This window comes from Alligator mississippiensis, chromosome 13 (assembly GCF_030867095.1).
Source record: "Alligator mississippiensis isolate rAllMis1 chromosome 13, rAllMis1, whole genome shotgun sequence".
Classification (NCBI taxonomy): domain Eukaryota; kingdom Metazoa; phylum Chordata; order Crocodylia; family Alligatoridae; genus Alligator; species Alligator mississippiensis.
Window position 1 is genome coordinate 26089733 of NC_081836.1, and position 121896 is coordinate 26211628.

The following is a 121896-nucleotide window of genomic DNA, read 5'->3' on the forward strand; positions in this document are numbered from 1 at the left end:
TAGTTGGGGTCCCTGCAGTCCCAGCAGTGCTCACTGGGTCAACAGGTGACTGTTGTTACTTGAGATGCTCTCCGAATCAGCAGCAGCCCTGGGAGTGGAGAACCTAGACCAAGAAAGCACCTGCTCAGTTAGACACCTATTAGTGCCCACTCTGGGATTGCGGACAAGTACAAATCAGGCCCTTAGTCTGACTAGCTGAGACCTCAAGCAGCTGGTCCCTGATGTCCATTGATTTTAATTAAACTTAGGCCTTGCAGTATCTTTGAGAACCGTGCCTCAATTCCTTATCTGTGAACTAGGGATGCCACCACTCCCCGACCTCCCAGGCATCTGTGGAGAATAGATACCATAATGTTTGTGGGAATGGGGGCTCTGTAACTACTACAGATGGCCTGAAAAAAAACTTCCTGTTAATTAACCTCTAGCTGTATAATAGGCCTGTGCGAGTCAGCAGTAATCCGATCCGGCTTCAGATCCGGCTGCTTTGGATGGCCATGATCCGATCTGGAGCTCCAGACTGGGTTTCTGCCTTGATCTGGCTGAAGCAGCTCTGAAGCTTCGGAGCCACCTCGGAGATTGGGCCATATGGTACAATTCAATATCTATAACTTTGTTGGGTTCTTTTGTCTTATTTGGATGAAATTTGCAGGATTGGTAGCCTCCACTGAGAGCATGAAACCTGCCAAGTTTCAAGAGTATCGGTGCAGGGGCTTGGGGGGAACTGTACCCCAAATTCTTGAAAGCCAAACTCATGTCATGGCTGTGTGTTACACCACAGGGGAGTGAAAACTGCAGGGGTGGTGGCCTCTGGTGAGGCCACAGAGCCTGTCAGGTTTCAAGAAGATCGGTGCAGGGGTTTGGAGGGAACTATACCCCAAATTAATGAAAGCCAAACTCCTATCACAGCTGTGTGTTACAACACAGGGGAGTCAAAACTGCAGGGACGGTAGCTCTTGCTGAGGCCACAAAGCCTGCTAAGTTTCAAGATCGGTGCAGGGGTTTGCGGGGAACTGCACCTCAAGCTGCAGACAAACAAAACTCATGCCATGGGTGACAGTGCGTGTGTTAAGGCGCAGTGGGGTGACAGCTGCAGGGATGGTGGTCCCTGCTGTGGCCACGACGCCTGCCAGCTGCCGAGGAGATTGGTGCAGGGGAGCTCTGAGGCCCTGCACTCCTTGCTGCTGACAGACAAAACTCGTGCCATGGGTGCTTGTGGGACTGTCTGTCTGTCTTGGGGCAGTTGATTGTCTGTATTGATTCTTTCCTCTCCTTAGCCTGGTTTTGTAGGTGCTAATTGATGGCAAGTAACTGGCTACATTAGCTAGGTCCTGTGTATTGAGCTGGTCCCCAAGCGAATCATGATTGATTGGTAACTGGTAACACAGTAGCTTAGCAGCCAGGCCTGCAGTAGTGTCTCCCATGCCCCAAGACAGAGACAGTCAGTCCCACAAGCACCCATCACCCATGGCACCAGTTTTGCCTGTCAGCAGCTAGGGGTGCAGGGCCCCAGACCCCCCCTGCACTGATCTCCTCCACAGCTGGCAGGCGTTGTGGCCACAGCAGAGGCCACCATTGCTTCAGCTGTCACCCCGCTGTGCCTTAACACACAGTGTCACCCATGGCATGAGTTTTGCTTGTCCAGAGCTTGAGGGGCAGTTCCCCCCAAGCCCCTGCACCGATCTCCTTGAAACTTGGCAGGCTTTGTATCCTCAGCAAGAGCTACCAGCCCTGCAGTCTTGACCCCCCTGTGTTGTAACACATAGACATGACAGGAGTTTTGCTTTCAACAATTTGGGGTGCAGTTCCCCCCAAACCCCTGCATTGATCTTCTTGAAACTTGACAGGATTCATATTCTCTGCAGAGTCTACCATCTCTGAAAATTTCATCCAAATCAGACAAAAAACAACAAAGTTACAGATATTTTATTGTTTCCCCATTATACCCTATGGCCGGATCTCCGAGGAGGCTCTGAGGAGGCTCCGAAGCGCTTCGGGAAGCCTAACGAGGCAGCGCTTCGACCTGGATGTGCTGCTTCGGACCCTGAAGCATCCAAAGCTTCTCTGGATCCGAAGCTCTGTCCGAAGCCTCGCGCAGCCCTACCGTATAGCATGGAGCAGGGGATAAGCTCACTCTGATATTTACAAATGCCAGGATCCCATAAATAACGCGCAGCAGCCATTTCTCACTAGCGCGATGCTCTTCTTTTTAGAAGGCTGACAAGGAACACCATTTATTCAGTAAAAATACATTCTTGTTGCCCCTCCATCAAATCCGACTACTTGTAACTGAGCCGCAGTTTACAATATATTATCCTTGCACAATGCCATGAGCCAACTGGGATTAGCTAATCGGAGCTGAGGAGCAAATTAATGATTGCAAGAACTGGGAGGAAGGCAGATTTGATCAGAGATCATCAGTACTGCAGCTGGCTCCTACTTGCAAACAATTCATTTAGATTATGAAAGCAAGAAATTGAGTACAAAAAAGCCCCAGATTGTTTGCTTCCTAGCAAAAGAAAAGAAAAGAAATGGAATTTAGATTAAAAATTATGCAGAATGATATTAACTTCCCACCCTCTTTTGTGTCCTCCCTTCCTGGAAAATACAGAGCTAATCAGAATTTAGTATTATTTTAATGTTAGCTTTTAGAGCCAATTTCATTGGGGGGAGAACAAAATACAGTGGTGGCAATCTGTATTAAATCCTTTGGGTACAGTGGCTATGGGACATGGAGAACATAATGCTGAGTTATTTTTTGGCTATCCCAGTGTGTTCTTTTCTGACCATGATTTGTCTTCCAAGAGTGTATATTCCTTGGGGTAGGAGATAGCTCTGTATCATGTATGGCACTATTGATGCTTCAAGAATAATAATTGTCTGAAGGGACTCTCCGGCAGCCCTACACTCAAAGGTTTCAGCTTTCATTCAGATCTATCATGTTTATTCATTTAGTGAAGCTATTTCTCAATGAAGATGGTAGCCTGACAACCCTGGAGAGATCATGGGTTTTATGATGTGGACAACTCTCCACTAAGACATGGGCTGAGATATTCTAGGTTGTTCCACTGGAACCACCGAAGTACTGTCAGATGGTACCTACATTAGGTGACCGCTGGCCTATGGTCTCCATGTGGAAGGTCCCATAAGTCATTTTTGCTCCTGTGAGAAGAGCACAGCAGTGCTCAGAAACATACAGTGGTGTTTGCCAAGATGGGAATGATGCTGGGCCATCTCTCATCCAGCCAGATGCTTGCAGAAACACAACCATATTATGGGCTACAACATCAAGGAGTCTCTACTGTGTTTGGGACACAGCAGACTAGACCTGGAATTCACAGCTTTGCTGATAATAACAGCAGTAGGAGACAGATGGGAAGCAATTTTAATGGAGAACCAGGATTGCTTCCTCCTTCCCCTAAACAAGGTACACATACATTGCAGTGCAAGTTGCAGGGGTTGGAGAAGTCAGCAGCTAAGCTGTTCCTATCAGCTATGCTCTGTCAGCGCGCTGCAGGAGAAACCTCCCCTCTGGCGAATATTCAGTCCATTACCAAAATTCAGCAAAGACCCTGGCTTTCTCAGTTCTTTGTGAACAAGGCTGAACATGGATCCATCAGTGGTTAGTGTCCACTCCTTCTGACAGACTCCTCTGTGCAGCCCCCAGCCATGCAGAATCCCTCACTGAGAATCAGTCTCAGGACATGGTCACAGAGTCGAGTTAAATGTTTCAGCTTCAGCTGTTTCTAGTGAAAAGACACAGATTCAGCAACCTCAAAAACATGGAGTGAATGTGGGTCAGTTGGGACAAATGGTTTGTTTCAGTAACAATTTTTCATTTCAAAATTCCCTTCATTTTTTTTTATTAAACAAGTTACAAAATACTGCTCCAAAAGTGAACCCAACTTTCTTTTGCAGGGAATGGGAAATGCCTCCTTTCACCCCAAAAATTTGTTAATTTCTTGATTTGAAAACAAGATTCTTCTTGCTCCTCCCTTAGAAAGGCATAAGTCCAGGTCAGCCCCAAAGCTGCTCTAAATTACTTCTCCTGTCTGGTGCCCCAAGAATAAAAGAGCTGCAAACAGGATTTATAACTACCTCTGCAGCCTTCCTTTACTAGCTGTGCTGGCTTCCAGATGGTTCCCTAAAGATCTGGCTTTTGGCCTTCAACTCAAGATCTCTAGGCTTGCTTCTGAAAAGTGGGAGGCTGAGAGATGTGACAAGAAAGGAGGTAATTAAAAGGTTCATCTTTGCCAGCCAAGATGGCCTTTTCCTGTTCATAAACTCCTATGCTCTCAGATAGTATTTTCTGTCCCCACCAGGGCTCATACCAGTCACCTTTTCTCTTCTTGAACAGATGCCCCTGCTCTCCAGGTGTATTTGAATCCAGTAAAGCATCTGGGGCATCATGGAACTGCAGCAAAAGCATTAGCAACAAGAGATGTTATGCAGATCAGCAAGGGAAGAAGCCAGGAGGAGGGGATGGGACAGATTGTCCTCAATTAGGGAATCTTTATGATATGCAATGCTATGGTCTTCAGCCAAAGAGTGGAGGGTGTTAAATCAGGTGGGTACATGAGACTGTCTTACCAGCATCTGTGTATGTGTGTGTGCATGTGTGTGTACACACACAAGTGCACAGATGTTAATGCATATGTGTGCATGCATGTGGGTATGTGTGTGTATATGCATACAGCTGTGCATGCACACATTCACCAGCATTTGGGCATGCATGTATATATACACATGCCTATATGCATGTGTGTGTGTGTTCATGTGTGTTGACGCACTCCCTTGCACATCCATGTGCTCCTGTCTTCACTGTACAAGCTGCTAACTCCGCACTCCTACACGGCACACATTGCTTACTAAGGCAGTACAAACCGTAGGCCATGTCTACATGATAGATTTACTGTGCCTGGGGCAATCCCCTCAAGCATGCTGCACTGCTTGAGGCAGGCTGCCTCCTAAGCCAGAAGCAGTGTAGCTGCATCTGTGTGGTGTTTCAGCTGGGCTAATTAACATTGCTGAGTGACAAGGGTAATAGCCCGCCTGGTACTAATCTGCCTACCTATGGTGGTGAGCAGACACAGCAACCCTGCTTCTGGGAGAAAAGGCAGCAGCACAGCATGTTTGGGGCACTGCTGCCAGGCATGGCATGATTTCCATGTAGACCTGGCTAATGTAGACCTGGGTCCTGATCTGCCCAGTCCATTCAGCCCCTGCATCTGTGAATAGTCTAGGCCCAGAATGAAGGCTGTTAGAGAGGGACCCCTGCTGAAGCTGAGCAAGTCCATTGGGGCTTTCCACACCAGGCTCACAGCCTTTCACAGCAGTAACCAAGCTGCTGCTCCAGAGGCAGGTGCAAACAAGCCTGGCCAAGAGGACTGCAGTCTACAGGGGATCAGGGCTCCCTTCCTGTGCTGTGCATTGCACTTACTGAAGTCAGGTTCCCACCATGCCAGGAGCTATTCATACAAAAAGTGGCTTACACTATACAAGGCAGGTAGTCACAGTATCTGATGAAGTGAGCTCATGCTCACAAGAACTTACACTATCTCTAAGTTAGTCTATAAATTGCAAATCTACCCTGCTTTATGCTAAGAGGTTGTTGTGGAGAGGAGAAGGGGTCATGGTTGAGGTTACCCCCAGCCATCCTGATCCTTTCCAGGCTCACATAGCTCAGATCTGGGATGCCCACTCTTGGTGAGGTGTGAAGGGCACTCTGGCTGTCTGCCTGTCCTCCTTGCTGTGGTGCAGCTACATATGCTGGGGCCATTCCTTGGTTCCTGTCAGTGAGCTGCAATTAGGTTATGCCCTGAAGCAAGTGTCAATTATACCTGCCTACTGCTTGCACACAGCTACTCAGGGGCTGGAGGAGAGAGGCAGGCATTGGCCAAGCAAAACTGATCAGAGCAGTCTCCACAGGGCAGTGCCTGTCCTAGGCCAGTGCTCAATACTGGAGCTGATAGCTGCTGTAAATCTAACCATGTTGTGCTGTTGGCTTTCTCAGGAAAAAGGGGGACAGCTCTGTCAGAGCACTGCCATGCATGTGCCAGTGTGAAAGGGAGGGGCAGTCTCTTCCATTTGCAAGGGAGGAGATTGCTTAATTGCAAAGAGGCTAACCAGACAGACAGGTGCTAGGAGTTGGCAGCTTTAAGGGAATAGCACCGCCAGGCTGGTGTGGCAGAGAAATTACTGTTCTCCCTCCCCTTGAAGACTATAGAACTAGCCAGTTTAGACATAGCAACGAGACAGGAGTAAGGACACCAGCCAGCAGTCTTGCCAGTTCCAGCCTCAACATGAACCCTGGTACTTCAGGGGATGTTTTACTGGTAACCAACACACCTCATCCTGGGGCTGTATGGATCAGCCATATTTTGCAATCTTTAGAAGTGGGGTAACTGGGAATCAGGATGCCAGGCTTCTCCTCTCAGCTGAATCACTGTGATCCTGCAGGTGACTGGCACCCCCTTTTTCTGCCTCAGTTTCCAGTAGAATGCAGATCCTAATGGACTTGGCAGTGGGGCTATGAGGCTAGTTATTTCATATGCACCGGCAGGGACTAAGGCCTTGTGCAGAAGCAGTATCGGAAGGGCTGTGAGCTTTGATAAACTGGGTCTGGAATGACTAAGGGGCAAACAATTAAGCTGGCTCAAGCATCCCGTCAGTCAGGTCAGAAACACCAGCTCTTCCAGTGCTGGAAGTTCTTTGAACTCTTGGAAATAGGTCAACCAGGAGCTTGTTGCTGGCAGTAGCTCATGCTGGTTCCCTACAGCTCCAGTACAGCAGAAAGCTGGTTTCAACAAGTGGGAATCAACAGAGACAAGGTACCCAGGCACCTGGCTCTGCTGGGGAGGAAGGAGCCTTCTTGGTGGGCCAGGGCTGTCTGATAGGAGGGATCTGAGAAAAGGTATAAATTTACCCAAAGAACCTTGTCTGCTTATGTCCTTAGACCAACACGACTACAACCAACACCCCTGATAGGAGGGGAAGCACTCACCTTTGTAGACCCTGACCTCCCTGTGTGCTCTCTGCTCTCAGGGAAACATCCTGCTGCCCAATTAGCAGGAGAGAGAAGCTGCCTGGGGAGCCATGGGACATCCTTGGCTGCATGGCTTTGAGAAGTGGGTGGATGGGCATGTGTGCAGGGTGGCTAGGAGACAGCACAGCCTGCCTCTTTGGGTTGGAGGATCCCTGTGACTAATTACAATAAACTACATGGATTTCTACATGATGGGCCTTGTTAGATGGAACAAATGTGGCATCATATGGAGCCCAGCCCAGAAAAGATCCCTGTCCTGCTGGGTCTTCATCATGGAAAGAAAAAAGACTCCTGGGTTTTAAGCATTGCAGGCCTTATAAACACATAGCATCCCCTGGGCTCATGTGTGACCAGTCTTTGAAGGGTGCCACCATCTGGAATTCCCAGCTCTGATATGGCTCAGGTGAGAGGATGCCCTGTGTGATGATGCCTGGGGCATCTCGGGCTGACCTGGACAAGCGGCACCAGTGAGCCTCCTGGATGGCTTCCTCACTTATCTACCAAGCCCTGGGGATGGAGCCTTTCTCCTGGCCAAGCAGGGCTGGGTCTTAGAGCACAAGGTGGTAAATGAAGAGGACACCTGTTTTCCAGCTGCCCAAACTCATACCTCCTTGAGATAAAACCAGAAGGCTCCAGGGCTGATGAACTAGCACCATCCACCAGCACAGATGCGTCTAATTGCCAAGCACCGCCCCCAGGGGAACTGTGATTACACTATGGCAGTGTTCCTGCTCCAGTTCCCTCAGCCTAGCCTTGTTCTCTTGCCTGCTATGTCTTGATATTGGATAGAAGGAGACTGCCTTCAGAAAACAAAGTTGGCCTTTGGTGCCTGCCGTATCCTGATTATCAGGCTGCCAGTCTGCCCTGGGCATTGCACCCTCCCCTAGGTAAGGCTCAGGCCCTCTCGCACAGTTCATAGTCCTTTACCAGTTTCCATTCCACATCCTGACAGCACCTCCCTGGACACCCTTCGTGGCCTCCTTCCACCCCTACACAGTCACAGTCTTCTGGTGTTAAAGAGCAACAGAAATAAACATGCAGTACAAACCACTTATCGCCAGTCCAGGGTTGCAGCCAGGCTTCTCTTAGTCCATACCATGCAGAGGTTGGCAAGGGCTAGACTTAGGGTTCTGGCTCTATAAGGCCCATAGTACCATCCCCTGGGGTCACATGACTGGCCTCTTCCCCATCAGCTCTGTTAATTATAGTCTAGTGCCCTGCAGCCTTTGAGCTCTGCGGTCTGATTATGCTTCCAGCACCTGGGGGAGAGCGGCTGCTCCCCTGAGTCTCTGGATTCCCAGTGGTCCTTATAGTGTCCTGGAGCCTGCTCTCTGCCCTTCTTCTCCCCACCCATAGAATAGGGCCCCCATTACACCCATATATAAGAGATGTGTGCCTCAGAGCTGAAGGTGGAGGGAACTCCAATATACATCCCGGGACAGTGTCCCCACTCCATCCAATGGCTGCAGAAGGAGAGGAAAGAGCAGGTTAATGTCACACATCATTGAAACTGTAACAGCAGCACCAGAGGCCTCCCTCCCTAACAGCCTTTCCCCCTCTCATAAAGGGTGTATGTGCATGCCAGGCTGTGGGTGACACTCTGGGTCCTTTCTGCAGCTGTTTGCTTCAGGGGCTTAGATGCTATGTGGCACAGCCGACATTTCACATGCAGAAATGGAGCAGGCTCTCGTCTGGGTTGGGCCCTGTCACCATCTGGGGTATGACCTTGGCTTGTGCTTCCCCTATGAGCTGTGCTGACAGGGCAGTGCGCTGCCATCATTTCACTGTGGGACCTTCATTGGTATCAGGATGTTTGGGCATCAGCAGCCAGAGCAGCCCTGGCCCCTCCCTGCTGGGGGAGTGCACTAGACCCCTTGGGACAGCACTGAGGCCTGCCAAGACACAACACAGGCCATGCCTCAGACTATCTAACTCCACTTTGTCCCGGCTCTTTTCTGCCATTGTGCTGGAGCAAAGACGCTGCGCTCCCCTGGGGGGTGCCCTTTGGGAATGGCGGGTGGATCCCTGTGCATGTACTCTCAGGAGACCTTAGTCCTCTCCCTGTACCAGCTCTGATGCCAAGAGAGTCAGGGGGTTGTTTGCCCTGGGGGCGCAGAAGGGGCTTGTCATGGGCCACCCTAGGCCCCACTCACCATGCCCTGGTGTTGGGATCTGTACCAGGTAAGACAGTGAGCTCTTGGCAGTGCCCAGGGAAGCAGCTACTGCTGCCTCCAGGCACCCTGGGAACAAGCCCTGAGGACACTCCCACAGGGACCATTTGTATCAATACCAGTTGTGGTGTAAGGCTCAAGTGAGCAAAAAAGGACCAGAGCTGGCTGCTTCCAAGACTGTTCTAAACCTAGACCCTTCTGTGGCCACCCTTCATTGCGGCCTCACAGCCCCGCTGCTCCAGTGCTGGGCTGGGCTCCCACACACCTGCCCTCTCACCTAGCCAGCAGCACCTTTACTGCCTCACCCCAGTGCCCCCTCAATCCCCAGCGAGATCCCACAAGCTCAGTGCCTGTTGGATCCTGCTAAACCCTCTGTCTGGAAACAGATAGGCACATGCCTCTTGCAAGGCAGGAGACAGGAGCAAGCCACACTACCATCTCCTGCTCCTTGGAGCTGCAAGCAGCACCTATCTTTGGACACAGAAGAAGTCTCTTAACTCTGCCCAGCACTAATGAACTGGCGCTGCCTTTATAAGCCTGCCTACTCTTGTGTTTGGCCTGTGCCTGGAGAGGTCCCCCCCGACTATTGAGCACTGCTGCCTGTCTGCCACTAACTGCTGCTGTAATGAAATGTTGCTGGGCCCAGCTTGGCAATGAGGCGGATGGGGATGACTAAAGCTGTCACCGTGGCAATACAGAGCCACCCAGCCCTGGTGTGGCAAGTGGCTTAGTCCTGCTGGCTTCCCAGAGCCACCTGAATCCATCGTGCTCCACTCCCAGCATGCCAGACACAGAAGGAATCCATGTTGGCCATTCCCCAGGTGGCTCCATGCTTCCCTCTCCCAGGAGAGGAGGACACGTTAAACTGAAGCCATCTCTATCACTCCCGTGGATGAGATCACAATTGATCCAAGGCAAGATGGGACGTGCTAACCATGACAGAGCAAGCCACTGGCAAGCAGGCAGGGCTCAGCTTCTGGCTGCCATGCAAGCCCAGAGGAAGGAAGAGCGGTCTGGACATGCCTGTCCCCAGTCAGGAGATCTCCCAAGGGGGCAGTTTCCTCACCAGATTTCCACTGTTCCCTGCAGACCATGGATCACAGACACAGAAATAAGACTTCTCCATGACAGAGCAGGTGCCCCAGGGGGATATGTCTGCTTTAGTCCACAGGGAAGAGCCCTCCATTTTGAACAGATGGAGCTGAACTACCATGAACTAGCCACAGTTTTGTAATCCCTGAGACACTGGAGGGCGATGGCCCTGGAGACTGGGACAGGCAGGGCCTCTGGAGGAAGGAACAGTGGTCTGTTGTGCATGGCACAGCTTTGATCCTGGCCTTTTCTAGCTTTGGTAGTTGCCTTTGCAAGCATAACAGCTCCCTTTGAGCACGGCCCATGTGTAGACACTTGCCCAGAGGGCCTGCGGAGAAGCCGCTGGGTTTCTGTCTGCACTCAAGCTGCATTTTGTAAAGGGAAGCTACTGATAAAAATAATTTCCCCCCTCCACAGTAGGGTGAGCATCAGGGCAGAGGCATAGCCAACTATTTCATGGTCCTGGGCACAGCCAAGGGGGGGGAGGAGGGGTTGTGCTAAGTTCAGGAGAGCTGCCATGGGAAAGGGGCAAGCAGATTCTTACCTGCCTGTGCACAGATTCACCTAGAGAATATCTGGCAGGGGCGGGAGTCCCCTCACCTCCCTTCCTCATGGGAGGCACCACTGGTACCGAAGGAGGTACCTGCACAATCAGCAGCTACGAGGTTAATGTAGCAGCACCCCTGCCCCCAACTGTGTGCTGAGGGAAGCTGTCTGCAGGGAACTTGGCTGCTTGGCCAGCCTGACACCTCTCCCCACTCCCACCCTGGAGGGGCAGAGAAGGCATAGAGGTAACTCCTGACCTTGCTCCGCATGGCCAGATCCTCCATCTCCCTGTTTCCATTCTGGTGTCCCCTTCACTTATTTAGCCCCCAGTAGCCCATGCCCAGCTACACCACTGGATCGAGAGCTGACAGTCAGAATTCCTGGTTTTACTCCCAACGCATGGTATTTTGCGGACGTCCACAAGTCCTCTGCTTCCCAGCTGTAAACCAGGGTAATGATGACTCCCACCCACCAGGGGCTCAAGCAGATGGTCAAGGTGCACCCTGAACACACTCTTGATCTCTCCAGACAAAAGGAAAAGCAGGGGCAGCCCTTCCCTGTGCATTATTTCATGCAGCAGAGTGCTCTGAATGCTGGCCCTCTTGATGCAGCTCTGAGCCTAGCAAACAGCTTTATTGCCTTGCAGCAAGAAACCCTTTCCCAGCACCTGGGTTATGGGCTTTGGGAAATGGCAGAACAGGCCTGTTCCCAGAAAGTGTCCCCTCTGTGATGCAGTAGGATCCTTTAGCCCCTTGCCAGAGGGGCTGCCAGCACCACCCCACCACATGTGAGGTAGCTAGAACACCGCTTTTAATAGACAGCTGGGAAGAAGTATTTTAATAATGCAAACAGCAAGAACACAAAGTGGCAGCACCAAGAGGCACAGAGGAGACCCACAGAGCACCAGAGGTAGTGCAGTCCTGGGTGGATAGGATCAAAGCTGACACACATGTACACTCATGTGACTGTAGGTATAAAGGTGCACAAGGTGCCCCAGAAAGGGGTTCTCAGCATGCACTGAATTTGACAGAGCCACATCAGTTTCCATCAGCTAAAAGGCCTGCCCAATGTGCCAAGCCTGCTGGCTTTTTCCCAAGGGGAAAGAAAAAAATCAGTGAGCAGAAGACCCTCATGTGCCACTCCTCCCTCTCTCCCCCAGAGCAACTGACTTTGTTTACATAGCATTAGACAATGCAGCAGGTGCTATGGGTATCAGCAGATTCCTGCCCTGTCTGGTAATACTTCATCCATTGCCAATGCATTACACTCAGGACAGTAACAAACCCACTCAGACTTTCCCATAAGGAACAGGTGCCTCTGGTGGGGTTAGCAGTGTGATGTGCAACCTAGTTTCGGAAGCATGATCACTTAGTGTCCAGCTAGGACACAAGTCACTCAGTGAGCTGAGGTTTACAGAGGGGATCACAGAAGTCATTCATTTTCTCCCCACCATTGCACCTGCTGAGCCCCCCTGTGCACCTGCAGGCTCTGCCATATATGAGCCATGTGTCTGCATCTCACTCCAGTGCTCTAGGAGCTGTTCTACACTAGGCAGACTGTCCCTGAGTCCCATCCTTTCTAATGGCAGAGCAAGCACAGTGGCCCCTTAGCTCCATCCCTCTTGTGCTGGTTAGCCAGGGACTAGCCTAGGCTCACCCAGGGGGTTAGTTCAGTTTGATGGTCCTTGGTTTTGTGTCCCCTGTATTTGGTGACTGGAATCAGTAGCCTCCAATGAATCTTGGCTTAAGGAGGAGATTAGAGTGGACCAGGGTGTGGGAGTTGGGGAGGGCCCTGGAGCCAAGTGCAGGGTCCTGAGGAGAGGAATCAGAGTCAAGAGTCAAGAGCCCAAAAGGCAAGCCAGGAACGTAGGTTGAGCAAAGCATGCTGGCCAGGCAAGGAGCACAGCAGTCTCTGCCCAGACAGCTTGCTACTTTGTGGGCTTATAATGGCCTTATAATGTGGATAGGGCACCTTCCTGTAGCCCTGGTTCCTGACTACTCCCAGTTTGGGCCTGGGGCTGAATCTTCCCACACTGGGTCCCGACTCAATACATCACCTGCTGATCTACTGCAAGGAGGAACCAGCTGGGATATAGCATGATTCTTTTGTCTCTCTCTCCATGGAGTTCTCAGGCCCATCAGAGCAGGTCCCATGCAGATGGCACTGGAGGTGTCCTAGGATGCGCCTGTTGTGTTTCCCATCTTCAGCTCCACTCCTGCCCCAAATCAGAGACTAGCAATTTTCAACCAGTGTGCCAAAAGATCCTTTGAGGCATGCTGCAGGTATAAGGAGATACACAGCTGATGCCAGGCTCAGGCTCTCCCCATCTGGCCAGTCCCCCACTCTCACTGCCCAGCCCTGTGCAAGGAGGTAAGCACAGTAATAAATAAATTAGCTTTTGACATGGGATGTTGCTCAGTTCACAAAAGTTTTCAAGGGGCTTTGGGTCCAATGCAGGGTGCCTTCAGTCTACAAAGGTTGAGTACCACTGCTCTAGCCTCTGGCTAGCGAGGACTAAATTCTCTGGGAGCAGGGCTGGCAGGTCAATCTCAGCCAAGGACTCATTGCCTTCCAGGCTTGTTCACAAACCTGAAACAGCCCTTGGTTCACTAAGCACCAAGCTGAGGTTCATGGCCCATCACAGGAAAGCTGGGCAAGCAGTACCAAAGTCCCCCCCAAAGGGAGTTGTGTGTAGGGAAATCTTCTAGTCCCTTTGCACATCAGAGATCTCACTGGAAACCCCTTCCATTACAGGTGAGCAACAGGGTCCTTCTGAGTTTCAGGGCTCACAAGGTGGAGAGCAGGGCTCTTCCATGCTGGGCTCCCAACATGAGGACATCAGGGCATGTTCTCCTCTTCACCTGTAGGGAAAGGTATTTGCAGGAAGGTGCACAGGTGAAGTTACTAGGGTCCATCATGCTGCCACTGATATGGGCAAGAATTCAGGCAGGACCAGTGCGCCAGGCTCATTGCCACAGGGGTGGCCGTGACACCCCCTAGTGGTCTTACCGCTCCTGCCTGGCTCAAACGCTAATGCTACTCCCCCTTAGATTATTTTCCTACCGTGCCTTGTTTTTAAATATTATAAATTGATTCAGGGAGGCTGCCAACAGGCTTTAGAGTGAGCTCTAATCCCAGTAAGTTCCAACTGGGTCTCTCCTGAAACCCCAATGGCCTGAAACCAGCCCTTAGGCTTGGTAAGTCCCTCTCAGCCTGACAAGGCCCCTGCAGGGCTCCAAAAGCCTTAAGGGCAAATTGCACACTTGCTCTTTTTACACTTGGCCCCCTTGGGCCCTCAGATCCTCCTGGCCCCCTGCACAGTCTCTCTCTGCATTCTCAGACCCTCTAGTCCCATACACAGCCCCTCCTCCGGGCTCTCAGACCCTCTGGTCCAGCTTGGTCTGCTCAGGGCTCATGGACCCTCTGGCCTAGCTCAACCTTTCCCTGGGCTCTTGGATCTTCTGGTTTGGCCTTTTCCTAGGCTCCTGAGTTATTGGTTCTCCAGATAGGCTTATGCTTGCCCTAGCAGGGCTCAAGGCTAAACAACTAGTCTAACTCCAGTAAACAAGAGGCATCATCACCCCTTAGGAGATACCTCACTCCCGGTGGGCGTTTAACATAAAACAAAGGCCACTCACCTGTAAACCCAGTCATTCTTAGCCCAGGGGACTTGCCTCAGTTCCTCGACATACAGGGCTGTCCACCCATATCCAGTCCCTTTAGGAGCCCTATAGTCAGAAGCTCCCCACTTCTTGGTTGCTGACCAGTGCAGGCTCTGGGCTTATATAGCTCCAGCCTGAACCCTCATTAGCTCCCTTCTGCCACTGCAAGCAGTCTCCCAGGCTGCTGTTAGCACCGCTACTCTGAGATAGTGGTTAGGGATCATTAAAGTACAATTAACCCTTAAATGGAATGTGAAATACAAAAACAGACAACTCAGTGTCCTAAAATCAAACTCTAACTTTATTGGTACAACAAGCATTATCTTAGCAGTTTCTATATTCAGAGAAAGAAAAACATTCAGTACAATGATCTCATCCAATCCCAGATATTACTTTGCTCAACAGAAAAAATCTGTTCCTGAAAGCAAAGGGTGCGTTGTTGGCTGGGACGGTCCAGACACCTGTTGAAGGCTGGATTTATGATGACAACAACGACAATCCACATAACTTTCTTGCTGCCTTCTTTTATGCTTTTCTTCAACTTCACTCCTTCAATGACTCTGCTTTTGGATTGGCCTCTTTGCCGTCAGTATACTGCTCATATTTTATCCTGTCAGCATATTCCTTTGTTCAACAGACCCATCACGAGCACACCTCATAATTTGGCCTTTTTCTGGTGTGTTACTTTGGGCAGTCCATTGGTCTCCCTTATCACCTTTCATTAACACATCCAATCATTTCATCCCTCTGATTCAACGGTTAGTGCCAGGTTCAGTTAATTTGAACTGGTAACAAAACAATTACTATGTTGTGTTAGCAAAACTTCTCACAGTGATAAAAAAGAAAAGAAACATCATGCGAGCAAACTCAAGGCCATAAGCTGCTTGCAAGAGGCAAGGCCAGCTGATATTGAGGACACTAGCAAAATGATCAGTTCAGATAATCATGAGGCTATACAGAACTTAAGCAATGATTAAATAAGGCTGAATATAAAAGAAAACTTTAAGCAATACTGTAATTCACCACTCTATAAACAGGTGCAACTTTAAAGCATAAAATACAGCATGCTACCCTAACATGGCTTGTTCTCTTAAAGGACCAGAACTGGGTAGTTTTGCAGCTCTCTCTTTTTCTGATGCATCCTGGCTTTGCATTTCAGTGGAGTATGACTCTCTGGGGCAACCAGAGGCAATCTGTTCCCCTTTGACTGAAGTTGGTGACAATGGAGCTGCACATACTGCACTCTCTCATGGAGATTTGAAATGTCCGCTCCCAATGTGCCAACTCATATGACCTTTTGGCAATTTTCCCAAAGGACCCAGCTTCTGGAATCATAGGATTATGTAAAATCTCAGTTTTCCTGGTAAAATAAAGCAATTCTGTACATCCAGGCTGAGGAACCCCCCCTGAAAGCCTCAGCCCTCAAAGCTTAGAAACCAAGGGACAGTGAAAAAGAACACCATTTTTTTTAATCTTGCAATTTACAAGTCAATCTCATGATTTTTGGAAGCCTTGATATAAGGGACTGACAATGGTGCTGTTTCTTGTGGCTTCCCTTTGTCATAAAAGAATATAATTTTAAGTGGAAAGAGAGAGGTAACCATGTACAAAGAGAGGTAACTACAGAGCAAGGAAAATAAATACTAGTAACCACTAGCTCTCCTATAGTACAGTTCATCTTGTGCTCTGAAAGTGCTATGCAAAGGAGGGCAGTGTCATTATCCCACTCCTACAGATGGGGAAACTGAGGCATAGAGTGGTTATCAAGACAACAATGGAACACTTGTGTCAGTAGGCATGTTTGCTGAAGCCAGGATAACATTGCTTATAACAGGGGTAGGTGACATTTTTGGCTGGAGTGCCAAAAACCCCACAATATCTACTTTGTAAGGTGCCAGAGTGCCGACATGCCAGAAAAACAAAACTGAGGCACGGAGTGCATGGCAGGCCGCACTGCATATTAATATAGTTAATGATCATAAATGTTGCTTTTTTTTACAGTAAATACCAGGTTTTCTAAAAATCCTAAACCTGGTGACAATAAAGAAAATTTCAGATACTACCTTTGTTAAGCATGCTGTGATAAAAGAGAGAAAAAAAGAGAAAGAGGGAAAGAGAAACAGAAAAAGAGAAGAGAAAGAGAAAAAAGGAAAAAGGAGAGGAGAGAGGGAAAAAAGAAAAAAGAAAGAAAGGAGAGAAAGAATAAAGAAAAAGAGAGAAAAAAGTGGAGAGAAAAGAGAGAGAAAAAGGAGAGAAAAGGAATAAATAGAAAAAAGGAGAGAGAAAAGGAGAGAAGAGAAAGACAAGAAAGAAAAGAGAGAAAGGAGGGAGAGAATGAACAAAGAAAAAAGAGAAAGAAAAAAGAAAGAAAGAGAGAAAAAAAGCAAAAAGAGAAAAAGGTATGTCTCTTGCTGCCTATGTCTCCCACTGCTACCAGCTGTGACTCAAGCCTGCTGGTCCAGGGCAGTGTCTGGCAGAGAAAGGCAGCAACATCCCAGCAGCAGCTGCTAGAGCTGTGGCGCTCAGGCCTCCCCGACGGTCCTGGAGCAGGGGGAGTCTGGGCTCAGGGCTGGGAGGGAGGGCCCAGCTGGCCGGGGTTCTGGCAGACAGACATCCCATCCCACTCAGGCAGGGCCAGCACTGGGTCGCTGAGCACAGGGGCTGGGCACTTGGGGCAAGGGCCGGGTGGCACCAGGAGAAGCAGGTGCAGGGGGAGGCGAGAACAGGCCGGCCCAGCTGGGCCCTTGGGAAGGCAGCAGCCAGAGGGGACTGGGGGCCGGTAGGAGCGGGGCTGCCCTGGGGCTCTGCAGATGAGCCATGGTGGGCTGGGGCATCCAGCAGCACCTGAGGTGGGGCCCAGCCCAGCCCCACTCACTCAGCTCTGTGGGGACGGGCTGCAGCCACCATGCCTGCAAGGAGACCCCACCTGGCCAGGACAGGACGCTGAGATCAGAGGGCTCCCAGCTCTAGGCTCAACCTCCCTGCATGCCGGGCACAGTGCAAGTGGGGCAGAGCCACCCCCAGAACAAGGGCCCAGCTGCAGGAGCCCCCCAGATCCTGGGATCAGCCACTGAGGGCAGAACTTGGGGCCAAGCCGGTTGGGAGCCTCTGGCACAGCAGCCCTCCTTAGCGCCTGACTCTTTCAGGGGTTGAGCTGGGCTGGGCTGAGCTGGGCTGGAGGGCACTGCCCAGGAACAGGGGACGGGGTCAGCAGGATGCAGACAGTGTCCTGGCCTGTGTTCTCCTGACCCTGCCATGGTGCCGGGATCTGTGGCTGCTCTGGAAAGCCCTGAGCAGCAACTTTAAAAAAATATTTTACAAATAATTTCCTCACACACAGGAAAATGTCTCTGCATGCCACTAATTGGCATGCATGCCAGGGGTTGCCTATCTCTGTGCTATATTATGATAGCACAGACAGGCTCAGGTCGGATCTGGGCTGTGCACACCCATTAGTATGTTTCTTCCCTGAAGAGCCAACAGCCTAAGTAGACAAAGGGCTGATTTTTGTTCCTGTGTTACAGATGGGGAAATTGAGGCAATTAGAGATTAAGCAACCTGCCTGAGGTCACACAGGAATGAAGCTGAGCCCTGACCCAGCTCTCCCATGTCTTGCCCAGCTGGTCTTGGTGCAAGTCCCATCCTGTGCGGCAGCACAGGGCCCTGTTAGCCCAGAGACAGCCAAATTTGACGTGTGTGTGTGGGTAGAAGACGTCTAAGCTGGTTTGTCCTTGTCTCCTATATAAACAGAATATTAGCTAAAGCCCGGCAGCTTTCTAGCTAATCCAGGGCTGTCAGATTGAAGCAGGCATTTGTTCCATATCTTGTATTTCTTGCTTTGCGATTAGCTACATTTCAATGGTAGGATTTTCATTGGCAGCCCTAATCCAATGATGTGCTACTTGTGCCTATTGTAGACAGCTTGCATGCCCTGTGTCCTGTTGTTAGGAAGGGCTGGGGAGAGGGAACGTGTCCTTTGGGGATGAGATGGGATTGCTATAAAGCCCCATGTCAAGGTTCCTTCTTCAAGTGGCTGGTAATGCAACTTTTTGGCTCTGTGGGCAAGTGTGGATTACTACCAGGCCATGTCATCTCCAATAAAGAAGGCATTTAGGAGCAACCTGCTTCAGGCTTGTTTTCTAAGGTATCTGGCTTTACGCTCCCCTCCTTCCTGCATCATCCATCCATCCCATGCTCCTCACAATTCTGCCAAGCCCTGAATGCCGCTGAAACAGATCAGCTCCAAGGAACAAAGAGGTGGTGGGAATGGGCTCAGGAAGCATTGTGAGGAGCATGGGATGGATGGAGGGATGGAGGGATGGATGATGCAGGAAGGAAGGGAGTGTAAAGCCAGCGTTGTTCCTTGGAGCTGCTCTGAAGTGCTGTATTGGCTGGGCTGGGACAGGGGCCGACCCAGGGGTTTGGAATCCTGTTCATTCCTGTCTCTCACCTCCCCCATTACCTCCCAGGCTCTGCACTCTGCTTGTAAGGGCCATGGCCTCCTGTCCTGGGCTGAACTGCTGAGGCCTGGGAGCTGCCTGGCTGGGAAGGGCAGAAATGCTGGGTCAGGGGTCAGTTTGCAGATTGCAAATGAGTGAGGTGGGGTTAGCTCCATGCAGATGGCTCCATGGGCTCTTAGGGTACCTATATATGTGCAGTGAGGCTACTCCGATGCGTTATAATTACAGCATGTCAGAATAGACTCGATTAATTGAGTCTGCTGGAATGTGGTAATTACTGCGCTCCAACAGACTCCAGCATCATGTGGCAGATACAGTTTAAGTAAAGCTTGTTTGACAAGCTTTAGTTAAAGCACCCCAGCCACCATTTTTCAGGGCAGGGACGCTGATACACATGATGCTCCAGGTGCTTTAATTAGACCAAATCTCAGAGCTGATCTAATTAAAGTCCCTCCACCACTTAGGGCTATGTGAGAAGAAGCCAGCACTAGCCAGACCCTTTGCTGAGTGCCAGGGAGCCTTCCTGCTACTCTGATCCATTGAACAGCAGCATCACAGAGCGGGGCTATTGAGATATCCAAGGAATGGGGCTGGACAGAGGTCTCAGGCTGGGGTGAGGGGAAAGTTCAGGCCAGTGCAATAGCAAGCTAAGTCCACTACAGCTGTTGCTATTGATAAGGTGGTGGGGCTGGGGCCTAGTCTCCTGATAGAACTCCAGGGCACCAGTTTTGAATCAAGAGACAGGTTTAAGACTAACGAAAGAAAGTGCTTTTTAAACAGCACATAATTAACTTATGGAACTATCTGCAGGAGGTTGTGGAGGCAGATGGTACAACCAGATTCAATAAGGGACTAGACCAGTGATTCTCAACTAGAATCTGTGGCACCCTAGGGTGCCTTGAGGTGCTTTTAGGGGTGCCACACAATGTTAGCATTGTTAGGTGTGTAAACATGATTCACAAGATGAACCCAATGATTTCAAATAGGAATCCATAGTGTTGAAAACATTCTGACTTGTGAACTTTCTGAGTGCTTTGCAACAAAATAACTCCTTTATGATTTTCTCATAGTCAAAAATGAATGAAAACCAAGAGCTGGCATTTTCTGAAGGGTGCCTAGAAAGGTTGAGAACCACTGGACTAGACACTTTCATGGATGATAAGATCCATTAATAGCTGTTAAGCAGAACAGTGGGAGATGTTTCCTCTGGCATCTATGAACCAGTGATGGTGACAGAGCACTTTAGATATACCTAGTTCAATGCTCTCCCTCTAAAACTTCCATTTCTGGAGGGAGGCAGCTGGGCAGTGAGACCAAGTATGGCACTTGTTGTATTCTTATGCAGCTGTGGCCCACAGGTAGGACTGGAACTGGGGCAGTTAGCTCCAGACTGGGTTTGGTTTTAAGCAGGGGTGGAGAGTTCAGGCTGGAGAATAAATCATGAGGCTGCAGCTCAGGATCAGGTTGGATATGGCCCAGCCTCATCAGCCGGCTCAGTCACCCCAGTTGTGGGCTACATTAACCATGGCCTGCAAGATGGACTGTCTGGGCTTGGCCCTGATCTGGAAGCAGGATCCCTGGAGCTGGATCAGATGTGGGGATTAGTTTCTGACACCCCCAACATCTTGCAGAGCTCAGATTCAGGGTTCGCTGCTCTTCTGCCCAGGCTGGATCAGCTCTGCTGACCCAGGAGCCCCTGGCTGAGAGCCTGATGCTGAGCCAAGCCCAAAGCATGATGTGTCAGACCACAGCACTGCTTAAATGGGGGCTGCGGTGCTGGCAGAGATGGCAGCACCTGAACTGGGGCTCCCCATGGCTACGGCTGGCTAATTCCAGCCCTGGGTGACATAAATACAGCTTATGCTAATTCTGCAGCTCCCTGACATGCCTTTTATCACATCACAGAGGATCAAAATATTTTCCTTTTTCTGCAGGGAAGTGGTCTGATTGGTGCTCAGCTTGGCATCTCCACACAGGGGGAGGGCACACGCCCCACCAGCTGCAGCATGTTGGTGGAGCCCAGCCGTGGTGCTGACACCCAGGTAGAGAGGCTGGGAGCAGCACAGTGCATGTGAGCTAGGGGCTGTTTCCTCTCCCCACCTCCCCAAAGCAGGGGGCTAGAGTCTGTGCTCATCCTTTTTAACCCTGGCACAGAGGGAGGTGCTAGATTCCAGCCCTCTGAGGCCCCAAACCCCAGGGCTCATTAGGTGTCTGCTGTCTGGGAGCAGCTGCCCACCAGGCCATGGGATGGCAGGTGCTGGCCCTAGCAGCTGAACTGACCTTGCTGGAGCTGGGGTGAGGACAGAAATGAGCCTGTGCCAGTAGACCCACCCTGCTGTAAAGCCTGCCTGCCTGCCTGCCTTGGGCCAGCACACCATGTCCCTGAGCATTATCATGCAGTTTACGGGGCCCTAACAATTGACCAGCTCTGCCCTGGGGCTCTGGGCCCTTGAAAGGGAAGCAAAGCCCTCCTGCTAGTGGTCTCTAGGGAATCACGCTAACACCCCTTTACTGCCCTAAGCCAGTCCCAGGAGAGTTTAGAGTTTGCCTGCCTTCAGTCTCTCTGGGCACTTCTACATGTGCTATTAATTCAACTGAACAAACTCCAGCACTGTTCATGCTCTCTCCCAGGCACAGCATTTACACATGTGCCCAGCATTCCCTCTAAGCTGCATGCATGCGTGGCAGTGCACAATAAAAAATCATGCCACACAACAACTTTTAATGCTGTGCACACAATGAGAGGGCGGTAGGGGGCCATGGCCCCCGGGCACCAGCCTGGAGGGGATGCCCAGTGCTGTGGCAAGGGGGCACCAATGCTCCGCCTGCCGCCATCTCCGGCTTCGCATCCAGCTGCTTGGCACCCACCCCAGCCCAGCCACAGGCTGCTGCAGGAGCGGGGAGGGGTGGGAACACTGAGATACCCACGCACTCCCAGCCAGGATTGCTTATGGACTGCTAAACCTTAGAGGGAACATTGCATGGGCTGCCTGGAATCACAGCACATTGAGCTGGGTCAGAGCAGCCCGGGCTGGCAGAGGGTCTGAGGGGTCAGCCTGCCACAGCCCAGGGCTGCTCCAACCTGTCTCAACCTGCTGCAGAGAGACTGGCTGGGGCACAAGGGAGCTTCACTGCAGTGTTAGTTGGCAGGCAGCCCCCACACTAAAGCACCCTTGTGCCCAGGCAGCCCTGTCAGCATCTGCATGTGCATTGTGGTGCTCTAAATAACACCACCACAGGATAGTGCTTGCGTTGACAAGTGCTATCCTATGGAGGCATTTATTAGTTTTTTGTGGCCTAACACAGCTGCACATATAGACACTGAAACTTTACTATGGAGCTAATTAAGCAACTGCATAAACATCTTGTGTAGATGTGCCCTCTCTGGCAGGGACTCTGAGCAGGCCTGCCAGCCTGGGCCAAGTACCACAGCAGCCACACCTGCAGCAGCCTCAGCTAGTGACCTCTGCCCCAGGTCAGGAGCAGCGAGCATCCTGATTGGCTGCTGGGAGCGCTGCCTGCCCATGTAGCGCCTGCTGGGGCCCTGGGTCTGCAGGTCAGTCAGTGGTTCTAACCCAGCCCTGCTGTGGCACGTCCTCCTGGTCCCTGCCCCTGGCCTTGCCTTATTTCTGGGCTTTGTCTTTGGATTTCACTGCAGATCTGTTTCCTGGCTCCTGACCCTAGCCTAGCTGTACTCTTAGATTTCACCTTATGGATTATCCCTTGATCCTGACCCTGGGCTGTTTTGTGGACTCTGCTCCTAGATTTGCTAATATGGCTCCTGTCCTCAGCCCCAGGCCCCTGCTTTCCCTCAGTGGTCTAACCATTAGGCAATATAGGCAAGATTGCCTATGGCCCAGTCCCTTACCCCCTTACCATGAAGCTAAGTCCTTGGGGCTGGCGAGTGGTTCTGTAGCACAGCCCAAGTCAGCGCTGAGGGCTCCAGAGCATCAGGCCAGGCTGCAGGTGATATATTGCCCATGTCGCAGCCTGCCACAACCTAGGCAAGGTGGCAACATGAACTGCTCCTTTCACCTGACATCAGTGAACTCATGCTCATGAGCCTGAACCAACCTCCTCCATGACCATGGTATCAGCATGTGCTGCCTTTCGTGTATTTCTTCTCCCAGTCCCAACCCCAAGCTTAGGCAGGGCTATTGGCCGGAGACTTGAAGTGACCTGCTTAAGGCCAAAAATAAGCCTGTGGCAAAACTCCTCTCAGATCAGCTTTGCCAACAGCCACCAAGGCTTTTTGAGAAGAGGTGACACTGGTCTGTATGGGACTGAAGTCCCAGAGGAGGGGTCTTGCTCAGAAAGCAGCAGAACAGCAAGCCATGGGTCCAGCTCTGCCCTCGTGCCTATGCTGAGGGTTCATGCAGTGTTTGTGTCCCTGGTGACATCGTGGCTTTGTCCAAGTCAGGAGCTGAGCCCATCCATGGCCTACAGAGGGGAATGGGACTGAGGCCCTGGTATCTGCTATTCCCCACACAACGTCTTCTCACTGATGGAGATGCCCTCAAGCTCTGCCAGCCATGGGAAGCTTCCTTTGACTTGTATCATGCCCACACTGGCAGCAAGGGCCAGGGTCATACCTTCAGGCAGAGATGATTTGAGCAGGGTGCAGGGCCCAAGGCAAACCAGCCTGTGCAGGATTCTGCCCCCAGATGCAAGGAAACCGGGGGCAGATTCGGTGGCAGGAGAAGGGGTTGGGGTGCCAGACATGAAGCCAGCGGCAGCACGGAGTTGCCACAGCCGCTCTGTCCAGCTCCACGGGGCCCCCCAAAACGCAGGGCCTGGGGCGGTCACCCCAATTTGCCCCCCATGAGGGATGGCCCTGCCTTCAGGCTACATGGTTCATGCCTGGGGATACAAACAGCACCTTGAGCCAGTCACCAGTTTTTACCCTGGAGCCTTCCCAGGCTGCTTGCTGGATGCTGGATCCAGCTGTTTGCTGGATCCCCTGTTTGAGTGTGGGGGCCACAGTCTTGGCCCACATGCGAGAAACTGCTCAGGGGGTGCTGCATATATGGGCACCCCTTCCTCAACAGAGGCACCAAGTGTGACCCATCTCCTGGGTGCCAGGGCTGCTGAAGGCAAGCCCTACCCCAGCAGCAGCACAGCTCAGGAGAGGACAAAGGATATAAAGCAGCCTTGGCCCAGCAGCAAATGCTCCTCACCCTACAGGTTGGCTCCTCCCCAAGTGCCACCACAGATGACCTAGGAACAGAGCAAAACTGTCCCCAGAGTGGTGGAGCCTGGGGCCAAAGCAGAGAGTTGGGCTTCTGCTGCAGCAGTGCCCCCGGCCTGGGCCGGCCCGTCCTATCCTGCAGAGTCTGTGGCTGCAGGGAGCCCCACAGCCAAGGGGCTGTGCCCCGCTTGCCCCCTGTGCCATGTTTCAAGGGCTCAATGCAGGGAGGGAGCCCCTTCCTGGCTGAGCGGGTGAGGAGTTCCCAGCTCCGCTTTCGCCCCAGCCCTGGCCCTGGCCCCAGGGAGGGAACCCTGGCATCCCCAGCACATGCTGCCCCCATCCCATGTCCCCCACAGTGCAGCCCACGTGCGCACAGCCCAACCCTGACTTTTTTATTTCAGTGAGTTTATACTGCAATTAACTGCAATTTTTGATTTTTTGATGGATCAGGGGGCCCCAAAACTTTATCTTGTAGGGGGCCAGCCCTGCTCCCAGCTCACCAAGCAGACAATCTGCCAGGCTTGGGCTGCCCCTGCCCCGTCCCTGCCTGCCACCATGTAAAGGCCGTCACGCCTGGAGAGGAGACAGGGGTCACAGATCCAAGTCTGAACGGGACCACAAGGCTCCTGTCCACCCTTGCCATGCCAGATTGGTCCCCGCACACCAGAGCAGGGAACCAGGGCAGGAGGCTCTCAGTAGGGCCAAGTGGCTTGACTCGGTGCTCATGAGACCAAGAGGCTGAGGGCTTTGTCAGGCATGAGCTCACTCCATTTTCCTGCTGTGCATCTCCAGATGCCTGCTGCAGCTCTTCCTTGAGTCCTTCCCTGTCAAGTCTCTAAGCATCCATTACCATCCTGCGTGCTGTTCCTGTGCCTCTCACCGGTGACCTTGGGGGTGACATTTCATGGTAGATGGTTATGTAAAAGGCAGGGCAAGGCAGAGCCCAGAGGATCCACAGGAGCATCCTTCCCAGCGGCTGGGGTGAAGGGAGGGCACCACTTCCCTCCAAAGGGAGCTTCATCTACTGCAAACCCACCCCCATCCCCGCAGGATGCTGCCTGCTGCCACAGCCTCTCGGTGGCTGCTAAAGACCAGCCAGGGATGGGGGAGGCATTACCCCCGAGGGGGCTCCCTCTGCTCTCCAGCCTCAGGCTCCACACACAGCTCCCTGCCACCTTCCAGGGTCAAAGATTAGCAGTGCAGATCAGAGCCAGATTTATTTTCTTCTCAGCAGAAGCTGCCCTGTGAGGACCAGACAGGACTCATGAGAGCAGCAGAGGCCTGTGAGAGGCACCAGGCTGAATACTGCAGACCTCTGGTTAACCTCAGGACACAGAGAAACAGGCAGCTAAGTTTGCACTGCCCCAGCAGGCCCCCACTCTGGCACTGCAAGCTCCATGGCCATCCAGTCCTTGGTCTCTCTGCTGAATTTCCCAGCTACTGCTGCCACATGGGAGGGGGCCCTCCTTCAGGGCACCATGGTCCTCCAGGGAGAGATGGACCTGAAAGTCACACAAAGGATGTAGCAGCAGGGGAGGGGTGGGGGATCATACAGGGTGCTCCTATTTGTTGGGACCCTATGAAGCAGACAGGGAATTATGGGAATTTAGCTTCTCTTTCTAGAGCCAAGCTGGCAGAAATGGATTTCCAGTCCCAGAAGAACCGTCAAGATTTCAACATTATTTCCCATCCTGGTTGGGATGAAAAACTGCAGGGGTCAGCAGCCTACACCCCATGAGCTGGATCTAAGTCATGGAGCTACTGGATCTTGTCAAGAACAAGAAGGCTTCAGCAGTGTTTGGCAATGGGGGCTTCTGCCATAAGAGAAGCAGCGGTGACTGGGTCCTAGCTCTACTTTGGACCCAAGCTGGGTGATTCCACCCCACTACCAAAAACACGTTGCTTACCCCTGGTTGACAGCTTTCACAGGGCATGGATCTGAGGAGGAATGTGATTGGGTCCAGTGGTGCATCCTGATCTGAGTTTGACCTTTTAAATTTTTTTGCCTTTTGTTTACTACAAACTAAATTTGGAAACAAAAAGTTGCATTGATTCAAACCTTTTAACTGCAAAGGTCAAAACGGGATGTTCCAACAGTTTCTCAATGCTATTTTTAGATTGTTTTCAACATGGGGAATCAGTGGAAAGTGCCCTTCTCTGTAAGCCCTTCAGTTGCAGTGCACTGGCATTTTCCAGTGAAAAAGCAACCAGCTCTGCTCTTGAGTGTCTTGACATTTTCCTGTCCCAGAGAGTGGGTGTCAGCTTAGATGGAGCACTGTTTGCTACCACCACAGCCTTCCCTAGTGGGACTGGCAGTTCTCTAGGGGACTGGCAGTTCTCCAGTAAAGGTCCAGGGGGCACTAGGGCAGTGGGTCCCATTGGGAAAAGTAGGCACTGGGAGTCACTGGGAGGGGAGTCACTGCTGGCTACTGCTTCACCATCTCGAAGACCAGGCCCAAGGCTGTGAGCTAGTACCCAGATCAACTGAGAGCTTCCAATGGGGGTTGTAATCCAGGCTGGCTGGGTGCTCATGGAAGCTGCCCTCTTGAGGAGCTGGTCTGAGACATGGTGCTCAGAGTGAAGTCCCAGCATTTCTCCAGCCCACAATAGCAGGTCCAGTGAGTAACAGAATCCTGGTCCTGAGGGGCAGGTTCAGGGGATGCTGAGGTTAGTGGAGGGAATCATACTGGGCACTGGTGTGAGGAGATCCAGCCCAGGTCTGGTGTGTTAGGCTGAGCAGCAAGAAGAAAGCCCAGAAACACCAATGCTGTAGGCCTGGGACAGTGTAAAATGGGGGCAGCAGCAGCACTGGCCAAGTGAAGACTCCCCAAAATATCAGGCAGCTTCTGCCAGCCACCACCTGACACTAGCAGTAGATGCAGCACACCCAGTGCCATTAACTGGCTTTGGACTAGTAAACATCTTTGTCTGCCACTTGAGCATGGATCCTGGCAGGAGTAGCTGCCCCATGGGGCACCTGCTTGGAGACAGCGAGACCCGCCGTTGAGTCAGCGTAGCTCAGCGCTGGTCTGAGGGGAGGGAGCTTCTGCAGCAGCAACATGGTTCAGAACAAAGCGCTGAGGATTACGAAGTGGACAGCAGCAGCACCAGCTTCAAGCTGCTCCTCCCACTGTTCTCCAGTGGCCCTGCTCCCTGCGACTGCCTCTGGGGCCTGCCACGGCTGTTTCCATGACATAAATCCCACCTCACAGGCTCCCAACAGATCTCACCCCTGGGGCTCACACTCCTCTGCGGTTGTCCTATCTCATAGTCTCCAGATGCTGCTGCACCACACATAGCTCTGGTGATGCCCTTCAAGCCTGACCCACAGCTCCTTGTTATGCCAGTCTTGGCTTTCCCCCCCAGCTTTCTGCTGATGCTGCTCAGTCCTGACCCTGCAGCTGCTCTCCTAAGCCAGGGTTTGCTCTGACACTATGAATTCTCTCCAACCCCAGCCACAGCCCCATTGCCGTTCAACCCTAGGTCTCACACATATGGTGATCTATCCCCCCCAGCCTCCATCTCCCTATTACCTACAGTCGTAGGTCTAAAGATGTCCTGAGCAGGATGTTATCTCCCAGGCTGTTGTGTGTAATAGCCCCTGATGGACCTGACCTCCATAAATGCGTCTAGTCCCTTTTTGAACTTGATTATCCTTTTGGCTTCCACAACATCCTGTAGTAACAAGTTCCATGTGTTAATTATGCACCGTGTGAAAAAGCACTTCCTTTTGTTTGTTTCAACCTGCCTGCCTGATTTTCCACCAGGTGCCCCTTAATCTGTATATTAGGAAACAATGCAAAGTGATCCCTGTTCACGGTTCTGCACCATTTATTATTTTTATATTCCCCCTCAGTTATCTCTTTTCCGACCAGAAGAGTCCTACCTTTTCAGCTTGCCCTGGTATGAAAGCTCTGACCTGCCCCAATTCATTTTGCTGCCCTTCTCTGTTCCTTTTTAGCTCTCCTTTCTCCCTTTAGTGACAGGGTGAGCAGAACTGCACACTGTGTGCAGGAGGGGGCATGCTGGATTTGTACTGAGATATATAATGAGGTCTTTGATTCCTTTCCTAATGATTGCTAATGTCCTCTTTGCCTCTGTGACCGCAGCTGCACACTGAGCTGATGCTTTTACAGTCCTGTCCACAAGGACTCTGAGAATTCTTTCACGAGAGGTAGCAGCTAACTCAGAACCCATTACTGAGTCGACGTAGTTAGGGTTGTTTTTTTCCATTACTTTGCATTTATCAAGGTGGAATTTCACTGGCCGCACTCTTGCCATTTGCTCCATTGTGTGCACTGTCTCTGTAGCTCCCCTTGGAGTGACACTCAGCCTGCTTCTTCCACAATGAAAAGCTGTGTCCTGACCCAGCAGGGCTTGGCTGGCTCAAACCCCACAGAGAGATGGGGCCATATAGTGGGCTAGGGAATAGGCCAGCAGCTCTTGGGACTGGAAAGCCAAACAAGGCCTTGTGGTACTGACAGCACAGGTGAAAGCCTGACCCACTATCTGCTTGACATGAAAGCTAAATGGACACTTCCTCTGCTGGCCAAGAAAGAAAAGCAGCAGCAGTAATTACAGCATGAGCTGCTGTCCCAGGGTTTGCCTGGGAATGAGAGTGATGCGGTGTACATGGCAGGAATCCGAATGAAGTCCGAGCTGGTCTGGAGAGGTTGTGTGGAAAGAGCCAGAGAGGGGCACACAGGCCTGGAGGCAATATTGGAGTTTGGGACTCTGGGCCCAGTGCACCAGGCCTCATCTCTGGGGATAGGTCAAATCTGTCACAGACAGAACTGGGTTAGACCCAGGGCAAGGGGGCTGGGGCAGAGGCTGAGGCCTGAGCCCCTCCCAGCTCCCACCCACACATTTGGTAATTTGTACTAGCTCAATTTATTTGCTTCCCATATTCTGGGGACTCAGGCAATTGCCTGATAGCCTGCCCTTAACACCACTTCAGATGGCTCTGTCTCAGCCTCTGTCCAGGGGATATTAAGCACCACCCCCTGACCCAGCATGGGAAGCTCCCCATCCTCTGTGACTGGTGTGCAACTGCTCACCTTCATGCAGCTGAGGGCAGCTAAAGGAGCCAGAGACAGCAAGAGGGCTGTGGAGGCAGCAACAGAGGAAGAGCGGAGGTGCCAGCCAGCCAGGTTGACAGGATTGTTATGTATGTTCATGGGAGATATTGTTTCTGCAGCACCAGCTGCTCTGGGGGAAGCCAGTGCATCTTAATCTTGACCTGCCACCCTTGCTGTGCCAGCCTCAGGACCCCTTGGGAAGTCCATGCACCCTGCCCTGTAAGTCCTAGTCCACCAACCCCTCCCCAGGTCCTCATCTGTTCCCAGAGCAGTGCTCACAGTTGGTCCCCAGAGCTATTTCAAAGCTGCAACTGCTGCCCTGTCCCTTAGCCTGTGTTTTTCTGGGGCTGTTCTGATTTCTGAGCCAATGCAAGGGAGGGACTCATATTCTCCACCTCCCCTTTCCTCCTCTTCCCTTTGAATTGCAAATGCAGTCCTTTCTGGTCCCTGCACTCCGCTGCACCTGAGCACCAGCCCTGAACTACATCAAAGTCCTGCTGGTCCCTAATTGGGCCATAAAATCTGAGAATCACTCTGATTCACAGCCAGCCTCCCCTTGACTGGCAGCAGCTAATGTACTGTCTGATTAAAGACATCTAATTGTACAAAGGAGCCAGCCCTCAGTCAAGAGGCTTGCTTCATCACTTTAGTATTAATGGCTCAAACAAGGCAAAATGAGCACAAATGGGAGGCAGGCACAGACCTGGCTCCTCCTATCTTCTCTTCTAATCTATGAAACCCCCTCTCCTCCCCTCTGGCTGGGAGCTCCTGTGATATAATGAGCAGACTAAGGCCTACTCCAAGCTCTGGGAGTGGAGGCCTCTGGGAAAAAGCCACTTGCTGCAGGAAGTGGTGTTGATGTCTAGCTCTTCCCCCTGAGCCAGACCTGTGCCCAGCTCCACAGTGAGACTAGATGTCTCTCTGTTTTGCCTGAGCTCCAAAATCTCAGTCCTCACTCCCCTGCCCATTCCTGACTTTGCAGAAACAGAGGTGCCTTCCCATACTCTGGTCTGCATCCTCTGTCAAGCCCTAACATGCCTTTGCAGTATCACTGCGCTCTTTTAAACAGCCAGCATGTCTTGTGCCCCCCCCCCAAAACAACAAGGGAGAGTGAAACTTCCTTTAGGTGTCTTGGCTGACAGCATTAGACCCCAGACACCAGGGTGTGTGTCCCCAGCTAGCATCCCCTGACGCCCTGTGTGTGTGTTGGTTAGGCATCATAGGAACTGGATCCTTCCTGTTGACTAAAAGCGCCAGAGCTCCCACACATTTGCTGGCCTGAGCATGGGCTGAGTAGTTCTGTGTTTACAAAGAAGGCTGTTGGGGAGATCCACAGACTTATTCTTTATAGCAAAGGAGACCACTACTTGTCCTGAACTATCTCCTGGTTTCTTCATGCTCCCCCTCTGACTATCTGTCTCCCCTGTTGTCTCTGGTCTTACACTGAGATTATGAATTATTTGGGTCAGGGACTGTCTTCTTGCTCTGTGTACACTGCAGCTAGAGCAGCAGAGTCCCAGTCTATAGTCAGGACCCTGTGTGCTACACTGTACATGTAGGTTAGTGCGCTTGCTCAGGCAACTTGTCTGGTCATTGGCTGGGAAAGAAGATGCCAAGCACCATAGGGAGATTTAAAGAAACAACATTCTAAGACATCACTAAGTCCAGGTATCCATCATCCAGCTCACCAGCTGTGGGGCTGCAGTGTGGAGGAGTGGGATCCAGGATGCTGTCACCTACACTAAACACAGCTAGGGAAAGATGGCAGCAGCCAGGGACATGGTCTGTGCTCTGATAAGCTAACACTACTCTCTGTGCAGATTCAGATGTTGGGACCATACTAAGAAACCCATTACAGTAATAATAATTCCATACGCACTCTTCCCCAGAGCAGGTGCTGGCTGACCTTAGCCCATTTCACTTCTGGTGATGAGTAGGAAAGGCCTGTAAATCAAACAGACTGTCATCCTTGCTCCAGCCCAAGGAAGTACAAAGTAGCAGAAGGGATAAGGCAGCAAAACGGAATCAACAATGACACTATATTGTGCTGGGCATGCTGGGCTTCCCCGGGCTCTCAAGGTTTAGCAAACCTTGAATACAATTGGTGGGGCAAAACCCACCAATCAGAGACAGGCAGGGGAGGAGCCAGGAGGAGAGTCCACTTCTCCTCTAGATTTCATAGACATTCGAGCTGGAAGGGACCCTGGAGGATCATCGAGCCCAGCACCCTGCCCCAGGGGCAGGAAGTCAGCAGGGATCATAGGACCCAGCAAGATAAAAATCCACATGTGTCTTGAAGGCGTTCAAAGTAGGCACTTGAACCACCTCCGGCGGCAGTCTATTCCAAACCTTGGGGACTCGGACAGTAAAGTTCTTCCTTATGTCCAGCCTGAATCAGTTGCGAAGGAGTTTGTGGCCATTCGATCTTGTCAACCCTTGGGGCGCTCTGGTGAACAGACAGTCCCTCAGATCCTGGTAAACTTAAAAGGTGGCCACCAGATCATCTCTGAGCCTGCGCCTTTCCAGGCTGAAGAGTCCCATGGCTCTCAGCCTCTCATCATAAGGTCTGTTTTCTTGACCTCTGATCATGCGCGTGGCTCTTCTCTGCACTCTCTCAAGCTTCTCCACATCCTTTTTGAATTGTGGAGCCCAAAACTGGAAGCAGTACTCCAGCTGCAGCCACACCAAGGCCAAGTACAACAGGAATGACATCCTGGGATTTACTTGAGAAGCACCGGTGGATGCAAGCCAGCGTTTTGCTCGCTTTACTAGCCGCAGCATCGCGTTGAAGGCTCATGTTCATCTTGTGGTCAACCATGACCCCCAAGTCCCCTTCGTTTGTAGTGCTAACCAGCATAGCACTGCCGAACCTATAAGCACGCTGCAGGTTTTTCCTCCCAAGGTGGAGAACCTTGCATTTTTCAGTGTTAAACACCGTCAGGTTGTCACCCGCCCTTTTCCTGAGCCTGTCAAGCTCAGCTTGGATCACCCTCCTGTCTTCAGGCATGGATGCTTTACCCCAAAGTTTGGTGTCATCAGAGAACTTGGCCAGTCTGCTTCTGACACCAATGTCTACATCATTGATGCAGATGTTAAAAAGAATAGGCCCTAGGACAGAGCCTTGAGGGACTCCACTGGTCACCACGCACCAAGATGATTGACTTCCGTCCACCACCACCCTCTGGGTCCTACTGCAGAGCCAGTTTCCCAGCCAGTGGATTGTGGTGAGGTCAAGGCTGCAGTTACCTAGTTTTGCCAAGAGGTGATCATGAGATACCAGATCGAAGTCTTTTTTAAAGTCAAGATATACAACATCAATCTCTTCCCCCTTGTCCAGGTGATAGGTCACTTGGTCGTAAAAGGAAATGAGACTGGTCAAGCAAGACCTACCTGCAACAAACCCATGCTGGGTATCCCTCAGGATATTGCCGTCAGCTAGTCTGTTAAAGATGGCCTCTTTGATAATCTTTTCCAAGACCTTCCCCAGGATAGAGGTCAGGCTGATGGGCCTGTAGTTTGCCGGATCTACTTTCCTCCCTCTACTCCAAAGGGAGGCAGGCAGGAGCTGACTTAATTGGGAACTGCAGTTGCAGCCCCCCTGATTGGTTCATTTTCAATCTGGGGGCAGAGCCCCAGGAGGGGATATAAGCAGCTGTGTGCCAAGCACAGAGCGCTATCAGGGAGGGATGAAGAAGAAGGAAGAGGTCTTAGGGCCAAGAAGAGCTGGGAGAGCTGCCCAGTGGACATATCCAGCTGCCCAGATGAGTCTGAAAAATTCTGCTGCTGGAAGGAAGCAGTAGGAGGTGCAGGTGTCACTGTACGGAGGGTCTGCAAGGGACCAGGGATCCTGGGAGCCGAAGCAAGACAGCTCAGGTCTCCAACCCCAGCATGAGGCCGGGTTGCGGTGCAGGTGTCACTGCATGGATGGTCTGCAAGAGACTGGGATCCTGGGAGCTGCAGCAAGGCAGCTCAGGTCTCCAACCATGCTGTGAAGCCAGGCACAGGAGTCAGTACTACTGTGGGGTGAGTCATTGCAGGGCATAAGGCCCAGGAGAAGGAGGAGCCAGGCGGCCATTCCATGCAGCAGGTCCACAAGGGTCCTGGGAATGGAGTGGTTCCCGAATGCAGGGAGCAACATTCAGAGCAGCATAACCCTGGGTATGCAGGAGGTAGCCCAGGCCTGCTAATCCCCCTTGAAAAGGATTGAGACACTGGAACGTGCGAGCAAGTCATGCTGCTCCCCCGAGGCCTGCAACTGAGCCCTCCCTAGAGAAACATTAGCCAGGCCAGGGAGCTTATGAACACTGCCCCTCCCGGCTCCTTGGGGCATGTAGGTCAGTGGAACAACTGGTCTCCCACTGGGGAGTGACACTCAGGGAAGGTAGCCTCAATAAAGAGGCGGGAGGAAGAGACCCCCTAGAGGAGGGGAACCACTAGAGAACTCTTGCATCTCATATTTTGGAGTGTTTATTGATTGTTTGATATGTATTGTACATTTCTGGAGTGTTTATTAACTGTTAACTTACGCCTTGTATTTTAGAGTGCCATTTATTGTTGTACTTACCTGTTCATACTGTTTGGGACCATTATGCTTACCTGTTTGCATTTAGGTATGTATATAGTTATATGTATGTGTAGCCTGTAAATACTCACTTTAGTTCACTACCTTTTTATATACATATATTAAATTTATACCTGGTTAAGACATTGCTTTCTGCTCCGCCTCTGTTGAAACACAATAGGTGGGAGGGAACTGTAAGTAGACTGCAGTTTCCACCCCCAGCATGTGTGCCCTGCTGGCTTTTCTCTTCTATTGGTGAGGGGGACACTCACATTGGGAACACCTGCATTACAATATAAAGGGTTAAAGAGCTAATAAAAGATTAACAAATGCTTTAAGGATGTTACCAACTTGTTATGGGTGTTTTTAGAAGTACCTTAAAAGTGTTCTAGATGGTTATGTGCCATGGGTATAAGCAACCTATCGACTGTTGAACTCACTAATGATTGATTCACCATTTATTAAAGCTTCCATTCATTCTGTATTACCTTTTTCTAAAAGAAAATCTCATCAAAAATGTGACAGTTTCATTCACTCTACTAAGCAATGGCATTGGCTCTGGAGATCTTATAGATTCATAGATGTTAGGGTCGGAAGGGATCTCAGTAGATCATCGAATCCGACCCCCTGCATAGGCAGGAAAGAGTGCTGGTTTGGCAAGCCCATGAGGAGATTGGGTTTATCCCACAGCAGCATGTAGCAGGTGGGGTGGGGGGAGTGGAAGGGATGGACAGGAATTGGTGGCACAAAAAAAGTAAAACAGCAGTCCGCAGGAAAGAACAGGGAGGGTTGGGGCACTCTTTTGATGGAGTTATCTCTGGGAGGAGCTGGTTCAATATCATTTATAGGCAGAGTTTGCCTCAGGGAAAATGGTGCCCTGGATGAACTTGTATTTTGGTACCCTCCACCCCCTCCTCCACTACCCCTTCCAGGTCACCAGTGCTGCTGCCCTGTCATAGAGAGGCTCCATCTGACAAGCCAGGGAACTAGACGGGGCACCCGCTTGTGGCAGGGAGCGCTGGCTGCAGCCCCATGGAGCAGAAGAGGGAGCAGGAGTGTGCAATGAGCAGCTCGTGAGTGCTGACATGGGGGCTCCAGTGTCCTCCAGTCTCTATGGGGCTCCTCCAGAGCCCAACATGCAACCAGCTACATGAAGGCAAGACTCAGCTGGAGCTCTCCTCTGCTTCCCTCCACAGGCTGCCAGCCCCAGCCCAGGGCTCCATATATGCACTGCCTCATCCTGGGCAGGAGTAGGTGCTGCTATCATTGCTGCTGCCCCCACATGTGGAATCCCAGGCAGCCTGCCATGCCTTGCCAAGGCCCTCTCTCCCCTGCCCTGGCATCATGCAAGGCTCTGAGCAATTCCCCAAGCTAGCACCACTACCTGCCATGCGTGTTCATGTGTGCAGCACTTGACTGACCACAGCACCCTAGGTGGTTGCCTATGCCACCCACCTCTAAAGCCAGCTCTGTTTATAGGTGAGAGATGCTTGGGGAGAAGGACAGGTTCTGTCCCCCTAGCTGACCCCACCATTCTTTTGCAATGACCTTAACCTAGCCATCTTGTATGCTCAAGTTCAAGGATAATGCTGGGGCACAGAGATCTTGGGTGATGCAAGTTACAGAGCAGCCCATAAGCAGGCCCTAGGAGGCTGCTGTAAATTAAGGCAGCCCAATATGCCCGAGATACTGGTCCACAAAATTCCATGAGCACAAAAGTGACTCAAGACCCCTTTTGTCCTCCCCACCTCTGTGGAGGTGCCACGCAAAAGTGCAGGCAGGGAGAGACCTAGAGAGATGGAAGGCGCTGCCCACGTCTCAGCACCTCTTGCTTGATTGTTTGAAACAAAAACATCTGTAGCTTTTATGATGCTAGATCTGGGGAGCCCCGCATACCCCATGGGGCCTGCAGCTGGAGTCTGCCTATCTGGGAAAGGGCACTGCCACCATTGCTGCAAGAGAGGACAACCCATGGGGCCAGTAACTGCTCAGAAATCAATCCATATTCCCCATCCTGAGCATCTTATCAGCTTTGGTCCCCTGCGAGCTTGTGCTCCTAGGCATGCTGGAAGCCTTTAATCTAGCAGGAAGAAAATGCAGAACAAGATCCAGTGGTGGGAAACTACATAAATGCAGACTAGCTGGATGGTGTAATGTTTAATAGGGAGGGCAATTAAACACAAGAACAAATCATCTATAGACATGCTGTTTTTTTACCACGGTTGCATTAGGCAAGACCAGGTAGCTTTAGGATGCGCTTTAGCTGTTGGGTGGGTGGGTGGGTGGAGAGACAGACTTCTGACACGGTTACACTCTATGCAGCCTTTTTGATTTCAATGAAGTTTGAATGGAGGCATAAATCACTGGCAGAGTTTGGGCCTGTTTCTAGAAGTGGAAGGCTAGCACATCCTCAAGAAGTGGAAGTAGCACATCCTGCTATATGAAGGCCTCAAGCTTCTGTCAGAATGACTCCGAGTTTGGGGTAGGGTGAGGTTTGGATAATCCCTGCAGGGCACCTCCTCATGGAGTGCAACCAAAGAAAAGCCCCTACCCGGCAGAGGCATGGTGACCAACTACGTCTGAGAGTGGCAAGGCTGAGTTATCAGCTGGAGCCTGCCCATCAGGTGTGCATACTGCAGAGCTGGGTCCCAAAGCAGGTTGAAAGACTGTGAGGAAGAGAATCCTTTCATCCCTCTTTCTAGTGGGAAAATTAGCAGTAGTAACAAAAACCTTGAGGTGTTTTTGATGCACAGAGAGATGGCCAGCCAGACACAGCCCCTTCTCTCCCCTGCTGCAGCCTGTCTGTGCCCCCATGTAGGGACTTTGATGTGGCGTCAAAGCCAACAGGCTGGGGGGAGGGGAGAGGAAAGGCCCAGAAGAGGCCATGATAGAGGAAGGGAAGGAAAAATCTCGTGTCCTTTCCAACCCTTGGCTGCTGCTGTTGTCATGGTAACCAGGAGAGGCACGGAAGCAGCAGAAGATCCTATTAAACGGGATCAGTTCAAAGCACAGGCCGTGGCAGCCCCGCCCAGGCAGCCGAGGGAAGAGGGAGCAGGAGCCAGGGACCGGTGCAGGGCCTTGTGCCTGGCAGGGACGATCACCTTCATTTCCTACTCCACATCTTTTGTCCCATGGAAGGGCCAGTCTGAATCACTTGTCCTGGGTCATGTTTAGGCATTGCCACCCTTTGGGACAGAGCTGTGGGAGCAGGAGGGGAAGGGCAGGGCTGAGGGGATAAGTGGAGCTGTGTGGTACCTTGCGGGCCGCGAGTGAGGGGCGCTGGTGGAGCGGGGGACAGGTCTCAGAAACCATTCTGGCATGTCTGTTAGACGATGCTGAGGGATGCTTTTGGGGCAGTGGGGGTTGTTTTCCTCTTTTCTCCTCATGGAAAAGGTCTTGGTCACTGAAAAACTGAGGGGAGAGGGCTGAAAAAACAGACATTTTTCATCCTTTTTTTTTTTTTTTTTTTAAATGAAAACCCCAATTTTTTCCTGGACACATGAGAAAGGATGGCTGAAAACATCACTGTCTGCTGCAGAACAGTGTTGCAAGAAGATTCCCAAATAGGCCAAACCAGGGGTCATCTGATTTAATGAGCAAAAGCTCTCCAAGACACCTCGTCCAGAGAAGTGTCTTGCAGCGTCCTTCTTCAGGGTGGAGAAAAGGATCCTCCAGCTGTTCTCTACCTTCAGCCGGTCTCAGCTGCAGGACCCGTCACTTATGAACCTGACCTCTGTACCACTTTTCTGCATCTCTCTCAGCAGCTACTGCTGCGAGCTGGGTTATAAGCACCTGCTACTATGGCTGGTTATGATAAAGAGCCACATGTCCTTCCCTGGCTTTGCAATACACCCTTGGAAGAGCCTGTCTCTAGGATAACTGCATTCCCCTGGTTCCCTCATGTTACTGATCTGCTGGCTCACAGCCCTGCCCATAGCCACTGCCCATCCCAATGCAGTAAATCCCCAAGCCAAGGGAACCACTTGGAATTTTTCTTCTAAAGGATTTTGGGACTCACAGTGCTCCCAAGCCCTGCTCCTGTCCCAGACAAGTGTTAATCCTGGGCTCCACACATCTTCACAGCAGTCAGCAAAGTGCCCAAGAGACTAGATGGCTTGGGGACAGGGAGGAAAATGGGGAATGGACACTTCTGCCTCCCCATTGCTGGTTCCCACCCATGTGCTCTGTCTCCAGGAGACACACAGATGGCCAAACAGTGATAGGGATGAGATTAGTCATCAAAAGACAGCACAAGAAATATAGCAGCACTATCTTCATAAAACTGGAGCTCATCATCAACACAACATTGATGACAGAACAAAATGACATTGAAATCTTGACCACTGAGATGGACAATGCCTTAATGACATCTGTTTATAAGCCTCCAGGGAAGCATTTTGCCTTTGTGAGCCCAAGAAACCTAGACCATGAAAAAGCACACATGATCATTGGTGACTTTAATAGCCACCGTGTCATATGGGGTTACAGAGAAAATTATGAGAGTGGCAACTTGGTTGAGTTGTGGGGCAAAGCATACCACTTAAGCTTGATCCACGACTCAAAGCTACCTGGGTCTTTGACTAGCTCCTGATGGAGATGAAGCTATAATCCATACTTCAACTTCTATATTGCTGTCAACAAAGGCATGTGCAAAAAAGACATTTTGGAACCCATTCCCCACATACAGCACAGGCCAATCACTATCAATGTCACAGTAGCCATAACACCAAATATGGTACCAATATGCAGACACTTCAATTTTAAAAAAAATTTAAAACTGGAGAGGTTTTTCTGAATATCTTGACAAAAAGAGTCACACATATCGAACCAGTCTTGGATAACTACAACCTCTTTGTGAATGCACTACGCAAAACCTTCAAGAGGTAAATACCTCTAGAATGCAGAACTGAGCATATACTAGGGTTTACTCCCATGCTAGCAGCCGAATACAAAAAACACTACCAAATTTTTCAAAGAGATCCTTTCCTCAGAAGGCACTATTGCAGCAGGGACAGTTCTAACTAACAAGCTCCAAGAAGAAACACGACAGAAATGGAAAGAATTGATTGAAGGAATAGATATGACCCACGCTAGCAGGAAAGCACGGTTAACCGTTTGCAAGCTGAGACAAGATCTGAAGAAAATATAGCAATACCACAACATCAAAGGCAACCAGGTGGCTCACCATCCTCTCTTCCACACTAAAGCTTCAAACAAACAGCCTAAAATATGGAATAGATGGCAAACTGATCTGAAGAAAAATCAATTTAACATGTCATACACAGTGGATGAACTTGATGCTGGAATAAGTCACCTGAAGAACAGCAAAGCAGCGTTACATATGTACATATGACATATGTATGGAGCAGATCAAGCACTTTGGTCCCCAATGAAGTTATGGATATTATACCTTTTTAACAATTGCTCATCAACCCTTAGAATACCTAAACTATGGTGACAAACCTGTGTAATAACTCTATTAAAGCCAGGATGCCTCTGCCTCAAAGAACTTTAAGTCAATGTTATTTCTGTGCCATTTTTATAAGCTTTACAAAGCTTTATAAGCTTCTGCTCAATGGTCTTTCACCTCACAAACAACATCTAATACCAAAACCAGCCATATTTAGACCAGGCAAGTCCTGCACTGGCCAACTACTAAACATCACCCAGCATATAGAAGATGGATTTGAGAAAGGGATGATAACAGGTATTGTGTTTGAAGATCTATGAGCAGCTTACAACAGTCAACCACTGAAACCTGCTTGCCAAAGTCTACAATATGATGCACAACTACCACCTAGTGCAGCTCATCCAATCTTTTTTATGTAGAACTGTACAAGAAACAGAGCCTCTGGAGATGACAATGAAATGGCCTCCCGCAGGGTACCATACTGCACCCATCCTTTTTAATATACATACCAATGACTAACCCATACAGCGTAATATGGGGAGATTCATATATGCTGATGCATCATGTTGCAAAAGAAGGACTTTGGCATTGTCAAGAACAGATTAACACTGAGCAACCTCTGAGATTACTACAATAAGAACCAGCTTTGCACCAAACCAACCACAACATTTCACCTACACCATAGAGAAGCCAAGCAGAAATTAAACATCACCTGGGATGGAATCCCACTGACTAATCACTCAAAATCTTCATCTTTGGGGGTTATACTGGACCAAACACTTACCTTCCAAGCACGTGTAGAGCTGACTTTCCCTTTCGTCTTCTCCTGCAACAACATACGTTGAAAGTTGCTCATCTCAAAGCGGGAAGCGAGCCCAGCTACATTGTGGTGAACCACTGCAATTGCCTTGAGTTATTCCATTGAAGTGTATGCATGTCTAGTATAGGAACAATCAGTTCATGCCAAGAAACTAGACCCAGTTCTAACCAGCAGCTGCCACAAAGTAACAGGATGTCTAAAGCCAACACCAAAGGATAGCCTGTACTTACTGGCTGGCATTGCACCACCTGATATCAGAAGATCTTTCTTTTTGGCTCACTACCTTTTAAGGCAGATTTAAGACCCCAGGCATCCACTCTATGATCATACAGAAGTATAAATTGTGAAAGCGTTTTGTGACCAGTGTTGCGCCACTTGAAACAATGGCTGACAGGGCACGACTGAGGTTATGGAATGAAAGATTGCATACAGTCAGGTGCTCCGAAATGGACCTGAAACCCAGGAGAACCTTCCCAGAGGGGCTGATCTAGACTGGCCTGAATTGACTGTGCACGCAAACTGGAAGATCCAAAACAAACATGATCAAATGGGGCTACTCTAATGACATGAATATATGCCAGTGTGATGAAGTGTAGACTATAGAACACCTGCTTGTTTTCTGATTCTTTGGTGAGACCTGTATGAAGGAGGACCTTGCTGTGTCAATGGAAAGTGCCATCACTTGTGCATGATTCTGGAAAAACATTTAGCTTATGACAAGGACATGAGAAAAAGAAGAAAAACGCAGCACTGGTCATAAAAAAACAGCTTCCAATCAGACACTGTCATGTGATACCCAGGCTATGGGCACAGGCCAGTTTTTAGTAGGCACAAGGCATGAATTAACCTTGCAGCAGGTGCACATGGGCACCTTGTTGGCAGCCTCAGCTGGAGACTGACATTTTCCTCTCTGTGTCATGGGAGCTGCTCCAGGGCAGGCTGACACACGCTTTTTGCCTGGCATGAAGGGAGCTCACAGTCCCTCTGCCCCTACTTCATGTGTTCAGCAGAGCACAGAACATGGGAATCCCCAGATGAGACTTTGGAAGGCCCCAGGGGGTTTAGATGCTTTTGCTAATAGAGAGCTGGTATCCGAGTCTCAGAGCAGCACCTCTATAAGTATCACACCCACAGGGAAACATCAGGCCCAGCTCCAGCCACAGCCCCAACCTGGAGTGAAGTATTCCCAGCAGGTGCATGAATATTAGCTTGGAGGCTGAGAATATGGGAGCACAGCAAGGCCATTCATCATGCTCTGAAGTTTATGGAAGGGATGGCATTTAATTTCCTAGTGGCTAAAATCAGAATGGCGATAAATTGCACCAGAATGACATGACCCCTCTGTTCCTAGGCAGCCAGGAACTTGAGAGATAACAGCACCATCCACTCCAATGGACACTGCAGGCCACCTTGCAATAAAGCTATTATTCAGCCATGCAGAGGGAATGGTGGTTTTACCACTAACCCTGCTCATGCAGTAGTACTCAACTGACTCAGAGCCTCCATCTGCCTCCTGGTTTCCCTCTGCCAGTTGAAGGGCTACTCCCCAGTCCTGTGCTAGCCCTATATCTGGTGCAGACAATGTTTCCTAGGGCCTGATATAACTGTGCTGGTTGGTATGTTGAAGAGCAGTATCAAAGTTCTTGTTACCCACCCCCTCCTGCCCACTCTCTACCAGCAGGCATGGGTGCATCTCACTGCATGACGGAGGTGCTCTACCCCTCCAGGCTGTCACCCTTTGTCATGGCACCTGGAGCAGAGAAGCAATTAAATGGCTTATGCCTGCCTAGTCTCCTGAAGAGGGATGCAGGATGGGTTGCCGCCTGATGCCTGACTACATTCAAACATAACAGCTGGGGGATAGAAATAAACATCCCATTGTTTTCCTTTTAATACTAACACTGCCTCACAGGTGTAGACTGCTTCTTATTTGTTGATTTTTTTTTCACTGATATTCTCTAAATTTTGAATGTTGAAAACATTTTCTGTTCCTGATAAGCATCACAGATGGCTTGAATTAGCCAGTCTTTCCCATGCACTTACACATACACTTAGCCACCGTCTCTCTGCTCGCACACAAATGCTCACATTCACACACAGATGTCCAATTCACCACATCATGAGCCACAGAGCCCTGCCAAAGCCTCCTACATCCACCAAGCCTACAGGGGATTTTGGTCATTTTTCCACATATCTCCCCAAAGACATCATTCCTAACTAGTACTCAGGCTGCCATCCTTGTGAGGGCCCATCTCATGTGTTTCCTCTGACATCTGACTGTTGTAATTTCCAAGTACAGGAAAGACAAGGAAAAGTGGACCCTGTGGGGATCAGAGGCTCATTTAATACAAGGGCATGCAGAAGATAGGCACAGGCATACACTGTTTATAAAGCCTGCCCCTCAGATCACATACTCCACACCCACAGCCTTGCTAAGCTTCCAGAGCATACAGCCATTTCTGGCACTTTGGTGCCACAACATGACTGGGCTCTGCCAACCTCCTGCTCAGTAAGACTGAGACTGGAGCAGCTCCTCCTACAGCCACAGATGCTCCAGCACTCCCAACAACACTCACCAGCTGGACAAGGTCAGGAGAAAGTACTGCAAGCTTCCCTCAACCCTTACACCTACACTGCTCCGAGATGGTGGAGTACCCAGCAAAATGCAATCCTAGCCCATGGCTGGTGCTCTGTCAGGAGCCAGGACAGCAGGCAAGCTAAATAGCCCCCAGCTGGCTCTGTTTACCTGAGTGGGCCTGGGTCCCAGTGCCTAATGACTTCCAGCTGACCCCAGTTACCTGCATGGGCATGGCTACCTGCTTGTAAGCAGCAGCTCTTTCAGTGCCTAGGAGGCTAGTCAACAGGAGAGGTGTCTCACTGGTTAGCCTTAGGCTTCTGATACCACAGTCTTTGTTTCTTGGTTCCTGCCTCTCTGTTTCTAATGTCCTGGGGTCCTGCCTGTTGCTTTCTGTTTTTTTGGCTTGACCCCTGTTCCTGCCTGCTGATTCCTTGCTCCACACTTGAGCTCCTGACCCCTTTACTCCAACCTGACTTACTGGTTCTTGATCCTTTTGCTCCAGACTCTAGTCTAGACCCCTGTCCAAACCCCAGGTGCCAGCTGACTCCTGGCTTATGGCTTTAATTTGGTGGCAACCACATCTAGGTCCTGCATAGCTGTAGCTGCCTGCTCCAGATTCCCTGCTTCTTGTTCCTGACACCCCCACCCTGCTCATTGCTCTGCCCAGGGTGACTGCCCACATCTCAGCCCCACCTATCTTGACTTCCTGATTCCTCTCCGTCTGTGCAGCTCCTGACTCTAGTTGGGACCCTTGTTCCCTAACTTTGTCTGTTCCTGAGCTTCTGGGTTGTGATCTTCTGAGGTCAAGTCCTGACTGCCCACATCCCATTTGTACCACTGATATGCTTCTTCTAGCAGGGCTTATAACACAAATGCAAAATCTATATAGATTCCTAGATTGTAAGGCTAGAAGGGACCTCAGAAGATCATTGGGTTCAGCCCCCCTACACCAAGCAGGAAAGACTGAGGTCAAAATGACCCCAGCAAAGTGACTGTCCAGTCTTCTCTTGAAGATCTGCGGAGTAGGTGATTGCACTGCCTCTGGAGGGAGTTTATTCCACAGTCTGGACACCTTGACTGTGAAGAAGTTTTTCCTAGTGTTGAGCCTGAAATGGTCTTTGAGGAGTTTGTGGCCATTGCTCCTAGTTTTCCCCATGGGTGCCCTGGTGAACAGTTGTTCACCAAGCCCTTGATGTGTACCTCTGATGTAGTTGTAAGCTGCTACCAAGTCCCCTCTCAGCCTTCTTTTTTCAGGCTAAAGAGTCCCAGATCACTCAGCCTTTCCCCATATGGCTTACTGCGCAAGTCTCTGATAATATGGGTGGCCTCTCTCTGGAAACTCTCAAGCTTTACCATGTCCTTGTTAAAGTGCGGTGCCCAGAACTAGATGCAGTACTCCAACTGTGGTCTCACCAATGCCAAGTGGGAGAATCACTTCTTTGGTTTTGCTGGAGATGTATTGATTGATGCATGCAAAGGTATTGTTAGCTCTGCTGGCTACAGTGTCGCACTGCTGGCTCATGATCATACTGTGATCTATTATTAGTCCCAGGTCCCATTCATTCGTAGTGCTGGTCAGGTTGGCATTGCCAAGCCTATAGGTGTGCAGGGGATTGTTCACCCCCAGGTGGAAAACTTCACATTTCTCAACGTTGAACTTCATCTGGTTCTGGTCTGCCCAACTTGCCAGCCTGTCTAGGTCTGCCTGTATCTGCAGCCTATCTTCAAGCATGACCACGCTTCCCCATAACTTGGTGTCGTCCATGAACTTGGCCAGGCAGCTCTTCACCCTCACATCCAAATCATTGATGAAGATGTTGAATACCACTGGACCAAGCATGGACCCCTGAGGGATGCCACTGGCCACTTCTTGCCAGGATGACACAGATCTGTTCATTAGAACTCTTTGGGTCCTACCCTGCAGCCAGCTTCTTACCCACCTGACTGTCTCGCAGGTAAGCCCACAGTCTTCCAATTTTCTCGTGAGACCATCATGGGATACCAGATCAAAAGTTTTTGGGAAGTTAAGGTATATAATATCAACCTCTTCTTTCTTATCCAGGTAGTGAGTCACCTGATCAGAAAAGGAGATGAGGTTGGTAAGACAAGACCTGCCCATGACAAAGCCATGCTGGCTGTCATTCAGAATCCCAACTGCTGCAAGCATATTGCACATAGACTCTTTAATGAATTTTTTGAGGATTTTCCCTGGGATAGAAGATAGGCTAATTGGCCTATAGTTACCCAGGACCTCCCTCCTCCCCTTCTTGAAGATGGGCACAACATTGGCCCTCTTCCAGTCCTTGGGGACCTCCCTGGGGCATCACAGGTTTTGGAAGAGATTCACCAGGGGTTCTGTGATTACTTTGGCCAGATCCCTCAGCACTCTCGGATGAAGTTCATCCAGTCCTGCTGACTTATATACATCCAATTTCTTTAATTGTTCACACACCAGTTCTATGGCAACTGTAGGAAGGCAGTCATTTGAACCCTGCTTGTTCTGTACCCTAGCTGGTGTGATCTTCCCCTCGGCCCAGTGAAACACTAAAGCAAAGTAGTCATTCAAGAGTTCAGTTTTCTCCTGAGTGCCAGCGACTAGCTGTCCTGAGTTGTTGAGCAATGGCCCCATACTCCCATTTGTTTTCCTCCTGTTCCTTACATACCTAAAGATGGACTTCTTGTTGTCCTTGATTCCTGTTGCTAATTTTCGTTCAGTTGCTGCCTTAGCTTTTCTAATCTGATCCCTACAAGTGTGAGCCTCCTTGGGGGCTGTTCCTAGCTTCCAATGACTGTATGCTTCTTTCTTAAGAGGACCATGATTTCCCTTTTTAGCCAAGAGGGCTTCCCAGCCCTTTTGCTACATTCTGCATGGGAATGGACTTCCTTTGTACTTCAAGGATCGTGTCCTTTAGAAACAACCACTCTTCATGCACTCCTTTCACCTTCAGTTTCTGGTCCTGCGACATGTTATCTGATTTGTCTGCCTTGCAGTGAATGTAATGGTTTCATGGTCGCTATCAACCCAGGCTGCCCTCTATGTTTAAGTTGGTCACCAGGTTGTCTCCTTTGGCCAGGAACAAGTTAGAAGAGCATTACCTCTGGTTGGCCCTCACACCTCCAGTGTCAAGAAAAGCTCTTTAAGCAGGTCAGAAAGGAATGTGACCAATCTGACTTGACCGAGTGTTCCTCCCAAGAGATGTCTGGATAATTGAAGTCTCCCATGATGACCATGTCCCATGCCCACGCAGCCTCTGTTAGTTCTCGGGCAAACTCTAGATCAAGTTCCTCACCCTGGTTTGGTAGCCTGTAGTATACACCTACGGTTAGATCTCTCTTGCTGTGCCCCCACCACAGCTTGACCCAGAGGGTTTCAAGCCATTCTTCTTTGGAGCCGATGTCAGCCTCCAAGGAGGTGTACTTCTCCTTCACACATATATAAAAGGCTTAGACTGTCTGTGTGTCTATAACACTCTTGTGGGGCGTGGCTCCTGGTGGGACATGGCTGCAGCCAGTGCTGCGTCAAGAATGCCTGTCAAGAATAGGCCAAGTGGACATGGAGTGGGGGAGGGAGGTAGCGGGGGTGGCAGGGAGCTGGATGGCAAGGGATGGGGTGGCACGGAGTCAGATGTGGAGGTTGGTGCTGGACGTGGAGCAGTGGCAGGGCAGGGCAGTGGGTGGCAGTAGTGGCCGCTGCATGCAAGCTTCTTCCCTCTCCTGCTTCTGGGAGGTGGCAGCAGTGCAGGGTGGTGGGTGGTGATGCTCCATCCCCACCTGCCCCCCTGTCATTCTTGATGGGCAATTCACTAGTAAGAGGATTCTTCACCAACAGGATGACCCCACTCCACCTGAAGAGGACCACCATGATGAGACTCTATATGGACTGAGACACTTCTCTTCGAACCACTTCCTCCACCATTGCGGACCATCTGCCTGCCCCAGGTACTTACAGACCGGGTACTTTACAGACTAAAAAATGTTGAAAACCCCTGCACTAGTGAATAGCAGGTTGTTAACTGTTGGGATTGCACGTGGTATTCCCCATTGTAAATCACAGTTTGATCAGTGTACAGTTATGTTGTTGTTCTATGTGTTGTACAACCACGCTATTTAAAATTAAGGCAATGAGCAAGAGCGCGCTGATAGGTAATCTTTCCTATTTAATTCAGTTACCTGGAACTGTGCTATGCTTGGGCCAAGAACAGCTAGAAATCTCAGTTATTTCAGTATGACTGTTTCAGGTTCTTTCCTGTATTCATTTTAGATCTCATGGTTGAATGCTGTATCTTCTAGAGCAGAATTCACATCTACCCAGACAAGACATCCCCTGCTATGCTCCTATGCTTCTCAATGCCCACCATGGGCATTACTGATTATTCTGAGTATTTAAGACTTCATAAAAGCTATGTCCTAACACCATGTTCTCTGCAGCAACAACATCTCTGTATTACTAGTCAACCTTCATGCTTGGAAATAGTTGGGCATCCATCTTCCTACAATTATTCTCTCAAGCTGTTGTAAGGTTGGTCATTTTGTTTCATGTTGGAGCTTGTCAAATTTTGTTTCAGAACTGGGTAGTCCATGAGTCATATTTATTTCAAATTCCTTTTCACACAGCTCCTCACTTTCCCTATTTTTGGAAATTCTTAAAAGCTGATCAGTTATATGAAGTTTTGCAATGTCATCCTTTTTCTCTTGAAATCTGAGTGAAGCTTTGTACAATAGTTTTTCTAATATGACTTCCAATATTTTTTATTTCAGCTAATTTCGGCCCTTAAACATTGTTACAAACCCACTCAGCAGCCAAAATCACTGTCTTTTGTGGTCAAGCTGAGTCATTGTCAATCTGTTATACTTTGGAAACACCAGTATATCTGACCAGGGAATTACCTTGCAGAATGCCAGTCCTCAGAGTAGGTATTTATGCATCATCTGAAGTCTTGGACTCTTTAATCTGAATGTGTTTCAGTTTAAGGTTTGTTTCTTTGGCGCTCTACAGAATCTTACATAGGTTCTCATTTTGGTTTTGATAATTTGTGTTCCAAATTAGCAGCTCATTAATAATTATTTTTATCCTATGCAGAACCTCAAGTATTTTACCTAGGGACAGAATGAATCACTTGCATTGTTTAAGCCAAGACAAAAAATGGTGTTCTAGTTTGAACAGAAGTTACAGGTTTATTGCAGAAATTAGTGGGTGAAGCTTTGTCCTTTGTTATACAGGAGGTCAGGATAGATTAATGTAATGGTTCTTCCAGCCTTCAGATCTGTGAGTTCCTGCAAGTTCTGAAGCATGAGATTCTGGTATGCTTTAGATGCTGGTGCAGCCTGATAGGAAATCACTTAGATGTGTATAAAGGGCAAGTTTTTACCTTTTGTCTGTTGAATCAGAGCTAGTAATCCTTTGACCTGCATCCAAAACTGATAACACTCCTGCATGTTGACATCTGTGCCCTGTCTGTGTCTTCTTGAGATGCCATTCTTCTTACCTGGCCTTCTTGATATCCTTAGGATCTTTACAAATCCATTACTTGCTTGAGTTTTTTCAGGTTCCTTTCTATTAACCACATTGGTTGATGCCTGTGTGATCTCAGCACCACCCCATTTTATCGTGTGATCCAGGATGTGTTACTGTATTTTTCAGTGCTAAAGAGGCTTTATGCGATGTGTGTATTTTTATCATTGTCCTGGGATCATTAACAATGTGTCATATCATATCCTTTGTGCATCCTGGTGCTGTAATGAGCTCAACGCATTCTTTAAGAATATCTTTTGGATTCTTTATGAAAACAGGTAATACACCCACTAGATGGGCAGCTGGCCCTTCAAGTCCAAGCACACATGGAAGGTCATAGATTCATAGACATCAGGGCTGGAAGGGACCTCGTGAGATCATCAGTTTCAGCCCCCTGCCCAAGGGGCAGGAAGTCAGCTGGGGTCAGATCACCCCAGCAAGATAATCATCCAAGCGTTTCCAAGGTCCTACTGCACTACTTGATGTCTCTACTTAGTAGTGCATGTCCTTATAAACAGATACCCAAATGGTTCTGCCACACAGGCTTTGTAACAGTATAGTTTGGTCTTGGAGGCATCAGAGACCCTGACACCAGCCTCTCCTCCATAATTATCAGTCCCATCTGGCAAGGGACCAAGGCATTATAAAGCCAGCAGCTTAATTGAGAGAGATAGCTGCCTGCCATAGACTATATAGTAAGGGGATGGAAGGGCAAGTGCTTATGGCATTGACGGCGAAGGAATGGTTTTGTTGAGTACTTTGCTTACATTTTTGCACTGGGTGGAATAAAGCTGAGACCTAAACATGGCCCTGGGCATGGCTGTGAGTCCTTCCTAGGCTGACAACACAGGCCAGCTGCCTTATATGTAGTCATGCAGCTGCTCATGGGGTCCTTTTGTGTCTGCTCCATGATACAAGTTCAAATTGTCATTCCCACATTGCACAGTCACTAATCTTTCCCTGCACACTGGCTGGCACTGCCCTGAATGCAGATCCTGGGTCTGTTTGCTCAGTCTTTAGCCTGACACACATGGGAGGAAGAGATAAGGTTCTGTGCCCTGACTCCCGTGGCTACTTTTGCACTGGGAATTTGGCACTCCCAGTGATCCCACATCACCTCTTATGGCCCCCTCTGTGGAGAGAGTATCACAGTCAGCGAGCTTGTGCCTCTCTCTCTACAGCACCTCCTGCTGAGAGAAGCCAGCACTCCTGGACTAAGCTAGGGGTGCTTAGCCTCTGCTTCATGGGCCAGATCCAGCCTGCAGACGGGTCACCCAATCTGCAGGGTCTTCCCACAGGTCTGGAAATTTGGCATTAATTGCCACTCCTGTTGCTAAATTTCTGGACCTGTGGGGAGCTCCACTGGCAGTACAACATAGCTTTGTGTGCTACATCACTCCAGGACGTGGCTAGGTCCAGACACATGGAGGAGTTAGGCTGGCATGCAACTGAATCCAGGTGCATGGGGTTGGGTCAGGCCAGTTAGTCCATCTGGGGATCAACCCTGCACAGCTAGATTTGGGCACGCAGGATCTCACCCCCAAGCTGGCTGACCCCATGCAGAATCTGGCCCCTGGACAAACCCATGCCACTCATCCAGGCCATGGGGCCAGAAGGTCAGCTACACTGCTCTACATCCTCTGCTCACAGGCGAGCCTGGGAGCATGACTCCCCCAGCATGTGCTGCAAGGGCATTGGGAGAAGGCCTATGTGAACAGTACCCTGCAGTTTGTGCTTGATGCTGGGCAGCTTGGAAGGAGTGCAAGAGTGGATTTGAAGTCCCTCCTTTCCAACAGCCTGTGCACAAGGGTCAACAGCTGTGGAGCTGCTCAGAAAAGGAAAGCCAGGAGGAGAGGGGCCCTCTGGCAACGGCCCCTCCCCAGCCTCAGACAGCCCCTCCATGCCTCGTGAACTTCATCTCCAGAGCAAACAGCATCAGGTGCTGCCTGCAGTACAGAGATCTCCATCCGAAAATAGCCACCGGGAAGGGCAGCAAGAGCAAGCAGCACCTGCGCCAGCAGCAGAAGCTCACCTGGCAACTGGACCGCTGGGAATGCTGGGAGAGAGTTTTAATTGGCTTCCAAGTCCCAGCTGTAGCCAAGGCTCCCCACCCCCACTCCTCACACCTCCCCCCAGCACTGCGGTGCCCTCCTTTCAAGAAGGAGCTGCGGAAACAGGCCGACCCTGGAAACAAGCGCTTTTGTGTGAGAGAGAGAAGCAGAAAGCTACAGAGACAGCACGTGCGCAGTGCCTGAGCTCATCCATAGCCAGAGCTGCTGGGGAGCCTATTGCTGTGAGGCTGTTTGTCAGAAAACAGGGCTGTGGCAGTCAGAACAGAGTGCAGGAGCATGCTGGTTTCAGTGACATTCTCACCAGGAAAGAGTCACAGGTCCAGCCTGGGATTCCTGGTGCAAATGTGGGAGAAACTGGCCAGCACAGCCAACAGCCCAGTGGCCCAGTACCCTGATCATCAAAAGATCACCTATAAACCTGCTAATTAGCACTGAACACTATTACATGTCTGTGATGGTATTTGGTGCTGCCTTGGGGTTCACCAGAGATGCAGAACACACAGGTCCAAGCCCCCATTGTGTCTGATTGAACTGTTCTGCTTTGTATAAAATACTGGAGCTATGAATGACCAAGAACAGGATCCTCTTTCACTTTACTCACCCAAATCATCCTCACTCAGCTGCACAACCACCACCTTTGGCACTCACTGCAGTTTGCAGTCCTAAACCATGGGCTGTAAAGACATATGAGCAATCGCATGGCTGCTGAGCTAGCGCAGTCGGCTGCACTCTAGCCAGAAAGATACACAGCTCCATACATGTGCACTGGGTGGGCATAATTCAAGAGGTTGTACCCACTTGTCAGGAAGGAAGTCAGACAGACAGGCCCCCAGCTGGCCCCCATCACCTGGGTGGGGCTGGCTGCTAGAGCATCCCCAGCTGGTCCCTGTTAAAGGGCCTAGGTACAGCACCCTTGCAGTGCTCTGTGGACTTCCAACAAGACAGGTTCCCCTTCTCTCTAGCCCCAGGGCTCCTTATTTCTTGCTTTAAGTTCCCTAATCTGGCTCCTGATTCCTTACCAGAGCGCTGCCTTCATCAGTGCTGCATCTTTCTGGGAAGCTAAGAAGAGCAAAGACCTCTTCTTCACAACACCCAGGTGTGAGCTCACCTGTTGTCTGATGCAATCCAGGTACCTGGCAATGTGCCTTCAGTGCAGGAAGGGCCAAGGGGATGGTTACCCTCAGTGACCTAGTCTGGGTTTCAGCCAGGAGCAGGAAATCCAAAGGGACAAGGCCCTGCCTAAGTCAGTGCTGGGTGGATGCCACCAAGCTGCAACTCAAGCTGTGCAGTCTCTGTTCATAGAATCATGGGAAATTAGGGTTGGGAGGGACCTCAGGAGGCCATCTAGTCCAACCTCTTGCTCAAAGCAGGACCATCTCCAACTAGATCATCCCAGCCAAGGCATTGTCAAGCTGGGTCTTAAAAACCTCCAAGGATGGAGATTCTACCACCCCTCTGAGCAACCTGTTTCAGTGTTTTACTACCCTCATGAGAAAATTCTTCCTAGTATCTGACTTAAACTTCCTTTGCTGCAGCTTGAGACCACTGCTCCTTGTTCTGTCATCTGTCACCACCGAGAACAGTCTAGCCCCATCCTCTTTTGAACCTCCCTTCAGGAAGTTGAAGACTGCTATTAAATCCCATCTCAGTCTTTTCTTCTCTAGAGTAAATAAGCCCAGCTCCCTAAGCCACTCCTCGTAAGTCATGTGCCCCAGCCCCTGAACCATTTTTGTTGCGCTCCACTGAACTGTGTCCAACTTGTCCACATCCTTTCTGTAGTGGGGAACCCCAAACTGGACACAGTACTCCAGATGTGGCTTCACCAGTGCTGAATAGAGGGGCATAATCACTTCCCTCCATCTGCTGGCAACACACCTACCAATGCAGCCCCGTATGCTGTTATCCTTCTTGGCAGCAAGGGCACACTGCTGGCTCATATTCAGCTTATTGTCCATTGTAACCCCCAGGTCCTTTTCTGCAGAGCTGCTGCCCAGCCAGTCAGCCCCCAGGCTGTACCGGTGCATGGGATTGTTACGTTCTAAGTGCAGGACTTTTAATTTGTCCTTGTTGAGCCTCATGAGATTTTTTTTGGCCCAGTCCTCCAATTTACCTAGGTCACACTGAATCCTAGCCCTACCCACCAGTATATCTACTACTCCCCCCAGCTTGATGTCACCTGCAAACTTGCTGAGTGTGCACCCTATGCCATCTTCCAGGTCATTGACGAAGATATTGAACAAAACTGGCCCCAGGACTGACCCATGGGGCTTTCCACTAGATACCCACTGCCAGCTAGACATTGAGTCATTGATTACTACCCTTTGAGCCTGATGCTCCAACCAGTTTTCTGCCTACCTTACAGTCCATTCCTCCAGCCTGTACTTCCTTAGCTTGCCTGGGAGAATATTGTAGGAAATCATATCAAAAGCCTTGCTAAAATCAAGGTACACCACATCCACTGGTCTCCCCCCATCCACAGAGCCAGTCATCTCATCATAGAAGGCAATCAGGTTTGTCAGGCATGACTTGCCTCTGGTGAATCCATGTTGTCTGTTCCTAATCGCTTTCCCCTCCAAATGCTTAGAAAAAGATTCTTTGAGGATCTGCTCCATGATTTTTCCAGGGACTGAGGTAAGGTTGACTGGTCTGCAGTTCCCAGGATCCTCCTTTTTCTGTCTCTTAAATATGGGCACTATGGTTGCCCTTTTCCAGCCATCCATGACTTCTCCTGATTGCTGTGAGTTTTCAAAGATGATGGCCAGTGGCTCTGCAATCTCATCAGCCAACTCCCTCAGCACTCTCAGGTCCATCCCATCTGGCCCCATGGACTTGTACACATCTGGCTTTTCTAAATAGTCTCTAACCTGTTCTTTCACCACTGTTAGCTGTTTGCCTCCTTCCAAACTGTGCTGTCTGGTGCAGTAGTCTGGGAGCTGACCTTACCTGTGAAGACTGAGGCGAAAAAGACATTAAGCACTTCGGCCTTTTCTACATCCTCCTTCACAAGGTTGCCTCCCCCATTCAGTCAGGGACCCACACTTTCCCTGATCCTCCTCTTGCTACTGACATATTTGCAGAAACCCTTCTTCTTACCCTTCACATCCCTTGCTAGCTGCAATTCCAATTCTGATTTGGCCTTCTTGACTTCATCCCTGCATGTCCAAGCAGTGCTCCTAGTTATTTGTCTGTTTCCACTTCTTATAAGCTTCCTTTTTTGTGATTCAATTTACTGAAGAGTTCCTTGCTAAGTCAAGCTGGTCTTCTGCCATACTTGCTAGTCTTCCTGTGCATTGGGATGGTTTGTTCCTGCACTCTCGGTAAGGCTTCGTTAAAGTACAGTCAGCTCTCCTGGACTCCTCTCCCCATCAGACTGGCTTCTCAGGATATTAGTGGTGTGCGAGATGCGCCATATTCAATCTGGATTTGGATTCAGCCTGAATCGGGGACAATAATTCAATTAATTGATTCAGATCACTGTCCCAGATTTGATTCGGCCGAATCCAAATCTGAAGATTTGATGCTGATTCGGAGAATCAGTGATTCGGACATAGACACAACTTTAAATGTTTTTTCAACATACCTAGAGGTACCAAGCATGGCTCGTGAATGTTGTGATGCTGGGGTGCATGGTGCGTCCCACAGGAGCACAGGGGGGCTCCCCCCGCATGCTCAGCGGCAAACCTAGAAGTGGACCAGAAGTACTTCCAGTCCACTTCTGGGTCTGCCGGGGAGTGCGCAAGGGACCCCCCCATACCCCCTGGCTCAGCAATCAGCTTCAAGGGGAACCTGGGTGCCCCTCCCAGACCCAGGAGGCACCAGTCACCAAGCTGGGGAGGTGCGGGGGCGAGGCCCTGAGCACTCCCCAGCAGACATGGAAGTGGACTGGAAGTGCTTCTGGTCCATTTCCAGGTCTGCTGCCAAGTGCACTGGGGAGCCCCCCACACTTCTGTGGGACACTCCGTGTGTCCCAGGATCACAGCAATCATGAGCCACCTGATACCTTGAGGTATGTAGAAAAAACATTTAAAGCTGTGTCTGTCTGAATCGCCAAATCTTTCTGAATCTCTCCGAATTGATTCAGAGGGTTCCGATTTGATTTGGAGAGATTAAAGGGTCTCCTGATTCAATTCAGATTTGGAGATTTGGCCACTGAATCAGGTTGAATCTCCATTGAATTGAATCAGGGACCAAAGCTTCACACAGCCCTAGAGGATATCCTGCCCATGAGTTCCCCGAGCAAGTCAAAGTCTGCTTTTCTGAAGTCCAGGGTCCTTACTCTGCTGCTCTCCTTCCTCTCCTCAGGATCCTAAACTCAATCATCTTGTAGTCACTGCTGCCCAAGTTGCCATCCACCGCTACATTCTTCCCTGTTTGTGAGCAGCAGGTCAAGACGAGCATGGCCCCTAGTTGGCCGCTCTAGCACTGGCACCAGGAACTTGTCCCCAGTACTCTTCAAAATGTCCTGTATTGCCTGCACACTGCTGTATTGCCCTCCCAGCAAATGTCAGAGTGATTGAAGTCCCCCATGAGAACCAGGGCTTGTGATCAGAAAACTTCCACTAGCTGTTTGAAGAAAGCCTCATGCACCTCATCCTCCTGGTCTGGTGGTCTACAGAAAACATCCACCACAACATCACCCTTGTTGCTCTCCCATCTAACCTTAATCCAGACTTTTAACAGGCCTATCTCATTTCATGAGTAAACATATGGCTTTTACATAAAGTGCAATTCCTCTTCCTCTTCTCCCCTGCCTGTCCTGTACCCATCTGTGACAGTGCTCCAGTCATGTGAGCTCCCACCAAGTTTCTGTTATTCCAATCATGTCATAGTGCCTTGATTGTGCGAGGACTTCCAATTCTTCTGCTTGTTTCCCAGGCTCCATGCATTCAAGTACAGGCATCTGAGGTCACTAGTCAATTGCCTTGATTTCTCAGGAAGTATGAGAGCGCCTCCCCTATTGCCCCTTCCTGCTTGCTCTTCCTTCAGGTCTCCCGCTTCCCCACTTACTTCAGGGCTTCGGTCTCCATCCTCTGGTGAACCTAGTTTAATTAAGACTTTCCTACCTGGACCCAGGTTGCCACCCTCCCCCTCCAGCTCTGCTGTTTATTCAGCTTTGGTGGATTCTGCTGTAGCTTTCTATGACCCTCCCTATATCCTTTCTAACTCAGATGGGCTGAGTGTGCCAGAGCAGATGTGGTCAGTGTAGGTACATTGTCTTTGCTTTGGGTTGCTACCGGGTGTTACGATCCAGAACTATACAGGGCATTCTACAGTGGTGGAGTCATTAACCCTTCGAAGTGTCACTCCTCTGTAACATCAATAGACAGGCACAACGTGGGGGTGGGGTTTCCATTAGGGCCAGCAACTGAAGACACAGTCGGGTGTTTCTCTGTTGCAATTGGGTTCACCTACATAGGACATATCAAGTATCACTTCTCTGAACACAGCAGGAATTAAACAGGAGAGAAGTTCTTGGCTCACAGTTCCAAGTCTCTTTTTTGGTGGTCTGTAGTCCAAAAAGAGCATGTGCTCTCTGGGAGCCACATGCCCAGTCCTTGTTCTGGCATCTTCATGGCTTCCTGCTGCACCTTACTGCCATGTCTCCATCTGCTGCCTTCACACAGAGACATGCCCCGTTCCGCCAACCAGCACCTGACTCCAGTGAACCCTCTTGGGCTCCACGGCTAAGCTTTGCCTCGTGCCTCGTCATGTGCCTGGGCTTTGGGTGGCAGTCAGCTTCCTGGTCCCCAAAAGTAGCTCAACTACTTTTTAAAGTCAACCTGAATGATAGGAGGCTGTTGCGCCCCTCCCCCCCCCCAGTAGCTTCACCAAGCTTCACAAAGCAAGCCCGAAAGAGACTGTCTCATCAGATCCAGCAGGTTCCATTACTGCACACAACAGGAACCTCATGATGTGTCACACAGCCGGGGACCTGCACAGTGACCCCCTTCTCTAAACACTTCCTCTCAGGCTCTAGCAGGGCGGGGCAAGCACTCAAGGTTTGCTCCATTGAAAGTAGAATGGAAACATCTCTCTGGAAATCAGTGACATGTTCATAGATTCATAGATGCTAGGGTCAGAAGGGACCTCAACAGATCATCAAGTCTGACCAGATCCAGGGGAGATACAAGAGAAGTTGAGAATACAACTCTAGTCATGTAAGGAGGTTAGAGTTAAACTCAGAACAGCATGAAGTTGCATTGCGGTAAAGGAAAACCAGACCTTTTGTCTGCTCCTGTATCTCTATATACGTTGTTGCACAGTTGCACTGTTTAATTGGAGATACAGGAGGAGCTCTATCCTGACCTGCTGTTCTATACATACATACATACATACATACATACGTATGTATGTATGTATGTATGTATGTATTAGCTACTCCCACACACGCATTTAGTTTGGTACTATCGCTTCTCAGCCTTTGGGCTAAGATCAAGTGTATAGTAGCAAACAAAGGCAATACACAGGAGTTGGGAGACACAGCTGAGGTAGACCTGAGGGTCTGATCTGCTGGCCAGTAGGAAGGAAAATGGGATTGAGGAAGGAGTTTTAAAGTTTTAGGGTGCCACCTGGGGAGGCTGTTGCTGTTTCTTATCTTCAGGGTTGTCTGTCTGTTATTGTAAGCTGCTCTGAGCCTTTCCAGATAGATGCCCTGTGCAGAACTGCCAGCTTTGTGCCCTTTGTTTGTTTCTTTGTGATGAAGGGCGAAACATATGGAAAAGCAGGATTTTTTTCTACTTCTTTTTTAACATTAGACATTCTGGGCCTCCCACCCAGGAAAACTCTGTAAGCAACTGGTAAGACAGCAGCACCAGAGATCTCTGCGCCAATCAGTATTCTATGATCCTGAGTCCCCACTGTGCTATCTCAAGGCCAGGCAGTGTTTGTACCCTCTGGAGTTTACTGACAAAGAGCAAGAGGGGAAACAGAGACACCAGTGAGAGATTCTCAAAGGTGCAAAGGGTTTATGGGAACCTGACTCGTACTGAAAGACAGGGTGATTCAGGTTCTTCCCTCTATTAGGGGTTCTTAGAAACTCCCAGTTGAAGTGACTCAAAGTTCCCAGCAAAATCCAGAACAAACCCAGAACGGATCTCCTGAGCTCTGCTTCATTGCCCTATCCACTGAACCATAGTGCCTTCAAAGAAGCCCAGCTTCATTACTTGAGAGAAGAACTGCTTCATTCATATTCGTTATAAGTTTTGGAACTGGATCTTCAGTCCAGCCAGGCCGCAGTGCACAAGCTGAGGATTGGCCCATTATTTTTCGTCAGTGTCTTTGTCCACTTAAAACATGGGAGAAAAACGTTCTTTGTTAGAGAATCCAAGTCTCCCCTCCTTGAATGAATGGCTGAAGACTCACCTGGTCCCCATCCAGCATCATAGCTCTCAGAGCATGGAATGGCACAAGCCCAAAATCTCTGTTGTGAGTCACCTCTAACACAGCTGACACTGAGCCTCAGCCCATGATGATGTCTTGTACCCAAATGTAAATGGCTCCAGGGGAATTCCTCACTGGGCAGACGGGCCTGATGTCAGCATTAGTAGCTTCAGTTCCCAGTCTTGTCTCAGCACTGGAAGTTGTGGTGCTGTCCCCACAGTAACATATAGGATGCCTGCAACAGAAGTGCATCATGCCTTCCTCAACTCATATGAGTCAGTGCAGCTAAGGCACTCTGAGCGGGAACATTAGCTGCTCAAAGCAATCCCTCAGGCAATGCTTAAGTCCTCTTAACGGAAGGCCAGGAGAAATGGGGCTTCTTAACAGATTGTTTCAAAAGATGGCAGCTGGGGAAGTGAAGGGAATTATGGGAGCTGGAGTAAGCTGGAGCACAGCACTGGGACACAGTGGGGATCAGGAGAGAAGGCCTCTACCAGGAGTATGCATATCCTAATCCCAGAGCTGGGGGCTGCAAATGGAACCTGTCCCAAACAGGAATGTGTGACAGATGCCCATATCCAATACTTTATGTACCATGCACAAGGCTGAGGCAGGCTCACTTAGCTGCTCCTAGACCAGAGAGAAGGGTAGGAGATGGATATGACATTTGCATTTCATGTCCTTATGCTAATCAAATTTGTGGGAGGAAGGAAAAGATCAGGGCAAGCTTGAAAATTACCCAGGCAGTTTTCCTGACCTCAAGAGTAACCCTCAGAGCAGAGCTCCATCTGCTCCCTCCTTTATGAAGTTCCACGCATGCTCAGGGGCTGTGCAAGCCATCCCTGAGGTCTCCCACATGATCTTGATGAATTGGAAAAGTCAGGAAAATGAGATCGTGGAGAGAGATGGGGGGAAGGGAGATCATCTAATGCAGTCATAATGGGCTCAGGGAAGAGCTGCTGGTGGGGCGGGAGGGTGCGAGGAGGAATCACAGAGACCCATCTCAGGGCTTGCATCAGATAATGGATGGAATAAGAGTCAACAAGGCTGCAAAACAGCAATGATACACTGGCATTGTGCACTGTCTCCCTCCTTCTGTCTGAGCGTTTGGTGTCTAATTTCTCCCTGTCTGATTGCCCTCTCTTCAGTGGCTCCTGCCTAATCTGTCTCTCTAGTTATCTCTGCATAATTTCTACCTACCTATTTACTTTTTATATCTAATCTCTCTCTCTCCCTCTAATCTCTGCTTCGCGACTTGTCTGCAAACAAATGACTGCTGAAATACCTATAGGCTCTTAGTTATTTCTATGCAAACCTGCAGGTGAACAGTCACCACAGATTAAGAACCAAGCTGAACCAGTGCTGTTTGGTTCAGGTCATCAACAGTTTCCAAGCTGAAAATATATCTGTCGAGTCAAACAAAATGTTTCCTTTGGAGTGATCCAACACATTTCCTTTCAATTTTCACCATTTTAGAATAAAGTAGGGTGAAAAGAACTGTGGAAACAAAAATCTTAAGATTGAAAAAGCAAAATATTTTGCTTCAGACATGTAAAAATGTTTCAATATTTTCTGAATTTTTGGGGGTGGGAAGTGGGGCAGGGGCATATTTTTCTAACTCAACAGTTCAATGAAAATGACATGAACCTGTAAAATGTTTCCATGTTATTGAATCTGCCTCTTTTGCCAAAAAAGTTTCATAGGAAAAATCAAGGATGGGTTAAACTTAACATTAATGTAATCAAAAACCCTCTTCATCCCCAGTCAGAACATCCAGACAAGCTTGCACTAAAGCAGCTAATGTTGAGAAGGGAAGCAGCTTACTACTTCACTGCCAGCTTGCCTGTATTACTCTCACACCCATCAGCTGTGAGGATAGCGGGTCTTGTACACCACATGCTATATGGTGTATTCGGGGGTTGGACTCGATGATCCGGGGGTTGGACTCGATGATCCAGGGGTCGGACTCGATGATCTATTGAGGTCCCTTCCGACCCTAACATCTATGAATCTATGGCTATTCTGCTCTGGTTAGAGCAGCACATTTCAAAGAAGACCTAGACAAATGGAGCAGATTTCAGGGAAAGGCAGTGAAGTGCTAGGAACTCTGGGATATGAGTATAAAGGGTAAGGGGGCTGGGCATGCTCTAAGCAGGGCAGAGGTGCCTACCAGCATGAGATCAGCTTCCTAGAGATGATGCAGACATAATCTTGCCTTGTGCAAAGGCTGCAGCTTTGTCTTGCTGACTGGCTGGTTCCTTTGTTTGATCAGAGAACAGAGAGATTCACTGCATTTCTGCAGACCAAAAATGTACCTTTACACAAACTAAATCCAGAGCTTTTCATTTAGATGCCCTGCCTGGCCTGTCTACAGCCAGTTTCAGAGGCAAGTGAGCTGGCAATTGCTTGGGACCCCAGGCCATGGGGGGCCCTTTGGGCTATGTTAGTATAAGTTATCCAATGCACAGGTTTGGGGACGGAAGGTCTCATGTCTTAGCCTCTTCCTAGGATCTGCATGAGTCTATGGCTGGATCTGGGTGTATCTATGCTGACCTAAATGTTATATAGCACTCTGACATCTGCTGGGGGGTGGGGAAGAAGAGCAATAGGACCAGGTCACCCTGTGCAGTACAGATACCATGCAAGGGACCAGAGGCTACACTCTGGGGGCCTGCCTTGGCCAGATTATGCCAGCTCCATGTCGAGTAACCAGGGTAGTCAGAGCTCACTCCCCAGGTTCCATAAGTTCTGCTCGGGTGTCCTACCCCCAGCACTGCCTGCAACAGCCAGAGGGTAAGCAACTGGGGGGCTCACCTCTTCCCCACTGCTAGCATCATGCTTTATTGTTTGGCTTCTCTGTAACCCCATTGGCATTATCTAAGTGCTTCACGACCAGCAGTTCACTTAATCTCACTAACATCCCTATGAACTAGATGACTACCTAAGTGCCCTATTTTTCATATGATTTTGAAGGGAGATTTATTACCTCTCAGCTACAGATGGAGAAACTGAGGCGCAGAGACCACTGAGGCTGAACTGGGACAGGAACCCCCTCTCCTGTACCCAGCCCAGAGTACTCGCCACAAAGCCAGATGTGTGATAAAATGAGAGGTACTTTAGGAAAAAATGTCACAATGGTGGAAACGTGTCTGAGGAGTTTGATGCTGTGATTGCACCATGGAGATGAATTACTAAGGGATGCAGCCCAAGCATCGTGCTCTGCACAGATACTCTGGCCCAAAGCCCCACCTGCTGTTTTGTGAGAAAAACGTTGATCATGTCATGAGAAAAGCGTATTATGATGCAAGCACACAGCGGGCCACAGGTAAAACTCTCTGCATCTTTCATGCTTATTTCATGTATTTCCTGGTGCAATGTGCATGTTTGCATATATTTATACTATCATGATATGAGGTAGATAATATACATTTTAAAACTAACAAGAGCAAGTACATTTTTAGGCAATGTGCAGTTAACTTGTGAACTTCATTGCCATAGGAGGTGGTGGAAGCATATAGCACAGTCAGATTCAAGAAGGGACTGAATACATTCATGGATGATGGATCTATTAATGGCTATTGAACAGAATGGCTGGAGGTGTCTCTTCTGGCATCTCTAACCCAGTAAATGGTGGGTGCCAGGCAGGATACTGAGTAGAGGATAGATCTAGAGATACTCAGTTCAATGATCTCCCTGTATAGAATCCACTTCTGTCACTGTCAGAGACGGAATGGACCATTGGGTGACCCAATATGACTCTTCTTATGTTCCTAAGTTCATCTTGTGAAATATACTTATCATACCATGTGTGCCTGAGCTAGGATGTATCTGGAATACATACACTGTAATACCAACAAAGTCTTCCATCAAAAGGGGCAGAATTGTCTTCAAGTCAATCATGTTTCCAAAGCTGTAGTGTCACATTATGGTGAAGTGAACATAAGGGAAAAATACAGCAGGACAAAATAGGGCCAGTGGCAGAGCCCTGAGCCTCCAAAAGCATCATGTGAAGGAGGAAAGCCCCAGGGCTTATGCAGCATCAAAGCCATGCAATAGTGGTTCTATTAGAACACGGGGAGTTTGTCCCAGAAAGTGAGATGGTGCTGGGGAGAGGAGACATGCAGATGAGGAGACACAGGCAGCAAGGCTGTACATGGGAAAGGTGGTATGTCAATGGAGGAGGAAATGAGCCAGGCACAGAAACCCAGAATGTGGGTGCCCTCAGTCCACAGAGCGATCCCTGGCACCTGCTGTGAGTCCAGTGTGAGTCCATCTCAACTTCACACATGCACTCAGAAAGAAACACAACCCCCAGCAGACTGGGAGCAAACTGGTCTGTAGGGTTAGCCAATCCCTTCCATTGTGCCTGTAACCGTTTATCTTCAGGGGATGGTAAAGCTCTTGCCTCTCCTTTTCCTATGCTCCCTGCCCCAACCCCAGCTCCCATTTCCATTTCCCCAAGAAGACTTTAATGAAATCTGCCCTTAATTAAATCCACATTCATTTGCATAATTACCAGGAAATTGAAATTAGCCTGTGGACGTGGCTGGAATACATTTAGCTTGAATCAATCATGAGTAGGATGAGGGGTGCATGGGTGATGTGGGGATGGGGGTCTAGCCAAGCACAACACTCATTCTGGCCGGGGGGCCACGGATGAAGGGACCCTAAATTCCAGTCCCAGCAGCTCTGTCTATGCCCCTCCCTCCTGACCAGAAGCACTCCTGGGCTCCCCACTCTGCTAGTCCAGGCTCATACATGGCTAAAATAGTGCCCTTCAGTCCTGACCCACAGCCTCAACCTACTGTACCAGCACAGTCCATTCCTCCCTTGCTCTGTCTCCTGCTTGTGATCTTCCATGTTGGCACTTGCCCCAGATGGATGGTGGTGTTGTGCTTCTGCTTCCTATTAACCTCCAGCATAGCCCAAGGCACTTGGCAGCTTGAGAGAGCTCAGGAGAATTGGTTCAGCTGTCACTAGGACTGGACAAGCAACCATGAATACCCATATGAGCCCTCATGTAACGAGCTGGTTCCTGCGAGGCATGCTCAACCCCTTGTGCACATAGGTTCCACCAATCCTGGAACAACCCCTTTGACTGGCACCAAAGCTTGCGAGAAACACATTTCAAAGCTGTGGGTTGGGGAAGCACGCCTACTGCCATCCAATCCAGAACAAGAACTGCACCATGTGACTTTATCAGACCAATCACAACCAAGGAGGAATGCTTGAATTTTGAATATTCAGTGCCAGCTTGTAGAGGAAACAACTGCAAAGGGTCAGTCTTCTGGTGGCTTTGAATGATGAATGAGTTGGAGCAAACAGCAGACTACTCATGGGCATGGCACTGTCTGAGGAAGAAACTTCATGTGCTATTACTAGCTCTCTAGTTCTTCAGATCCAGTGACTCCCAGCACCTCCCTCCTTCACTCCCCCATATATCAGGGACAGCCCCTCATTCCTACAGGACCAAGTCAGGTGTTGGGAAGCCATGTAAATCTTATGATTCTCTGATTTCCTGCAAAAGCAGAGCTCAGGTGCATTTTCACACCAATACATGCTCTGCCCCGTGGAGCACTGGCACTGCTGGGTTAACTAGGGTAGCTAGATGAAAGGTGTGGACAACAAGGGTTGCCCATGTCTGAATACAGACCTCAAAGCCAGCCATTCTGCACCCCCTCCCCAGTTGTGGAGAACCAGCCAGCTGCCCCAGGGAAGCTTCTGGGGGAAGGAGTTTCTGAAGAGCTGGCAGGTGGGATGAGGTAGAAGGTAGCCTTCTCCCACTCTGCTCAACATGGTCAAGTCACCAGGCTCATCCTCCTTCCAGCTAGGCTGTTTGCATCCTGATAACTTTTCCTAGCTGGCAACTCCTGTTAGCCAAGAGGGTCCTCTGTGAAGAGTGGGATGACAGGGATGAGAGAGCTTGCACTGTCATTCCTATTTTGCTCTTGCTCTCTGATGTGAGAGATGCTGGAGGTGATTGGACGCTAAGTGCTCAGACAGAGGTGCCATTTCTGCTCCCAGTCTTCTCAGGAGCATTGTTCATTAAATGAACTTCAAGGGATTCTTCCAAACCAGTTCTTCGAGTCTTATACAGCTTTGGACCCATTCTCTAGGCAAAGGTGCCAACCAGCATGAGATCAGCTTCCTAGAGACAATGCAGATATACTCTTGCCCGCTGCAAAGGCTGCAGCTTTGTCTTGCTGCTCAGAGGTGGTCATCTGGACCTTGACTGGCTGTTGCTGACTAGAAGCCAGCCTGGTCTGGCTCACAGGCAAATAGCTTTGATCACCCATGTAGCTGAGGGAAGGAGGAAGCACCACATAACAACTGAATCCATAGAAGAACAGGGCAACTCCTTTCATGCAAGTTGGATGTTTCCTGTCTTTGGGATAGTCCTGGCTATCAGGGGACCCCCCCTAGTACAACAGTATGATTTCAGATGATGTATCCTCTGGTTTACCCAGAAAGCTCTGGTTTTCCTAGAGTGTGTATGTACACCCAGCAACAGAGACATCATTACACTGCAGTACAAACTACTGGCTGCCAACCCTCCCCACTCCTGGTACCTCTATTCCCAACTAGGCCTTTTTGTCATGGCCCTAGAATTAGCAACTTTGCAGTCAAGGGGATTGGATGGCCCAGCAATGAACAGGGTCAAATCCCACTTAAAATTTTCTCCTTAGGAAATGGGCTGTTGGTCTCAGGCTACTTTGCAATGGCACAGGAATCTACATCCCTTGCAGTCACCACTGCACCTGGCTGACAGTGCCCCCACAAAGGCCAACAATTTCATAGATTTCATAGATTTTAGGGTTGGAAGGAACCTATTAGATCATTGTGTCCAACCCCCTGCCCTGGGCAGGAAAGAGTGCTGGGGTCAGATGACCCCAGCCAGGCGTTTGTCCAATCTCTTCTTAAATACCTCCAAGGAAGGGGACAGCACCACCTCCTTTGGAAGGGTATTCCATATTTGGCAACTCTCACTGGAAAGAATTTTTTCCTGATGTCCAATCTAATTGAATGGGATTTGTGCCTAAGGCAGTAGATGGAGACCTGGAAAATTTGGATTCAGTTACTAGCTCTGCTACTGACTCCCTGTGTGACCTTGGGCAAGCAATTTAATCTCTCCAAGCTTTGCCTCCCTGTAGGAAAATTGGCTATAGCATCCTTTTTTGTTTAGGACAATGTAAGATCTTCTGGACAAGGTCACACAATTGAAGCTGGGAAAGTTCAGGAGAAAAATGTTCTTTTCCTAAAAGAAATAAAATATTTAAAGTTGTAGGAAATTGAAAAATTGAAAATAGAAATACCTTTCGGGTCAAATAAAATATTACACTTGAATTTTGAGCTGTCTAAAAATATGATTTTTTCTAAATAATGGGAATTTTGCAACAAAAAGTTCTGTCAGAATGAAAACAGGTCAGGCATAAAATGCAGAAAATAGCTGTTTCAAATTATTCCGCATGGCTCATTTTTCCTAAATGAAAAAAAAATCAGCAAAATCTGCACATATTTGTAAACAATTTGTGGTCACCGAATTTTTGTTTCTTTTGCCCCCCCAAAACATAAATAGAATGAAAAAATCTCACCCAGCTCTGATATCATGTCTTCATGCAGCATCTCACACAATGCTCTTAACTGGGGCCTCTACGCACTACTGGCATGCAAATAAGTGAAAATGAGTAGAAAGAAATACTTTGATTCATATTCAACGTAAAATAGATAACAGGTGAAACCCCATCCTTCTTCCTCCCTCCACAAAGCAAATATTGGGGCATGGCCAATCTGACTTTTTTTAAATGATCTTTTCTGACATGGCAGGGCAAATGGCTCCATCCTGCACACATCTGTGTACAAACATGTGCCTACATGCCCATCCCTAGGGAGTGCGAGTGATGTATAAAAAAACTAAAAGCACTTCTTGGGCTGGATTGCACGTTGGTTCCCCCCACCCCCTCCCAATGTTTTTATTTTGTAGCAATTGTCCTCCATATAAAATTAAACAACACATTTAAACACCTCCTTCTCACAAGTCAAAGAACTGCAAAGTATTTACAGACACATCTTGTTCTCATTTTATTTTTGCTGTTTGCCTGGTTTCCCTGCTCCGGGAGGGGTTGGAAGGAGTTGAACAACAGTAGTTTTTAGTTACTCTTCATTCCTTCAAGACCCCTCTGCAGGTGGACAGTGCAAGAACAGAGCTTATTCACCTGACCAGTTCACAACGCTAAGTCACAACACAACCAAGGGATGCAGTGATGCTTCATCGGGGAGGAGATTAACAAAAAGATTCCTTTCTGCACTGATGCTGCTGTAGACAACTGATTCCTTTGGGAAGAAAAGGGAAGGCTATTGAGCCTTTACAACTAAACTATCCTTCAATCTCTCTGCATTTATCAGTCCTTGACAGCGATTTGTGTGCCTTTAACCAATGTATGCAACTAACCCAGCTCCCACTCAGGCCAATGACCAAATTCCAACTGACTTCAATAGGAGCAAGGCAGAGGCCTCAATAATAGCTCTCTGAATTTTCTGGGTCGGTTGCTAGCATGTTGAATGTCTGGTGATGTCTGCAGGCTTCAGTGCAGATTTGCTTATCAGATGCTGATCAAATAACTAATGATGTCGTGAACTTCTGTCCTAAATGCTTCAACCTGCTGAAGATCACTACCTATGTGCCGAGCTGAGATGGCTCCACCCAGGACATTTCCACAGCACTGCTGCTGCGGTCTCATGCAGGTGTAAGGGAGTCATCTCCAGAGACAGCCTGCTCTTGGGAGAGGCCTGGCCACATTTCTGTTCTAGAGATGGTTCGCCTTAGGGAAGCACCCCACCACCCAGGAGTACTGACAGGATCCCAGGGACAGGTGGACAGAACTGCCGAAAGGATCAGGAGGAGAGTCACTCATCACCATGGTGTTGTTTAGGGTGGAAGCCAAGGCCTCCTGCGTGTTGTTATAGCACCGTATTAAAGGCTGTACCACAGGTCAGGAAGGGGGTGATAGGGCATTTGCTTGGTCACCATTACTAAGGCAGGACAAAGTGTGCTGGCTTGGCAGAATGATTTTCTGGGAAACTGCTATCTCCCTGCAAACCCTTTTCAACAGTGGGATCCCAGGCCTTATACCTTGTGGCGTTAGTTGGTGTCAAGGTGGGCCTATCCCAAGAGACAGGATTGCCCTGCCAGGGGTGTTGCAGTGGAGGGGACCAACACCTTACACTGAAGCAGCTGAGACTTCATCAGGCAGGGCACTGGGAGAGGTGGGCCATGCATCACTCTGTGACCTTAGCAGTTACGTGAGCCAGGTCTCACCTACTGGAGGTCTGGCTGGAAAGGAGCAAAAGAACCAAGGGGAAAGCCTGCGGGGGTATTTTGAGGAGGGCTGAGAATCTGAGCAGAAAGTTGGTCAGGAGAGCCCTACAGCTGGATGGCCAATCTGGATCATTTGGCTATTTGCCCTTTACAGGTTTCTTCTGGCTCAGTTGCCTCAGTTATGACAGCCAACCTTTCACCTCAACAAAAAAACAGAGCAAACTCCTGGTTTTTTGCACTGAGTCATGGGAGGCCATGTGCCCCCCACCTGGAGTCCCTCACAGCCATCACATCAGCAATCCTCCTCTATATTGCACTGGCTTTGTGAAGAGAGAGCTGCAGCAAGGCCACTAAGGAGATATGGGACTACCTGCTATTGGCAGATGAGAATACTCTTCTTCAGCTCAAGTGAAGAAAGCCTGGGTTCCCTGTGCCACTGCCCCAGAAGGATCTGGGACCTAAACCAGCTTCCCTAGTAATGTTGCACACAACAGACACTTACTACTTCTAAATGTGCACATGTTCATACTTTACCATGTCCTTTGAATGATGCAACAAAGTGAGGTTATCAGAACTGGCCAAGAGATGACACATTTTTGGTTGACATTTCACATTTGCCTGGAAAAATAAAATGTTTGCAAAAGACAAATAAACTCAGGTCCTGGCCTTTCAACCAGCCCAAGGGATCAGCAGGTTCTGAAAGCAAAAGCCAGACCTTGTGGAAAGCTGATTATTTCTTTTTTTGCTAGAGGAAAGTTTTCTTCTGAATAGGAGAGAACAAACACAACACTCCCGGGGGAAGCACCACTGCATTGTCACAACAGGAAATCACTTTTTATTTTTTTTAAAAAAAGGCTCTCTGCCATCAAGATTTTTTGCTTTTATATATTTTTGTTGTTTTTTTGTCATTTTAATGGGGTTTTTTTTCTTTTCAACAGTGACAGAAACTGAGGTAACATCTGTAACACTATAACCTCTCCTACAGGGAAAAGGTCTGAAACCCGACAGCCAAGGGAATTTAAAAAAAACCCCAACAGCCTAACAACAACAACAACCTCAATGGAAAAATATCACACACACACACACACCCCTGAAAACAAAATAACTGACCAGAAAAATTAAAAAGGTCTATGTGGTGGTTTTAATTCCTTATCTACATTATTGCACGAAAGATCGAGGACATTGAGGGGCCTAAGGCAAAAAGGAGAAATTGCGGCTAAAATATCTAAGTCTGTGCAATGCTACCTCTAAAAAAACCATTAGCCCTGGATACCCCAGAGCACAGTGGGGTGACACCAAGAGAGGTGAATGACTTCCATTCACCTAAAACACCCAGACGTGGACTGTGGAGACGGGGTGGGGCAATCACATTAGGGAGGGAGGGAGGGAAGGAGGAACTGCTGGGGCCAGTGACACCAAAGAGGTCAGAGATATGGTGGTCAGCAGATGCTAGTCTGAAGGGTAGGAGAGGAGCATCTTGGATGCTGTTCCTTTCTCACCAGGGACAGATATTCATTTGGTTGGATCAGTCCAACTAGGGACAGAGCAACGGTCAGTCATACCAGGTCCCCTTGGATCCCATACCCAGAGGTCATTGACAGTTGCTACCAATGTTTCAGCAGGCTGGGGGACAGAGGCTGGGGCTGAGTGTGTGCTATGATTAGTGATGGTTATACAAGAGATGCACCCTTGCTTTCCACTAGGATCCAGTGGAAAAGGCTGCTGGGCATGCCCCCGTGTACTGGGTGTGGGGTTTGGACTGTGGCCAGTCGCCTGCCCTGCATCTGTTTGTAAACTGCTGTTGCTTCTTAGTAGCATTATAGCCCTTTGTATGGTAAGTTTCAGAGTCCAGGAGGGAGACACTGTGCCCAGAGTCCAGATCAGAGGGAGGTGGGGATGGTGGGGGCACCAACCTATGCAGTGACTAAGTTAGCCTACTCTGAGCTGCTTCAATCCACTCCCTTGCAGTAGTCATCTCTACAGCTCTTGAGGGAACACAGGCTGCTGTGGACAGGCTGAGCATAGCCTTAAGCCAATCAAGTCCTCATTAGGGCAACCCACAGCCAGCAGTGCTGGTGGGGCTGACCCTGACAGAGCTAGGACAGGTGGAAGGACACTCAGTACCCACATCACAAGCCACTAGGGACATGCAGAGCCAGTTGTACAGAGAGGACTTCTCTTTACTGCAGTTAGCCCAGGCCCTCACTCTGAGTGACTCCTGTCCACACACAAGATTTGTGACCCTAATATTATACCGCTTTACCCCCTGGCTAGCTGGCCTGTCTGAGCTAAAGCCTAATGTGTTTAAACCTATACTATATTATGAAGATGCCAACATGAAGGGTCCTCTGGCACATTTCCACAGTTACCCAGCCCCAGAGAGACCAAGTTCTTCCCCAACTCATGCCTAGAAGTGGCTCAACTCCTGGCAGATATAAGAACAATGGGACAGGCCCCCAGAGGTCCTGGTGACATGCAGGGAGCAATGCAGCACTAGTATGGACCCACTCAAGTAGACGCACTCAAGTCTGGCAACTTATACCCAAGTTAAACCAACCTGGTGGCTTACCTCAGAGCATCAACCCCCTGAGGAAAAGTCGCCATGAAGGCAAATCCTGTAGTGTAAGGCAGAGGGAAGGACGAAGGAACATGTCAGATCAGTAACGGTCACAGAGGTGACTGAACTTACTTGCCTGGCCTCGATTTTTAGTCCCTGATCCAACAGGATCCCTTTGGTGCATGTGCCTGATTAGGGTAGTGAGCAAGGAAAGAGTTCAGCACCCTGCCCCTCTGAAGCCTCAGGTCAGGGAAGGAGTTGGGAGACAGCAGTCTGGAGTGGCAACTCCCTGCATGTCCTATTCCCAGGGAAAGCCAGAGCCCCACACACAGGCAGATAATGCTCCTGAAAGACATGGGAAGGGCTGGCTTCCCTGCACAGGCACATCCCAATGAACAGCTCTCACTCCCACAGGCCTTTCCCAGATCTAGAGCACAAGCACACATCTGTCCAATCCACCTCCAGTGCTGGATGTCCCTCTTTGAGCATAGCCACAGCAACACTCCCCTCGCCCCATTATCCAGGCAGGTTCCATGGGGATTGCTAAGGCCATCCCTTGGAGGGGCGAATCGGGGCAACCACTCCGGGCCCTGCGCTTTGGGGGGTCCTGCGGAGCCAGGCAGAGAGGTGTGGCAACACTGGGCTGCTGCCTGCTTCACGTCCAACCTCTCGGCATCCCTCCTCCTGCCAAATCCGCTGCCGAATCTGGCACCTCCGGCTGCTTGGCCCTCCCCCCACAGAATCAGCCGCCACCTTCCTCGCATCTGGGGGCGGGGCCCCGCACAGGCTGATTTGCCCCAGGCCCTGCACCCTACTCAGGTCACCTCTGAGGATTGCCCTTCATCTGCTCATCCAAATAGAGGTCACTCTGGCCTCAGATTCAAGATTTGGGAGCTCACACACAGATGCCCACATGTGCATGAGTGATGACACATGCCTTACACATCTCACTCCCATATGTGCATTGCATGTCTAACACATGTACACACTTGCCTACACAGGTGTGAAGCTACTCCACTGATAAACTCCATAAGGACAATCTCCACTGGGGCTTTGCCATTACCAAGGAGCCAGATGGAACCACCATCCCTTTGCAGCCATGCAAGTAGCAGCAGAGCAGCAGCAGGGCTGCATGTAAACATATGGGCTGAGAGCAAGGAAGGGAGCACAGGTCTCACCTTCTCTCTCATGGTAGGGGAATAAGGGGCCTGTACACACCCAGGGCCATTAACCTTGTGACTATGAAAGCAAAGTGACTCTCTCAGGGGGTTGCTTTCACACCCTGTTTCCAATTTTGGTTACCCAAATACCTACAGCTACTGATCTAGATATGCCCACATCCCTAACTGATAGCTTCTCCCTGAAGCTTCTATGGGCATGGGCAGGGCTTCCAAGCAGAATCCCTATTATGTGAGGCAACTGCAGCAGACAGTGCTGTGCTGGGCCCCACCACAGACCTGGAAGGGCAGCCAGACCTGGGCCAGAAGCTGCCTAGTGGCTTCATGTGGTTGGATCAAGCTGAAGTGCCCCAGAGCAGCAGTGCTCACCCAGCACAGCCTCCTGCTTTGCAGTTATCTCCCTGCAGCCCCATCCAGCCTTATATGTCCCCTTTCCTAGCCCTGGCCTCTACTATGTGTCACCCAAAGCTCATCTGTGCATGGATCCCACCATACCTGCCAGAGCCACTGGCTTCCTGCTCTTTCCTATCACCCTTTACTGTTCTACTGCCTCCAGTTTGTCATGGCAACCAGCAAGATGCTTATTAGTTTTCCCTCCTTACACTAGGGTTGGGGAGAGGTCTGCCTCCTTAGAGTGCTACGGTGCCAGAAGGTTGAGGGAGTATGGGTCCCCCCTACCCTCATCTATTCCTTATGTAAAGAGTATATTGTCAAAGGGATGACTAAGAGGGGCAAGAGGGTACTTGGGTTAGGAAGGGTAACAGCAAAGACAGAGAGGTGGGGGATGGTTGGAGGACCAGGGACCTCTGGAGATGCTTGAGCTGTCCTCTCCAAGGTTCTTCAGAAGCTGCCAAAGCAGGCCTGAAGGCAGAAATGACAAGTAGCTTTGTTTACAGTCACTGGGTATGCAGATATATGCAGCCCAGCCTGAAATGTTGATGCAATTTTTTTTGCAAATTCGACATTGGTCCATTTGAGGATCCCATGCAGGCAAGTTTGGCTGTACTAACCCCCATGCCAATGCCTATGGATTGCTGTGGGAACCCCACCAAGATGGCTTGCTCTGGTCTGATGTCATTTACAGAACCACTTGGGTTCACCTCTTCCAGAGGGGCAGTCCCCTCAAAACCAGCAAGGGTCTTCTAGCCCAGGAAGCTAGTGTAAGGCCAAACCTTCATCAGGGTCTGTAACCACCCCTTATCCTGATACATCAGGGGGGCAATTATTTTGGGTGGAGGGCTGCTTACTGAGTTTTGGCAAACCATCAAGGGCCGCATGACAGGCAGCCCAGGGCAGATAAATATTAATTTTCTAAAAATTTTAGGGGCCCTGCAGGCTGGATAGAATAGCTTGGCAGGTCACATCTGGCCCACAGGCCGCATTTTGCCCACCCCTGTGGTGCATCCACTCTAAATAGAGATGGCCTGGCACTGATCACCAATAAAATGTCTTACCACTACAGCCATCAAGGAACATACTGAAGCAGCGTCTCCCCAGCTGCCCATGTCCCTCCAGTGAAGATAGGACAGGTTCATATCAGTGTCCCTTACAAGGTATCAGCCTTTGTCCGCCTTGACCTGTTCCCCAAATTGGGGCCTGGTTCCCAAGTTGCCCACAGGGGCTTGAGACAAAGGATGCTCCCCTGTAGGGTGCTGGCGACATGCCAGCTGGGCACAACAGACCCAGTGCACACAGACACATAGGAACACGACACTTGCTACATTGGTGGGCACTGAGTGCTTCCCCGATCGGTTCAGAGCAGAGTCCTGTGCAGCAGGAAGCTATCCCAGAATCCCTTGGCAGGGAGGGGAGCAGCAAGAGCTGGGGCTGCCCAAGCCCAGCCCTAGAATAGCTGTGGGAGAGGCCTTGTCTGGGCCAGGGCCAGCTCACTGGATACCACGTCCACCTTCTCATTTCAGACAGGATCCACCAGGCTTATTTGCTTCCTCCTTATCTCCTGCCATCCATTATGGACCCCCTCAAATAAGAGCCAGGATGGCAGTGAGAGTGCATGGGTAGGTGCAAGAGGTACACCCAGGCCCAGCTCTTAAACAACAGAGACTGCTAAACACCCCCACCTCCTGGAAAGCCTCTCCCATGTCCTGGGGTCATCAGCTTTCCCTCCCTTCTGGGATGCTTTCTTTTCCCCCATCCCACATGTCCACCTCTCTAGCCACCCCAAATGAGGGAATCACACAGGGGTCTTGGAGACTGAGCCAGTGCAGGAAGGGAGCCAACAAGAGTGAGGGCAGGTGTGGGATGCCAAGCTGCCGTCATTCCCTGTGTGCCAAGTCTGTAGTTAAGCCCTGACCTGAGCCCAGATTTCTAACCATGGTCAGTACACGATTTACAGGGCAGGGAGAATGCCCAATTTGCGTATCAAGCCCTGACCATGACAGGTGCCCTTGGCAACCTAAAGAATCCCAGGTTTGCTGCAGCTCCACCCCACTCTGCTCCCCACCCTCTATAAGCCCCAGCTGCCTGCACGATGATGCCAGACCACACGCCCAAGACCCAATGCCGTTTCCCTCCCTCCCACTTCTGTCCCACCCTCTTGTTCTCCCCCTGCTCTCATTTTGATTATTGTTTTGGTGAAAGGTCCCACGCACCCCCAGAAACAGTAGGACTCTGTTGGGTCTCCCGTGCTCTGTCAGCCCAGCAGAGGAAGGGCACGTGTGGTGTGGAGAACGCAGGGAAGTAGCCCCCATTTTAGTTGCGGATGGCATGAGGAGGAGGGAGCTCTGAGCCACCAGGCTGTTCATGGTCCTTCCTGGCAGCCAGTCCACGGCCCCTCTGTTGGGCTCCCAGCCCCCAGTGTCCAAGTCTACACTCTGGCCTTACCTACAGTGGATGGATATATGTAGCATCCTTAGTATTATTAAGTTATTGTCAGGTTTTTTGTTTGTTTTTTTGCTTTGGGAGACATGGATCCTGGTCCCTAATATAAAAGGAATTCCCTCCCCCATCCCTCTTTGCCAGAGGGGTGGGAGGCAGTGGGACTGACATCATGTTTGCAGGCTGTACAGAGCAGAGCCATGCCATGAGGACTGTGACCCCCCCCCCTTCCTGCCACCTCTCATCAAACGCAAATCTCTATTGCTGTGGCCAGGACCATCTGCCCTTTGCCTTTGTCTTGCCGCCCATCTGTCCTCCCTGTTCCCCCTGGGGAGGACAGGCCTGGCTCTGAGGTGGAGAGCCGAGGGCCACTGCCTTCCGTCAGGATGGTCCTCTTGAGTGGGGTGGGGGTACAGGAGCTGGGTGTCTCATGGCGGTGAGAGCCAGATGAGAGCTTGTCACCAGCATGTTTGCGGGAGCGGTAGGAGGGCCTGCGGCGCACCTCTGACATCAGGTCATATTTGATGAAGTAGAAGACCTCCTTGACAGGGCAGCGTTTCTCGGGGTCCAGGGCCAGGAGGCGTTGGAACATGCGCAAGGCATTGTCTGTGAAGCGCCTCCACTGGGAGGGCAGGCCGGCCAGACGCCCCTTCTGCCACCGCACAAACTCCTCAAAGAAAGTGTCCGTGGCGGAGGCTGCCTCCCAGGGAAAGTTGCCAGTCAGGACACAAAAGATGAGCACGCCAAAGGCCCACACATCAATGCTCATGTCCACAGTGAAGCCCTCAGCCCGGCCGGCCTGGCAGACCTCGGGCGCTGTGTAGGGGATGGTGCCACTGATGCGCTTCACCCGACAGCCCACCTTGCGTGTCATGCCAAAGTCAGCTAGCTTGACCCGGCGGCAGTCACGGTCAAAGAGCAGCACATTCTCAGGCTTAATGTCCCGGTGCACCAGATTCTTGCTGTGCATGTAGTCCAGGGCCAGGCCCAGCTGCTGCACACAGCGCTTCACCATGTCCTCAGGGAGACCCACCTGCAGGGGTACAGACAGAAAAAGCATTAACACAGGTTATCGGAGGACTGGGGGATTTTCTGCACTCATGATGCTGGGGGGCCAAGGCCTGGCAGCAACCTGGTCCGATGTTCAGAACACTTGAAGTTAATCCCTACTTTACTGTCCTCCAGGGCCCAGGCAGGGAGCAGCAGGGAAGCAAGCTAGCCCAGTGCGAAGGCAGTGGGAATCAAGCCACGGAGTTATCAGAGCTGAGGAACGAATGCCACACTGGCTCTCCTGAAGAATGCCCAGGCCATCAGCCCCCTCAGATGGCACGAGTGCCACATTAAACCACCTCCTGCTGCCTCAATATGCCCTCACTCAGGTGGAAAAGCATCACGACAAAATGGTTTCTGCCCATGCTCCTGATTACTCAGCATGACTGAGCTTGCCATATCTAACCCTCCCTAGCACTGCCCAGAGTGGGCCTTCTACACCCCACTTCCGTTTTGTATCTCTTGTCTGACTGGTATCTATGTAGGAATGAGATGCTCACACTGGGCAGCCTTGGCTGTCCTCTGCAGCCTGTCTCCTAACAGACCATTGTGTCTCCTTCACATCTCAACCTGATTTTCTGCTTCCCAAGTGCCTCACAGGTGGAAAGTGAAGATGAAGCTGCTGAGATGCATTTGTCAGTGAGGACCCTGTGCTTACATGAAACACCATTTATAAGGGCTCCTCTTGGGAGGGACAGAGGAACTCTCCCAGCATGCCAAGCACTTTGGGGCTAAGGAGACTGGTTAAATTGTTTCAGGACATGCTTTCAGGGCACAGCATGTAGAAGCAAGTGCAAAATAACCTGGTGCTGCCTTCAATTCCCATTTTTCCCTTTAATGGCGTAAGGTTTTAAGCTGAAGTATCATTGCTTCCCACATGAAAAGAGGAAAATGTCAGACATAGAGGATCTGAGGGGTAGATCAAAGCTACTACAGGGAAGCACAAAATCTCCGGCAAAGTCCCCTGGTCCCAGGAGCCAGACTCAGAAGCCAAATGGTTGCAGGAATTCATTCAAGAGTTTCTCCCTGAAACAGACCAAGTACATTTGGAAATAGACCTCAGCTTCTCTTCTTCCTCCTTCTCCACCCTGGGACTCTACTGATTTCTGGTGCTCCTCCACACACCATCAGCTTGTAATTACCAGGCATAAGGTAGAGATGGAGGTGGATGGGCTAATTTAAAGAAGAATTAAAGAGAGTTGGGCTGAGGTGTGGAGGAGAGGTCATGGTGATCAGGCAGGAGTAGCAAAGGGATTCACGAGGAGAGATAAGGGTTCAGGGAAGGGAGACAAAGTGAAGTGAAAAAAGGCTCAGTATCAGGAGAAATACTTTGGGTACTGAGGCCCACGAGGCTGTGCATTGAAAGAAATAAAGGCAGCTTCATTGTTTGAGACATTTAGTAAAAGCCAAAGCCCTGGAGAACAATCCTTCACTGCCCCATCATGGGTAGGGGGGATGAGATGAGCCAGGTGACCTAAAGCCCTTCTCCATCACTAGCTTCACCAATTATATGGGAAGGACCCTGTCCACAAGCTAGGCTGAATTTTGGCAACCATCCTTCCCTTGAAAAGGAGTCAACCAATGGTTTCCTTCCCTCTATACACCAATGCTAGGAGCATAGGGAGCAAGCAGGATGAACTAGCACTCCTGCTTGCAGAAAACACCTAGGACTTAGTAGGGCTAACAGAAACCTGGTGGGATTCTTCCCACAACTGGGCAGTACACATTGAGGGTTATAAGCTGTACAGAAAGGACAGGGTGGGCAAGAAAGGGGGAGGGGTTGCGCTCTATGTCAATAAGCGATATACATCGACACTTATCAAAACAGAATCGGAGGAGGAGAAAGTAGAAGGATTGTGGGTTAGGTTACATGGAGGTCAAGGAGAAAGGGATTTGGTGGTAGGGGTCTGCTACAGACTCCCACACCAAGGGGAAAAACTAGATTTGGGGCTCCTGAGGCAGCTCTCGGAGACCATAAAAACTAGGGAGGCGGTAGTCATGGGGGACCTAAACTACCCAGACATCTGCTGGGAGACACAGACAGCAAAGTCCCACCGTTCACGCAGGTTCCTATCCTGTGTACAGGACCTCCATCTGACACAGGAGGTACATGGTCCCACTAGGGGGAATGCCATACTGGATCTGGTATTGGCAACAGGGGATGACGTGGTAAGGGACCTCCAGATTGGTAGCCATTTGGGGGACAGTGATCACCTAATAATAGAATTCATCATAAGACGTCGAGTGGGTAAGGTAACTAGTAGGGTGAAAATGCTAGACTTTAGGAAAGCTGATTTCAATGAACTCAGGCGTTTAGTCAAGGACGCACTGCAGAGTAGGAGTTTTGAAGAGATGGGAGCCCAGGAAGGGTGGCTGTGCCTTAAGGAAGTGATCCTTCGGGCACAGAGGGAGACGATCCTGATGCAGGGAAAAAGGGGGAAAGGGGCCAAGAGACTTCCTTGGCTGACCAGAGAAATCCAGAACAGCCTACAGGCAAAAAGGGGGGCATATAAAAAGTGGAAACGGGGAGAGATTACTAAAGAGGAGTATACCTCCTCTGCTCGCGCTTGTAGGGAGGCAGTTAGACGGGCCAAAGCTACCATGGAGCTGAGGATGGCATCCCAAGTTAAGGATAACAAAAAATTGTTTTTTAGATATATAGGGAGTAAAAGGAAGGCCCAGGGTGGAATAGGACCCCTACTAAATGGGCATAAGCAATTGGTGATGGACACAGGGGACAAGGCTGAACTCCTCAATGAGTTCTTTGCCTCAGTGTTCCTAAGCGAGGGGCAAGACAAGTCTCTCACTGGGGTTGTAGAGAGGCAGCAGAAGGGCGCCAGACTACCATGCGTAGACCCTGAGATGGCGCAGAGGCACTTGGAGGAACTGGATGCGTTTAAGTTGGCAGGCCCGGATGAGCTCCATCCAAGGGTACTGGAGGCACTGGCTGACGTCATTGCACAGCCACTGGTGGGAATATTTGAACACTCGTGGCGCATGGGCCAGGTCCCGGAGGACTGGAAAAGGGCCAATGTGGTCCCTATTTTCAAGAAGGGGAGGAAGGAGGACCCGGGCAACTATAGGCCAGTCAGTCTCACCTCCATCCTTGGCAAAGTCTTTGAAAAAATTATCAATGCTCACATTTGCGAGAGCCCGGCAGGAAAAATTATGCTGAGGGGAAATCAGCACGGGTTCGTAGCAGATAGATCATGCCTGACTAATCTAGTCTCTTTTTATGACCAGGTTACAAAACACCTGGACGCAGGAGTAGGGGTAGACATCGTTTACTTAGACTTCAGGAAGGCCTTCAATACAGTATCCCACACCATACTGGTGAACAAGTTAAGAGGCTGTGACTTGGATGACTACACAATCCGGTGGGTGGCGAATTGGCTAGAGGGTCGCACCCAGAGAGTCGTAGCGGATGGGTTGGTATTGACCTGGAAGGGTGTGGCAGTGGGGTCCCGCAGGACTCAGTCCTTGGACCGATACTCTTTAATGTCTTCATCAGCGACTTGGACGAGGGAGTGAAGTGTACTCTGTCCAAGTTTGTGGATGACACAAAACTGTGGGGAGAAGTGGACACGCCGGAGGGCAGGGAACAACTACAAGCAGACCTGGACAGGTTGGACAAATGGGCACAAAACAACAGAATGCAATTCAACAAGGAGAAATGCAAAGTGCTGCACCTAGGGAGGAAAAATGTCCAGCATACCTACTGCCTAGGAAATGACCTGCTTGATGGCACGGAAGTGGAAAGGGATCTTGGAGTCCTAGTGGACTCCAAGATGAACATGAGTTGTCAGTGTGACTTGTGCGACCTTGTGGCTGCCTATAAGTTCATCATGGGGGCACAGAAGGGAATTGGTGAAGTTTTACTCACCAAGGCGCCCCTGGGGTTACAAGAAATAATGGCCATAAGCTAGCAGAGAGCAGATTTAGACTAGACATTAGGAAGAACTTCTTCACAGTTAGAGTGGCCAAACTCTGGAATGGGCTCCCAAGGGAGGTGGTGCTCTCCCCTACCCTGGGGGTCTTCAAGAGGAGGTTAGATAGGCATCTAGCTGGGGTCATCTAGACCCAGCACTCTTTCCTGCCTATGCAGGGGGTCGGACTCGATGATCTGTTGAGGTTCCTTCCGACCCTAGCATCTATGAATCTATGAATCTCTCATGCCCATGCCAGGCTGCTTAGGTGGGGCTGTAGAGTTCAGCAGTAGCTGGGCCCCAATTTCTCTTTTCCTCCAGAGGGTAGAGCCCTGAGCCCCAGTTCTGACACTAATGTAAGCCTGGAGGCAACAGACCCCATCAGTGGTGTAGTTACGGTGGAGATGGTCAGGAAGGATGATTCCCTGGATTGTCATTTGCTTGATAACCACCACATGGTCCCTCAGCAGACATGCCCCCTATGGCATGGTGTTCCTGCACAGGGCACGCCCCCAGCACAGGGGGTTACAGCAGGGCGACCCCCTGCATCGAGAGTCCCAGAAAGGGTAGTGGCATGGAGATTTTCCCCACCTCTACAAAAACCCATCTGTGCCCCTGGAACCCATCCCCTGAGGACATCTCAGACAGGAGCCACGAGAGACAGCACCCCTGCCCTCCCCTGAGCCAAGAGCAGGAACCAGTGACAGCCTCACAATAGTCACAACTGGGGAAGGGGGCCCAGGATTCCCACTGGTGCTAGATTGCCCTGGGTCACCACGAGGAGGGCATTTCAAGGACTCGCCCCACGCCATGCTCACACCCTGTCTCATCCTTGTTCCATAGCACCAGCTGAGACTACATAATCACATTTCCTTCTATGACTTTACATAAGATTTCATTACACTTCCAATTCAATTATGTCTAATTATATTTGGTTGTCCTTCCTCGTTCAATTCTCTTGCAGCTATTCCTTTTCATTCCTTTATTCTCCCCTCACCCCTTGTTTGTTTCAGCACAGAAGGACAAATGTCTGGTGAGCAGGCAGAGCCACATCCATCCATACAGCTGGGCTCACCATCATTAAAACATGATCAAGAACCCCAGGCAGCCTCTTTCTCCTGAAACCTCCCTGTTTTTATTAGGATAATGAATCAGAGGCATTGATCTCTTATCTTCACCTACCACCTTTCTGGATACCAAAGTGCTTTGGAAATGCTGGAGATGGGGAACACTTCATCCACTGCTGAAATGGCAGCTCACTCTGGGGCTCGGCATGTCAATGTTTTAGCAGCATTGAGTGTTAAGGGTTTGGGGCAGGGAGCAACATATTGTGTCCAACTGAATCTGCAAAGAGTGGAAGATTGCACTAACTGAAGGTAGTATGCAATAACCTTGCTCTTGTGGCAGCAGCCATGGGCTCAGTAACAGGCAACAAGTGCTCATGGGCTCAGCTCACACCTCATTTAAATGGAAAGTGCCCCCAGGAGTGACATCTCCCTGCAGCTGTCCCAAAGCCATGTGCACCTGGGATGTTCCCAAGCAACAGCTCCCCATTCACTCTCACAGGTGATTGTGTTACACACTCATCTTGCCCAAGTCAAAGTGTCTCCACAAAGAAGAAAACCAGACCAAGGTACTCCTAAATGGGGGTAGCAGGAAGTCTCTCTTCCAAGTAATTGCCAGACCTGAGCCTCCTTAGTCTGCCAGCTCACATGAGGATGGATCTGTCTTTTGCTCCTAGCTCTCAGAGTGGCAGGGGGAGGGATCCTTGGGCAAGAACATCCTTGTGTGAAGGAAAGAAGGCAGGGTAGGTGGGGACAGTGGTAAATACGGCCCATAGGCCTTAAAAGAGCAGGCCCTGAGATGGCTCCAGGAGGTGGGAGGGAAAGAGAAAGGACAAACAACACCTCCCGAGGCTCCCCGGCTGGTACCTGTGGTGGGATGATGTCAAAGAGGTCCCCTCCAGGTGCGTACTCCTGAGCGAAGACATAGCACTCCTCAGTCTCAAAGACTACATCAAAGACCTTAATGATGAACGGGCTGGAGGAGAGTGTGTTGGTGATGCTGAATTCCCGCAAGAAGTTCTTCAGCTTCGTCTTACTCTTGTTCACAAACTTCAGTGCCATCTTGGTGCCTAGGGGGTGAAAGGGTAGAGGATACAGCTCAATACACAGAGCTTCTGCCAAACCCACTGTGGGGAACAGGGTATTGTAACCTCAGAGGATTCCCCAGAGGCACAGACCAGTCCTCCCAGAAAAGTCAACTGAAGAAGTTCCTTCTGGCCACTTTGTGCTGCTCCCCATGCCAGCCCAACTCTGTATGACCTTGGGCCTGGCCTGTCCCACCCCTACCTGCTTCCTCTAGCTGATACCGGACTTTGAACAGAAGGGCTGAGGTTGTAGCCAGCTTCTGTGCAGAGATGCAAGGAGGGAGGGCTTCTCACCTCCCACTCAAAAGCCTTCACCCACTATAACTATCCCCTGTCACAGCAGGTTCCTGCTGAGGTTTTTTTCATGGTCCCAATGGGCTGAGAGCAGCCCACAAGTACCATGTCTCCTGCATGAGGTACTGTGCAGAAAGAAATGCTGCAGCCTCAGCAGACCTCAGAGCATGGCCTGACCAGCTCAGCAGGGTCCAAGGTGTGTGGGCCTGCTAGGGAACAGCCAGTGAAATGGCACAGAGTGAACCCACACAGCTGCAGGCTGAGGTGGGAGTGGACCAGTGACTCAGACCCACTGCCCACCTCTGACACCCAGAATTAGGAGGATGCCCCCTGGCTGTGTGGGTGTCCCAGACTTGCCTCAAGCTGAGGGGTAAGGACCCTGCCTTCCTCATTCTACCACAGTTTCCACAAGTGAAGCCTTTCTCCTCAGGTCTACCTTGTGCACCTGGGATGTGGCATTTATTAGGCAAGGATAAGCCCCCTTCAGATTCCTTCAGAGAGGCCAGGCCTGGTCAGCACTAACTGAATCTGAGGCTGAAGAGGGGGCCTTAGAATCATAGGAAACGAGGGTTGGGAGGGACCTCAGGAGGTCACATCTAGTCCAACCCCCTGCTCAAAGCATGACCAGCCCCAACTAGATCAACCCAGCCAAGGCTTTGTCTAGCCAGGCTTTGAAAACCTCCTAGGATGGAGCTTCCACCACCTTGCTGGGTAGCCTGCTGGGGACCAATTCATCTGAGCCTCTTGGCTCAAGGATTTCCACAGAAACAGGCCTTCCAGTGAGATTCCCCACAATCCCTACCACTGGCATGGTGGCAAGGGGGACAGGCTCTGTACTGCCAGCCTGCACCTGGCAGGAGTCAAACCTATGTGTAATAGAAGGGGGAACAGTCAGGCCACTCCCCAAACCTCAGAGGCCTAGCATTTCTTCCAGGAGAAAGCCTCTCATTCCTCCAGGATCCTACAGATACCAGTCCATTGTCCCACTTCTAGTACCTGTGAAGTCTGAGAGAGAACTGTACCAACACTTTTTTCATGGGATGATGCTGTGTACTCTGCAAGTTAACAACAGCTTATTCAAGTTAATTGTCAGTCATTTCCAGGACCACACTGTCAGGCTATGTCCTCTCCCTGGCCACTGAGCAACAATGTAGTTCAGGAGGGTTACACCTGTAAAGAGTTTTGTCCTGGGTTTTGACTCTGGATGAATGAGGACAGCCTCAAATGAGAGATCTGGTTACTGCCCAACAGGCCTGGCCTGATTCTCAGGCAGCCAATAGTCTCCTGGTCTATAAGGTTCCCACCCACCCTGCCTTCTGCCTGAATCTCAGGTGGCAAAGGCAGCAGTGCCACCTACCCCATTCTACTGGTTGCTCACACCAGCATGGTCAGCACCCTGAGTACCTGGGCACTGCTGAGCTGTGAGCATGCTCTCCTTGCTACTACTGGTACCGCAGTACCAGCCTTTCAAACCTGCCTTTTAACTATTTCTGGTCTTCAAATAAATCCTTACACTGAGCAGCCCTTGACAGAAGGGCTGTGCTGGTCAGTCACTGCTCCATGAGGCCCTCTGAGGATGCAGTGTGGCTCTGTGCTCCACTAAGGAGCCCATACCTGGTCAGCACTAGATATTCTCCATCTCTACATACATGTACCCCCAAGTCCTACACCCCAGCATGTCTCCTGTCAGAAAGTCTATACTCTGGAATGCCCTGCACTGCCCTGTGCATCCCAGTATCTTTGATGCAAACCCCCCATATCCTTCCATATACCAATGCCATAAATATCCATAGCCTAGTCTACACCCACACCCTACAGCTCACCCTCCTCAGAAACCAGCCCTCTGATCCATTAAGTTGGGCTGCACCTAAAGTGAGTCAGCATCTGAAAGCCAGTCTCCCATCATCTACAGGTGCATATGCCCAGGCCTGGGTTATCCTGACAGTGACACCATGGAAAGCACTAGCTCAGACAAGATGGTGGCAGCTGCTGCCGTTTCAATGGTAACATATTTAGACTGACACCGAGTTGGGCTAAATATTACAAGGGATAAAATCCCAAGGGCCTATCTATACTACACATCTGGTGGTTGCAAAAGAAACTAGTGCAGCAGAGATATAGATCTACTGGTGCCATGTACCATCACCTTTCAGCAGTGCGATATACTGTTCAAAAAGCATACATCATGCATGTGTATCTAGAGAAAACATATGTCCTGAGTATGCCTGTGTAAATGCTGGGGTGGAGCTGTACATGCAAGTGCTCCCACATGATACGTCATTGATAGACTATGCACATGGCAGCTGTCCATGAGGCTGTCTTTGGAGGCAGGGATGGGGCCAGTGCAAGGGGGTGGACAAGAAAGCTGATTTCTAACTATGCCAAGGGCAGTGGGTGGCACACAGGCAATTCAGACATTGATATGGGTAGACAGAGTTTTCTCACCTCTGTTATACCAACTCAGGTCACCTTGCCTGGGGCAGTGTCCTCATCAAAAGAAGGAGTCCCAGGGAAAACAGAGGGCCAGTGATCTACAGCACAAGGGGCAGGCTTTTGGCAGCAAAGTAGGGGGCAGGGGCACAGAGAATGGTACAGGGGATGGAGAAGGGCACAGAAGGAAAATTGGCAGGTCTCTCATGGCCATCAAAGGGGAACAGAAAATGAGAGTGCCCATGAGGCCCCTGTCCAGGCTCATGCCCCCACCAGCACCCATATCAACTCCTCCCCAAGGGTCAGATTATGAAGGGACGGGCCCCTGGAACCATGGAGAGGCTAAAGGGGAAGGGGGAGGGGGAAAGATAAAGCACCCAGAAGCAGAATCAAGGAGAGAGAGACCTAGGTAGCCTGTTGGTAGCCTGTTGCGAGGGGAGGGGAGAAGGTCTTTCACTGAAGACCATGGACAAAGACTTCCAGGCTCAGTCAAGGGCCAGTGATTGCTACTGGCCTGCCCACCTGATGCTTCACCACCCACCTACCATCCTCAGTGCCCACCTACCAACCTCACCCACATACCATCCTCAGTGCCCACTCCTCTTACTTGCTCTCCTTTCTCAAATGTATTGCAATCTCCAGCACAGAGCACATGCTGCCTTCCCAAAGCCAGCTCCCTTGGGTCATCAAGAACCAGGCAGGAATATCAGCCCTTCTGCCAGGTCTTCTCCACCCCCTCAGGACTGCCAGCAGGATGGAAGAGCCTCCTGGGTGTCTCTTAGTGTCAACCTAGTGTGGCCTTCCTCCCTCCAACCCAGAAGGGAAGCAAGCCTTCATTCCCCTATGCCACTAAGGCTGAGCTGGCCTCACCTGTGCTTTTGTGGGACACGAGATCCACTTTGCCATAGGTGCCCTTGCCAAGCTCGCGGATGAGATCATAGTGCTTGTTGATGTCAGTGCCCGAGAGGGTGCGGATGGCCAGAGACTGCATATCCTCAGTGATGAGGGGCACCCCGCAGCAGGCCAGCTTGCGTGACGGCTCTTGCTCAATGGAGCCTGCACTCATTGTTGTGCTGCAAGAAAGAGGCATAGTCAGAAGCTGCACCCCACACTGCAGTGCCCAGCAAGCCCTGCCCAACTTGCCCTGCAAGGGGGCTGTGATTTGCATTCATTGCCCATAATGCTCTGCAGCAGGATAGAAAATTAGGGGGGAAAGGGACATTTCCTGCAGGAGACTGCTACCAATTGAACAGGGAGCCCAGTGACAATAACAGCAATGGGGGCAAACCCGCTAATAGCTTTGCAGTGGAGTTCAATATGTCTACGGAGGGTGTTGTATCTTGTGATGCCTTACAGTGGGGAATCAGACTCAGTGAACCAGACCTGGACAACGGAATCAGGCTGTCTGGCAACAATGCTCATTAGGGTGTAGACCACAGCTACTAGAGTGACAATCTTCAGCCTGCACTAGGTTGCTTGCAGTATGTCACACTATAAATATGATGTAGAAAAAATGATATAGTCACTGAGTAGTGATGCTATAAATACACGGTGATCATCACAGTTATCAGGTTGTCATCAAGTCATGCTATAGTTCTGTAGTTTCATAGTGTGTAGGGTCGGAAGGGGCCTGAGCAGATCATCAAGTCCGACCCCCTGCCGTGGCAGGAAAGAGTACTGGGGTCAAATGACCCCAGCAAGATGTTTGTCTAACCTCCTCTTAAAGACCCCCAGGGTAGGACCCAGCACCACTTCTCTTGGAAGTTGGTTCCAGGTCCTAGCCACCCTGACTGTGAAGTAGCGCCTCCTGATGCGTAGTCTAAATCTACCCTCTGCCAGCTTGTAACCGTTATTGCTAGTCACTCCTGGTAGTGCTCGGGGGAACAGGGACTCCCCCAATGCCTGCTGGTCCCCTCTGACTAGCTTGTAAACGGCCACTAGATCCCCCCTCAGCCTTCTCTTGTGGAGGCTGAACAGGTTCATGTCCCTTAGCCTCTCCTTGTAGGGCCTGCCCTGCTGCCCCCTGATCATGCGAGTGGCCCTCCTCTGGACCCTCTCGATGCTGTCCACATCCCTCCTGAAGTGCGGTGCCCAGAACTGGACACAGTACTCCAAATGCAGCCTGACCAGTGTCGCATAGAGGGGGAGGATCACCTCCCTGGCTCTGCTTGAGATGCATCTGTGGATGCATGACAAGGTGTGGTTGGCCTTCCTGACCGCGTCCCCACACTGTTGGCCCATGTTCATTTTGGCATCAATAATGACCCCAAAATCCTTTTCTGCCTCTGCACTGAGGAGAAGGGAGTTCCCCAGCCTGTAGGTATGCTGGTGGTTCCTCCTCCCCAGGTGCAGCACCTTGCACTTGTCAGTGTTGAAACCCATCCTGTTCTCATCTGCCCACCCCTGTAACCTGTCTAGGTCCGATCGTAGCCTATTCCTCCCTTCTAGCGTGCCCACTTCCCCCCACATCTTGGTGTCATCTGCAAATTTGAACAGGGTGCTTTTCAACCCCTCCTCCAAGTCGCTGATGAAGATGTTGAACAGCGCAGGCCCGAGGACCAAGCCCTGTGGAACCCCACTGCCCACATCACTCCAGGTTGAATAAGACCCGTCCACCACCACTCTCTGGGTGCAACCCTTCAGCCAGTTAGTGACCCAATTGACTGTGTAGATGTCAACAGCACAGTCCCCTAGTTTTCTAATGAGAATGGAGTGAGGGACAGTGTCGAAGGGCTTCCTAAAGTCCAGAAATACTACGTCCACTGCTACACCTGCGTCTAAGGATTTTGTGACCTGGTCATAGAAGGCCACCAGGTTGGTCTGACAGGACCTGCCTCTAATGAACCCATGTTGGTTGCCCCTAAACGTAATCTCCCCTGCTGGCCCCTTGTGGACATGCAGCTGACCCAGGATCAAGGTAAGACTAACTGGCCTATAGTTTCCTGGGTCTTCCTTCCACCCTTCTTTGAAAATGGGAACCACATTGGCCCTTTTCCAGTCCTCTGGCACCACACCAGAGCACCATGAGCGCTCATATAAAGCCGTAGCGATAGCATAGTTCATGGATTATTAGGTAGTCTTGCCATAGCTGTGCAGTCAGGGTAATTAAAGTTGTGCCACAGTCACTGGGTAGCTACACTGCAGTTACAATGCAGTCATAGTGAAGTTGTGCTGGAGTTACACCATGATCACTGTGTTGTATTACTGCTGTGCTAGGACAGTTAGGTGGTGGCTAGACTACAATCAGAGTGCTGTTCTGTGGTTATAAAGCTTTTTGTACCCTTAATTATCACCAGTTCTTGTAAGTGGAGTCTGGGCACTCCCTGAAAACAATTCCAGTGTAAATAACATGTAATTAATGTACCTCAAAGCTAAAACATACTCATATTAAGCATGAGACCCAAGTTGTAACCATCAGTAGGAGGCTGCTTAAACCAAGGAGGCTTAAACAGCCAGGCAGCATGCCCCATAGGATTATTGGCACCATAACCCCAGTGAAAGGGGGGGGGGAGGGGGACATAAGAGTCTTACTCTGCCCTCACTGCACTCTTCCCTAACAAGTACCAGCTGAAGCATCTTTGGTGTCTCACGGGTTGCAAAATCTAAGTGCAGGATGTGTGTATGAGAGAGAGCAAGTGAGTGTAGGCATCCCTCAAGTTTTGCTGGCCCATGGGCAACAATACTGGCAGGAAGTCTTGGCTCCACTATTCACTGGATCTCACAGAAAACTCGAGATGGCATCTTGGGGATGGTGTCTATCTTGGTGCTTTCACAGTCCTGGGCACTAGGAGCACAGAGGCAGCTTGCAACAACACAGCAGCAAATACCCCTAGGAAGAGCTGTTAACAAACCATGTTGGGGCCTAATCTAAACAGTTTCTGAACCACTGCAGCTGTACGGCTTTAGAAACAGATACAGCTAAACTGGTTGCTGCCCCCATGGAGGGAGCCACACCACAACAAATCCTTAAATTAGGAACAGCTATCCCCACAGAGAAAGCAGAGCAAGCTCCGGTGGTGGAAGGTGCTTATACAGTGTAGCCATGTCCACACTAGGGGCTGTACCACTTCAACTGTAGGGGTAGGGAGTAGACACCACACATGTCTACAAACAGCAGCTCAGAATGGTATCTACGAGGAGTGCTGCTAGGGCCTCTGCCCAGGGGGACAGGGCTAACCAGGGCTGGTCTGAGGCCTCCACCCAGACTGAGCCCATGGGGGAGCTGATGTCCCCCTACCTCCTGTCCTGCGGGGGATCCCCAGCAGGGCCGGGGGGGGGCAGAGATTGGGGCCCCCCCCACCTGTCCGGCAGGTGCCCGTCTTAGGGCTCTGGAGGCGCAGGTGAGGGAGCTCCGGGAGGAGGTTAGCAGGCTGAGGGGGATCAGGGAGGCGGAGGATGAAATTGACAGTTATTTCCTTTCCCTGCAGGCCCAGGCACCGAAGGAAGAAGCAGCCCGGGGAATGCCCTCCACAGCAGAGTGGCAGACGGTCACAGCCAGGACCGGAGCAGCTCGCAGCGAACCGGTACCAGCTTCTCCAGTCCGACTGGTGAACAGGTACGAGGCCCTGGCGACCCTGCAGGAGATGGAAGGGGAGGAGGAATCCCTTGGGCAAGAAGAAACGCCACGTTCTTCACACTCCGAACAGATCAAGAGATCCACAAGGACCCAGAGGAGGAGGCGACGAGTGCTCGTCATAGGCGACTCCATCCTGAGAGGTACGGAAGGACCCATCTGTCACCAGGACCCCTCAGCACGAGAGGTATGCTGCCTCCCTGGAGCAAAGATTCGGGATGTGACGGAGGTAATCCAGGCCAGGATCAAGCCCACCGATACTACGCCATGGTCCTAGTCCATGTGGGTACTAATGATGCGGCCAGGAGAACCCCCGATCACCTGATGGCGGACTACAGTGCTCTGGGCAGCGTGCTGAGGGAGTTCGGTGCACAGGTGGTATTCTCTTCCATCCTACCAGTGACCGGACGAGGAAGACGGCAGGAGAACTGCATCTGAGAGACCAACCGGCGGCTTCGGCAGCGGTGTCTCAAGGTAGGCTTCGGCTTCCTGGACAATGGCCCGCACATCACGACGAGGGACATGCTCAGCTGGGATGGGCTTCACCTGTCCCCCAAAGGTAAGCGTGTGTTTTCTTCTAGGTTGGCGGATCTCCTCCGGCGGGCTTTAAACTAGGCTCGTCGGGGGGAGGGGAAGATGAGAGTGGGGGAAGCTGTGGACCACCAAACCATGTGGCACCCACAAGGACAGCCCAGCCTGAAGAAAGAGAGCATTGGGAACCTGAAAGCCATGGGGAGACCAGCACTACAGAACAGGTAAGAAACGAGAAGGTAAGAATCAAAGGGCCCCTTGGGACTCGGAGCGGGGGGGCAGCAAAGGTACCTGTCGCAGGGCTCAAGTGCCTATATACTAATGCTAGGAGCATGGGGAACAAGCAGGATGAACTAGCGCTCCTGCTTGCACTAAACACCTATGACTTAGTAGGGCTAACAGAAACCTGGTGGGATTCATCTCATGACTGGGCGGTACATATTGAGGGCTATAGATTGTACAGAAAGGACAGGGTGGGGAAGAAAGGGGGAGGGGTTGCGCTCTATGTCAGTGAGCAATATACATCAACCCTCATCAAGACAGAATCCAAGGATGAGGAAGTAGAAGGATTGTGGGTTAGGCTACATGGGGGGCAAGGAGAAAGGGATTTGGTGGTAGGGGTCTGCTACAGACCCCCACACCAAGGGGAAGAAATAGATACGGGGCTCCTGAGGCAGCTCTCGGAGACCATAAAAGCTAAAGAGGCGGTAGTCATGGGGGACCTAAACTACCCGGACATCTGCTGGGAGTCACAGACAGCAAAGTCCCACTGCTCACGCAGGTTTCTAACCTGTGTACAGGACCTCCACCTGACACAGGAGGTACACAGTCCCACTAGGGGGAATTCCATACTGGATCTGGTATTGGCAGCGGGAGATGACATGGTAGCGGACCTCCAGATCGGTAGCCATCTGGGGGACAGTGATCACCTAATAATAGAATACACCATAAGACGTCGAGTGGGTAAGGTAACTAGTAGGGTGAAAGTGCTAGACTTTAGGAAAGCTGATTTCAATAAACTCAGGGGATTAGTCAAGGACACACTGCAGAGTAGGAGATTTGAAGAAATGGAAGCCCAAGAAGGGTGGCTGTGCCTTAAGGAATCCATCCTTCGGGCACAAAGCAAGACGATCCCCGAGCGAGGCAAAAGAGGGAAAGGGGCCAGAAGGCTTCCCTGGCTGACCAGAGAAATCCAGGGCAGCCTAAGGGACAAAAGAGGAGCACATAAAAAGTGGAAACAGGGAGAGAACACCAAAGATGAATATACCTCCTCTGCTTGTGCTTGTAGGGAGGCAGTTAGACGGGCCAAAGCTACCGTGGAGCTGAGGATGGCAACCCAAGTAAAAGACAACAAGAAATTGTTTTTAGATATATAGGGAGTAAAAGGAAGGCCCAGGGAGGAATAGGACCCCTGCTAAATGGGCAGAAACAACTGGTGATGGACAGGGGGGACAAGGCTGAACTCTTCAACGAGTTCTTTGCCTCAGTGTTCCTAAGTGAGGGGCATGACAAGTCTCTCACTGGGGTTGTAGAGAGGCAGCAGCAAGGCGCCAGACTGCCATGCGTAGACCCTGAGATGGTGCAGAGGCACTTGGAAGAACTGGATGCCTTTAAGTCGGCAGGCCCGGATGAGCTCCATCCAAGGGTGCTGAAGGCACTGGCCGACATCATTGCAGAGCCACTGGCGGGAATATTTGAAAGCTCGTGGCACACAGGCCAAGTCCCGGAGGACTGGAAAAGGGCCAACGTGGTCCCCATTTTCAAAAAGGGGAGGAAGGCAACTATAGACCCGGGCAACTATAGGCCAGTCAGTCTCACCTCCATCCTTGGCAAAGTCTTTGAAAAAATTATCAAGGCTCACATTTGCGAGAGCCCGGCAGGAAAAATTATGCTGAGGGGAAATCAGCACGGGTTCGTGGCAGGCAGATTGTGCCTGACCAATCTAGTTTCTTTTTATGACCAGGTTACGAAACGCCTGGACACAGGAGGAGGGGTGGATGTCATACACTTAGACTTCAGGAAGGCCTTCAATACGGTATTCCACCCCATACTGGTGAACAAGTTAAGAGGCTGTGACTTGGATGACTACACAGTCCGGTGGGTGGCAAATTGGCTAGAGGGTCACACCCAGAGAGTCGTGGTGGATGGGTTGGTTTCAGCCTGGAAGGGTGTGGGCAGTGGGGTCCTGCAGGGCTCGGTCCTTGGACCGATACTCTTTAATGTCTTCATCAGTGACTTGGACGAGGGAGTGAAATGTACTCTGTCCAAGTTTGCAGATGACACAAAGCTATGGGGAGATGTGGACACGCCGGAGGGCAGGGAACAGCTGCAAGCAGACCTGGACAGGTTGGACAAGTGGGCAGAAAACAACAGAATGCAGTTCAACAAGGAGAAATGCAAAGTGCTGCACCTAGGGAGGAACAATGTCCGGCACACCTACAGCCTAGGGAATGACCTGCTGGGTGGCACGGAAGTGGAAAGGGATCTTGGAGTCCTAGTGGACTCCAAGATGAACATGAGTCAGCAGCATGACGAAGCCATCAAAAAAGCCAATGGCACTTTATCGTGCATCAGCAGATGCATGACGAATAGGTCCAAGGAGGTGATACTTCCCCTCTATCGGGCGCTGGTCAGACCGCAGTTGGAGTACTGCGTGTAGTTTTGGGCACCGCACTTCAAGAGGGATGCGGATAACCTGGAGAGGGTCCAGAGAAGGGCCACTCATATGGTTAAGGGCCTGCAGACCAAGCCCTACGAGGAGAGACTAGAGAAACTGGACCTTTTCAGCCTCTGCAAGAGAAGGTTGAGAGGCGACCTTGTGGCCGCCTATAAGTTCATCACGGGGGCACAGAAGGGTATTGGTGAGTATTTATTCACCAAGGCGCCCCCAGGGGTTACAAGAAATAATGGCCACAAGCTAGCAGAGAGCAGATTTAGATTGGACATTAGGAAACACTTCTTCACAGTTCGAGTGGCCAGGGTCTGGAACGGGCTCCCAAGGGAGGTGGTGCTCTCCCCTACCCTGGGGGTCTTCAAGAGGAGGTTAGATGAGCATCTAGCTGGGGTCATCTAGACCCAGCACTCTTTCCTGCTTATGCAGGGGGTCGGACTCGATGATCTATTGAGGTCCCTTCCGACCCTAACATCTATGAATCTATGAACTCTGTCAGTCAGGCATCTCATTCCTAATGGAACAGCTACATCAGCACAAGATCTGCAAAAACAGAGTTGTGCCAGAGGACTGACAAAAAGCAAATGCTAAGAAGCAGTCTTCACTGAAGGGGAGTCTGGCAGTGACTGGCCCATCAGTCTGACTTGTCTTTCAAGAACAATAATGGCATAAAAAGAGAAAGCAAGAGGGGGCTGACTCTCCACTGACCCCACCTCATGCAGCCATCAAGGAAGCGTGAAAGGTCTCATTAATCTACACTGTAGCCACTATGCATTTGAGGATCGGCCCCTCAAGTGCATCTGGAGCACTATTGGGTATTTACAAAGAGCAGATCCTGCCAGATAAAACCGAGCACAACAGATTTACAGCAATTGCAGGGTAGTGGAAGAACTGCCGACGTTATGTAGTTAGATTTTACTGCACTATCTCATGAAATCTCTCAAAATGAATGCCAGTTGACTTGGATTTAAGCAGTGTCTCATGGACATCTGGAGAAACCTACGCCAAGGGTTATGTTATCAAAGCAGCAAACAGCTAAGGGCAACACATAGCAGAACAGGAGCTGAGATTGGTAGGAGGGGTCTGTTGCAGTAACACAGGGACCACACTGGATCAGGATTTATTTTACATGTGGAAGAGTAAATGGTACAACCAAGAAACACAGCTAAGCTACTTGCACAGCCCCATTACCAAAGTGTCTGAAAATCCCTCAGTATTTAATTAATTTACCCTCAGGCATCCCTGTGTGATAAGGAAATATTATTTCATGATGGAGAACTGAGGCATAAAGTGACATACCCAAGGTGACATGGGAAGTCAGTCAATGGCAGAGAAGGAAATAGTAACTAGGTGAGCATTTTAACCACCTCAGCATCTTTCTTCTCCAGGGATCGGCTCCAGATGATACTAATTTGGGAAATACTAACTAGTGAGGGCAGATACAGAGGGGCTCGTATCAATGTGGGACTAATATTGTTACCAGATCTGTACATGCAGATCCCCTTGTGAGATTGGGGCCATAAACCAGAAACTCCCATAAATGAGATCCCACTTGTCAAAATGAAGCTAATGCAGCTCTCAAGAGACTGGAGGGGGGGGGGACCTGGATACAGCGGAGTGGAATGAAGAGTGACACTGAACAGGCATCTAAACACCAACACTGTGTCATAAGGACTAGCCAGTCACTGCAATTTTCAGGGTGTAAACAGAGGACCAAGGGATAGCAGCCCCATCCATTAGAACAACGATATGTTGGGACAAGGTATCACACAAGCAAGGCACAATGGTTGAGGAGGAAGAGGGATCACTTGCCATAGGGAAGGGTCAAGGGAGGAGTCACCGAAGGAAATGAAGAAAGGGAAAAGTTGGATTGGACATAAGGGGCTGTCCCAAAAGTAAATGCCATGCAGGTGGGCAAGGGAAGGGGTGGATACTCCATTGCTTGGGATGCTTCAAGTGAGCCTGGGTGAAGCATCTGTGATTCTGTGGCAAGGAAGGATCCTGCACTGGCAGGAGTGGCGATGACCTAATAGGGCTTTTCCATTTCTAGACTCTATGATGAATTCAGCAAAGCAAGTCTCCACAAGACTCAGGGTCCTGGCATGGACCCAGGGTCTATCTATCCCCAGCCTGTCTCCAATATTAAGAGGAAGACATTAAACACTCAGAGTACACCTACATATGCAATGCTTTGCCCCCAGGGCACAATTTCTTCTGACCTCATATGGGAATTGGCTTCTACCCTAGAGCATGCAGCCTGGCCTGCATTCTAACTAAGCTGTGCACAGATACAATCCTTTGTGACTAGATTTCCACTTGCCATTCACTTCCATTATAAGCCAGATTTTGTCTTCACGACCTTTCTGATGGTACATCAGGTTCCAAAGAATTTCTTCATCAGGGAAGACTAGAAAGAATCAGGCAAGGAACTTTAACATCACGATGTTCCAAAAATGTATCAATTTGCCTTACAGCGTGTCCAAGACAGCTTGGCTCCATATGTATATTTTTTCATTGGCTTTGCTGAGGAGAAATAACATTTCAGTATTATCTTTTCAGAGGTGAGGGGACATTGTGGGGAGAAATGACAAAGACGTGCAACTAAAAACAGATCATGATAACCCACACAAAGAGTTTTGTCCAGCTTTGATTATTTAGTCATGTTTCAACACGTGTTACCTAATATGTGTTTCCTAACCTGATGGCAAACTGAAGTACAGACACAATACAAACGCTTGTATCCTGTTAACGCCAGAATTTACAAGCATGTTTGTCAATATCTGAACATTAACTTGTATTGAGATGCATTATTCAAGTGTAACCATAAATTACTACAGGGTAGGTAGGGACACAATTAACCAGAGGTTTATGAACACAGTTACAAAAAGGTTATAAGATGCAAAGAAAAAGAGAGAGACAGAGAGAAAGATAGAAATACAGTCCTTCCATTTCTTATTTTCTATGTACTGCTTAAAAGATTCTCTCAGCTGATGACTGCTTGATGAAGACAACTGAAGTTCCTCATTGCTTACTGGCTTTTTCTGGACCCTGATAAGGAATCAGATTAAGATTTTCTTTCAATTAGGCCAGAATGCAGAAGAATTCCTCAAAGACGTGTGCATTTAAGAGTGCAGGGTTTTCTTCCATGTTTTTTGCCCCTGTTCCCTGTGGACAGTGTGGCCTAAGTCAGAAAGAGCTGTCTTTACATTGCTACAAATCAAAATTTAACACGTCCAAATATTCCTTGTTTTTCAAGGTGGGAGGAAGGCAAATGCTACAATGGCTCAAAGGCAAGTCCTGCAGCAGGGAGTTCCACAGGTCAGTGTCCAAAGCAAACCTAATCATCCATTAATCAACCAGCTAATTCTCTTTATGCTTCTACAGCAAAAGTGGAATCCATGCCAAGGAGAGATGCCAGGGCCATGCTGTAACTGCAGCAGCCTCCCTTCACCTGATGGTATCTAGCTCATTCCTAGCTTGGCTGAATGGTAGAAATGGGGGTGGTGGCATGTCAAAGGAGAAAGGGAGTGTCACCTGGTAGTTATAAGAGGAGACTGGAACCGAAGGTCCTGGATTCTATAACTAGCTTCACTGGGCTCCATGACAAACCATTTAATTTTCTCTATGCCTTAATTTAACCATCTGCATACTGGGAATAAAGATACTAACCTACCTCCCAAAGGGGATTATGAGACCGTGTTTTGAACTCCTAGAGAAGGATTAAAGCTGGTGGTGAAAGACAGTGCAGGACTAACTCATTCAGCGCAATGGAGCAAACACTCCTGTAGCAAGCAGCAGCTGGAACAAGCATGGTGGCGTGTCCTCCTGATGGTGACCTCACTGCTGAATAACTTTGCCTGCCACCTAACTACTGGTTGGAAATCATTTTCCATCTAGGTGTTGATCTCTCCACGTAGAAGCCCATCAGAGCACAGGCAGTCTTGAAATTATGCTCTATTGATCCTGCTTATTTTCCTCATGGTTACAGATGCTTCCACCAAGCCCTGCCTACCACATGGAGGACTGAGAAAAGCAGACAGCCATGCTCCATCTACTACCTGAGAAACATCCTGGAGGCCAAGGTCATAGAGACACCTAGTCAGAACAGCCTGGCCTTACTTTACCATAATTTACACTAGAGTACTCACTCCAGTGGCATGGACAGTGGGAAGTGTGGCTGGATGCCCAGAGGTTGAGGGTTTGAGGCCACAGTAGAAGTGCTCATGGCATGGCTGTGTCAGATTCCAATGAATCTGTGAATTCTGCCAAATACCTTGTCAAAAGGACACACAAAAAAAATTATGATGGAGTGTCCAACATAGGGCCTGTGGGCTGGATCCAGCTGTGGAACTGGCCTGTATATCTTGAAACAACCTCATGTACAACATGTGGTATGTGAAGTTGGTCTGGTGCGCAGGCTGGACCCAGCACCATGTATGCTATACACAGCACAGGCGGTTAGGGCTCGTGCTGCATGCAGTGACTGCAGTGATCACATAAAACCAGCCCTGAGTGCTGTCTCTGGGGCCAGTCTAGATTGGGCCCCAGGCTATCCATGTGCACCAGTGCCAATATGCAGGGCTGAGCTGGCAGGTTACTGCATGTAGCATGTTCCCTGTGCCAGCCCCCTATGCCACATGCAGTGCATGTGGCTGGTCCAGCCCTACGCATGTGGCACCTTGCTGGACCAGGCCTGCTGTGCACTGGCTCCAGCATTCACAGAAGGCCTGAGGCCTGATTTGGACCAGCCAGCAAGCCCCAGAACAGGGCTAGTGAACGCTGCATGCAATGTTCAGGACTCACCTGCACATATACAATACAAGGGGCCAGCACAGGGCACACGTTGCATGCAGCACCCAGGTGGGCCAGTCCTGCACACTGGCTCCAGTGCATGGTCTTGATCTGGCCCAAAGACCAGTCCAGACATGGGGCTGGATGAGTTTGACAGCCCTGAATTACACCTTTAGGGTCCGATGGGGACCGGGGCCCCTTTGTGCTGCATGTTGTGCACACAGAGTAGAGGCCATCCCTGCCCCAGAGGGCTTACAGACAGGACAAAGGACTTGCTGCTGTTCCCTTCTCAGGCAAGAGACACTGCAGATGAGAGGGGATCTGGCTCCCTTCTTACCAGTGCCACAGGCCTGCTGCTCAGTCACCCATCTTAGTGCTCCATTTGCTAAGAGCAACCAAGCCTGTGAAAGGACTGGGGTTAACCAGCAAAAGAGTTAACCATTTAGCCATTAACAAGCTGGCTTTGCTATCTTGTCCACTGCCCATCGCTGCTGATGCCGAGTGTCAGAGAGGCAGCTGTGCGTGGTACTGGGCTCCATAATCTCACTAGTGCTGACGTCTATCCCCCCCCACGGAGCTTGAGCCTTTGATGAGAGGACTGACTGAGGCCAACCTGTGCCCCACAGAGTCCCACACTGGCAGCAGAGGGGATTGCATGAGGAGGGCAGAGGAGGCCATGAAAGACAGAGACATGGGACCTGGCTCATGGGCTGCCTCCCTGCCCCTTTTCCTCTGCTTGGAGTAAGGAAGACCTCACACAGGAAACCACTGTGAGGGCCCATTCACCCCAAGCAGCCAGGCTGTGCCTTGCTGACCATTTACATGCCAGTATACTGTCTGTGCCCCCTCACCTTTGGGACTTGTTGTCAACTAGAGCTGGTAGTTAATAGCTCCAATTGCCTCAGCAGCTGCCAGCCCTTTGTCATAACACACAGAAGCCTGTGACAGACAGGTAGTGCTGGAGGGAGAGCACTCCCTGTTAGGAACAGGGCCATTTAATTTGAGCCCTGGCCTGCTTATCTGTAACATGCTTCTTTGTACATCTTGTGGGTCTCATCTGGAAAACTCTGCTCTGCACAGAGGGCTGCCTCTGAGCCAGCTCTGCACAACCCCTGCAGCACGCACACAGAGCTGTGGATCAGATGTATACAGGGGGGGAGGGGAGGGACACCTCCAGGCTCTATGGTGCCCAATCATGCCATAACACTTAGCACTTTAACCCTCACCCAAACTTTGGGGACTTCACACCCTCTCTTTAGGACAAGGACTGCATCACCCTGTCTTTGTCTAGCACCAGAATCTCTCATCCAAGCACCAATCCATCTATATAGTATTTACCCTTGAATCCACTGGGAGGTGAGCCAGTGTCAGACGAGGAACAGACACAGGGATGCTGCATGACTTCCTGAAGGTCACACAAGATGTCCACGATGAGAAAGAAGCTTAGACTCAGGCATCCTAAAACCAAGGCTAAGGCCCTAATCCCTGGATCATTCTTCCTTCTCCCAGAAGGAACCTGTCACCCCTCCATGACTGTTCTTCTGTGAGCCATGGGCATGACAACAGCAGAGCCTCAGGGCCTCCTGATGCAAAACCCAGCCCACTTTCACTCCAGGTGAAAAAGAATTCCCCTCACTGCAGATCTGATGCACACTGAGGCCATTCCTGTTCTACCCAGTAGAAGGTAACATTGCACATACATCCTGGCCAGTCTATGGCAGTAACAGAACAGCCCATCTCTCACACCCTGAGTCCCCTCTGTGCCAGCCATGCAAAGCATACAGTCCAAACCAGGTGGATAACATGCATGAAATCCATCTGGGAATACTGTGGCCATGTCAGGTAATGGAGCATGTGACTTGGGAGCGAGATTAAGGGGCCATACGGTCCCATAAGAGCTTGTACCTGAACCTGAGTGGCAGAAGCAAAGGGGCCTTTTAAGTGGATAACTGGGCAGTGTCCAGCGCTCCGGGTTCCATTTCTGACAGCCACACACACTGTGGACTGGGATGAGCCAATTCAACCTTCTCTGCCTCATTTCCCTGACTGAATGTACAAGCCAAGCTGGTATAAGGTGGCCAGGGGACAGAGAGCAGGGCTGCGCAGCAAAAACAGCTTTGTGTTAGACACTGCCAACTCATCACAATCTAAACACACTGGGGAGATGGTTCAAGCCCTCTGAACCATCTAGGCTCCAGCAGAATCCTGCCTAGCAGTAGGTCACCTGTCCCCAGAGCCTGAAGCAGCAGGGCTCCCTGGGTCCACAGCTTGGGGACAGCCCTACCTGCTGGGCTGAAAAACCAGGAGCCTTGAAGCCACAGAAGGAAGCATGGAGGTCCCCAGCACAGCTTGGGTTCCTGGCTCCCCTTCAGTCCTCCAGGCAGGATTTCATTTTTAAATTACCTCAGACAAAATGGTTTGATTTTTTTCCAAATCAGACTTCTGCTTTGCAGAGAATCACTACAGCTCTTGTCTATGTTCCAAATGAGATGTACTTCAGGGAGGGGCACCACCATTCCCAGCCCAGTGCTGATGGCAGGTGCAGGGAAAGCCTGAGGCACTCATGAGGTATGAAGGCTGACTGAGCAGCTATTCCAGGTGAATGGTGCTGGCATACTGCTCCAGTGAGTTGTGGCAGGGCTTCACACTCTGAGCCTGGCCCACAGAGGACAGGAGCCCACCACCACTCAGCCAGAGAGAGTCAGCTGCAGCTCCCCTCACCTCTGTAGATCCCTGGCTTCGTCCTTAGCATGTTGGCCAAGACTGAGGCTATGACACATTTAAATGCAATCTGCACAGTCTCCACTGGGGTGGAACCATGGCAGGCCTTAGGGTGCAATTGGGTGCAATGCCAGGCCTTAGGGTTAGAGGAGGAAGGGAAGTCTACAAGCATATTCACAGCCCCAGAGGTATAAACGTTGGGAACCCACATGCACTGGAGATCAGGTGTGACAAACAAGAACCTTCATGCAGAAATACCTTTCACGCTTGCTCTTTGGTTTACCCAGTAATAATATGCTACATATAAATTGTTTGCTTGCTTTAGCTGTGTTTAAACTCTCCTGCTATCTTCCAGCAAAGACTCCAAGCTTGTGCTGGAATGAGAAGCTTGAAAAAGCAATGCCTTCCAGACATTTCTTCAGAGTTTGTTTTTTAACACATCTTTGCCAGCCTTCCCTCCTGGCATTTGTCTTTCTCGTTTAAGGGGAAGGACAGTTCAGGTACTAGATTGGGACTCATATGAGCCTGGCTCAATTTCTTGCTCTGTCATGGACTTCCTATTGAACCTTGGCAGGCCACTGCACTACTTTGTACCTCAGTGTCCCCTCATATAAATAGAGAACATAACCCTGCTATGGTCTGTCAGGCATTCTTAGTCACAAGGACTCTCTCTTATTATGTGTGTGCACAGCCCCTGGAACAGTGACGTCTTGATCTTGTATGGGGCCTCTAACTGCTACCACAGTAGGATCTTCCTAAAAATAACCTGTGGGAAAGCACCTGTTTCCTGCACCCTGTTGCTCTGTGCTGTCCGTTCAGCTAAAAAATAAAGAGGAAATTGTATGGAAATGTATTTAGGAGTATTTCTGGCAGCAAGTCTGACTGAGAACAATGTGGAGAGCTGTGGGATTGTCATACTTTGCTTGACCCTAAAAACACAGCAATCTCCTCTGGCATGGGGGAAGATGTTGAGCAATATGGGTACCAAAGCTCAATGGGATCTGGGTTTCCACGTGTGGAAACCTGCACTCACCAACAGGGGATGGCAGGACACAATTCAGCTCTCACAAAGTGACACGGGAAACCATGGGCTTGGTGACAAGAGAAAATGAGAACACAGCAGTTGCATCAGTGTTACAGGGACACTGGGGAGAACTTTACCTCCCCCAGGAAGTCAAAATATTATCTCACTTCCTATAAATTATGTGAGTTTCTGGACGCTGCAGGAGTGTCCCTCAGCAGGGCTGGGAGAAATGCCACCACCTATCCTGGCGCCTATGGGTAAACAGCCCACACGTGACTGGGAGAGATGTGCCCAAGTCAAAGCACCCTCTATCTGCCCTTCCCCAATACCCACATAAAGATCAAATGAGGGAAGAGTAACTGGAGTGGGAGGAAGTATGCCAATAGCACATGGGCAGCCCGGTAGAGTACAAAAAAGTTATTACTTTGAGCAGACCCCAGGCTTCTGCTGGGGCCCAGCACTGAGCTCCATGGGACAGATTGTACCTTGAGAGAATGCTCAGTAGCAAAATCCTGTTGTATTTTGCCTCTGGATCCAATTTAAGCCAAGTTTTGAACCCCTCTCCTCCCTGCACCATTTCATCTATAGAGTGGGATCCCCTTCCTGTATGTCTTGCTCACAGTAGTCTTGGAAGTAGTAGTGATGCTACTTTAGTGAGCCCAGTTCTGCAGCACTGGATCTCAAGGCCAAGAATGACCACTTTCATGGACTACTGCTTGTGATCATCTCCTCCATGCACTGCACCACTGAACAGGGCTTGAACACCAAAAACCCCAGCTCTGCAAAGTACATCTGTGCTGATTAAGCCCAGGACTTCTGACAGGGGCTCTGAGCCTGCATGGGGGTGCTAGCAGACAGTTTGGAAGCCCTGTGTTTGTTTGTCTGTGAAAGGAATGCTCCCTTTCAGGCTTTATTCATGCCCAGCTGAAGCCTTACACTTGACTGAGTTGAGGGAGAGTTGCTTAGGGGGAAAATGAGAAAGTAATAAAATAAGTGACTGGCACTTCACTGCTGTGAGATTCTTGGCAAGTTCTTCATTGCTAACAACACTACAGAATGGTGTTAAACTCTACTGCCCAGTGGCAAAACCAGAGGACAGAGCCCATGGCATGACTCCATGTGGACCCCAGGCTGTGATAATGCTGTGCATGCCTTACTAGACCCTTGCAGTCCTCCAGCACAATAGGTCTTGTTATCCCCACTTACAGAGGGAAGACCTGCTGGGGCTCAGAGGTGAGGCCCTCTGTGCAAGATCACATTGTGAGAGCAATAAACCTGGAAGCAGAACCCAGGCACCCTGGCACTCGAGTCCTTGGTCTAAATATCAGGCCACACTCCCAGATATAGGTATATGTGACTATGCTCTGGTTCAAGCAGGAATTAATTCAGGGATGTCCTATGGCCTATATTACACAGGTCAAGGTGAGCATGGTGTCTTTTTGTTATATAACCTGTGTACCACAGGTGTGAAGAAAGTTTTCCCATCCTCCCCCCTCCATCTTCTCTCTACAGTAGGAGGCTGCACCCTAGGAAGCAGAGGCAAGTTAGGGCTAGAAGCACAATCAGGAAGCAATCCAGAGCTCCAGCCCAGCAGAAGGAGGCGGCATCTTCCAAACCAAACCAACCCCATTGTACACACAGCTGGTCTGGTCTGACCTAGGCCTACACAACAGCTCTACCTGAGCCTGCTGCTTAGGAGGGAATGGGCTGCCACACTGACGGAGCTGCACCACAATTAATGACTTTCTAAACATCAAGGTGTCAGCTGTTCCTGATGTGGAGCAAAGTGAGCAAGCCCCATTCATCTCCCTGCTCTGGATATGTCAGCCCCAGCAGCTGCCTGTAGCTCCGCACCTGTCTGAGGTCCCCAAGCCACTTGGTAAAAATAGCACAAGCTCCTTCCACTCCTGCCAGTTCCTTTACCCTTTCTGCCACCCTTGCTTCTCGAGACAGCAAATGAGGATGTCTCTACAGCAGCTGCATCTGCTAAGGGCTGGACCTAAAGAAGCAATGCTCCCTGCAGCTCCTCCTGCTGGGACAACATGGAACCACAGGGGCCAGAGGCTTCCTCTTAAGTAGGGGTTGGCCACAGCCCTGCACCTCCCAGCATTCAGCAAATATAATGAAGGGAATAGATAGAAAAAGTTTGGGGATGCTTCCATTGCTGCAGCAAAGACAAACTGCCCAAAAGGTTGGTTCCCCTAATCTACAGCCCCCCACAGTGGAACAGCCTGGAACCACAAGATCTAGGAACATCTCAGTGGCAGCGCTCCTGCACCATCCCCTGCAGCACCTTTTGCCGGAAGTGGCTGGCACTGCAGTCGTTCAAGGCAAAATTCCTCCCTAGCCATTACCTCCAGGTGACAAATCTCTATGCTGCTTATTTAAACATCAGCTTTCCAGTGGCTAGAAATATGTACAAACTTTTCCAGATTCTGAAAAGAATCCGCTTACTAAGGCAGCCCAGGAGTCTGAATTTTGAGACAAGACCAATGCTACCTCACTAGCACAAGAGAGACTCAGGGCATCTAGAAGATATTGCTTATTATCCTGTCTTTCTGATACAGCACCATCTCATCCTGTGACACCTTTCCTTTGACTCTCTTGGTGGCAAACTCAACAGCCACCTATTCATTCTGCTTTGGGGAGTTTGAGTGGCGACAACATTTAACACACAGAAAGGCCAAAGGTCATCTCAAGCTGAGCACCCAGTAAACCCAGTCTTTGTGGCATAACAGGCAAAAATTTGGAATTTCTGTTTCATGGTAATGTGATAACGTACTTTACACTGCTGCCTCCGACATGTCATGAGATGATGTAAAAACTATAGGAATCATAGGAAAAAGGGGGGGAAATCATACAAAACTCTGCAAACCAACCACCCCACCCCAATAAGAAATTCTAAAATGTTCCAAAATGAAAAATTGTGAAATAAAAATTTCTATTTTAACATATATTTGCTGAAATTTCATCAAAATCAAACTCTGGGGGAGACATTTCAAAGACGGAATTTTTTATCATCAAAACAAAAGAATCTCAGGCCAGTTCTAATGCTCAGCATCCCAGGCGCTCTTGGGGTCACATGAGCTACATTCCACTGAGGAAGCAGGAGGATTTCCCATTTGTAGAGGCAAAGCAGACAGCTCAAGCTGCTGAAGGAGCATGTTCATCTTTATCTTCCCTGGGAGCAGTTCCTACACAGAGAACACAGGGTCAGACCCAAGAGGTGGCACTTTCACACAGACTGGTACAGAACTGAGGGACTGCCCAGACTAACAAAGTCACAAAATCCCTTCTTGGAAGCTTTAGCTACAATCTGGGTGAAATTCACCCCTTTGTAGAAAGCCAGTCCTCACATCACCCTTCAGCTTTAGGAATAAATGGGTCTATGTTGGCTTGTTATCACATAATGATTAATATCTAATTGCTTTATATTACTGCCTGGAGTCCCCAGTCAAGATCATTGCTCCATTGTGCTAAGTGCTGTATATTCACATTAAGGACAATGCTGCCACTGAGGGCTACAATCCAAATGGACAGAGGCAGTGCCCTCCTCACTATGGAGATGGGGAGCTCCAGTCTGTAAGGACACCCGAGAAGTCCATGACGAAGCCAGGCACAGAACCCAAATCTCAGAGACCTCAGATCTCTACCCCAGGCCACCCTCCCTCTTGCATTCAAACTTTCCACAGGCAAAGAACAGCCGCCTTCTTCCAGTCTATGGAATTTTTATTTGCAGCTAAAAGCTCTCACGAACCAGAGCAAAGTCTGCTAGAACACACACAGGCACATGTGTGTCCTTGTCATGTTGCACCAAGGCCGCCTCGCCAAATGGCAGCTGCCTCTACAGATGGGAGACTACCATAATTTAAAGATGCAAGTATGCAGAAAACAAGCAGCAAGCTTTGCACAGCATGTTTACCCCTCAGGGCTAAAACCTGGGCCTGAGCTACTTGGCTCTGCCCCTTTCACTGCCTGAAGAGTCTCCAGTGATGGTGACCCTGTGACCCCTATGTGGCACCTTGCTTCACCATCTCCATGTCCCAAACATTTTTTTCCTACTATTCAGACTAAAATTGTTCTGTTTAAGCTTCAGAACCATTTATCTCATTGACTGAGGAGGATAATCCACCCACTTCTTCCTCACTCCCTGGCATATATTTATAGACAGTTATTCGGTCTCCTGTCAGCAGCTGTCTCTTCTCTCCTTTCCCAAACCTGCCTCTGGCCCTTTCCCTGGTTTTCCAGACCATCCTCATAGCACGATGCCCAACTGTCACGAGAGGCTCCCTGGCCCCAGCCTCAACAGGGAAAGCTCCCCCCCAAGACCCCCACAGCAGGCCTCCACTGATGCCAGCTGGCAGTGCCATTGCACTCTTTTAGAGCTGCACTTGGACATGTGCTTAGTGTATTGGCACAAGGGAGAGAGACCACAGCAGGGATGGAGGGAACCTGGCTCTGTTGCAAGGCATGGATGGGAGGGCTCTTAGATCTCCCCACAAACTGGCCAAGGGGTTGGGGGGATCATGAGATAGTTTGGGCCAACTCTGGGAGGCAAATGGAGCAGCTACTGACAGCCAGGTCAATCAAATGGTTGACCTCCCTCCCACTGGCGTTAACTCCCTCACAGTGTTCTTAGCTCGGTGGCCAGGATGAGTACAGCACAGGCAGCCAAGTCCCTGGGGTCCCTCCCTCCATCCCTCTCCCCACGATGGCTCCACTACACTGCACTGCCCCCACTCACACAACCAGGGCACAGCTTGTGCCAGCCACCAACCAGCTGTCCAGCACAAGCCCCATGCAAGGCAGAGCACACACAGCTGGACAGGACTCACTGAATATTGGTTGATCTCAGGCTTGCAAACTGACAGAGCTGCCAGGAAGCACCGCTCTGTGGGCAGCAAAAGGCCTCTGGCTCTCAGACACAAACGGAGCTTCCCTGAGAGCCGGAGTCATCGCTTTGGTTTCCATGAGACTGGAGCTGAATTCCTCCCAGTGAAGTGTAGTTTCATTTGCCCAACTGGCAGAATCTCTTCTTCCAGCCCTAGGCTTCAACATCCTCTGCCATCTCCCTTCAGCTGGCACTGACAAGCTGAGCGCACTGGAGGAAAATCCCAGCTCCTGTCATCTCTGGTTGCCCAGGCCTTCAGGCCTCACAAGCCTATCCTTGCTGCCTGGTGGTCTGCTTGTTCTCTTCTGAGCCTCCAGCCTCGCTCTCTGCTGAGGGCTGACTTACCAGAGCACAGCACCACATGCCTGCGTGTTTCACGCCTCAGTCCCCTTCCAGAGCCATGGAGAAGAGGCCGGTATGGGAGCAGCGCTGCTAGACATAGACCACTCTGGGAATGAGGGGCCTAATCTGGGGTAACCAGGGGAACTAAGGACCCCTGGCCCCTCACAAGGGCAAACCCTGCATAGGTTAGAGGCACAGGGGGAGATTTATCTGAGCGACTCAATTCATCTTTTCAATTTTTCCCCTATGTGATTCACTGTTCAACTCCCTTTGAATTCCCCTCTGGCAGGTTTATTGGGTACAGTTGCTCAGCTCCCATAACAGTGCTGCTGTGCAGGAGGAAGACAGGGGGGTATTACAGCAGAATGATTTATCCTCTAGCCTTGCCAGGCTGTATGCTGTACCTCCAGGCATATATCAGCCCTGCCAATAAGTAATTGGCAATTTGTTAACAGCTCATTGAGAACACTGAAGCCCACGTGACCACTGGAGACTAGGGCACCAGCAGGGAGGGATACTGTCCGCTTGAGAATTATAAGGGGGTAGGGGATGACACCTCAGCTACAGCCACAAAAATTATAGATCAGAAAACAACCTGCTTATTAAATGGAGTAACAGTAAATGCGTTCAGACTGGATCTAACATGGAAATATGTGTGATTAGCCAGAGAAGGTGGGGCCATGGAAATGTCCCAGCAAGGTCCTGGACGTAGGATGATGATGTGCCAGTGCTGTGGGCATAACAGAAAGCATCGACTCTGCAGGACCCCTGTGTGCTTGCTGGCCAGGTGGTTCTGGGCCCTGGGAAGGACAAAACAAATGCCAAAATGTGCATGCTGTTTGCCTTGGTCAATCCAGACACGGAACTGAGGAAAGGCAGAGATCTGTTAAAACCTGATGCCACTTCTGGGTGAGAGCTCCAGTGGGAAAGGACTTAAAAAAAGGAGGGAACAAACCCTCTATCAGCAAGCATGCATCAAGAGTGTTAATTAGAGCTTGTTATTTTTGGAAGGAGGAGAAGACTGATGCTAAAAAATGCTATTCCAGGGCCCTGGCTGGGGCATGTGCAAGCAGACTTACACTTGTGAGGACTTGGGTTTACACACAGTTATAATGAGTCTATCACCTCACACATGGATACAGCTTTTATGGACTAACTAATATTGTCTATTAATTATCAATTATTCACCACAACATTTTCTATGATTCTCTAGGCTGTTCATCAGAGGATCTCAATGTGCTTTATAGATAGGACTGGAGCACCCCTAGGGAAGGGGACAGCATCATCATCATTTTCCAGCTAGACATTGAGGCACAGAGAGGGGAAGCGAGGAGCCCAAGGTCACACAATGAAGCAGTGTCAGAGCCAGGAATAGAACCCAGGTGTCCTGATTTATTACCCTTTCTTATGCTTTGTGATCACACTAGTGTCTATCTCGCTCTCTCTCTCCAGGGGAATTATTTTAGAAATCTAGTATGGCTCCCTGCTGGTTCCCTAACAATCTAGGCATAAGCAGAAAACTCCTTCCCAAGCAGCATAATACCCTTGCCTCCCACTCAAAGTGAGACAAGTGCTGATTAAGAGGAGTCCATTGGCCCAAGAGATAGCAGTAGCTGTAATCCAGGGCAATAATGCCTGGTATACAGCACCATGGTGCTGGCTCTAGGGATCCTGCACTTCTTGGTAGACATACTACCCCAGGACCTGCACCAGCACCTCCCAAGCTCTCTGCTGCAGGCAACCACTACTGCCCAGCTAGCAACAGCCCTGAAGCCTGAAGCTCTGGTGGCATGTCAGCAGGAGAAAGTCCCAGAGTACAAGAAGCCCCTGCTATAAGTCCCCCTGCGGGACCTAATAGCATTAGGACCACTGCTAGTCGTTTCTGGGACAGAGGAAGTGAGCCCATGATTGCTACTACCTCTCTTCAGGTAGCTATAGGTGCTTAAGCACCACTTTGAATAGATTTGCTGCGAGCAAGACCTAAATCATCAGGTATTACCTAGAACCCCATTTACATGATGCTCCCATGGACGAACCTAAATGACATTTGTCCTTGTATAAACAAAGCTATGGGACTGAGGAAAGGTGGAGTTTGGGGCCCCAAGATAACCAGACCCTAGAACACCTGTTTTCTTCAGCAATCCCTTGCTATTGAGGATGCTTGTCTTCCATGTCTTATCTGCGGGTCCAAAAAGGACAATGAGGCCAATACAGGAATCAACTCTGTTGCAACTCAGGCAAATATTTCCACGTGGGGTGTGTGGCTCCAGATTCTTGATTCAGTCCGTGACACACTTTTTCTACCACTTCCACCTTTCCATCTCCTGTTGTCATCATAAGTTTTCAAAGTACTGAGATCCTTCCTCCATTTGGGGTGATCTTGGGCGATAGTTTCCCACCATCTGATGTCGATGCTGCATTTTTTTGAGCTGGTCTTGAAGCATTTTCTCTGCCCTCGTCTTAAGTGTACACCTTGACTGAGCTGGGAGAATAAAACTTGCTTTGGGAGGCTGGAGTCAGACATTTGGATGATGTAGCCAGCCCAGTGGAGTTGATGTCAGATGATCAATGCCTCAATTGTGATCTTTGCTTGTGAGAGGACACTAATGTCCATGAATATCTTCCCACTGGATTCAAAGGATCTTCCACAGGCAGCATTGATGGTACTTCTCCAATGACTTGAAGTGACTCCTGTACATTGTTCATGTCTCAGCTCCATACAGTAAGATAGGAATCACAACTGCTTGATAAACCATGAGCCTGGTTTCAGATCTGATGTCACAATCTTTGACTACCCATTTCCTCAGACATCCAAAGGCTGCAACTGCACATTTGAGATGTTGGATTTCTTCATCGATGTTAGGCTTCTGCAAGAGATGGCTTCTGAGGTACAGGAAATGCTTAATGTTCTCCAGAATCTCATCATGAATCTGAATTACCAGAGCTGAGGACCGTTCATCGAGAGCTTGTTGATGGAGGATCTTAGTCTTCAGTGATATTCATAGTTTGATAGTTGGTAGGGTCAGAAGGGACCTGAGCAGATCATCAAGTCCGACCCCCTGCCGTGGCAGGAAAGAGTACTGGGGTCAAACGACCCCAGCAAGGTGTCCATCTAGCCTCCTCTTAAAGACCCCCAACGTAGGAGCCAGCACCACTTCTCTTGGAAGTTGGTTCCAGGTCCTAGCCACCTTGACTGTGAAGTAGCACCTCCTGATGTCTAGTCTGAATCTACCCTCTGCCAGCTTGTGATCGTTATTGCTAGTCACTCCTGGTAGTGCTTGTGGGAACAGGGACTCCCCCAATGCCTGCTAGTCCCCTCTGACTAGTTTGTAAACGGCCACTAGATCCCTCCTCAGCCTTCTCTTGTGGAGGCTGAACAGGTTCAGGTCCCTTAACCTCTCTTCGTAGGGCCTGCCCTGCTGACCCCGATCATGTGAGTGGCCCTCCTCTGGACCCTCTCCATGTTGTCCACATCCCTCCTGAAGTGCAGCGCCCAGAACTGGACGCAGTACTCCATCTGCGGCCTGACCAGTGTTGCATAGAGGGGGAGGATCACCTCCTTGGCCCTGCTTGAGATGCATTTGTGGATGCATGACAAGGTATGGTTGGCCTTCCTGACCGCGTCCCCACACTGTCGACCCATGTTCAATTTGGCATCAATAATGACTCCAAGATCCTTTTCTGCCTCTGCACTGAGGAGAAGGGAGTTCCCCAGCCTGTAGGCATGCTGCTGGTTCTTCCCCCCCAGGTGCAGCACCTTGCACTTGTCAGTGTTGAAACCCATCCTGTTCTCATCCGCCCACCCCTGTAGCCTGTCTAGGTCCGATTGCACCCTATTCCTTCCTTCTAGTGTGCCCACTTCCCCCCACAACTTAGTGCTGTCTGCGAATTTGAACAGGGCGCTTTTCACCCCTTCATCCAAGTCACTGATGAAGATGTTGAACAGTGCAGGCCTGAGGACCGAGCCCTGGGGGAACCCCACTGCCCACATCCCTCCAGGTTGAAAATGACCCATTCACCACCACTCTCTGGGTGCGGCCCTCCAGCCAGTTAGTGACCCATTTGACTGTGTAGGTGTCAACGCCACAGTCCCCTAGTTTTTTAATGAGAATGGGGTGAGGGACAGTGTTGAAAGCCTTCCTAAAGTCCAGAAAGACTACGTCCACTGCTACCCCTGCGTCTAAGGATTTTGTAACCTGGTCATAGAAGGCCACCAGGTTGGTCTGACAGGACCTGCCTCTAATGAACCCATGTTGGTTGCCCCTAAGTGTAATCTCCCCTGCTGGCCCCTTGTGGACATGCGCTAGGATAATTATCTCAAAAAGCTGACCCAGGACAAAAGTAAGACTAACTGGCCTACAGTTTCCTGGGTCCTCCTTCCTCCCTTTTTTGAAAATGGGAACCACATTGGCCCTTTTTCAGTCCTCAAGGCACTATTCCATACCTTATGTGAATAGAGGGGCATCCAATTTCAAAAATTAATGTATATATTATAGTGCTTACCACCTTACCCATGGGCTAGGTAGTAAAGGTGGGGGATGTCCAGGCAGGGATAAGCCTGAGCCAGGCTTATCTGCTTAGCTTATCTGTTTATCTGCTCACACCTTGCGGTACCCTTCAAAGGATATGGCAGGCCCTGATGATGTCCCATCAACCCGGTTGAGAATCACTGGAGTTAGTCCTCCTGGAAACAGTGTATCCAAGAACTATGGCATGCCAGGACACAGCGTGGGTGAGGCAGCAGGCAACCCTTACCACACCAAGAAGTTCCTGCTGCCTCACCCAGACTGTCTCCTGGGATGTCATACCTCTTGGATACTCTATGATCCCACAAGGAATGATTCTATGTCACACAAGGTTCGGCTTGTAATGTGGAAACAACACTTTGTTGACAGGGACTTATATAAGGAACTACTTACAGTAAAGAACTAACAGTCCTGCAAGAGAAGTAGCAAAGGTCTGGGGCCTAACCTTGTGTGACATAGAATCATTCCTTCTGGGATCATAGAGTATCCAAGAGGTATGACATCCCAGGAGACAGTCTGGGTGAGGCGATGTTGTGTCACCTGAGTTCAAGCCACAATCACAGTGCGGTGCTCTGAAAGTTCACTATTAGGATTTCCCATGAGGGTCCTGATGTTTCAGGTCCCAAAGTTAAATGTCTTTGTTGATTTTGACTGCAGTAAAGGCAATTCCACTGGATGCAGTTATCCAGTTAGGAAGAAAGAAGACAAGTTATGTTCAGGGCACCTTTTCTAATCCCTCCCCACGCAGGGTGAGCAGAGTGGATCCTGAAGAGGAAAGCTCAATCACAGTTATAGCTGCAGAATTGCAAGCCTGTCCTCGTCCAAGTGCTAGATGACATTCTTGTAACTGCCACTTTCATTCCAGTTCATGACTAGGAGCTTCCAGACATCACAATCCTGCTCTTGCTGCCAGTAGCTGGTCACCAAAGGGCTTGAAAAAATATGCTGGAAAAGCCATTTTAATGGAAGACACCTGTGTGTGATTTCTGTTATCACGGAGAAGCTGCTGCACATCATCTTCCATACAGTTCTTGACAGAACAGAACCTTAATCCAATGACAAACAGGCCAAGACAACTGGAGATCTTGTTCCACTGCAGCCTTCGTCTGCCTTGCAGCCATTGAGACCTAACATCTTTTCCCACTTGCTCCACTGTTGAAGACTTGTAGAACCATGGCTGAGGGCTGGGCAGGCTTATTATAGTAGCAACCTGTACTCACCATGTTACAGCACTGTCAAAGGATATATGTGGCTTTTCAGGAAGGAAAGCATTACCATCTGATGTCCCCACCACATCCTGGTGGTGCTGTTGTTGCTTGGTCCACAACTGCTTATTCAGAGTTACACCTGCTTATTTAGTAGCTAACCCTTCCCTCCAGAAAGAGGTCATTCCTCTATCTGCCACCTGTGGGTGCACTGGGTAGCAGTACAGCTCTGCCACCAGTAAAACACCTATAGCGTCATGGAGAATAAGCAGCATCCCTAGTTATCTTAGACAATGACTGTCAGCCAGAACATAGCCTGGGATACTGTGTAATGAGTTGTGTCATTAGGTTACCCTGCTGACAGGCCCTGCCATCACTGTAACAGAACCAAACATCAGGATGATAATCCCAATATTCATTGGCACCAGTAAACTATTCCACCCCTTTAGCTCTTGTGATGCTGCCCAGGTGACCCAGCACAAAACTGCCTTTTCCATCACGTACCCAGGAAGAAGGTGTCTTGTAAACCAGTTACTGGCTGCAGTGCCATTCTCCAGGCTGCTTTCCAGCTGGACTCCAGTATAAGCCATAATCCTTTAAAATGTTCCTCTACAGGAAAAGCTGAAGAGCAAGAAAAAGCCACAGGCAGGTCCCAATAGGAGATGGACAGAAAGCAAAGCACTAGATATCAGCTGCAGCAAAACGCCTAATCCCATGACCAGATGCCTGAACTCACTGGCATCCTGGAAACAGGCTAAATTCTGTGGCTGTGGGACTGAGGAGTCCATGAAGCCCTGACCGAGGTGAGTGGCATCATTCATAACTCTCTGAGCTCTTGTTTCAAGCCCTTTGAAGACTCAACTTTGTACTCAGTTCAAGGTTTTGAAGTTCTCTCCACTACCAGCACAGGGTGAACAGTGATTCTCAACATTTTTAGATTCAAAGCATCCCTTGAAAGATTTGACGCAGCCCTTAGAAAATGTCAGCCCTTAGTTTTCACTCAGTTTTTGACTACAGCAAAATAACAGAGCAACTTTTCTGTTGCAAAGATCCTGGAAAGACCACAACAGGTCAGAATATATTTGACACTGTGGTTTCCTATTTGAAATGTTTCAGCAGTAGCATAACAGGGGGGAAGAGTGGGGGTGGGATGACGCACAAATGGGACCAGAGCAGTAGCCCCAGGTGCTGCCTTGGGAGGGAGGGGATGGGAGGGAAGAGGAAAAGGGAAGTTGCAAAAATAGTTGTGACCACAGCAGCGCCACTGAGATCAGCATTGATAGCCAGTGCTGCCCCTGGCATCATACAGATGCCCCAGGTATGAAGCTACCCAGCTACACCTCCTTCCCTGGGTTTATCCTGTTAATCCTGTTTGTACAGCTAGCCTGGTTGAGAATCACTGATCTAAAAGCTTCCCTGTACAGGGAAGCAGCTTGCTCTATCTAATCCATAATGGCTGCCCATGGGGATATGTTGATTCTGCATTAAGAGCATCATTTTTCTCCACTTTGAAGGCACTAGTATCACAACAAGCTATTAAAGAAAACAGCTTCCCATGTACACAGGCCCAAAGAGCATGAGGTGCTCTGTGTCTAAGTTCTATGGGCTTTCAGCAGGATGGAGGCACTTCCCACTCTTTACTGCCTTTGTAAGTCCCACTATGGAACTGTAGCATCCATGGACCCTTGTCTGAGGGCAGTCAGCCCCCTCCTGCACTCAGTGGTGTTTCAGATTGCCTGTCTACAGTATGGACCAGTATATACCTCTACTGGTACGACGGTGCCAGCTGAGCTGTCTGCAGAGTCCCATAGTGGAGAAAGAGAACACATGACAGCAGAAGGGGTTTTTTTCTGCTATTTAATTTGCATCATGTCCCCAAACAGCAGGAGTCCTCTTCCATTAGCATGGTGGAAGCCATGCCAGGCATCTTCAGGCAGCACGATATCCGTGAGGGGGTGGGATCTTGTGTCAGCTCTAGCCAACATAGTTGTGCCAGCAAAACTTTGCAGTGTGGACCACACCTGAGTAGTTCTCCAGTGCACAGGCCTCAATCTGACTTTTTCACATGGGTGATAAGCTAAACAAGGCACCTGCCAAATGTCCCAAACCAGCCAGGTACCACGCTGCACCACTGCCATGCCTGGGTAACAGTTTTCTGCTTATTGAATAACAGCTATCCCAGCCTACATTTGCACCTGGACATAGTGGTAGTGGAAGGCAAGGAACCATGTAAAGAAATGCACCCACCCTGGTAAACCTGAGGTGGGAGAGCAGAAATTTCCCCTTGCCCTCCATAGTGACATCAAATCCCTAACAGCAGGAGCACATGCATTGCTCACAGAGGGGGTATCTACTTGCAGGGGCTTCCTTAAACACAGGGTTGTATTTATTTCACTATTTTATACCCAGAGGAAAAAGCCAAGTCTCACAAAAGAACACAGCTTCCTGAGTTGAGAACAAACTGGATTTTGATCTTGGGCAAGTCATTTTGCTACTTGTTAGGGCCATCTCTCACTCTGCTGCACAGCTCCTGGTACCCAAGGTGTGACAGCAAGATAAACAACAACAGGAGAAGCACGTGATACTCCTCACCCAGGGAGTGGAGTAACTCCTTGCACCTTTCCTGTACTCACTACTCAAATGAAAGACAGCCAGGAAAGTATATAAAACTGATTATCTACTTGAGCATGAGGCCTCTTCCTGCAGGGTAACAAGGAGCAGGGTTGTGTAAATATGTATTTAATTTGTGCATTGGTGTGAATTTAATGCTCGGGAAAACTGCTGGATCGACAGCTCTGGGCTGGAGTCTGTTTATTTAAGGAGCAGGTGCAGCAGGATAAGCTTCACACAGCCCCAGCCTGCCAGGGGGCCTCAGGCCTGACTACAGGGACCAGCTGGGATGAGAAGGGATCATTTTCCACAGGCCACTGTGCTCTCTAAGCCACCCATCAGCACCAATGACAATGCGGTGGGGTTTTGTTATGTGGAACAGGATGGGAACCATTGAACCAGAAATTTGGGCTGGAATTCAGAAAGCTGTTTCTTACCTCCAGAACAACAAGGTTTTGGAGCTGCCTCTTGCCAAGCAGGGACAAAGAACCTAAACGCTATTTAGGATGGATGTGGGTATATGTATGAAAGGATTGTATAACATGGTTGCCTGTGACAGCAGAGGACTGGACTCATGGACCTAGGAGATCCCTGTATTCCCTGAAGTTGGTCCATACAGAGGTTAGACAGATCCGGGATTAGATTAGATTAGAGTCCAGATTCTGTTTTGGCTGGAACCAGGGAATGCCCAAATGAGAGGAAAACTGGAAGCATTCCACACCAAAAAAATCTTCAATGAGTTGGGCAAGAACCACCATTGTGTTCCATGTCTGTACAGCACCAAGCACAGTGGGTCCCCACTCCACAGCTACAACAATACACTTAACAAATATAGATTTATAAATACATTCATCTTCCCATTGTAGCTGGCACTGCCCAAAAACAGTCATGCACATCCCCTGATCCAGATAACTTCATCTCTGAGGACAAAGAGGAATGAGGAACAGCCAAAGTGACAGTGCAATACAACAGGTCAGCAAGGGTACCAAGAACAGAAATGCAGGCTAAACTACAGACCAGTGTCCTGCCCTTACAACCATCCTCCCTTAGCATAGCAAGAGGGGCTTTACTGGATTCAAACCAGCTGTTTTACCACTGATTCTTTCCCTGTATACTATCTATACATATTCTTGCCAATTGATTTTCCTGGCCTTGTTGCAGATGCAAAGGACAAGCAGGGTAAATTCATGTATAGGTTCATATTATTCACACAAATAAACAGCCTTATCACCAACATGCCTTTCCCTTTTATCATCTTGAGATGCCTGATATTTGCGCTTCCTTAGCAACACGCATCTGACAACTCGTTCCACAGAGTAATTAAATCTCACAACAGTCAAGCACCTTACAAATGGAGAAACTGAGGCAGAGATAGGCAAAGCCATTCACAAGGGGAGACATCAGCAGAACCCAGGAGTTCTGATACAACACCCCGCCTTCCTCCATTCTCATCTGCAAGCTTTGCTTTAGCTCTCACCGATGTATTTGTTCTTAGTACTGTTTCCCTTGTGTTTTCCTTTATTCGTCTCTTGTTCACGGCTGCAGCTAGAATCTTCAACACCCTTGTAAAAAATGGACAGAAATCTTGCAGGAGGAAAGGTCTATCAGCTTGCAATTGAGGGCTGACCTGCAGAAAGGATCCCAGGCTCTATCCCTGCTGACCTGCCAGGTAGTCTCTGACATAAGTCACTGTGCCTTTCTGGGCTGCTCCTTCCTCTCCCAACCTGCATCTTGCTGACTTCCTTTGGGAGAAGGATCATCTCTGAATGTTTGTGTGTACAAAACCCAGTGCAATGGGGCCCCAATCTTGGCAGAGACCTTCAGGCATACAGGCCTGAAGGTCTCTGCCACATGCAGGCAAAACTCATTTGGGCATGGAAGAAAGCAATTCAAAAATGACACCCAACATTGAGACCTCAGTAGAACCCAGAGCCACTGAATCTCAGCATGCCAAGGACTGCTCACCTCCCTCCACCCCCAACCCCAGGATGGTCTCTCTCAGGCCACCACCAAGTCTGATACCAAAAATTCTGTTCTATGCCACCCTTGGCTATCACTTGCCAACTCTCTGTGGTTCTCAGCTGACCCACTGCAATCACATCTGAGCATCTCACAATTTCTAAATATATGTAGGCTCACATCCCTGAGGGGCAGAGCAGTGCCTTTATCCCCAATTTGCAAATGAACACTGAGGCACAGACAGTTGGAAGCCCAGGCCCACAGAGGTATACTGGGCACCTAACTTCCACTGAAGCCTCGCTGATTTAGGCACCCTTGTGGATCTGGGCTTAAGTAACTTGCCCAAAGTTGCACAGAAATTTGTGGCAGCAACTAAGCAACCCAACCACTGGACCATCATCCCCAGACTCTAATCCACTCCTGCTCCTGGATTATAGGAGTTCTTCCTACTATTTGCAAATGTCACTCCAAGTCAGACAAGCCATTTCCACCCAGTCTTGTATTGTAGGGCTCAACCCCAAAGTGAAAATTAACAGCTAGACAACAGACCCTTGAAGGTCAAAGCATACACTGTGCAAACAGAGCCATAACCATAAACACCGCAGCTGGAATAGAGTCCCTGTAAAGCATAGGCATTAAGTGGGTATTGCAGTTAATTACCTGATTAGAAGTACAGTATAAAGGTGGGGGAAAACCCTCTTTAGGTCGTGATAATGAAAGCATGAAAGCTTGCTCAAAGAGACATAACAAATGTTATTGCTAGTTTGGCTGAACATGCTCAATGCAGTGGATGGCAGTGACCCATCAGGACAGGTCAAGTTACATATTGATTAAATGACCAAGAGCAAAACTCTGCTGAGTGGCTGATTGTCCATGGGCAGTTTCACTAGAAGTGCCATACCGAATCAGTCAATGGTGCACCTAGCCATCAACCATTGCCATGTGGCTCAGAGGAGGGGGCCGTCACATTATCCAAAGGTGTCCCCAACAAAGCAATACTACCCCACGGGGCAACACGACCCCAGATGGTGACCAGATAACACCAGAAAGCTGAAGTCAGTGAGCAGCCTGGTAAAAGGATCACAAAAGATACTAATTTTGTTCTCTCTCCTTTGAGATGTACATGGTTTTCATCATTCATGTTCTCAAGTATCACACAGACTTTAAAGATTTTTCATGGCAAAAGACACAATAGTACACCCATTTTGCATATGGAAAAATGAGGCAGCAACAAATCAAGTGGCATGGTCACAGTCACAAAAGAAGCCTGTGGCAAAGCCAAGAACTGAACCTGGATTGCCTGTGCAACTATCTGACCATTCTTTATTCTTCTTAAGTTATTTACCTTGGTAATATCCTGCCTCAGAGAGTTCCAAGCTTACTCTTTAGCTGCAGCTTTTTCCATCCATTTAAGCATACTTCCTTTTAATACTCAATGCCTTATTTGTTCTTTTCTGATAGGAACAGAGAGTAGGAACATCTGAGTGGCACTCCCCTTTCCAGACTAAAGCAAACCACAACAGCATATTTTCTTTATCACCCTCTATTGCCTTCTTAACACTTAATGACTCTGGTCTCATGGCGAAGGACTCAAAAATGTCTGCTCAACAGTGCTGACATGATTTTTCCTAAGAAAATTAAACCAATTCAGCTCCCTAGAGAGCAGATTCATTGATCTGTTCCCACAGGAATAATTTTTCCATTTTTCTATACTGATTTACACCTGCCACAATGTTGCTCAATTTTCTCAATTTTTTTTGAGTTCCTCAGAATGCTCCTTGACTGATTACATCACACAGGCCTCGATTCAGCTCACAGATCAGTGCACATCAGATACAAATGCTTGGTAGTCCATACAATTAAGGGCATGTGTGAATTCTCAGTCATGCCCTACATGCTGAGAACCATAGGCGACGCATCTGGGTGAATGGGGGGGCACATGCGCGCCCTGAGATTGGCCCTCACCAGTCGGGGAAAGGGGGGTGGGGGGGGCGTGACAGTTGATGCCCCTCCTGAGATTGTAGGGGTGCCAAGAGAAGCTCCAGCAGCACTTCTGGGTTTGCCACCAGTGGCGATGAGCCACTGGGCCCCCCGCCCCCGGTCAGCAATCGGCCGCTGGTGCCCCTCCAGGATCAGGAGGCACCAGTCACCCATGCTGGGAACAGTTTCCCCCTCTGGTATCCTCTTCATAGGCAACTAAATAAATTAAGCACGGACCCCCATGACAGACCTCCTTCCCCTCCTACCCGCTCCATCTCAGCCCCCTACTAGAATTTCACTTTCATCCTGTGGCTGACGTTCCTTGAATAGCATCTTTAGAGAATTTTTGTCACAACCCACTGAAAAAACACAAGGAAGTCTATTGACCATTGCTGCTTTATCCAGTAGGCTGATCATACTTTCCAGTGGTCCTCCTGAGCTAGAGAACCCCTCCCCACGCCCTTTCTTAAGGACTCTGTCCCCGTCCTGTGACACCGATCTCCAAGCTACAGAATTCTCTTCCACAGGTTTTATCTGCTTTTTTTTCTGACCTATCATCATGCAGCTCACCCTTATCACAGCACCTTTTTAAAAAAGATGATACAACATTGGCTGCCTTCCAGTCTTCTGGCTTCCCAGGATTTTTAATGATAAATTGCGTCTCTTTGTTAGTAACTCAGCTACTTCATTCTTTAGCTCCTTCAGCACTCTCTGAGGCATGCCGCCCAGCAGTGGTGATTTATGGTAACTTAATTATTTGAGCAGTTCCATCATCTCTGGCAGCATCTCACTTTCACAACCCGTAAAGAGTAACCCCACAACAGGTATCTGCCCGTTACCTTCTTAGATGAAGTGTCACAGTAGGCACAGGCTTGATCACTCCTCTGCTTCCATTAAGGACCCAGATACTTCACCGGCATTCTTCCAATGCTGGATTATGTTTCATAGTTGGTAGGGTTGGAAGGGACCTGAGTAGATCATCAAGTCTGACCCCCTGCCATGGCAGGAAAAAGTACTGGGGTCAAATGACCCCAGCAAGATGTTTGTCTAACCTCCTCTTAAAGACCCCCAGGGTAGGAGTCAGCACCACTTCCCTTGGAATGTGATCTATCTTATGGGACTGGCCCTCCAGCAGTCCTGATTGACAACGATTCTTTATTTATAGTGCTGAAGTCAGGAGTCAAAAACTGCCCCTTTCCCAGCCTGGACAGGTCAAGAGTTTCTAGATCTTCCCCTAGTCCTAGCAATGCCTGCTTGCGCACACTTCCCTGAAGTGTCTCATGCTGACCTGCAGCTGCTGGTAGTTTCATTTGCAACAGGAAGCCCATTTGCCTGGAACTCTGTCACACCTTGTCAGGTCATGCATCCTTGCTTCCATCCTAACACTGCCCTAGCCCATGCTATTGGGCACGTACTGCATGCACTTTATTTCTCATGTCTCTAGCAGATGTCCATTATCTGCCCCACGTGCTCCTCAGTACCAGCTGCTTTTTCCCCAGCTCTCACTTCAAACAGCCTTCCAAAATCCTTCTCATTTTCACAGACAGCTCATAGACACAGAACCCTCCACCCAGCCATGAACTTGGGCTCTTCCATTCTCCCTGCCTTCCTGACCTTGCAAGCAGGACTGGAAGTATCTCAGAGTAAAAGCAGCTCAACCAGAGCCTTGATTCTAGCACCTAACACAAAGGTTTCGGGACCCTTGACAGGCAGCCCTGCTCTGTCTGACTGACCAGCTGGGGACACCTGCATACTATCTGACTAGCTAAAAGGAGCAGCAGAGCCCTACTCAAGCCTGCCTATGGTGATGGGCTGGAGGCTACTTGACACTAGCAATCCTGCTTTGGCCCTCTGCTGCCTTGTCTTCTGTTTTCTGGTTCCTAAGTGATGGATTAAGCCACCCACACTCCATTCACATAACAGCAGGTCCCACAAACCCTGTCTGACAAATGCCTGCCATCTGTCCTTCCCTTCCATGACCAGCCCTGCCCCCAGACTCCCCTAAGCCACACTACCTTGTTCATGAAATCCAGCACCCTCCCACCTACCCACTCTGCAGCCAGTGCTCTGGGAGGAGCATCCTCTGGACATCTGCAAACTGTGCCTCTTCCCCCCCGAAGGGTCTCCTCACTCTAGCAAGAATCATTCTCCTCCTCAAGCACTGTTGGAGGAAAGCTCCCTGGAAAAGAGCAACACTTACATGCCCCATCATCAAACCAGCTTCTGCCTGGAGGTCCAAGGCAGCTACCTCTGGGGGTGGCCCTTTCTGTCACAAGCTGAGGGAAGATAAATCAGCCCCTGTTCCTGGGATCAAAAGTCCAAGGCTGGTGTAGGGCAGTGAAATTCCTTATCCTACCTGCGGATAAAATTTGGCCACATGGTAATCACTAGACATGCTAGTATTAAAGTGGGTCACGCTCACCCTTTCTAAACAGCATCTGACTCTCCGGTGAGGCTTGAGCTCCGCGGCTGGTTCTTTCCCTGAATCGCACAAAGGGAAGATAAAAAAAACAAGCCAGCCCCAACTCCCAGCTCAGGGTCACTCTCTCCTGTCTGTCCACTCAGCCGCAGTCCAGGTGGCTGCTCACTCCACCACCACCACCTGCACTTGCCCAACACTCCCACCCTCCACCTGGCCTCTCCTTTCCCTTTCTCTCTCTTTCCTTTTTAAAACTGTTCCCTGCTTTTCCAGGCGCAGGCCACTGGTTCCCTCCCTCCCATCGGTCTCATCAAGTCAGCAAAGACACCTCCCTTCACAGCCCTCAATCAGTCACTCCAGAGCACAATCCCTTCCGTCTCATGTCCTCAGGAGCCATTTCAGCCACGACCCAGATCCTGCTGCAAGGCATCTATTCAAAGGGCACATTTGAAAAACTAGAGCTCCCTAAGGCTCCACACCTGTCCTTCCCCTGGATCTCCCCACTGCTGCACAGGCTCCAACTGCTCATAAGTACGACTCGCTAGTGGCAGGGATTCGTCCCCCCATGCTGGTCACTTTTCAGCCCTGTTCTCCCATCACAACACAGCCCATTCAAGCACTACGGGTCTGGACACCTACCCTGAGCCCTCAGGATACCAGCAGCAGATCCAGGCCAGGACAGGAGACTCCAGAGACCACAGGACCAGGAGGCAGCCACGACAATGAACAGCCATGCGTGTCATGCCAGCCTCACCTGCCACCCCAAGCAGCAGAAGGGCTGCGAGGTCTTTGTGCAGGGGCAGAGGCAAGGAGCAGGTCCTGCACGGTGCGCGGGGCAGCTCAGCTGCCTGTCCACCAAGGGACGTGCTCAGAGGCGCTGCCGCGGCTGCCCCCAGCTCAGGCGGTGGCTCCGTCACCGGCTCCCGCGCCAGAAATCAACGGCACGTTGCATCTGCGGGAGGAAACCGCCCCCCCCCCCGGTCTCCGGGTGCCCCAGGCTCTGCGCGCCCCTCCCGACCCACCTGCGGGCAGGGACCGGCGCCGAGGGGCTGCGCAGCCCGGGCCCTGCTCGGGGGCTCCTGGAAGCGACCGGGGATTACTGCTCCCAACAGGCGCAGCCCCTCGGGCCAGGCAGGGCCGGGCCTGCAGACGAGCCGCGGCGGAACCGACACCACCTGCTCCAAGCCCCGGGCGCAGCCCGGCCGAGGTGCCGCGGCGGGGGCAGGGGCAGGGGCAGGCGCGGGCCGGGAGCCAGGCGCTGCCCCTCCAGCCCCGGCCGCGCGGCTCCGGGCGGCCAAGGCGACCTGGCGCGGGGGCGCAGCCGGCAGCGCCCCCTCCCCCCGGCCGCGCTGCACACAAAGGAGCGGCCGCAGCGCGGGGCGCTGGGACTCGGCAGCGCCGCCCCCCGCACCTGCCGCCAGCCCCGGCGCGGCGCGGGCGGGGCGGGGCGGGGCGGGGCAGGGGCGTCTCCTGGGGGCGCCGCATCGCCCCCCGCGCCCGGGAGCCCCGCGCCTTACCCGAGGCGGCGGCGGCGGCGGTCCGTGCGCGGCTGCTGCTGCCGCCGGCGCTGCTCATGGCCCGTCCTCCCGCCGCGGGGCGCTGGGCGGCTGCTCCGGCGCGGGGCGGCCCCCTGCGCTCCGCCAGCGCCCGCCGCCGCTCGGCTCCATGGCGGCAGCGCCCGCACCCGGCGGCACCGGCCCCGCGCCCGGAGCCCTCGGCCGGGCCCCTCCTCGTCCGCCCCGCCCCGCCCCGCCTCGCCCCGCCGAGCCGCGCTCCGCCCCGCCCCGGGCCTGGGCCACAGCCCTGCGCGTCCCCGCGGCCCGCCTAGCTGGAGGCCGCCCCGCCCTGGAGGCGACGGAGCCCCCAGCTCTGCGGGAGCCTCGTCGGGCCGGGCCGGGTCGGGCCCGTGCTGGCCCCGCATCGGGGGTCCCTGTGCGGCGCCACCGCTGCCTTCTCGGAGCCCGGTGCCCCCCGGACAGGAGGCGACGGGAGCCTGGCTCTGGGGCTCGCGTGTTGTGCACAAGGAGCCCCCCGGCGCAGGGTCCCCCTGGAGCGAGCCTCGTGCCCCGGGACCCTCCAGCGCGCCGGCCTCGTCCGCATCCGCGGCCGCCCAGGGCTGGGTCGGGCGCGTGCGGGAGCGTCCCCCGGGCCGTGCTCTGGGCTCGGCCCCGCGTTACTCGGGGTTTGTGCTGTAGAAGACAAGGTCACTTGCTACCTGAAGGGGAACGAAGGGCTGAGGTGGTCGTTGGTGCCTGGGGGTTTGCTGCAGTCTCAGGCTGGGCCCTGGGAACGCGCTGGCCCTCACAAGGACACGTTTTCCCCTCCCTGTAGGGAGTGCCACAGAGC

General features: G+C 50.2%; 1 protein-coding gene across 3 annotated transcripts; it reads right to left on the reverse strand.

Annotated features, from left to right (window-relative positions):
• Window positions 1–65626: 65626 nt before the first annotated feature.
• Window positions 65627–121253, reverse strand: SBK1 (SH3 domain binding kinase 1). Of its 3 annotated transcripts, none has more exons than XM_059716786.1 (4): window positions 121068–121253; window positions 84178–84380; window positions 80366–80568; window positions 65627–74491 (listed from the first exon to the last, which is right to left on the reverse strand). In XM_059716786.1, the coding sequence occupies exons 2-4, from the start codon at window positions 84371–84373 to the stop codon at window positions 73703–73705; spliced, it is 1188 nt and encodes a 395-aa protein (XP_059572769.1). In that variant the 5' UTR covers window positions 84374–84380; window positions 121068–121253; the 3' UTR covers window positions 65627–73702. The 3 variants fall into 3 exon arrangements, with proteins under 3 accessions (XP_059572769.1, XP_059572770.1, XP_059572771.1); XM_059716787.1 differs by lacking the exon at window positions 121068–121253 and adding an exon at window positions 120573–120868; XM_059716788.1 differs by lacking the exon at window positions 121068–121253 and adding an exon at window positions 84691–84797.
• Window positions 121254–121896: the final 643 nt, after the last annotated feature.

Excerpts from the sequence above, each read along its gene's own strand:
- SBK1 (XM_059716786.1), bottom strand. The coding sequence starts at position 84,373 with ATGAGTGCAGGCTCCATTGAGCAAGAGCCGTCACGCAAGCTGGCCTGC. Across the intron at positions 80,569-84,177 it reads CGTGTCCCACAAAAGCACAG|GCACCAAGATGGCACTGAAG; the intron begins GTGAGGCCAGCT and ends TTCACCCCCTAG. Across the intron at positions 74,492-80,365 it reads TTGACATCATCCCACCACAG|GTGGGTCTCCCTGAGGACAT; the intron begins GTACCAGCCGGG and ends GTACCCCTGCAG.